Source organism: Schistocerca serialis, chromosome 1, assembly GCF_023864345.2.
Source record: "Schistocerca serialis cubense isolate TAMUIC-IGC-003099 chromosome 1, iqSchSeri2.2, whole genome shotgun sequence".
Classification (NCBI taxonomy): Eukaryota; Metazoa; Arthropoda; class Insecta; order Orthoptera; family Acrididae; genus Schistocerca; species Schistocerca serialis.
Genome location: NC_064638.1, coordinates 12286615 through 12430793, shown reverse-complemented (window position 1 = coordinate 12430793; position 144179 = coordinate 12286615). Strand labels below are relative to the sequence as shown.

The following is a 144179-nucleotide window of genomic DNA, read 5'->3' as shown; positions in this document are numbered from 1 at the left end:
GAGAATGCAGCATCCTTTAGGCACCCTATACGAGATGAGTGGGCAGGACCCCACATTAAGACTGCAGACAAATAACACTACACACACGCCCAATATGTTTCAGTGTGAAAGTCAAATACTTCAGTGACAGGCCAACTGAGCAAATGCAAGGCTCAAACAGTGTTACTCTAAGCTCAACAGGTAAAGCACACTGAATAGGAGGGTATCGAGGTCCGTGTACATGATACTGATTAGACCCATGATGATACATGCAGCTGCAGTCTGGGGTTACGTGGCTCTGACAGCCTGTGCTGCCTATAGGTGATTCAGAACGAAGTGCACCACAGTCCACACACACTGTCGACCTTCACAGAGAATACTGCCTTGAAACTCACACACAGATATTCAAAAAACTCACCACACGACCGTACAAGAACTTGAGACACTCTGACAATCACTTCATTCTTAACCTGGGAAACTACGACCACAACCACGGGTGAAAACACAACTGCTGAAAAACACTTCTATCTAGGGACAATTAATCACCTGTGGACAGCACATGCTCACAGACAAAATAAACACTGGTGAATCCCTGCATTACAGCAAAACTAAATGGCATTGCCAGCTGCAAATATCTAGCTGACCAACTGTCAATACGGGAAAGCAGTATTGCACACTAAACATAAACATATCCAACCAAACCTCTTTATGGCCAATTGACCACTCGTATAACGACCTTGGCATGTTACAAGTACAGATGCTGCAGGTGGCCCAGGAGACACTCAGGTGCACAGCCCAGGAGTACCCCTCCTCAATAGGACTGACACTCGTAAAGAGTGTTTTAAGCTGCGACAATGGTATTGATTATCGCACGATACCCAAAACTAACGACAACCTCACCCTTGCAGACAGAAAGAAACTGCTACTGCTCTTACTGTCTGTTCAGACTATTGCAGAAGTTCTTTTCCTTTGGTGCTTGACTCGGCACTTTTCTCCCTCTGCCCTCAAAACTGCTACCTTCTGCTCACTTCTCGACCACTTCTATAGCCTCAAAGTGCCTGTATTAGTGGGTAATCCTACGGACAACATCATGACCCCACATCCTGTGCACTTCTCAATTGTAACGAAGCAAACGGAGGTGATGGTAGAACTTTGGTGATGGTCACTATGTCAGTATGGGTGAGGAGTAGCTTCGCCCTTTAAAGAAAAAGGCATTACCACGAATTGGACCTGGGTCCTCTACATAGCAGCAAGATATGCTGACCTCTGAGCTGCTGAAATGGACAAGAGAGAATTTAGCATTAATTGCAAAGTTTGCAACCATAACAATCACAATATAAATAATTTCCATAGAGAATATGCATTGAAGCTTAGGGTTAAGAAAACTGTTATATATTCAGGTGCAACACCCTTTTAACATCTGCCAGCCGACATTAGGCGCAATATGGAAATCCCCAAATATTCAAAATTAAAGTAAAAAATGTTTTATTAGCCAGTCCACCAATAATTTACCTGGATATGTGAATTTACCTACCTGTCCCACCTCAGATACACAACGCACAAACACTTTCTAACAGAAGACCATATTTAGCAATGCAACATATTCTCTAGGAGCAGACAGGAATGGTAGATGGTTTACTCCACAGAGGGAAGCTGGCAGCAGCTTTGGAATGCCTTTTGAAGTGGTGATTCCATCATAATAATAGCCTATGTGCAGGTACGGTTGGTTCCCCACGGAACAGAAACTACTGTACCGGTCCCAACGTGGCACTGACAGCATAAAGGGCAGCAGCCCTGTAAAGTTAATTGTTTTGGTATCATTTTAGAAGTGTCAACTACATTTAATTTTTGATTATTTTATTTTTGTGAATTAGGAGCAGAAAACTATAGTGGTAAGTATACTTCCCACTGTCTTTAGTAAGCTGTTATGAGTTACTACTACATGTGAAAAAAAGGAATTTTCTGTTTTTATTTGACTATCTATTTTACAATCCTAGAAACTTCATTCAACACTACTTAAAGAAACGAGCTGAGACAAGTCACAATAGCATATATTGCAGAATGAAACAATGTGTTCTGTTGTAACAAGTGACAACAGCACTGTTGTCATGACAAACAGACACCAGTTGTTTAGCATATTATCACAAAAGGTCAACCACATCCAGCGGAGGTACAACATTTTCCCAAGAGCATAGTAAAACAACTAAATTAGTGGTAAGTATGGTCAGTTGGTGGTAAGTATCCTTTATGCAGTCCAAAAAAGAAATTAATTTTGTGGTAAGTATATTCCCCTTGTATCATGGAAAAATTACTTTGGTAGTAAGCACACTTCCCAGTGGCCTTCAAAACAACATTATTTGGTGGCACATGTAGTTGCAACTGCTTCTGAAAGGAACAAGTGACATTTAATGACAATTAAAAGCTACATTTCATAACAGACAGAAAGTTCAGCTGGTGCAGCAAACTAACATCAGGTGCCAGGTGCATACAGAGCTTGTATGATGTGTTCTCAGGAATAAAGTAAAGAAATACAGTTGATGGTAAGTACACTTCCCACATCCTGTGAAATGGTTAAATCAGGAACTTCTCTCACAATATATCGAGCGAGGTGGCACAGTGGTGAGCTCACTGGACTCACATTCAGGGCGACTAACAGTTAAAGTCCATGCATTACTCTCCTGTGGCAACCTGTTCATCTCAGAGTAGTCCTTTCAACCTACAGCCTCAATTATCTGCTGGATGTATTCCAATCTCTGTTTTCCTCTACAGTTTTTGCTCTCTACAGCTCCATCTAGTCCACCCAGACTTGGGTTTCCTGAGCTTTCTCTAAATCAGTACTGGCAAATGCCGAGATGGTTTCTCTGAAAGGGCACAATAAATAGCCTTCCCATCCTTGAAACAATCAGAGTTTGTGCTCAGACACTAAAGACCTCAATGTTTATGGGACATTAAACACTTATCTTCCTTCATTTCTCCTTTCTCAATATTCTTTTGTCTACCAGAAATCACTAAGTACAACTGACTGTGTAATGTAGGTGAAAGCGAACCTGCACTCTTATTTACCTTAGCAGAGTGCACTGTGTCTCCATTCGTTAATGGGACAGTGTGACTCACGTGGGCCGTACAGTCTGTCGACCTGCTGCAAAGAGGCACTTAAGGCTTTTACTGGTCATGAGAGATATACTTAGCAGTAGCTGTGTTTCTTTACTGCATTTATGGGAATACATTGAACCACTTCTGCATGCTCCTGGCATCCAGTGATAGTCCGCTGCACCAGTTTACTTTCTTTTTGTTATGAAATATAGCTTTTAGGGCTGTGAGAAGTATACAGCCCACCAAATAACAGTGTTTTAATGGCTCTTGGAAAATATGCTTTCCATCAAAATAGTTTCTCAAAATGGTTTGGGAAGTACACATACTGTATTTACCCGAATCTAAGCCGCACCTGAAAAATGAGACTCGAAATCAAGGAAAAAAAATTTTCTCGAATCTAAGCCGCACTTGAAATTTGTGCCTCAAAATTCAAGGGGGAGAAACGTTTTAGACCACATCTCCAAACCGAAACAAAGTTGGTCCATTGTAATATGAGACAATTTAGGTCGAATGAATGATGATACAGCTACAGTAGTTTGGTGCGTGTGGTAAACTTAGCAGTTAAGCTTTACAACGTAGTCATTGCTATGCGTCAGGCTCTCTGTCCGTATTTATACTAGAGAGCCTTTTTCACGTGCTTCATCTGGTTTGAATTGATTGCTTATTTTTCTTTGATCTGATAAGTGCCGTTCTCTTTGTTATAGGTGTTTCCATCACTCTAAGCTCAAAATGCATTATCGTACTGTGCCATGCATTGTTTGTCGCATTCTGATTATGCGTGTTTACAGCCTGTCACCGCTCATGGGATGGCTTGCTTTTGCGCACGCTACCACTGCTTACCGTTAAAAAAAAAAAAAGAGAGAGGAATCGTCTCATCAGCGAAACAATGGCAAGAGACTGCTATTTGTTGTTACTTACACTGCCGCTTTCTTTGATAATGATCAACAAGAACCATATAATAGACTGCATATGATAGATGTTCCAAACGAAAGTTTAGCGAAAAATTTTCTCCGTTTGAAAATTTTTGCAGACGCCTCTTTAGTGCATTACATTCTGCACAGAAATTAGAGCCATCTTAGGTTTAAAAATCTAGTCAGTTGCCGTGCTTCATTTCTGACTGTATCACTATTCAGCATAGGAATAATACGAATATAAACATGACATGATATATATATTCTTCCGCGTTTGCTGTTGTCTCTCTCTAGTTTTGTAGTTTATTAGGAAGACAGGATTTAAATGAGATAGCAGGAAACACGTAGGAATACATGGCAAAATGTTTACATTCGTATTATTCCTATGGTGAAGAGAATACTGCATGTGATTCACAATTCATAAAAGTTGCTATTAACAACCATCTCTTGTCACAGGTAGGACAAAAATTCAGAACGTAGACTTGGCCGTATTGACAAACATCCCAAACAATCTTCCAGTCAGATTTTCGTAGTACATTGAAAGGCTGCAACATTCGGAGATGAAGAATACGGAATATATATTTACTTCGTTGGATAAAGTATGAAAATGCAGTGGTCAAAACTTGGGGCAGAGAAAAAAGCTCGTCTTCCACCCCCCCACCCCCGTTTTTTTTTTAATTTGTTTACTGACGCAGAGGTTTGGCACCAGTATTTATCTTTGTGCCTGCAAAGCATGCCTGTGTAGTGCTACATATATTCGATGGCAGAAGTTAGTTGTGGCGGCACCTACCAACATTTTTCAGAACTTCCGCTTACTTTGCACTTGATTCTAAGCCGCAGGCGGTGTTTTGGATTACAAAAACCGGAAAAAAGTGCAGCTTAGATTCGAGTAAATATGGTATTACACAATTATGTCTTTTGTGAATCTCGGGAAGCATACTTGCCAACCACTTAGTGGTTTTACAAAGCTTTTGGGAATATATATTACCATCTGTAGATGTACCTGGTATCTTGTGATAGTACACTGTACCAGATGCATAAAAATTGCTACAACAAACAGTTTTTGTTTGTTGTCTGATCACTACTATCGTCACCTGTGTAGTTGGAAAAAAAAATTGCCTCATTTTCACAGTTGGAAATAGCAGCTCACAAAAGGGCTCTAGGAGAAATACACTACCACTACAGTTTTTGTCCTAAACACAAAAATAAAATTACAAAAACAAATAAATAAACAAACTGATCACATGTCCAATATAACATCAAAAAAATTGACTTGGCAAAGGGATTAAAGCGTTAATGCTTAAAGACTGCCCAAGCATTGTTACTTTACAGTAAGAATGTTTGTCAGCATGGAAAGCTACCACACAATTGGCAAACGCTACAGCGACGTCATATGAACATTCCACAGCCTTTGCAGTAACAAAATGTTAAAAATCGGCTCTACAGAGATTGCTCAGAGCCAACAACAACTGACGACTGCTAATCTCAAATTATAGCTGACAGGTAGTACCTCGGGAACTTACTGTAACTGCACTGTGACTTTTTTTGCAGATAATGGGGAGAGCTGTGTTGACTCACACGGTACACAACCATCTCGACCCATTCAGTGGGATCTCTAGGTGTCCATTATATACTACAGTACAAACCCCCGGGGAATGTAGTGCACAAAGAATCGTGGTGTACATGGAAACCGATGGATGGAAAGCGACATTCTTTTTGAGGAGCACTAGTGAGAAAATTTAGAGAAATGGCTGTTGACACTGACTGCAGAACAATCTACTGCGACTAATGTACATTCCATGTAAGGGCCATGAAGACAAGTTTAGCAAGATTAGGGCTCATTCAGAGGCATATAGACAAGTCATTTTGCCCTCACTCTGTTTGTGGTGCAACAGGAAAGGAAATTACTAGTGGTGATACAGGGTGTCCTCCAGCGGAACTTGGATCAGTGGTATTGTATTCATTTCACAATAAGTGAAGCATTTCTTTGATACTTGATGATCCTTGTAGAAGGGTGCGGAATTGACCAGGTACCAATGCATGTCTCAAGTGTGAAGACCCACAGATTCAGCACATAGTTGAGTCAGTCTGGTTTTGGTCTGGTGTCACCTATGGATATCAAATGCCTCTAATAACTAGTAAGTATAATTTGAGAGCTGTGCAGTATCAGAACTGAATCCTCCAGCCTATTGTCTAGGCAACATAATGTCAAAATTTCAGCAATGGGTCTCTCGACAAATAGTGCACTATGGCATAGGTCCTGTTCCTAGCATGCATTTATTGTAATTTCCTGCTTAATGTAAAGTCCTAAGCAATTGGAAAAAAGCACGGTAATTCCTGTATACAAGAAGAGTAAAACAATGGACCCACAACGTTACAAACCAATATCCTTAACATTGGTTTGCTGCAGAATTCTTGAATGTATTTTCACTGTGATTTCCACGAGACAGAAAAGCTTCTGTTCACAAATCAGCACAGATTTAGAAATCACCATTCATGTGAAACTCGACTTGCCCCTTTCTCACAAGATATCCTGCAAATCACGGATGAAGGGAACAGGCAGATTCCACATTCTTATTTCCAGAAAGTGTTTGCCACAGTGCGCCACTGCAGACTGTTGATGAAGGTCTGAAATTACAGATTAGGTTTCAAGATATGCGAATGGCTCGAGATGGCTTCTTGTGTAGTAGAAGCCAGAATGTCGTCCTTGATGGTGAGAGTTCATCAGAGGCAGGGATATTGGGGTTATTCTCAGGAGTGCCCCGGGGAAGTATGATAGGATCACTCTCATTCTCTATACAGGGTGTTACAAAAAGGTACGGCCAAACTTTCAGGAAACATTCCTCACACACAAATAAAGAAAATACGTTATGTGGACATGTGTCCGGAAATGCTTAATTTCCATGTTAGAGCTCATTTTAGTTTCGTCAGTATGTACTGTACTTCCTCGATTCACCGCCAGTTGGCCCAATTGAAGGAAGGTAATGTTGACTTCGGTGCTTGTGTTGACATGCGACTCATTGCTCTACAGTAATAGCATCAAGCACATCAATATGTAGCATCAACAGGTTAGTGTTCGTCAGGAACATGGTTTTGCAGTCGGTGCAATGTTTACAAATGCAGAGTGGGCAGATGCCCATTTGATGTATGGATTAGCACAGGGCAATAGCCATGGCGCGGTACGTTTGTATCGAGACAAATTTCCAGAACGAAGGTGTCCCGACAGGAAGACATTCGAAGAAATTGATCGGCGTCTTAGGGAGCACGGAACATTCCAGCCTATGACTAAGCGACTGGGAAGACCTAGAACGACAAGGACACCTGCAATGGACGAGGCAATTCTTCGTGCAGTTGACTATAACCCTAATGTCAGCATCAGAGACGTTGCTGCTGTACAAGGTAACGTAGACCACGTCACTGTATGGAGAGTGCTACGGGAGAACCAGTTGTTTCCGTACCATGTACAGCGTGTGCAGGCACTATCAGCAGCTGATTGGCCTTCACGGGTACACTTGTCCTAATGGTTCTCCTACATTGTGTCAATCCTCAACACAGTGCAAATGTTCTCTTTACGGATGAGGATTCATTCCAACGTGATCAAATTGTAAATTTTCACAGTCAACATGAATGGGCTGACGAGAATCCGCACGCAATTGTGCAATCACGTTATCGACACATATTTTCTGTGAACGTTTGGGCAGGAATTGTTGGTGATGTGTTGATTGGGCCCCATGTTCCTCCACCTACGGTCTATGGAGCATGTTATCATGATTTCATACCTGTGCTGCTAGAACATGTGCCTTTACAAGTACAACACAACATGTGGTTCATGCACGATGGAGCTCCTGCACATTTCAGTCAAAGTGTTCGTATGCTTCTCAACAACAGATTCGGTGACCGATGGATTGGTAGAGGCAGACGAATTCCATGGCCTCCTCACTCTCCCGACCTCAACCCTCTTGACTTTCATTTATGGGGGCATTTGAATGCTCTTGTCTACGCAACCCCAGTACCAAATGTAGAGACTCTTCGTGCTCATATTGTGGATGGCTGTGATACAATACGCCATTCTCCAAGGCTGCATCAGCGCATCAGGGATTCCATGCAATGGAGGGTGGATGCATGTATCCTCGCTAACGGAGGACATTTTGAACATTTCCTGTAACGAAGTGTTTGAAGTCATGCTGGTACATTCTTTTGCTGTTTGTTTCCATTCCATGATTAATGTGATTTGAAGAAAAGTAATAAAATACGCTCTAACATGGAAAGTAACCGTTTTCGGACACATGTCCACATAACATATTTTCTTTCTTTGTGTATGAGGAATGTTTCCTGAAAGTTTGGCCGTACCTTTTTGTAACATCCTGTATAGACTGGTGGTCCAAAACATTATGACCTGCTTAATAGCTTGTTTGTCCATCTTTGGCACAAAATACATCACTGATTTTGCGTATGAGGGATCAGACAGCTTGTTGTTAGGTTTGAGGAGGTATGAAGCATTAGATGTCTACACACAGGTCTTGTAATTCACGTAAATAACATATCACTGATTTGCATACGTGGTAATGATGCTCGATAGCGATCCAGATGGGTTCCTTAGGTTTACATCAGGCAAATTTAGCCACCAAGACATCAACGTGACGTCACTATAATGCTTTTCAAACCTCTGTAGCATGATTCTGGCTCTGAGACACAGACATTTACACTGCTGAAAGATGACATCGCTGTCGGGGAAGACATTAAGCATGAAGGGACATAGGTGATTCACAGCTGTCGGCATGTCTTCCATTACTACATGCAAGTGCAGGAGAATGTCTCCCAAGCATAATGCTGCTCCCACCAGCCAGCATCCATGGTGTGCTGCACATTCGGAGCTGCCATTCACCTCAATGATGGTTTTTGTGGAGACACCTATCAACCTAGTGTAGCAAAAATGGGATTCACCCAAAGAGCCAACATTTCCATTGATTGATGGATTAATCCGAATGGTCCTTTGCCCACTGCAATCACAACTGATGATGTTGTTGGGTAGACATGTGAACATGTAGGAGTGGTCTGCTGCAGAGCTCCGTGTTCCAGAATTTACAATGAACAGTGTGGTATGGAACACTTGCGCGTGCACCAGCATTGTGCTCTTTCAGCAGAGTTGCTACAAATCACCGTCTATCCTACATTGCAGCCAGACATGCCTCCAAACCCCAAGTACTGTGAAGAGTCATGGATGTCTAACCATTTAGCACCTAGTGATAGATAGCACATGAACATTTGACCAGCATTGCCGCTTTTGAGATGTGTGTCACAGGCTCAGCATAATAATAATCTGCCATTTATCAGAATCACTTATCTCAACTGATTTCCCCATTTGTAGACCATATCTTCCCTAAAGTGAGCCCCCATCTGTGTCTGCTCTATTTACATATTTTTGTTACCGCATCACATGCCCGCAATGCCACAAGGCAGCATCCAACTCGCAGTGGGCAGTGGTCATAATGTTTTGGCTAATAAGTGTACATTAAGGATCTGACAGCTAACGTGACCAGCACTATGAGGCTGTTTGCTGATGACGCTATTGTGTATGAGCAAATGTCGCCATTGAGTGACTATAGGAGGATATAAGATGACTTGGACAAAATTAGTGATTGGTGAGATGAATGGAAGCTTATTGTAAATATAAAATAAATGTAGCTTAATGCAGATGAGAAGGAAAAAAAATCCCATGATGTTTGAATACAGCATCAGTAGTATGCTGCTTGACAGTCATGTCAATTAAATACCTAGGCATAATGTTGCAAAGCAGTAAGACATGAAACAAGCAAATTTGGTTGTAGGGAAGGCAAATGGCCAAACTGGTTTATTGCAAGAATTTTAGGAAAGTGTAGCTTATCTGTAAAGGACACAACACTAGTGTGACCCATTCTTTAGCATTGCTTGAGTGTTTGGGATCTGCATGACACTGGATTAAATTAAGACATTGAAACAATTCAGAGATTTGTCACCAGTAAGTTTGACCAGCACATAAGTATTATAGAGATGCTTCATGAACTCAAATAGGAACCCCTGGAGGGAAGATGATATTCTTTTCACAAAACACTATTAAACTATTTAGGTACCTCGTACTTGAAGCTGACTGCAGGACGATCCTACAGCCACCAATTTACAATTCATGTAAAGGCCACAAAGACAAGAGAAATTAGGGCTTGTACAGAGGCATATAGACTATCATTTTTCCTAGCACTATTTGTCAGTGAAACAGGACAAGAAATTACTAAAGTGGCTTGTGGGGTATGTACGTAATTTTAATCAGCATGATAGATACATTTTTGTACATGTTTACTTTCAAGGAACTTTGTTGTGCTGTTCTTTTATAATAAAAACAAATACGAAGCTCGTGCTTATTCACTCCATTCCTGGCTGATGAAAGTATCTAATGTAATTATCATCTTTCTCATGTTCCCAGTACCTCGGAAACTCCCTGTCAATTGTATTTCTTTTAATTTTGCATTTATGGTGTGGACATCTTGGAATTCACGAGCATCTATTCTGTTATCAGAAACATTACATTCTCTTCAGACCATTCTGCTGCTCAAAGATCTTGAGTTGAAGACAAAAGTTCACTGATGAAACACCAGAATTTAGCTCTCTCTCTCCTGCTCTCACCAATGCAGAGACGATGGACACTTCGTTTGACAGTTCATCGAAAGACTGATAATGGGCAGAACATGAGTGAACACCTGTGAATGCTAACCAAATGCAACAGAATGGTGTCTGCTTGTGCTCAGCTACTGTTCAGAGCCACAGAGAATTCTTGTTCATTTGTGTCTGCTCCAGTGAAAAATGAGTTTCAGACCTGCAGTCCAGTCTTTTAAGTTTAGCAGGCAGATGGATCAGTCATGTTTTGGGCCAGTATGGTATACAGATGTCTGACACATCTCATTTCTAATGAGGCTATTTGAGGGCTGTGCAATATGATGATAGGATCCTCGATCCTACTGTCCTGTCATATAGTCGACATTTGGATGATCATTGGTTGTGTTTCAAGATGACAATGCACAAGTACACCATGGGATATGAATGATGGAGGAAATCAAAGTCAAAATGAGGGCAGCTCAGTCTGTATTATTGTAAAATATTACGAGAGAGAGAGTCAAGGACATGATATGCGAGTTGAGATGGTAATCACAAAAAGGAATACTTTTTTGCTGTGGCAAGATCTTTTCACAAAATTCCAGTCTCATACTTCATCCTCCAAATGCAAAAACATTTTCATTTTCATAGCACTCACCTTCATAGGGAAATATGATCGTTATAATAAAACACAACAAATCAGAGATCACACAGAGCAATTTAAGTGTTCCTTTTCCCCACACATTGTTCAAGAGTGGAACAGTAGAGAAACAGTATGAAAGTGGTTTGATAAATCCTCTGTCAGGCACTGAGCTGTGAAATGCAGAGTAGTCATATAGATGCAGACATTTCATATCCCATAAGCACGGTGGTTGTGGAGGTCTAGTGGGTAGCGCACTAGACTCCAATCAGGATGTCCTGGGCTCGATTCCCCATAAAACATAAAAGGTGGGGATTTTTCCTTGTTCCAGTGACTGCAGGATGGCCCCAGGTGACGCCAACCTGCTATCAGATGACTCCTGGAGATATTTCCCAGGGGTAAAAGGAAGCTGAGGTGATAGGCCATAACCCTCTCCCTCCTAGTGCCACGGTGAACAAAGGCTGCACCCTACCTGCTGTCAGGACAACAGCCCAGTCACTGCCTGCCATCATAGACCTTACTTTAACTTTTATGTTGTATGCATCTGAACAATTACTTTAACACAGAACAAATACGGAAATGAACAAGACCAGAATAATTAACATATTCTGTTGGATTTTCTGTTGCTGCTATATCATAAACTAAACAACAACAGAAAGACATCTTCAATCAATTTTCTAAAATTCATGACATAAAAGTATTGTATAAATCATTAAAACTCTACTGTACTCTATCGAAATTGTAATACTCCTGGGTAGATGCCAACGTTAGCATGCAGCTAGAGCCAGTGTGGACATGGTTTTTAGGCTGTTGTCCATATCCGACTAGATGAATAGCAGACTGGTATGCACACCCCACATCAGTTACATGATCCTCAAACATTTTGAAAACATTCTCACACTTTCACACATGATAATATTAGATACATACAGATACAAGGTACATAACATTCATCCTGGTGTGGGTTGGAATGGGGGGAGGGGGGGGAGGTGGCATGGAAAGGGCATCTGGCCACAATTTACCACTAATACTGCCAAATCCACATTAACATGCTGAGACTGTGATAGCAGGGGATAAAGACTAAGAAAAAGAAAAAGTAAAATGTATCAAAGTTGTGAGGTAAAAGTCTGTGCCCACTGCCAGAAGAAAATTCACTCCAGATTTAATGTTGCAACAGTGCATATGGAGTACATGAAATGATCACATTTACAGATCAATACTGCAAATGCTTCTCAGCTAGCATGTATCGACCCGTGCCAAAACACATACATTAGTATGTGGTGTAGCCCTCACTGGTGACAATGCAGGCACTGACTATGGCATTCAGTGGATAGTACAGATGGCAAATACTGTCCTTTGATAAATTATGTCACACATGCTCAATCTGTTCACATAGTTATGTAAGAGTTGTTGGTTGACAAGTTGCATGAGTCACTTCTCATCCCATGTTCTCACATGTGCTCGGTTGGAGACAAACTCGTAGAACATGCTGGCCCGGGAAGTCACTGCTTATCTTTCGGAGAACACTGAGTTTCGTGGGCAGCGTGTGGGTCAGCACTACACTGTTGGAACAGTACATTACCTTCCAGTTGCAAAAATGCAAAAATAACAAGTGTAACATCATTCTGCATGTACCAAGTGCAGAAACACCACAGACAAATGAGAGTTGTAGTTTATCGCACCCCAGACCATAAGGCCTGGGGTTGGGCCACTGTATCTTGGACGAATGCACTCTAGAAGAGAGTGCTCACCAGATTTATGTCATTTGCTGATACGACCATCACTTGTGTGCGAGCAGAATCTGCTTTCATCACTTCCGACCATGGCGTGCCATGTCATCCTCAAAGAGATCCTCTGATGGCACCACTCGAGCCATGCATGTCAGTGCTGAGGCACGATTGGAAGACGGGATGGATGTGTGCACGTCCGTAACGCAACTGGCAATAACTGCTTCGCAACAGTTTGTGTTGACACATCTGGGGCTCACAAGACCTTTTATCTGTGCTGTGGTAGCCGTACGATCTGCAACTGCTGCCCTTTCAGTACAACAATCCTAGTGAGCATCTGTGCTGTGTGGATGTCCAGAACCTTCCTGGCATGGTTGCCTGCTTGCTTCACATGTCTGCATCACACTGGCTGTGAGCATTTCCTATTAAAGGGTAGACTCATATAGCACTCTGATAGCTATGCCATTACACTATCTGTTGGCGGATGACACTGAAACTATTGCCAGTACATCTACTATTCCCAGGTGACATGTGTTGTCATCAGAACAAAATTGACATTGTATTTCCAGGTGTACAATATAAGCTGTATCAGCAGAAACATGTGACTAAAAAGATGCTATCCTTACATTATTCTTGCACATTATCGTTATCTTTTATGTTAATATGACAAGAAACATGCAAAATGCAATATCGAAAGTGAAGTTCATGGGAGAGATCTATGAACCGTTCAAAGTAAAGACAGGAGTGAGGCATGACAAGAAAATAATCAGGACATGGGACAAAAGAGACAGATGGGTGAAGACTGAACCATCGCCCTCCAAGTGCCGTGCCAAACAAAGACTGCACTCTGCGTGTAGTTAGATCATGTCACACACCACACAGCTTGCGGAATATATATGCACATGTAGATAAAATGTCTGGCCTTTGCTGATGATATAGCCATCATAACAAATAACAGAAAAGAAGACAAAAAAGCTCTACAAACTATTTATCAAATCTCAGTCAAAATGGGACTACAAATCTGACATGAAAAAAACTTGTACATTGACACAATGTAAAGAGACAGACACCCACTAGTAACAAAGTATGGAAAGATATCACATGAAGAAAGTTTCCAGTGGCTGGAAGAGATTACACAGAAAATGGAACTGAACTCAACATCCAATGAAAAAAGAATCACAAAACTACATAAGGTAATCAGACTTATATGGAAAAATTATAACAATAGAAGTTTTTCCATCAATGCCAAATTAAGACACTGTAGTACAGTAGTTACCACAGGCCTTGTACACCTCAGAACAACAGCCATGAATGGAAGAACAAAAATCAAAGAGATGGAAAAACAGAAGGAAAGATCTACAGGCCAGTTCAGAGAGAAGGGATCTGGATAAACATATTGACAAAAGAATTGTACAAATACAAACAGAGGATTAAAAACAACACTAGGTAAAGAAGGACAAAGTTCTAGAGACACATACAAATTATGCACAAAAACAGACTTACCAAGAATATTTTTAATATAGTTATGACTAATAAAGTGAAAACCAACTGGGTATAGGAAACCATGGAGGACATCAAGAAACTAAACATCTCCGCAGAAGACATCACAGACAGGAAAAAATACAGAGTAAAAAACTGGATAACAGAAATTTCAGCAGATATTGAAAGAAGGAAATGGGGAAGAACTGTACAGAAGAGAGGAAGAAGAATCACAATGAATATATGAGAAGTTTTTGAAAGACAAATGAAAGAGACAGAAAAAAAGCCTTGAAAATTGATGGTGCTTTACTGCTCTCCTTAAGGGAGTATTAATTAACAATAATTCAATATAATAATAATAATAATATTTGTTGTACTTTAGAAATCATCAAACAACAAGTACAGCAAATGCTGGAACAAAATAATGTGCAATCAGAAGAAGAAGAAAATACAGTAATGGACTCAAACATCCCAGAGCAAACAAACAAAGAACAACACGCATCAGTTAAACAATGAGAGGAAAACGAAATCTTAAGATGGCCACCAGAACAAGCACAAATAGAACACGAAGTGACACACATGTTAGATATAGAAGAAAAATTTCAGCTGACATATATAGAATACAAAGACACAAATACAGACATTAGACCATTCTTGCAAAGACCACCAAATAACCCACAAGTCGAAACAACAATAAAAACTATCAACACAATCATACACAACAAAATAAATGAAAACACAACTATGGAAGAGTTACAACTACTGGTTTATATAGGAGCACTCACTGTACTAAATATACACACTAGGCAGAGATCAGAACCAACCAACACACAGAAGAAACCCACAAAACCAGCATGGCAACACAGGCTACAGATCAGAATAGAGAAACTGAGAAAGGACATCGGACAGCTAACACAATTTATTAGAAATGAAATGTCAGATAGAAAACCAAAAAGGTTAGGTAAAATCTCACGGAAGCGACAGAGCAATTAGATGAAAAGAAACAGAAATTACAACCATTGGCCAAACGACTTTGAAGATACAAAAAAAGTGAAAATAGAAGGAAACAAAACCAAACATTCAACACAAACCAAAAGAAATCTAACCAGACAATAGATAACAAACACATTAAAATAGACAATCCACCAAACATAACAGACATGGAACACTTCTGGAGCAACATATTGTCAAACCCGGTACAACATAACAGGCATTCACGGTGGATGCAAGCAGAAACAGACACATACAAGGTGATACCACAAATGCCTGAAGTGATAATTTTGCAACATGAAGTCACCCAAGCAATTAATTCTACTCACAATTGGAAAGCCCCTGGAAAAGATAAAATAGCAAATTTCTGGCTAAAGAAGTTCACCTCAACACATTCACATCTAACTAAATTATTTAACAGTTACACTGCAGACCCATACACATTCCCTGATACACTTACACATGGAATAACTTATCTGAAACCTAAAGATCAAGCAGACACAGCAAACCCAGCAAAATATCGCCCCATAACATGCCTACCAACAATATACAAAATATTAACTTCAGTCATTAAACAGAAATTAATGACACATACAACACAGAACAAAATTATAAATGAAGAACAAAAAGGCTGTTGCAAAGGAGCATGAGAATGTAAAGAGCAACTGATAATAGATACAGAGGTGACATATCAAGCTAAAACTAAACAAAGGTCACTAAACTATGCATACATTGATTACCAAAAAGCTTTTGATAGTGTACCCCACTCATGGTTACTACGAATATTGGAAATATACAAAGTAGATCCTAAATTGATACAGTTCCTAAACATAGTAATGAGAAATTGGAAAACCACACTTAATATCCAAACAAATTCAAATAATATCACATCACAGCCAATACAGATTAAGCGTGGGATATACCAAGGAGACTCATTAAGTCCTATCTGGTTCTGCCTTGCCCTGAACCCACTATCAACATGCTAAATAATACAAATTATGGATACAATATTACTGGAACATACCCACACAAAATGACACATTTGCTATACATGGATGATCTAAAACTACTGGCAGCAACAAATCAACAACTCAACCAATTACTAAAGATTACAGAAGTATTCAGCAATGATATAAATATGGGTTTTGGAACAGACAAATGTAAGAAAAATAGCATAGTCAAGGGAAAACACACTAAACAAGAAGATTACATACTAGATAACCACAGCGACTGCATAGAAGCGATGGAAAAAATCAGATGCCTATAAATATCTAGGATACAGACAAAAAGTAGGAATAGATAATACTAATATTAAAGAAAAACTAAAAGAAAAATATAGACAAAGACCAAAAAAATACTGAAAACAGAATTGACAGCAAGAAACAAGACAAAAGCTATAAATACTTATGCCATACCAATATTGACCTACTCATATGGAGTAGTGAAATGGAGTAACACAGACCTAGAAGCGCTCAATACACTTACACGATCACAATGCCACAAATATAGAATACATCACATACATTCAGCAACAGAAAGATTCACATTAAGCAGAAAGGAAGGAGGAAGGGGATTTATCGACATAAAAAACCTGCATTATGGACAGGTAGACAATTTAAGAAAATTCTTTATAGAACGAGCAGAAACTAGCAAAATACACAAAGCAATCACTCATATAAATACATCGGCTACACCACTGCAATTTCATAACCACTTCTACAACCCCTTGGATCACATAACATCAACAGACACGAAGAAAATAAATTGGAAAAAGAAAACACTACATGGCAAGCACCCATATCATTTAACACAGCCACACATCGATCAAGACGCATCCAACACATGGCTAAGTAAAGGCAATATATACAGTGAAACGGAAGGATTCATGATTGCATTACAGGATCAAACAATAAACACCAGATATTACAGCAAGCATATTATTAAAGATCCCAATACCACAACAAATAAATGCAGACTTTGCAAACAACAAATAGAAACAGTAGATCACATCACATGCGGATGTACAATACTAGCAAATACAGAATACCCCAGAAGACATGACAATGTAGCAAAAATAATACATCAACAGCTTGCCTTACAACATAAACTTATAAAACAACACGTTCCCACATACAAGTATGCACCACAAAATGTACTGGAGAATGATGAATACAAATTATACTGGAACAGAACCATTATAACAGATAAAACAACACCACATAACAAACCTGACGTCATACTCACCAATAAAAAGAAGAAATTAACACAACTAATCGAAATATCCATACCCAATACAACAAATATACAGAAGAAAACAGGAGAAAAAATTGAAAAATACATCCAACTGGCTGAGGAAGTAAAGGATATGTGGCATCAGGATAAAGTTGACATTATACCAATTATACTATCAACTACAGGAGTCATGCCACACAATATCCACCAGTACATCAATGCAATACAGCTACATCCAAACTTATATATACAACTACAGAAATCCGTAATTATTGATACATGTTCAATTACCCGAAAGTTCCTAAATGCAATATAACACATACCATACAGTTGAAAGGAAGTGATGCTTGATCAAGGTCCGCGTCACTTTCCATTTTTAACCAGACTTAACGTCTGAGAAAGTAAAGAATAACAATAATAATACTGATACTGTCTCTGTCTCAAGAAACTGATCTTCAAAGATCAGCTGAAGTTATCTCCCATGTCTTACTCTGCCTCTGTCCATGTGAATAACAGTAAAATTTAGGCTTATTTGGGAAAACAGCATCAAAGAAATTGTTTATTACAAATGGAACAACAGTATTATAGATTGCACATGACAAAGATTTATTGTCACAAATTGATGTTATCACCACTCTTGATAAATCCTGTTAATTCAGTCCAATAAAAAATAACAACACCCGATAAATCTCTGTACACACGCCACATTACCACAAGTGAAAACTACATGGAGTGGAAACAGAGGGAGATACTACGACACAAAATTGTTTCCATCTTATGACCTTCTTGTTGTTGCTGTGGTAGTCTGAAGATTGGTTTGCTGCAGCTCTCAATACTAATCTATCTTGTGCAAGCCTCATCACCTCCACCTCTACATATCTATTACAACACCCACCCATTTAAACCTGCTAGTTGTCGTGAAGACTTGATCTATTTCTACAGTTTTTATACCCCTTCCCTTCCAACACACACACACACACACACACACACACACACACACACACACACACAAGCCACCAAGGAAGAGCCTACAGCTTTGATTCAACCTCCCCCCAGTCATACCCTCATACCTCCCTAACTATGCTTTGTTCATTACTCCATCTTCCACAATCACTACGAATTCCTCCATCCTCCATGAGATATATACATCTTAAGCACCAATCCTGTAAAACTGTTGTCAACCTTTCTGCCACAACTCTTAGCCCTGCAGAAGTCTTGGTACTTTCTAAAGGCCTCACCTTTAGCCCAAAACCTAAATTCAAGTCTGCTGGACTTGTAAAGGACCTTCTTTCCTTACCTAATCTCTGCAGCTGAAATTTCTTCAATGTGCATTAGGGAGGTGTGAGGGTATGACTGGAAGAGGGGGGCGGGGGGGTTGAATCAAAGCTGTAGGCTCTTCCTTGGTGGCTAGTGTGTGTGTGTTGGAAGGGAAGGGGTATAAAAACTGTGGAAATAGATCAAGACTATGGTCCAGACTGAACGCTGAAAGGCATAATCAGTCTTAAATGATGATGATGATGCATCCCACTAATAACAGCCAACAAAAACCTCACATAGAACCTTCCTTAAAACAGTTCCAGCCTCCCTCCCACCCTGAACCTCCCCTTCCAGCCAGTCATCTCTTGGTTATCTTTCAGGAATTCATCACTTCTAACCCGGCCTTACTTTCCTTTCCTAAATCCTCCCTAATGAGACCAACATCACTCCTATCTAACACACAGCTACCCATATCCTGAAAATCAATCTGTGCCTTATCATCTTTCCCACAGATAAAAGCTTCATCACAGTGTTCATGAATCATAGTGACTTTGTGGCTGAGAGTCTTCACCAACTTTCTAACACCTCTGCATACAAACCATACAACCATGATCGCATCCTAGAATTCCAACAAGACTCCAGCAGCTCTCCAAGACCTTAAGTCCATCCCATAACCTGACTCCTGGATCAATCTCCCTCCTCACACCACTCCTTCCTTTTTACCTATTCGCCAAACTACACAAACCCAACTACACAGGTCTCTCCACTTGTCCAACTGTGGCTGGGTACAATCCTCCCACTGAACATCACATACAACCATTGTCTGTAACCTCCCATCCTACAGTGAAGACAATGTTCACTTCCTTCACCGCCTTTCTGCATTTCCTGTTTTGCTACCACATGACTCCTTCTTGGTTACTATGGATGCAACATCATTTTACAACATCCCCGATGCCCGTGGCCTCACTTTGCAAACATCCTCCTGATACCAAACCCACCACCTCTTTCCTAATCCCCTTACCCAATCACATCCTGACCCACAATTATTTCACTTTTGAAGACTAAATCACAGGGAGAAATGCCTAAAGCTCCCACCACAAGTATGAAGTGCTATTGATTTGCGGCTTTGACTGAATGGATTCGTAGTCAGGGATTCATTATTGTTACCCAATCAACAGATTGTAAATATCCTTTCTTGTGCAGATGTACACTTTTTAAATGAAACTGTGCTTACTGACATTAACAAACTAAAAATATGGTAAATCAGAATGTCAGTGGGGTTTGTTGCAGGATTCTAGTACAAGTTGTCAATGAGATACAGTATTTTTAAAAGTTTCCACACCAATTCTAGTTTGTGCCACTCAATCTGGGTAGTTGCTAGGTATGATGTTGTTTGCTTACAGTGTGTTTGTGTGTGTGTGTGAGTAGTTGCTAGGTATGATGTTGTTTGCTTACAGTGTGTTTGTGTGTGTGGGTGTAGTTGCTACGTAAGATGTTGTTTGCTTACAGTGTGTTTGTGTGTGTGTTCCTCAAGTGCATTGTGACTTGCAAGTCAGTAAGTGTGTGACAGTCCAATCAGTAGGTCATGAGTGGGCGATGGGATTTACCAACGCAGAAAAAGGTGACATGCTCATGGTGTATGGAGAGTGTACGAAAAATGCAGTTCATTCTTGTACAGTATATGCGGCAATAAATCCCAATTAATGTCAAGCATCTCGGCAGTCATTTATCAACCTCTTCAACCAGTTATGTGGAAGTCATAGCCTAACACTTAGCAACATAACAGATGAAACAAGTAGTTGATCCACATGTTACCTCTTGCACAATCGCATGTGGAAATGGCATTAATCGGGCAAGTGTCCTATGCATTCTCCATTGATATAAATTTATCCCTTTCTATAAAGAGCTGCATGGAATTGATCAAGAGAATTGTGTTAACTTCCATACAAGGGCGTTAAGACAGGATACTCCAGATGTATCATGTATCTTGTTTAGTGGTGAAGGAAATTTTAACAATCGTGGCCTGGTAAATTGCTGAAATAAGCACAACTGGTCTGTTAAAAATTCTCTTTGGCTGTGGCAGGTGGAATGTCAGCATCCTTGGAGAGTAAACGTGTGGTGTGGGGCAGTGAACCATCAGCTCATAGGCCCGTTTTTCTTAGAAAGAACACTGGATGTGCACAAGTATCACAGCCTCCTAACAAATCATCTTCCACGGATGCTAGAAGAGATTCCTCTGCAGACTAGGAGCAACTTGTGGTACCAATACGATGGCTGTACAACTCACAGTGCACAAAGTACAACATGGCTTCACAAACTGTTTACAAATCATTAGATTGGATGCAGAGGACCTGTATCTCGGTTGACCCATTCGCCAAATTTCATGCCTGCAGACTTTTTTTCTATGGGGAAAGCTGAAAGACTGTCTACAAGGGCATACCAACGTCATCTGATGATATGCAATGATGTATTACTGCAGCCTGTCGGATTGCTCCTGCTGAAATACTGGTATGTGTGCAGCAGTCTTTCCATACTAGAATGGGAGCATATACTGGTGCTGCCAGTGCTCATTTTGAACACAGCCTGTGATGGTCAATTGTCTCATTACTGGTCACAATCCACGTAACTAGTGCATGGACTTGGACTGTTCTTTGGTGTGTGCTACCGCAGTACATTGTTGTACCACAAATTATGGTTTTTTTCCATTCAATGCTCATGTGGAGTGTGGGAAGAATGATTCTTCAAATGGTTCTGTGCATGCTGTAATTAATCTTGCCTTCATGGTCCCTATAGGAGTGGTAATTATGTGGTTATTGTATAATCCCTAAATACCTCGCTTAATACAGGTTCCTGAAATATCATAAGTTGGGTTTTGTCATATATTTGGCGTCTATCTTCACTTGTCTGGCATTTCCAATTTTTAGTAGCTTCTTGATGCTCTCCCATGCATCAAATAAATCTGTGATCAATGATGCTACACTAATTTTTATACATTCAATGTCTGCCATTAGCCTTATTTGTTATGGGTCATACTTAAGCAATATTCTAGAATGGGCCACACAAGTATTTTGTAAGCAATGTCCTCTATAGACTGATTGCATTTTCCAGTATCTTACCAACGAATTGAAGTCTGCATTCTGCTTTGCCTACAAGTGAGTCTATGTCACCATTTCATTTCATCCAGATATTTGTGTGAGTTGACCAATTAAAACTGTGATTAGTTGATAATGTAGTCATACAATACTGTCTTTTATTTGTTTTGTGATGTGCTCCAATTTACATCTCTGAAAACTTAAACTCAGTTGCCTATCTTTGGACCAATTTGAAATGTTATGATCTGACTCAAATTTGTGCAGATTTTTTTCAGGCAATAATTCATTATAGACAACTCTATCATCCAGGAAAAGTATGAAGTTCCTTATAATATCGTCTTCCAGAACATTAAGGTACAACATTAATGTAATGGTATAAATTACTATAACTGTATAAATAAGTTTATAAGTGTGTAAAATACATTGAACTATTTGTTACAACAAAACATTGTACCGGTATACTCAGCAAGATGTTAAATCAGCAGATAGCTACATTTTATGTTCAACATTTTGTGTACAGCATATATGCTGGAAAGGATTTATACCCAAATTAAATAAATCTGCAGAAATGGTAGTGTGTGTCTGGAAAAAAAATCCGTAAAAACTCATACAGTCCAATTTGCTATTATGTCACTGTCACTGAAATATAATACAAAGTAACTGAATTCGATGAACATTCTCAGAGTGCAATATGCCTCAGAGTGAAATGCACAGTAATGTCAACATTATTTTTCAAGGCTATGTTTGTGAAAATGGATGAAAGCAAACCACACATTTTGTTCTCAATCTGCGGAAGCATTATGCACTCTGAAACACTGTACTGCTGTTATACATAAAAGCTGTCTCATTGCCAACATCTTTCCCCTGCTGGCTGTTCTACACTTCTCATCACTGATTCAACACGTTGTAAGATATTTTATGCTGTATGACACCAAAGTCCAATCTGGTTAGGATAGCATAAAAATAATATATGAATTTCAGTATTGAAACTGGAACAGCAGAACAACTCTCATCACACTGGATATCAAATTGAGGTTGGTTTACAGCCATGGGTACATCATTTCATGCTACTCAACTGTATGTCATATGTCAGAGTCATCAACTGTAGTGGCTGGCGACTGGTGGCATACCCATCTCTTGGCATCCTGTGAACAGACGTTCTCCACAGGTTACAGATTTGAAGAAAATGCTGGATACGGCAACAGTGGAACACTCTCTGTATCGAGGTAGCTCAGTACAGCTCAGGTGATGTGTAGTCTTGCATTATCTTGTTAAAAGATAACATCACGGAGCCCTTGAAAATAGGGCACAGCGATAGGCCTTAACAAATCACAAATGCAATGGCTGCTGTTCAAATTACTGGCTATGAGAACCAGAGGTTGTGACATGTATCCAGTTGCACCCCATACCATCACATCACATGCTGGACCCGCATGAGAATGACAGGTACAATCTGGCCAGGTCTGTTGGCATCAGAGCCTCCACACACAAGTACATCAATTGTGACGATGTTGCAGAACCGAGACTTATCTGACATGATGACACAGTGCCATTCCTGTGTCTGGCATTGTTGTCAGTTGCCCCGCTGTCAGTTCACCTCTCTCTAGAGCTGCATTGAGGGCTTGACAGTCTGTGCTGCTCCAGATGCCATCACATTGTCTGTGTGGATATTTGTCTCACTGTATACAAGCCCACTTCCTGACTAAATGTACACAACTTCACTGCAGGATCACATACACATGAGCGAACACTTGTCTGCCCTCTCAGGTGCTAGTTGGGTGGCACTACTGAGGCCCTGCAAGGCATTTAGCATGGCCCTCCTGAACCTACCAATTCTATGTTCGCACAAAATGAGATTCTGAGCAATGCAAGCAGCAATATAGTGAAACAATAAACAAGAGTCTCAGCAGACCATGAGCCTGCCACTGCCAAATCTGGAATGCTGATAAACATTTCTCCTTCTTCCATTATGCTTAACACGGTCTTCGTGTAAACAACCAACACTGAAATAGAATTTCTGAATGAGAAACCTGCTCCATAAGCTTTTCTTGCATACAGAATATGCATGGGAGAGCTGAAAAGTAATGCCTCTGAATTTTTTATCCTGTTCTCAATATTGGTCGAGGTATGACATATCACGCATATTACTTGGTCAACTTTCCCACTTCACTGACTCGTGGCACACCCCCCTCCCGCAAACAGATGGAGTCGCAATAGGCAGCCCACTCTGACCAGAGATTGTGAATATGTTTACGGTGCACTTCGAGGAAGAGGCCCTGATGTCATCCAAATGGAAATCCATCATCATCTTCTTCTTCTGTTATGTGGATAACACACTTGTCATCTGGCCTCATGGAAGAGACAAACTTCTTGACTTCTTTGTACATCTGAACTCCACATGCCACAAAATCAAATTCACTATGGAGACCAAAGAAGAAGGAAGACTACCATTCCTGGACATCATAGTCAGGAGGATAATGGACAGCACCCTGTGCCACAGCATGTATCTGACTCTATAAAACACATAAACTCAGTTCTCACTATGGCACTGTGAATAATTTCAATAACAAAAAGTGAGATGAATGTTGCAGCGGATATTTAATTTCCACTGTGGCTTTGCATTCAAGATCAGTCTTACCTGAGAGTGCAACATTACATCTTTGGTTAATTTAATTATATGTTCATTAGATTTTGGTTATAAGGCACGTTTTGCTGCCTAATGTTTCATCTCCAAATGCTGGAAACAATCCATGGAGGAAGAGGAGTATGTAAGACATTGGTGGACCAGGTTGCAAGAATCTGTGAATTTCAATACTCTGTAGAAGAGCTCAATCATTTGAAAATAACTTTCAGACCTTGTGGCTATTCTAACAGATATACATAAGGCACTACATTCTAAAATATTTGCATCTTTCACTGAAAAACAAGCAACTAGAGGAAAAGCTCTCTTGCCATTTGTAAAAACAGTCGCAGATCATGATCTCCGAGTGCTATGAAGAGAAGGTATTGACGCAGTGCTTAAACCAAACTGAAGACCACAACAGCAGCCATACTCAAGTAAAATGCTATGCAGTAGTTTCAGTGAAGTTGACAATGATGTGGCTGCTTTCATGGTGGCCCATCCATATTGTGGGGTAGGGAATGCCAGTGACAGGGCTGGAATTGTAGGTGACAGATGGATTTTTGGCAAAGCCTTGTATCAATACCTCCTTAATTATTGAGCTGAAAAACTGTAAAAAACATTCATACAGTAAAATCACACAAAAAAATTTCCTATTTCTGCAGGTATTGTGGCTTCTGGTTCTTTTTCATTACAAAAACATGTTGATTCATGTTTATAAAGTCACAACTATGTCACTGTGATTTGTTTAACACACATTCCAGAACATGTTCCAGGAATGTCATGAAACAGACAGCTTTAAATACTTACTCTAGCTCATCTTTCAAGACTTGCATGCCAACAACAACACCATCTATCCAATCTGTTTTTATTTCGCTTTCATGTAAAGATTTCTCCACAAAGGATATCATCTGCCATGTAGGCAGTGCAAGACGAAATTCCACACTAACATTTGGGTAATCAAGTGGATTCTGTGTCTTGTCAGAACCAAATACAATCAACCCAATTTCATCTTTACCACTGGTAAATATCTGGAAACATATTAAATGGTAAAAATAAGTTTTGTTTATAACAAGTTGTATACCAATAAAAACATCACACACAGATACTCTTTATAAAATTATTTAATTGGATAGATAAAAAATCTACTCACCAAGCAGTGGCAGAACACACACATAAAAAACTGTTGTGATAGGCATGCGTTTGGAGCCAGTGACTCCTTCTTCAGGCTGAAGGGTTGCAGGGGAAGCAAGAAGGGTGAAGGAAAAGGACTGGAGAGGTCTAAGAAAAGGGGTAGATTTTGAGAAAGTTACCCAGAACCGTGGGTCATGGGTGACTTACCGTACAGGATGAGAAGGAAAGACTAATTGTTGGGGACTGCATCGGGCAAGATTCGGAAACCTGAGAGCTTAAAGGTGGAAGACAGGGTAATATGCAAGACAGAGATTACTACTAATACTGTGCATGAGTTAATAAGAGTGAGAAGCTAAGTGTATTGTATGCAACAGCTGTGGGAGGGGGCAGTGGAAATAGACGGGAAAGACAATGAAAGATGTAGAAAGCTAAAACGGAGTGAAGCAAAGAGTAATTACAGTGTAGAAAAGCTGATACAGGAGAAATTAACGTAAATTGAGGTGAGGTGGGTGGTGAGAACCAAGGACACGTTGTAGTGCTAGTTCCCAAATGCGGAGTTCTGAGAAACTGGTATCTTGCGGAAGAATCCAGGTGGCATGTGTTGTGAAACAAGTGCCGAGGTCATGTATGCCATGTTGTAGAGCATCCTCTGCAACAGGAAATTGCGAGTTTCCAGTATATACACTATGCCTAAGCCCATTTATCCTAACGGATAATTTGGTGGTAGTCATGCAGATGTAGAAAGCTGAACAGTGTTTACATAATAGCTGGTATATAACATGTGTCATTTCTATTTTTCACCTGATCCGCAGTTCTGGGTGACTTTTCCAAAATCTACACCTTTTCCTGGAACTCTCCAGGCCTTTTCCTTTACCCTTCTTCCTTCCCATTCAACGCTTCTGCCTGGAGGAGCCACTGGCTCCGAAAGCTTGCCAATCACAACAGTCTTTTATGTGTATGTTCTGCTGCCGCTTGGTGAATAGATTTTTTATCTATTCAATCAAATAATTTTATCAATAATTTATTGTTTTTGTTTTTATAGTTACTCTTTATAACCTACTTAAAATACATCACGTACCCTCCTCTCCACAATTCTTTGAACACATAGTTTTGCCTTTTGTAAAAAATCACTGCATTTCTGTATAACATACTTGGAGTCAAAGTGTCCAACATCTATTACAATTATAAACAGAAGAAGGAAAGTCATTGTATTTATTGGCAGTATTACACAATCAAATATTTTGAAAGAGTTCCAGTGGTATAAATTTACAAAATCTTACAAATAAATATATACATTTATTCTTTAAATCAATTCTTATCAATAACATAATAGTATAAATTGCAGAATCAATATAGCCAATTTTAATGTAATGACTGCAATACAAATACAATATAACAGCGGTAAGTTATAACAAATGAGAGAGAGAGAGAGAGAGAGAGAGAGAGAGAGAGAGAGAGAGAGAGGCATTTAGACAATGATTCATTACGGTGTGAAATTTATTAGAATTTAAATGAAGCCATAGTGAATTATTACATTCCAAAAATAATAATTATTGTGTTTTTTCACCCCAAAATAATACATTCATTAGGCAACTTTTAACTTCAGAAATTTTTACAACAGCTCTGAACTTCACTGTTTCGATGAATTTATTACTTGTGTCAATGAATGAGGGTTGATAACACTGCTTTAGTCATTCAATTGTTCATCATGTGATATTCAAAATGTTCTTAATAACTTCTTATGTAAAGTTCTATCATCAAAAACATAATCTACGTAAGTTTTAAAAGTCGCGAATCTTTAAACTACAACTTGAAAATGGTTATATCAGTATTTTGTATACGTTCTAGCATTGCTAGATTTACTTTTAAATTTTAAAGTATATGAGCAGATTGAGCGACTTTCCATCCAGAAAATTTGCTGTTGGCAAGACCTCACTACAAAGAAAAATGGTCTTTCCGGAGTCAAATGCTAAAAAATTCATAAATACCAGCATTGTAAGTGATACAAACAGGTATTAAGCAACGGGCATAAATATCGTTCTGCTTGATGAGAAAAAATGTAGGTAGATGAAAGAGTAAATTGGGTGCAAGGATTGAACATAAACTCACCCAAATTGCAAAGGTTAACCAAAACAAAAAAAAAAAAAAGAAAAAAACAACGAGAGGGTCACTGCTCAAGAATTGAGAACTGCCCCCCCCCCCCCCCCCCCTTTCTTTTACTTGGAAATCCAGCTCTTGCCGAAATTAGCTCTCTCTCTCTCTGACACACACACACACACACAAACACACACACACACACACACACACACACACTCTTCCTTCTAGCTACCACTCCATCTCTCTTACCAGTGTGTTCGCAAGGTGATGGGACATATGATTCATGTCCGGATGATATGGTGGCTCGAGTCTCACAATTTTTGATGAATGCACAGTGTGGCTTTCAACACAGCATTCTGCAGTGGACCGTCTCATTATTTTGCCCACCCATGTCATGAATGGTTTTCTGCAGAAATCCCAGATTGTCGCCGTGTTGTTCGATTTGGAGAAGGCCTATGACACCTGCTAAAGAGCTAGTAACGTCCATACTCTTCACATGTGGGGCTTCCGTGGCCACCTACCCTGTTTCCTTCAGACATTTTTAAAAGACCGAGTTTTCGAGGTGCATGAAGGGTCTGCCTTGTCGGACACCTTTATCCAGGAAAATGGTGTGTCTCAGGGTTCCATTCTGAGTGTCATTCTCTTTGCTATCACCATAAACCCTATAATGGCCTGTCTCCCACTGGGCATCTCCGGCTCCCTTTTTTTGGACGATTTTGCCTTCTATTGCAATTCTTTATGAACCTGTCTCACTTAGTGGCATCTTCAGCAATGTCTTGATTGTCTTTACTCCTGGAGCATCGACAATGGCTTTCGCTTTTCCACTGACAAAACTGTCTGTATGAATCCCACGAACGCTGACTGCAAATTTGTATGTCCGTCTGGTTATTTGATCTGTTGTGCTGCCATTCACAAACAGCATTCCAGGAGGTGTTTTCCTACAGGATAACACTTGCTCACATACTGCTGTTGTAAGCCAACATGCTATAGTGTGTCAACATATTGCCTTGGCTTGCTCGATAACCAGCTCTACCTCCAATCGAGCACATATTGGACATCATCTGATGACAGCTTCAACCCATCCACAAACATCATTAACTGTCCTTATATTGGCCAACCAAGTGCAACAGGCATGGAACTCCATCCCAAAAACTGACACATGACACATGTACAACAGCGTACCAGCATTTACATTTACATTTGCAGTGGCTTATCTCACACTCACATTGATCCTGCAACGTTAATCACTTTACATACGTTGTCTCAACAAATATATTCCTGGAATTTCATTACTCTACATTAATTATTTTTTGGTGTTGCAAATTTTTTCATCAGTGTACCTGGCCTTTCTTTAACCATCCCTGGTGCAATGCAGAATTCTCTTCCCAGTAGCGTGAAAATGCCGTTATTCCAATTTTGAAATCAGATAAATTGCCTCTTCAAACAGACAGCTGTCGTCCAAATTGTTTACTAAGTGTCCTGCAAGTTACTTGAACATATGGTTAGTCGAAGGCTGTATTGTGTCCTTGAATCCCCGGATCTTTTGGCTTCGATCCAGGGTGCTTTTTGCCAAGGGCGCACTACTGAAGATAATTTAGTCCACTTGAAGTGTGCTATCTGAACAGCTTTTGCTCAGCATCAGTTCCTTGTTGCAGTTTTCATTGATCTGCGTGTATATCTTATGATACCACACTCCTGATTTTTATCCAGAACTTTCATCCATGTCACACTTTTTGGGTACAGGTTTGTGCCTCCTGTAGCATCCCCCCCTGCAGGAGAAGGGGCTTGCACAAGGTTCTGTTTAGAGCGTCGCTCTCCTTTTTGTGGCTATCAATGATCTGGCGGCAGCTGCATGACATATGGTGTCCCCATCGTTTTTGTTCGTCCGCAACGGCTATTGCTGGAGGCAGAATGCAGGGAGCAATACACCAAGCACAATCCTGGCCTTTCACTCATAGCATCCATTTTTTGGCTGCCATGACCTACGTTATGCATTTCTGTCATTGTGTTTTTTAGGACCGGTCTTTGATGCCTAGTTGACATGGCTTCCCCGTCTTTGTCAACTAAAGCAGACATGTAGGTCGCACCTGAATGCTCTTCTATGCTTCAGCGGTGTGGTCCACTTTACTTTGATATGGCTGTATGTTTTGGTTAACCTTTGCAATTTGGGTGAGTTTATGTTCAATCCTTGCACCCAATTTACTCTTTCATCTACCTACTTTTTTTCTCATCAAGCAGAACGATATTTATGCCCGTTGCTTAATACCTGTTTGTATCTCTTACAATGCTGGTATTTATGAATTTCTTAGCATTTGACTCCAGAAAGACCATTTTTCTTTGTAGTGAGGTCTTGCCAACAGCAAATTTTCTGGATGGAAAGTCGCTCAATCTGCTTATATACTTTAAAATTTAAAAGTAAATCTAGCAATGCTATAATGTATACCAAATACTGATATACCCATTTTCAAGTTGTTGTTTAAAGATTCGCGACTTTTAAAACTTACGTAGATTATGTTTTTGATGATAGAACTTTACATAAGAAGTTATTAAGAACATTGCAAATACCACATGACGAACAATTGAATGACTAAAGCAGTGTTATCAACCCTCATTCATTGACACATGTAATAAATTCATCAAAGCAGTGAAGTTCAGAGCTGTAAAAATTTCTGAAATTAAAAGTATATATTACCTACTGAATGTATTATTTTGGGGTGGAAGAACACAATAATTATTATTTTTGGAATGTAATAATTCACTATGGCTTCATTTTAATTCTAATAAGTTTCACATGTAATGAAACATTGTCTAAATGCCTCTCTCTCTCTCTCTCTCTCTCTCTCTCATTAGTTATAACTTACCGCTGTTATATTGTATTTGTATTGCAGTCATTACATCAAAATTGGCTATATTGATTCTGCAATTTATACTATTATGTTATTGCTAAGAATTGATTTAAAGAATAAATGTATATATTTATTTGTAAGATTTTGTAAATTTATACCACTGGAACTCTTTCAAAATATTTGATTGCATAATACTGCCAATAAATTCAATGTCTTTCTTTCTTATGTTTATAATTGTAATAGATGTTGGACACTTTGACTCCAAGTATGTTATACAGAAACGCAGTGATATTTTACAAAAGGCAAAACTATGTGTTTGAAGAATTGTGGAGAGGAGGGTACATGATGTATTTTAAGTAGGTTATAAAGAGTGACTATAACAACAAAAACAATAAATTATTTGTGATTGGCAAGCTTTCGGAGCCAGTGGCTCCTCCAGACAGAAGCGTTGAAGGGGAAGGAAGAAGGGTAAAGGACAAGGCCTGGAGAGATCCAGGAAAAGGTGTAGATTTTGGAAAAGTCACCCATAACTGCGGATCAGGCGAAAAATAGAAACGGCACATGTCATATACCAGCTATTATGTAAACACTGTTCAGCTTTCTACATCTGCATGACTACCACCAAATTATCAGTTAGGAAACGTGGGCATAGGCATAGTGTATATACTGGAAACTCACAATATTGTGTTGCAGAGCATGATCTACAACATGGCATACGTTACCTCGGCACTTGTTTCACCACACATGCCACCTGGATTCTTCCGCAAGACACCAGTTTCTCAGAACTCCGCATCTGGGAGCTAGCACTACAACGTGTGCTTGGTTCTCACCACCCACCTTGCTTTAATTTACGTTACTTTCTCCTGTCTCAGCTTTTCTTCACTGTAATTACTCTTTGCTTCACTCAGTTTTAGCTTTCTACATCTTTCATTGTCTTTCCCGTCTTTTTTCACTGCCCCCTCCCACAACTGTTGCATACAATACACTTAGCTTCTCACTCTTATTAACTCATATACAGTTTTAGTAGTAATCTCTGTCTTGCATATTACCCTGTCTTCCACCTTTAATCTCTCAGGTTTCCAAATCTTGCCCGATGCACCCCCCAACAATTAGTCTTTCCTTCTCATCCTGTACGGTAAGTCACCCATGACCCACGGTTCTGGGTAACTTTCTCAAAATCTACCCCTTTTCTTAGACCTCTCCAGTCCTTTTCCTTCACCCTTCTTGATTCCCCTGCAACCCTTCAGCCTGAAGAAGGAGTCACTGGCTCCAAACGCTTGCCTATCACAACAGTCTTTTATGTGTATGTTCTGCCACTGCTTGGTGAGTAGATTTTTTATCTATCCAATTAAATAATTTTATAAAGAGTACCTGTGTGTGATGTTATTATTGGTACACAACTTGTTATAAACAAAACTTATTTTTACCATTTAATATGTTTCCAGATATTTACCAGTGGTAAAGATGAAATTGGGTTGATTGTACTTGGTTCTGACAAGACACAGAATCCACTTGATTACCCAAATGTTAGTGTGGAATTTCCTCTGGCACTGCCTACATGGCAGATGATATCCTTTGTGGAGAAATCTTTACATGAAAGTGAAATAAAAACAGATTGGATAGATGGTGTTGTTGTTGGCATGCAAGTCTTGAAAGATGAGCTAGAGTAAGTATTTAAAGCTATCTGTTTCATGACATTCCTGGAACATGTTCCAGAATGTGTGTTACTCAAATCACAGTGACATAGTTGTGACTTTATAAACATGAATCAATACATTTTTGTAATGAAAAAGAAACAGAAGGCACAATACCTGCAGAAATAGGAAATTTTTTTGTGTGATTTTACTGTATGAATGTTTTTTTCAGTTTTTCAGCTCAATAATTAAGGAGGTATTGATACAAGGCTTTGCCATAAATCCATCTGTCACCTACAATTCTGGAGGTCGCGATCTGCGACTGTTTTTACAAATGGCAAGAGAACTTTTTCTCTAGTTGCTTCTTTTTCAGTGAAAGATGCAAATATTTTAGAATGTAGTGCCTTATGTATATCTGTTAGAATAGCCACAAGGTCTCAAAGTTATTTTCAAATGATTGAGCTCTTCTACAGAGTACTGAAATTCACAGATTCTTCCAACCTGGTCCACCAATGTCTTACATACTCCTCTTCCTCCATGGATTGTTTCCAGTATTTGGAGATGAAACATTAGGCAGCAAAACATGCCTTATAACCAAAATCTAATGAACATATAATTAAATTAACTAAAGATGTAATGTTGCACTCTCAGGTAAGACTGATCTTGAATGCAAAGCCAAAGTGGAAATTAAATGTACGCTGCAACATTCATCTCACTTTTTGTTATTGAAATTATTCACAGTGCCATGGGGAGAACTGAGTTTATGTGTTTTATAGAGTCAGATACACGCTGTGGCACAGGGTGCTGTCCATTATTCTCCTCCCTATGATGTCCAGGAATGGTAGTCTTCCTTCTTCTTTGGTCTCCATAGTGAATTTGATTTTGTGGCATGTGGAGTTCAGATGTACAAAGAAGTCAAGAAGATTGTCTCTTCCATGAGGCCAGATGACAAGTGTGTTATCCACATAACAGAAGAAGAAGATGATGATGGATTTCCATTTGGATGACATCAGGGCCTCTTCCTCGAAGTGCACCATAAACATATTCACAATCTCTGGTCAGAGTGGGCTGCCTATTGCGACTCCATCTGTTTGCGGGAGGGGGCTGTGCCACGAGTCAGTGAACTGGGAAAGCTGACCAAGTAATATGCGTGACGTGTCATACCTCGACCAATATTGAGAACAGAATAAAAAATTCAGAGGCATTACTTTTCAGCACTCCCATGCATATTCTGTATGCAAGAAAAGCTTATGGAGCAGGTTTCTCATTCAGAAATTCTATTTCAGTGTTGGTTGTTTACACGAAGACCATGTTAAGCATAATGGAAGAAGGAGAAATGTTTATCAGCATTCCAGATTTGGCAGTGGCAGGCTCATGGTCTGCTGAGACTCTTGTTTATTGTTTCACTATATTGCTGCTTGCATTGCTCAGAATCTCATTTTGTGCGAACATAGAATTGGTAGGTTCAGGAGGGCCATGCTAAATGCCTTGCAGGGCCTCAGTAGTGCCACCCAACTAGCACCTGAGAGGGCAGACAAGTGTTCGCTCATGTGTATGTGATCCTGCAGTGAAGTTGTGTACATTTAGTCAGGAAGTGGGCTTGTATACAGTGAGACAAATATCCACACAGACAATGTGATGGCATCTGGAGCAACACAGACTGTCAAGCCCTTAATGCAGCTCTAGAGAGAGGTGAACTGACAGCGGTGCAACTGACAACAATGCCAGACACAGAAATGGCACTGTGTCATCATGTCAGATAAGTCTCGGTTCTGCAACATCGTCACAATTGATGTACATGTGTGTGGAGGCTCTGATGCCAACAGACCTGGCCAGATTGTACCTGTCATTCTCATGCGGGTCCAGCATGTGATGTGATGGTATGGGGTGCAACTGGATACATGTCACAACCTCTGGTCCACATAGCCAGTAATTTGAACAGCAGCCATTGCATTTGTGATTTGTTAAGGCCTATCGCTGTGCCCTATTTTCAAGGGCTCCGTGATGTTATCTTTTAACAAGATAATGCAAGACTACACATCACCTGAGCTGTACTGAGCTACCTTGATACAGAGAGTGTTCCACTGTTGCCGTATCCAGCATTTTCTTCAAATCTGTCACCTGTGGAGAACGTCTGTTCACAGGATGCCAAGAGATGGGTATGCCACCAGTGGCCAGCCACTACAGTTGATGAACTCTGACATATGACATACAGTTGAGTAGCATGAAATGATGTACCCATGGCTGTAATCCAACCTCGATTTGATATCCAGTGTGATGAGAGCTGTTCTGCTGTTCCAGGTTCAATACTGAAATTCATATATTATTTTTATGCTATCCTAACCAGATTGGACTGTGGTGTCATACAGCATAAAATATTTTACAACGTGTTGAATCAGTGATGAGAAGTGTAGAACAGCCAGCAGGGGAAAGATGTCGGCAATGAGACAGCTTTTATGTATAACAGCAGTACAGTGTTTCAGAGTGCATAATGCTTCCGCAGATTGAGAACAAAATGTGTGGTTTGCTTTCATCCATTTTCACAAACATAGCCTTGAAAAATAATGTTGACATTACTGTGCATTTCACTCTGAGGCATATTGCACTCTGAGAATGTTCATCTAATTCAGTTACTTTGTATTATATTTCAGTAACAGTGACATAATAGCAAATTGGACTGTATGAGTTTTTACGGATTTTTTTTCCAGATACACACTACCATTTCTTCAGATTTATTTAATTTGGGCATAAATCCTTTCCAGCGTATATGCTGTACACAAAATGTTGAACATAAAGTGTAGCTATCTGCTGATTTAACATCTTGCTGAGTATATCGGTACAATGTTTTGTTGTAACTAATAGTTCAATGTATTTTACACACTTATAAACTTATTTATACAGTTATAGTAATTTATACCATTACATTAATGTTGTACCTTAATGTTCTGGAAGATGATATTATAAGGAACCTCATACTTATCCTGGATGATAGAGTTGTCTATAATGAATTATTACCTGAAAAAAATCTGCACAAATTTGAGTCAGATCATAACATTTCAAATTGGTCCAAAGATAGGCAACTGAGTTTAAGTTTTCAGAGATGTAAATTGGAGCACATCACAAAACAAATAAAAGACAGTATTGTATGACTACATTATCAACTAATCACAGTTTTAATTGGTCAACTCATACAAATATCTGGATGAAATGAAATGGTGACATAGACTCACTTGTAGGCAAAGCAGAATGCAGACTTCAATTCATTGGTAAGATACTGGAAAATGCAATCAGTCTATAGAGGACATTGCTTACAAAATACTTGTGTGGCCCATTCTAGAATATTGCTTAAGTATGACCCATAACAAATAAGGCTAATGGCAGACATTGAATGTATACAAAATAGTGTAGCATGATTGATCATAGATTTATTTGATGCATGGGAGAGCATCAAGAAGCTACTAAAAATTGGAAATGTCAGACAAATGAAGATAGATGCCAAATATATGACAAAACCTAACTTATGAAATTTCAGGAACCTGTATGAAGTGAGGTATTTAGGGATTATACAATAACCGCATATGTATCACTCCTATAGGGACCATGAAGGCAAGATTAATTACAGCATGCACAGAACCATTTAAAGAATCATTCTTCCCACACTCCACAAGAGCATTGAATGGGGAAAAACTGTAATGTGTGGTACAACAATGTACTTTGTCGTACAACCCACAGTGGTTTATACAGTGTGCATGGAGACATCTACATCTACATCTACATCTATACTCCGCGAGCCACCTTACGGTGTGTGGCAGAGGGTACTTATTGTACCACTATCTGATCCCCCTTTCCCTGTTCCATTCACGAATTGTGCGTGGGAAGAACGACTGCTTGTAAGTCTCCGTATTTGCTCTAATTTCTCGGATCTTTTCGTTGTGATCATTACGCGAGATATATGTGGGCGGTAGTAATATGTTGCCCATCTCTTCCCGGAATGTGCTCTCTCGTAATTTCGATAATAAACCTCTCCGTATTGCGTAACGCCTTTCTTGAAGTGTCCGCCACTGGAGCTTGTTCAGCATCTCCGTAACGCTCTCGCGCTGACTAAATGTCCCCATGACGAATCGCGCTGCTTTTCGCTGGATCATGTCTATCTCTTCTATTAATCCAACCTGGTAAGGGTCCCATACTGATGAGCAATACTCAAGAATCGGACGAACAAGCGTTTTGTAAGCTACTTCTTTCGTCGATGAGTCACATTTTCTTAGAATTCTTCCTATGAATCTCAACCTGGCGCCTGCTTTTCCCACTATTTGTTTTATGTGATCATTCCACTTCAGATCGCTCCGGATAGTAACTCCTAAGTATTTTACGGTCGTTACCGCTTCCAATGATTTACCACCTATGGCATAATCGTACTGGAATGGATTTCTGCCCCTATGTATGCGCATTATATTACATTTATCTACGTTTAGGGAAAGCTGCTAGCTGTCGCACCATGCATTAATCCTCTGGAGGTCCTCCTGGAGTACGTACGAGTCTTCTGATGTTGCTACTTTCTTGTAGACAACCGTGTCATCTGCAAATAGCCTCACGGAGCTACCGATGTTGTCAACTAAGTCATTTATGTATATTGTAAACAATAAAGGTCCTATCACGCTTCCCTGCGGTACTCCCAAAATTACCTCTACATCTGCAGATTTTGAACCGTTAAGAATGACATGTTGTGTTCTTTCTTCTAGGAAATCCTGAATCCAATCACAAACCTGGTCCGATATTCCGTAAGCTCGTATTTTTTTCACTAAACGTAAGTGCGGAACCGTATCAAATGCCTTCCTGAAGTCCAGGAATACGGCATCAATCTGCTCGCCAGTGTCTACGGCACTGTGAATTTCTTGGGCAAATAGGGCGAGCTGAGTTTCACATGATCTCTGTTTGCGGAATCCATGTTGGTTATGATGAAGGAGATTTGTATTATCTAAGAACGTCATAATACGAGAACACAAAACATGTTCCATTATTCTACAACAGATTGACGTAAGTGAAATAGGCCTATAATTATTCGCATCTGATTGATGACCCTTCTTGAAAATGGGAACGACCTGCGCTTTCTTCCAGTCGCTAGGTACTTTACGTTCTTCCAGCGATCTACGATAAATTGCTGATAGAAAGGGGGCAAGTTCTTTAGCATAATCACTGTAGAATCTTAAGGGTATCTCGTCTGGTCCAGATGCTTTTCCGCTACTAAGTGATAGCAGTTGTTTTTCAATTCCGATATCGTTTATTTCAATATTTTCCATTTTGGCGTCCGTGCGACGGCTGAAGTCAGGGACCGTGTTACGATTTTCCGCAGTGAAACAGTTTCGGAACACTGAATTCAGCATTTCTGCCTTTCTTCGGTCGTCCTCTGTTTCGGTGCCATCGTGGTCAACGAGTGACTGAATAGGGGATTTAGATCCGCTTACCGATTTTACATATGACCAAAACTTTTTAGGGTTCTTGTTTAGATTGTTTGCCAATGTTTTATGTTCGAATTCGTTGAATGCTTCTCTCATTGCTCTCTTTACGCTCTTTTTTGCTTCGTTCAGCTTTTCCTTATCAGCTATGATTCGACTACTCTTAAACCTATGATGAAGCTTTCTTTGTTTCCGTAGTACCTTTCGTACATGATTATTGTACCACGGTGGATCTTTCCCCTCGCTTTGGACCTTAGTCGGTACGAACTTATCTAAGGCGTACTGGACGATGTTTCAGAATTTTTTCCATTTTTTTTCCACATCCTCTTCCTCAGAAATGAACGTTTGATGGTGGTCACTCAGATATTCTGTGATTTGTGCCCTATCACTCTTGTTAAGCAAATATATTTTCCTTCCTTTCTTGGCATTTCTTATTACACTTGTAGTCATTGATGCAACCACTGACTTATGATCACTGATACCCTCTTCTACATTCACGGAGTCGAAAAGTTCCGGTCTATTTGTTGCTATGAGGTCTAAAACGTTAGCTTCACGAGTTGGTTCTCTAACTATCTGCTCGAAGTAATTCTCGGACAAGGCAGTCAGGATAATGTCACAAGAGTCTCTGTCCCTGGCTCCAGTTCTGATTGTGTGACTATCCCATTCTATACCTGGTAGATTGAAGTCTCCCCCTATTACAATAGTATGATCACGAAACTTCTTCACGACGTTCTGAAGGTTCTCTCTGAGGCGCTCAACTACTACGGTTGCTGATGCAGGTGGTCTATAGAAGCATCCGACTATCATATCTGACCCACCTTTGATACTTAACTTAACCCAGATTATTTCACATTCGCATTCGCTAATAACTTCACTGGATATTATTGAATTCTTTACTGCTATAAAGACTCCTCCACCATTGGCGTTTATCCTATCCTTGCGGTATATATTCCATTCTGTGTCTAGGATTTCGTTACTGTTCACTTCCGGTTTTAACCAACTTTCCGTTCCTAATACTATATGCGCACTATTTCCTTCAATAAGAGATACTAATTCAGAAACCTTGCCCTGGATACTCCTGCAGTTTACCAATATTATGTTGACTTTTCCTGTTTTTGGTCTCTGAGGACGGACGTTCTTTATCACCGATGATAATGTCCTCTCTGGTAAGCCGTCAGGTATTTTATCGTTTCGCCCAAGGGGGGGTCCCTCTAACCTAAAAAACCCCCGTGTGCACGCCACACGTACTCTGCTACCCTAGTAGCTGCTTCCGGTGTGTAGTGCACGCCTGACCTGTCTAGGGGGGCCCTACAGTTCTCCACATGGAATCAGTTGACAGTAGCTGGGTAATGGTTCATATTGATTCCCATTTCCCTGTTGCAGTAGGTGATCTTATGCCTCTAATTATTTTTTCATTGCTATCTTAACTTCCATTCTTCAATTCAGTTTATTAACCCTTCTTATCTCTTTGTATTAGGGCAAATGTACAGTTAACTTTTAAGGAATTTGTATTTTCAATTTATCAACTGGAGTTTTGTTTCATATGCAGCAGCAATGTTACAAATTATTTGTTTCAGTTTCTTAGAATAATTTGCTGTTTCACAGGTGCCTTGAAGAAAATAAAAGATCTCGAAAGTGTCTTAATGACAACCGATGGCCTCATGTTGACAAGACAGCTGGTTGCGTTGCAGAGGGCAGGGCTTGATGGTCTGAACATCAGCTTAGACACCCTGCAGTCCCAACGCTACAACCAGATCATGAGGAGGAAAGGCTGGGAGCGTGTCATGGCTGGCACAGATCTAGCCTTGCAACTTGAATACGACCCTGTGAAGGTATTACTAGTGCAGCTGTCATCGCTTGCAGACTTTCATAAGCAAAAGATATAAATCTGTTGTTAAGAATATCAATACAAGAATCACCATTTTAAAGCAGTACGCCCCCACCCTCGCCCCCATCCCCGCTCCCACCCTCACCCCTGTCTCCACACTGCAGCTGTAAGTGAAGGAAGGTATATTAATACAGAAGAAGTAAATTTTCACTGACGATGCTAACAGTTTCGTAGTTTATACAACATAAAAAAGTATGCCTTGCAAGTTTACCAATTAAATATCTTATATCTTCCTCCCAAGAGAGTCTTATGAGACTCAAGATCTTTACAGTTTCTCTTTTTTTCTTTCGTGTCTTTAGTTTAAAATAAGTTTCCTCTATTGTGGTGTTGTTTTGGAAAAAATACTCGATTGTTTGGAAAAATTATTCTTAATTCTGTAGTCACATTTTTGTTGTGTCTAAGTACTACTGGTTTCAGTAGCAAGTGCCAGCATCAGTTCATCTTATTATCAAAAATTTCTGTGCAAAATAAAAGCTGACCACTGTGGCCGAGCGGTTCTAGGCACTTCAGTCCGGAACCGTGCTGCTGCTACGGTCGTGGGTTCGAATCCTGCCTCAGGCAGGGATGTCCTTAGGTTAGTTAGGTTTAAGTAGTTCTAAGTCTGGGGGACTGATGACCTCAGATGTTAAGTCCCATAGTGCTTAGAGCCATTTGAACCATTTTGCAAAATAAAAAGCTTCTGTACAACTGCAAACTAGACATACCATTTTCAGGGTGCAGTTCACATCTATTGAATGCACAACAGTGACCTTTACTTTTAGTAGATAAGACAACTACTGGGGTAAGTGACTTGATGACTGCACACAAGAAGTTGTCATTTATTCCATATGTAGCTACCATGCAGACTCATATTTTGTATTAGTTTGTCCTTAATCTTCCAAAAGGTTAAACCTTGTCTCTGCAGCCACAGCTTCCTCTCTTCAGCAGTTGTCTTCATCTCCATGTGTGAAGAAAATCCCATTCATTGATCATATTGTTTATGTAGGATGTTCTCAGTCATCCCCTTGTTTTCTTACCTATGATCTTGCCTTGAGAAATGTTTTTTAAAAGATTATCATCTCCAGTTAAGTGTCCAGTGTATTTTGCTTTGCCCTGGCCTATAACTTTCAGTGGTTCTTTCTTCTCTCCTATTTCCTTTAATTTTTCTGTCAATGCAGCTAGTTCTTGTACTTCTCCTCCAGAACCACATTTCAGCAGGTTTGAGGCGAGCTTCCTTTGGCTTTTCTAATGTACAGATTTTGCATCTGTGTGTCAGAACACTCCACACAAAGGTCTTTACAAATATTTTCTTAATGTTGAAGCTGATATGTTTATTCAGTTGCAGCTTCTTCTTATTTTGGAAGGAACTCTTCACCTGTGCTATTCTTTTCTTGAATGCCTTGAAATATTGATTGTTTTCTTGCAAAATGCTACTGAGATATTGAATTTCAGTTCCTTTCTTGAGTTGCTCATTGCCTGTTCTTGTGTCAGTCCTACCTCCACCTCCTTTCTTGTCTGTAGCCATAACTTTTGTCTTCTTTGTATTCATTTTTAGCTTTAGTTTTACCACTTCTTGATTTAAGGCCTGAAACATTTTATTTAGTTCCTACTCTGATTTACTATTGTGATGTCGTCAATCTGCAGTGTATATGCATGCAATTAGGTTTCCATATCGACATCATGCTCCAAAAACCACCTAACTGTGTGTGGCAGGGGGCGACTTAACTTCTGAGGTCATCAGTCGCCTAGAACTTAGACCTAACTAAACCTAACTAACCTAAAGACATCACACACATCCATGCCCGAGGAAGGATTCGAACCCGCGAACGTAGCGGTCACTCGGTTCCAGACTGTAACGCCTAGAACCGCACGGCCACTCCGGCTGTCCAGGAATAGGTACTAAATTATTTGTCCGCTGATGACCTCACAGCTTATAACACTAAAACACAAATGTTAATTGTTTGTTATGTGCCCTGGTAGAGTTTACAACTGTTTACAGTTCACGATTGGTTGTTGGAGATTGGGCGTTACTCACATAGTGTATTTAGTGCACAGTGCAGAAAAAGGCAGTGTCCAGAAAAGTAAACAAGTGTAAAGGCAAAAGTTTCATGACAGGATGTTGTGTCACCATACTTGGAAGACAATTATAGCCAAAGACAGAAATTTAAAAGAAACTGGCTCATTTGAGCTGCGGAGACCTAGTCGAGGATTCTCAGTAAATAATTGTTAGCACAGTAGAATTTATAAAGAGACAATGTCAGTTCATGTGAGGGAAGGTTGATTGGTAAGTATCTATCAGCTTTCTCGTAAAACTCACAATTTGAAGAATACACATCAAGGAAAAGGTAGAATTCCAACAGTGTCAAATCTAGACAATAATATCGATCATCCAACAGTTTTGCAAAATCCCCAGTTGTACTTACTTTACTTACTTACTTACTTACTTACTAACTTACTCAGACTTGCTGTGTACCATACAAGGAACTGGTTTCCACTAGTTCACTCGATCAGCTGTCAAGTTCTCACCTTCCTCCAAGTTTGTGTCCATGCATTGAAGATTCATTGCAAAAGTTCCAGGTGTTAAAAGGTCTTCCTGTACATCTGTATCTGTCCATTGATTTCAACAACAGTGTTGATTTTGGGATTCTTCCACCTTACATGCGTAGAACATAACCTGCAATCCTCAGTCTTCTTTCAACAATAATTTTGTGCAGGCTGTGTAGACCTCGTATTCTCAGCACTTCATAGTTTGTAACTTGGTTGGGTTAACATCTTCAGAATTCACCTCTAGCATTGTTGGTGAAAAATATGGAGACTGTGTGCTGATTTTACTGACATTTTCCAAGTCTCACACATATAAACGATAAAGGAGTACAGTCAAAGCTTTGTTGGCATATTACAGACCTAATTGCCATATGGACTGATTTTCCAGTTCTACTGGTGATTTCTGCATCTGTGACCTCATTATTACATATAAAGCCACCGAGATATGGCAATCTGTCAACATCTTGTTGTATCTTCTATTGCACTGTAATCGGGGAAGAGACGAGTAATTTCCACTTACTTTGCACATTCTGTTTGCCTTATCCCTATTAATTTTCAGCCCTACAGAATAGGGCATTTAATGAGAAAGCACATAAAAATTAACTTGATGCTTTCCAAGGAGACGGTCTCTACTTAGTCTCTACTCCTTCAAGTCTGACTTTGTAAGTGTAGACCAGACATGGTTTAAATTCAGAGAAATAGTATCGACATCAATTAAGAGATATATACCAAATAAATTGAATGGATAGCAAATAAATTAAACGGGTGGTGCACAAAATATGTCAAAACTCAGCTGCAGAAGCAATGAAAAAAAGCATGTCAAAATTTAAAAGAATGCAAAATCTCCAAGAATAGCGATGTTTTACTGAAGCTCGAAACTTAGGGTGGGTTTCAGTGCAAGATGTGTTTAATGGTTCTCATAGTGAAACTTCGTTTTGAAATCTGGAAGAAAATCCAAAGAGGTTCTGGTTGCATGTGTAGTACACCAATGGCAAGACACAACCAATACCTTCACTGCGCAATACCTGTGGTAATTTTACTGATGACAGTGCTACTAAAGCAGGGTTACCAAACACGGATTTCTGAAATTTCTTCACCAAAGACAACAAAGTAAATATTGCAGTATTCAAATCAAGAACAACTGCAACTGTGAGTAACTTAGTAGTAGCTCACCTCAGTGTCATAAAGCAGTTATGTTTCTTTCAGAGAATGGTGATACAATAGCTCCATTAGAAATCATATATAGCCCTGAAGATTCTAAAAGGTATCAGATAGATTATATAATGGTAAGACAGGAACCAGGTTTTAAATTGTAATACATTTCCAGGGGCAGATGTGGACTCTGACCACAATCTATTGGTTATGACCTGTAGATTAAAACTGAAGAAACTGCGAAAAGGTGGGAATTTAAGGAGATGGGACCTGGATAAACTGAAAGAATCAGAGGTTGTACAGAGTTTCAGGGAGAGCATAAGGGAACAATTGACAGGAATGGGGGACAGAAATGCAGTAGAAGAAGAATGGGTAGCTTTGATGGATGAAGTAGTGAAGGCAGCAGAGGATCAAGTACGTAAAAAGACGAGGGCTAGTAGAAATCCTTGGGTAACAGAAGAAATATTGAATATAATTGATGAAAGGAGAAAATATAATAATGCAGTAAATGAAGCAGGCAAAAAGGAATACAAACGTCTCAAAAATGAGATCGACAGGAAGTGCAAAATGGCTAAGCAAGGAGGGCTAGAGGACAAATGTAGGGATGTAGAGGCTTATCTCACTAGGGGTAAGATAGACACTGCCTACAGGAAAATTAAAGAGACCTTTGGAGATAAGAGAACCACTTGTATGAACATCAAGAGCTCAGATGGAAACCCAGTTCTAAGCAAAGAAGGGAAAGCAGAAAGGTGGAAGGAGTATATAGAGGGTCTATACAAGGGCGATACACTTGAGGACAATATTATGGAAATGGAAGAGGATGTAGATGAAGATGAAATGGGAGGTACAACACTGTGTGAAGAGTTTGACAGAGCACTGAAAGACCTGAGTCGAAACAAGGCCCCTGGAGTAGACAACATTCCATTGGAACTACTGACGGCCTTGGGAGAGCCAGTCCTGACAAAACTCTACCATCTGGTGAGCAAGATGTATGAAACAGGCGAAATACCATCAGACTTCAAGAAGAATATAATAATTCCAATCCCAAAGAAAGCAGGTGTTGACAGATGTGAAAATCACCGAACAATCAGTTTAATAAGCCACAGCTGCAAAATACTAACACGAATTCTTTACAGACGAATGGAACAACTGGTAGAAGCCGACCTCGGGGAAGATCAGTTTGGATTCCGTAGAAATACTGGAACATGTGAGGCATTACTGACCTTACGACTTATCTTGGAAGAAAGATTAAAGAAAGGCAAACCTACGTTTCTAACATTTGTAGACTTAGAGAAAGCTTTTGACAATGTTGACTGGAATACTCTCTTTCAAATTCTAAAGGTGGCAGGGGTAAAATACAGGGAGCGAAAGGCTATTTACAATTTGTACAGAAACCAGATGGCAGTTATAAGAGTCGAGGGACATGAAAGGGAAGCAGTGGTTGGGAAGGGAGTAAGACAGGGTTATAGCCTCTCCCCGATGTTATTCAATCTGTATATTGAGCAAGCAGTAAAAGAAACAAAAGAAAAATTCAGAGTAGGTATTAAAATCCATGGAGAAGAAATAAAAACGTTGAGGTTTGCCGATGACATTGTAATTCTGTCAGAGACAGCAAAGGACTTGGAAGAGCAGATGAATGGAATGGATGGTGTCTTGAAGGGAGGATATAAGATGGACATCAACAAAAGCAAAACGAGGATAATGGAATGCAGTCGAATGAAGTAAGGTGATGCTGAGGGAATTAGGTTAGGAAATGAGACACTTAAAGTAGTAAAGGAGTTTTGCTATTTGGGGAGCAAAGTAACTGATGATGGTCGAAGTAGAGAGGATATAAAATGTAGACTGGCAATGGCAAGGAAAGCGTTTCTGAAGAAGAGAAATTTGTTAACATCGAGCATAGATGTAAGTGTCAGGAAGTCATTTCTGAAAGTATTTGTATGGAGTGTAGCCATGTATGGAAGTGAAACATGGACGGTAAATAGTTTGGACAAGAAGAGAATAGAAGCTTTCGAAATGTGGTGCTACAGAAGAATGCTGAAGATTAGATGGGTAGATCACATAACTAATGAGGAAGTATTGAATAGGATTGGGGAGAAAAGAAGTTTGTGGCACAACTTGACCAGAAGAAGGGATTGGTTGGTAGGACATGTTCTGAGGCATCAAGGGATCACCAATTTAGTATTGGAGGGCAGCGTGGAGGGTAAAAATCGTAGGGGGAGACCAAGAGATGAATACACTAAGCAGATTCAGAAGGATGTAGGTTGCAGTAGGTACTGGGAGATGAAGAAGCTTGCACAGGATAGACTAGCATGGAGAGCTGCATCAAACCAGTCTCAGGACTGAAGACCACAACAACAACATATAGCCACTCATTTGATAAAGATCCATATCTAGAGACTGAAAAGTTGCTCAGGTCACACCAATGCTCAAGAAAGAAAAGAGGAGTAATCTACTAAATAACAGACTCATATCACTAATGTTGATTTGCATTAGGATTTTGGAACATATATTGTGTTTGAATATTATGAATTATCTCAAAGATAATCATTCATTGATAAATAGCCAAGATAGATTCAGAAATATCGACCTTTTAAAACACAGCTAGCTCTTTAGTCACACAAAGTAATAAGTGCTGTCGACTGGGGATCTCAAATTGATTCCATATTTGTAGATTTCCAGAAGACTTTTTGAAACAGTTCCTCTCGAGCATTTTCCAATCATATTGTGTGCCTATGGTGTATTGTCTCAGTTGTGCAACTGGATGTGTGGTTTCCTGTCAGAAAGGTCACAGTTCATAGTAATTGATTGAAAATCGTCAAGTAAAACAGAAGTGATATCTGACATTCCTCAAGGAAGTGTTATAGACCACCTGCTGTTGCCGATCTACATTAACAATTTAAGAGAGAATCTGAGCAGTCCTCTTAGATGATGCTATCATTTACAGTCTTGCAAATCATTTACTGTCTTGTAAAGTGATCAGATGATCAAAACGAACTGCAAAATGATTTAGGCTACCTATCCATATGATGCAAAAAGTGGTAACTGACCTTAAATAATAAAAATTGTTATGTCATCCGCATGAGTAGTAAAAGGCATGTACTAAATTTTGGTTACATGATAATTAACGCAGATCTAAAGGCTGTGAAGTCTACTGAATACTTAGGAATTACATTTACAAATAACTTAAATTGTAATGCTCACATAGATAATGCGGTGGGAAAGCAAACAAAAGACTGTGATTTAATAGTAAAACATTTAGAAGATTAGGATTACTAAAGAGACTATCTACAACTATACTTGTCTGTCCTCTTTTGGAGTATTCTGCATGGTGTGAGATCCTTACCAGATAGGACTGACAAAAGACATCATTTAAAAGTTCAAAGAAGGGCAGCTCATTTTGTATTATTGGGAAACAGGAAAGTGCATGCCACAGATATCGCATGTGAATTGGGGTGGCAGTCATCAAAGCAAAAGCATTTTGCTGGAGCAGGTTCTTATAATTTCAATCATCAACTTTCTCCTCCGAATGTGAAAATATTTTGATTGAGCCCTCTTACATAGGGAGAAATGATCATTGTAATAAAGTAAGAGAAATGAGAGCTTGTACGGAAATATTGAAGTGTTTGGTTTTCCTCAAATGCTGTAGGGGAATGGAATGGTAGATAAATAGGTTGAGGGTGGTTCTCTGAACCCTCTGCCGGCAATTAATTGTGAATTACAGACTAGTCATGCAGATATAGATAATGTAGATAGGCTTTCAATATTGTGCACCGATTCTCTAATTTTATACATTGCTCAAATTCTTTCGTGGCGCTTTGGAGTGACCCCTTTAAAATAACACTTTACCAGTCTTCTTAATATGTATTTTGGTAACCAGGTTGACAAGAAGTTACAACAATACTCACTTATTACTCCCCAGTTTTGGGTTTTATTAATGAACAAAATCGCCGCAGTGTTCCATAACAATTACGGGCTGAAGTTTCCTGCTGATGGAACCAATATGATTTTCTGTGTTTCTGAGCATTCAGGTTGTGTACGCTGTTTGGAGTCTTGTGTATGCTGAATCAAATGTTTTTATTGTTGTGGTCTTACATCTGAAGATTGGTTTCATGGAGTTGCCCATGCTAGCTTATCCTCTGTGACCCTCTTCACCTCTGCGTAACTACTGCAGTGTACAATAACTTGAACTTGCTTACTGCAGTCAGTTTTTGGTCACCTACAGTTGTTACCCCCATTATATTCACAGATGACCACATATTGTGGAAATTGCATATTGTAATGTAGGATGCAATAATAACATACGGAAAGTTTCTGTTGAAAATTACGAATTATTTAGGAATAAAGGAGATGGCTCACCAAAAGGCAGAAGCACTGTCTCATCGATAGGCACACGAACAAAAGGTATGTAGAATGAGATTTTCACCGTGCAGTGGAGTGTGCACTGATATGAAACTTCCTGGCAGATTAAAACTCTGTGCCGGACCAAGAGTCAAACTTGGGACCTTTGCCTTTCGTGGGCAAGTGCTCTACCATTTGAGCTATTCAGGCACGACTCACGACCCATCCTCACAGCTTTACTTCCACCAGTACCTCGTCTTCTACCTTCCAAACTAAAAGGTACGTTACTTGGCGAGCTTCCAGAATGCACTTTCTTTTTCTAGCTGTAGGGAAAACATGCACGCGCGCGCACACACACACACACACACACACACACACACACACTCACATGCGCATGCATGTCTCCTTATGCTGTGGTCGCTCAACTGCCAGCCCTTTACTGGCCCACGGTGAGTGTTCTGGAGTGAGGTGGGGCTTTAGAGTGGGGTAGGATGGGGTGGGTTGAGGCAATGTGAGAGATGGAGAGAGATGGGAGGGGTTTGGAGGGAAGCATTTAGTGGCTCGTGGGAGAGTGGGGAGCCATCTGTGGGCTAGCTAGGGGTGCAGGTAGAGGGGTCAGGCGACAGACAGCTGGGCACTCATAGACTAGGGTGTGACGTGAGATATCAGCACACAACTAGCTAATTTGCAAGGGTGGCGAGGGGGGGGGGGGGGAGGGGTGTGTGTGTGGGGGGGGGGGGGGCAGGGGGGCTGGGAGTTAACTTGGATTTAGGCCAGGAAGCAAAGGATGTGCTGTAAGTATGGCTACGGAAGTTGAGTATTCTTAAAAGAGATCAGCTGGTGCCAATGTATTGGAAAGTAACTGGCACACAAAGTGCAATTGTGGCTCGTTTTTCTTTAAAAATTTTAAATAGTCTGCAGAGCAAATTGAATTAGGAGGATCAGGCATTTGTGTGGGTCTAATAAAGTAAATTGTAGAGCCAGATAAAAGGCGCGTGAGACAGGAGGGGTACTACTACTCATCACTGCTGTATTGTGCTACTAGTACGTGTCAGTGTGAGTGCACCGAGAGTGGTCTTTAAATTTGCCACCCACTGATCATTGCAGGCTGGCTGCTGGATTCTGTCTCTGGGAGCCAAGCGTGTGGTGCGGTCCCTGCCATGCCATCTGCTGGTGACTCGCACATATATTAGTGTGGAACAGTGCTGACTGATTCTCTGTGTGATTGTAGTTTGTAATGTGCACATCAGTGTTCTGTGTCTTGTTGTGTCCTTAGAGGCATATTGTTCGGAGGTTATTATTAAAGCCATATTTGTGCGACTTGGATCACACTTCAGTATTTATTTATTTATTTATGTCTTGTTCCATAGATCCAGTTAGTGAGTCAATCACAAGGATATGGAACGTGTCAAATTGTACAGGTTTCAATTTAAACTATACAAGGGCAATTCAATGGCAAATTGTACATAGTTTAAGTAAGACATACTATAAATAAAGTAACAGATACAATGTCAGCTAGATAACATAACAACCATTTGACAGAAAAAGGAGTTTCAAATAAAGGTTAAAGATAAGAGCACAAAGTTAAATCAGATATTAGTCCCACAAGAGTAAATACGTGTACAGCCAATCTGTTGTTACAAAAAGTGTGCTAATGCCCAAATGCGCAATAAAATCAATTGAACTACTTCTAGACACAATAAGTTTAGTGATGGTATACATTTTCTTTCAGGTATTCATCCACAGTATAATAAGATTTCTCGGTCAGGTAATCTTTGAGAACTCGTTTAAATTCTGGCAGTTCTGTATGAACACATTTGATATGTAGTGGTAGAGCATTGAACAGCTTAATGCTGGAGTAGTAAACTCCTTTTTGTACCAGAGTGAGACGTTTCATTTCTAAATGTAGATTGTTTTTGTTTCTGGTGTTATAACCATGGAATTTACTGTTGTGTTGGTAGATGGAATAATTTTTGCACACAAAGGTCAGCAAGGAAAAAATATACTGTGAGGCAGTTGTTAGGATACCTATCTTCTGAAACAAGTGCCTGCAAGAGTGTCTTTGATGGACCCCACACGTTATTCTGATTGCTTTTTTTTGGATGGTGAACACTTTTTTTGCAAGTGGTTGGTTCCCCCAGAATATGATAGCATATGACATCAATGAGTGGAAGTAGCCAAAGTAGGCAACCTTAATAGTGTCAACTTCAGACACTGAAGAAATTACCCGTAGTGAAAATGTTGCCGAGCTAAGTTTGTTACATAGATGAAGAATGTGAACTGACCAATTACATTTACTGTCTATGTAAGCACCCAGGAAATTTGTGTCTTCAACTTTCTGTATTGGTTGATCTCTACATTTTATGTCAATTTCATCGGGATTACTTTGTGATGTATGGAACCTCATATAATGAGTTTTATCTGTATTGAGTGAGAGACCATTTGAGGAGAACCTATTTAAGATGTCATTAAAAACAGTATTTGTAGTTTTTTCAAGATCATGATCAATAAAATCGTCAATTAGAATTGTGGTATCATCGGCAAACAGGGTAAATTTGCTGTTTGTCTCAGAACAAAGAGGAAGATCATTAATAAAGATGAGGAAAAGCAGTGGGCCCAAAACGGAGCCTTGAGGCACACCACACGTTATCGTGCCCCATTCAGACGAGGCAGGTTCTCCAGAAGAGCCATTTAGCATTACAGTCTGCTTCCGATCCTGTAGATATGATTGTAGCCACAAGCCAACAGTACCACCTAAACCATAGTATTCTGCCTTTTTCCAAAGAATTTGGTGGTTTACACAGTCAAAGGCTTTCGTAAGATCGCAAAAATTACCCACTGGAGACATTTTTTTGTTAATGGCTTCCAAAACTTGGTTGCTAAAAGAGAATATTGCCTGTTCAGTACAAAGACTGGCACGAAAACCAAACTGATTTTTGCTTAAGATACTATGGAAGTTGAGATGGTCTACAATCCTCCTGTGCATGAGTTTTTCTAGAATTTTTGAGAATGTAGTTAATAGGGATATTGAGCGATAGTTTGTAACAATGCTTTTATCCCCTTTTTTAAAGAGAGGAATCACTACAGCCAACTTAAGTCTGTCAGGGACAATCCCATCTTGTAGGGATGCATTGTATATGTTGCATAAGACGGGACTAAAAAATTTATAACAGTGTTTCAGTATTTTACTAGAAATATTGTCCACACCAGCAGAATTTTTGTTTTTTAATGATCTAATTACTCTTATGACTTCACGTACAGTAACTGGAGATAAGGATAACTGTGGGATTCTGTTGCTAATAGCTTTCTGTAGGAGGGACAATGATTCTTCCATAGAACCATTACAGCCTGTCTCCTCTGCTGCTCTCAAAAAGTGGTTATTAAATATTTCTGCAACCAACTCAGGTTTCTTTATGATACTGTCCCCTGTTTTAATCTCTACCTGAGACATATTCCCTGTTGTCCTGCCAGTTTCCCTCTTTATTACATTCCTTATAGTTTTAATTTTATTTTCTGAGCTTTCAATTTCTGATTTTATGCACATACTTTTAGATTTATTTATAACCTTCTTGAGAATGCTACAGTAAAGTTTGTAGTGTTGTCGTTTCTTTGGATCATCACAAGTCCTGAGAGAACTGTATAACATCCTTTTTGTTCTACAAGATGTTGTTATCCCTGTAGTGATCCAAGACTTCTTGGCATTGCCTATATGACTATTTCTAACTACTTTTTTTGGGAAAGATGGACTCAAATACAGACATGAATTCATTTAAAAATGAGTTGTACTTTTTGTTTACATCTGTTTCCCTATCAACTCGGCTCCAGTCTATCTCTTTTAGGCTGTCATTGAATTTTTTAAGGCCCTGTTCATTTATTATCCTAAAAGATTTCCAAGAATGCTCGGAACTGTTGCACACACTGATGTAATTGAGCCTAATCAATTGACCGCCATGATCAGAGAGGCCAAGGATTGGATGTACAGTGATCTCATTCCATGTAGACTTATCTATAAATATATTATCTATCAGACTTTTACTTTTAACAGTAACCCTAGTTGGGAAATCTACTATTACCATCAGATTATAAGACTCCATTAAATGTACTAAATCAGCTTTACTATTGCTCTCATTTAGGAAATCAACATTAAAGTCACCAGTAATTATCAAGTTCTTGGACTTTGAGTACAGTATGGATAATAAAGAATCTAAGTGCTTAAGAAATACAGTCAAATTCCCTGAGGGAGATCTTTACAGTGCTAACACTACAGCCGTGAAGTCATTTACAGTAATCTCAACACCACATACTTCAATTTGTTGCTCTATACAATGGCTCTTTAAATCTAATGCATTGTAAGATATGTTGTTTTTTACATAAATTACCACTCCACCTTTTTCCATGATGGTTCTTGAGTAATGCGCTGCCTGACACACAGTATTACTTGGTTAGTACATCACCACAAACATATGGACCGGGACTGTACATGCTTTGACAGTTTGCTACGTCTCTCTCTTCTAGGACTGACATGGTAGCTGCCTTGCATTTCTTAATGACTCTGACCTTGTCAACCACAAACCGAATCTTAGTACAGTCATGATTTCCCTGAAGAGATTACATGACAGCAGAGACTTGTAAATTTGTGTTACCCATTTCTCTAGCCAGTGAAGATTCATTCTATACCTTCAGATACAGTGTCATGTAGGAGTAGAACAGCAAGAAATACGGAGCTCCTCTAACAGTAATGACAGTTTATCACCTCCCAACACTACATGTGCCAATGTTTCAGTGCATTTTTGAATATGTTTGTTAACAGATTCATCAACACAACAAAAATTTACGATCTCAGTAGCATCTTATTTCTTAACTCATACTTTACTATTCATCAGAATCTTCATCGCTGCTCTTTGATTCGTCAGAGCGCCCTGCTGTACTTTGTTTTATTTCATAGTCAGAATTAGTTGAAATACCACCTACCGTATTTACTCAAATCTAATCCGCACTCAAACCTGAAAAATGAGACTCGAAATAAAGGAAGGAAAAAAGAAATTCTCGAATCTAAGCCACACCTGAAATTTGAGACTCGAAGTTCAAGGGGAGGGAAAAGTTTTTGGCCGCACCTCCAAATCGAAACAAAGTCGGTCCATTGTAATATGAGACACAATTTAAGTCGAATGAATGACGATACAGCTACAGTAGTTTGGTTCGAGTCGTAAGCTTAGCAGTTAAGCTTTACCAAGTAGCCTTTGCTATGCGTCAGGCGCTCCGTCCGTATTTATACTGGTACCCTTCCTTTTTCACGTGCTTCGTCTGGTTTGAATCGATTGCTTATTTTCCTTTGATCTGATAAGTGCCGTTTTCCTTGTTATAGGCGTTTATGTCACTCTAAGCTGAAAATGCATTACTGTACTGTGTCATGCATTGTTTGTTGCATTCTGATAGTGCGTGTTTGCGGCTTGTCGTCGCTCGCGGCATGGCTTGCTTTTGTGCACGCTACCGCTGCCTACAATTTAAAAAAAAAAAAAAAAGAGAGAGAAATCATCTCATTAGCGAAACAATGGCAAGAGACTACTATTTGGTGTTACTTACACTGCTGCTTTCTTTGATAATGATCAACAAGAACCAAATAATAGACTGCGTATGATACAACATGTTCTGAACGAGAGTTAGGCGAAAATTTTTCTCCATTTGAAAATCTTTGCGGCTGCTTCTTTAGTACATCAAATTCTGCACAGAAATTAGAGTCATCTTAGATATAAAAATCTAGTCAGTTGCCGTGCTTCATTTCTGACTGTATCACTATCAGGCATAAGAATAATACGAATATAAACATGACACGATACGCATATTCTTCCGCGTTTGCTGTTGTCTCACTCTAGTTTCGTAGTTTATTAGGCAGACAGGATTTAAATAAGATAGCAGCAAACATGAAAGAATACGTGGCAAAATGTTTATATTCGTATTACTCTTATGATGAAGAGAATACTGCATGTGATTCACATTTCATCAGGTTCCTATTAGCAACCATCTCTTCTCACAGGTAGGAAAAAATTCAGAACGTAGAGTTGGCTATATTGACAAACATCCCAAACAGCCTTGCCAGTCAGATTTTCGTAATACATTGAAGTTCTGCTACATTCGAAGATGAACAATACGGAATTTGTATTTACTTCGTTGGATACTGTATGAAAATCGTCTTCCACCTTTTTTTTTTAAATTTATTTATTGACGCAGAGGTTTTGGCGCCAGTATTTATCTTTCTGCCTACGAAGCATGCCTGTGTAGTGCTACATATATTCGACGGCAGAAATTAGTTGTTTCAGCACCTACCGACATTTTTCAGAACTTCCACTTGCTTTGCACTCGATTCCAAGCTGCAGGCGGTTTTTTGGATTACAAAAACCAGAAAAAAAGTGCGGCTTAGATTTGAGTAAATACGGTACATCCTCTCCTTTGGATTCAACTTCTTAAGTATTATATTTCAAGTCAACACCTGCTAATCTGTGAGACAGAAATGATGAGCCATACTACTCTATTTCACTGTACCTGTACGTTTCATTTGTATAACATTTTATTCCATCATAGATGCTGCACTTATAGTTTCATATATGCATTGCAGCAGCAGACACAATAAAAGTAGCAATCAGCAGTGCTTAGTTTGTTGAATGGGTAAAAAATATGCCATTGTCCCAGTTCCACATATGCCCAAAATTTGATTCTGCCAAATTCTGTACTCTCTGAAATCGAATGTTTAATCCAAAGATGAAAGTGAACAAGTTTGATGCAGTATTGCTAATATTGTTTATTACTCATCTTGCTGAATGAAGTGCATACTGTGTCCTTTCTGAAAGGTTTGCAGAAGTAATGCACATACCAGTTTTCTAAAAACTTACATTGAGATTGTGCTCTCCTTCCTCTTGTACAAATTAGTAGAGCCCTTCGGATTACTCCACAATATGCCTCTTGGCAAGGTGGTAACGACAGTATTATGAAAAGGATAGATTGGCACTCACTGTATAGTGTTGGTGTGTTGCTGGCTGGGGGGGGGGGGGGGGGGAAGAACACCACCTATTATTAAACACGTAAGCTTTTGGTGCAAACCCCCCCCCCTTTCCCTCACACACACACACACACACACACACACACACACACACACACACACATGCGCGCAAATGCAGATCACACATACATGACCACTGTCTCCGGCTGCTAGGGCCAGACTGGGAGCAACTGTGCATCATGGGAGAAACAACGGTCGTGTGTGTGTGTGTGTGTGTGTGTGTGTGTGTGTGTGTGTGTGTGTGTGTGTGTGTGTGTGTGTGTGTGTTTTTTGTCCACTTTGGAAGAAGACTTTCTGATGGAAAGCTTACGTGTTTAGTAGTCTTTTTGTTGTGCTTGTCTGTGACCTAACATCTCCTGTATACAGTGAATAGCAATGTATCTTTTTTGTAATATGGTCATTACTCCAGCCTAGATTTTCTATTGTTTGTTTCCTTTGAAGACCTTATAAAGACAGTTACTGACAATTTCTTATTGGAGAAAAGTAAAACCATATGGGGGCCAGATGTAGATCGTAAATGAATATGGAATAGAGTATTTTTATTCTCCCTGTATGAAGTGTCAATAACGTCACCTCACACACTACATTTCTGGCAGCACCTCCTTCTCAACACATGACTGTCCCCCACCATCTCACCATAGTCTTCAAGTTATATCCTATAGCACTTCTGGGTGGACAAATAGATGAGGGATGTAGTTTAAAACAGTATAACTCAACTTAAAAGTCAAACTGCCCTTTTATAGAGACTGCCATCATTATTTAAACATACTAAACAACATCAAAACAGTCAAAAGAAATTGTTTTTCAAAAGAGCAGGAAATTGTAGTGAAATTCATGAAAGGATTGTTTTAAATTGTTATATCTTAAATCAATAAGTATGTCAGCATTTCCCAGGATTTTCTGGCTTAATTAAGACTAGGTCATGCCACCACAGTGGTCAGACAGTGGACTTGCCTTCGAGAGGACAACAGACCTGAGTCCCATGGGGCCACCAAAATTTGGGTTTTCCTTGATTTCCCTAAATGATTTAAGACAAATGCTGGGATGGTTCCTTTGAAAAAGATGACATTCGGCTGAGGAAGCTAATTTCTGTTGCAGGTCTGATGACACAGTGCTGATGGAAGCACGAGTATTTCAGAGCACACCATTCATTGCACATTGTTAAACATAGGGCTCTGCTGTAGACAACCCCTGTATGTTCCCATGTTGACAACACTGTTGAATTACAATTTCTGTGGCTCAGGAGCATTGAGATTGGGCAGTGAATCAATAGAAATGTGTCATCTGGTTGAATCATTCGTGTTTCGCATTACACCTGCTTGACGGTTTTGTGCACATACACTGTCAACAGAGTGAATTGGTGCTTGAAAGGTGCACTTTGCTACAGACTTAGGCCAGTGGGAGCAATATTATGCTATGGAGGACATTCACCTGGTCTTCTGTGGGTCCTGTGGTAGTAACTGAAGGCTCCATAACAGCTTTGTTCTGTGTGAACATTATTGTGCACTGTCCGCACCCTGTCCCTAATGAAGGTGACATGTTTCAACAATATGACTTTCAGTGTCACGAGGCCAGAATCAAATTCACCCTTTCTGAATCTGATGGAATACATCTGCAATGCTATCAGATACCAGTTCTGCACCCAGAAACCACTGATCTCCAATTTATGGGAATTACATGACCTGTGCTTAGACATGCGGTGCTGCATAATGCTGGGAACGTACCTCACATAATGCTGGGAACATACCTGAAATTTGTTGAACTTGTCCCACACAAAATCACTGCTGTATTGTGTTCCAACAGTGGACAAACACATTATCAAACAGGAGGTCATAGTGTTTTGTCTCATCAGTTTATATATTCAATGCTTGAATGAAAGGTGTGCTATTTTCCTTTTTTCTGCCATTGCGTGTATGTGTAAAGCAGGATGTTCTACCATTTGGACTTGTTTATATGATGGTTGTCAGTATACTAAAAGATACTAAATGCTCCTTTTGTGAAGACCTTTTATCTTGAGAACACTTTTAACTTTGTTTCAGAAATGGCAGCACAGTTTCAAGAAAGCTTCTTAATTTCATGTAATAGTTAAAATAATACCTTCAGCAAAAGATGTGTGCGTTGGAGTGGGGAAAAAGATTGGAGATGTATGTAGTTTAATTTTCGTAAATTGTTAAGAAGGTTAACAGCTTGGCATGCTAAGATAAATTCAGACATTCTCTAAAAAGAGAGAAAAAGATTAATTTAACAGAATCAGTGAGGTATACAAATATAACAACAGACTTGTAGAACCATTATTTTGTAGGTTAGATTAGATTAGATTCAGCTTTTGTTCCAAGACCCAAAACATGAGATGATTCTCATGGGTGAGTAACATGCCAGAAAGTATAACATAAAAAATATAAAACACTTGAATACCCTGATCATTTGTCAGGAGATTGTCAAACTAGGTGAATACAATACAAACTGGAACACCTAATATTTTCAGAATTGATACGCTGTCAGACTGAAACATTGTTATGCACTATTAATAAATTTATCAAACAAAAAGTACATAATCTTGACTGTTATGACAAAGTGCTCTCAGAACTGAAATCTAACAGACATTCTTATTTAAGCTGGCCTAACAGCCACTGTTAAGATATTCATCTATAGAGTAAGATGAGTTACCTATCAAAAAGTCTTTCAAACTCTGTTTAAACCATGCTTTATCTGATACCAAGTTTTTAATGGTGTCTTTCTTCTGCAGATAAATTGTGTTGTAATGCGAGTTTTTAATGAAGATGAAGTGTGCAGTTTTGTGGAGTTAACAAAAGAGAAAAATGTTGATGTAAGATTTATCGAGTACATGCCTTTCAGTGGCAACAAATGGAATGATGGGGAAGATGGTCTCATTTAGTGAAATGCTCCAAATAATTAGAAAGCAGTGGCCTAATTTTGATCCTCTTCCCAATGGGCCCAATGATACTTCAAAGGTACGTGCAGTATTACACATGAACATGCATTGAAAATAATTTAATGTTTATGACTTACTACCAATCACAAGAATACTTCACATCTGCTGGTGGTATGAGAGATGGACTGGTGTAGTTACATATTTCTCATCCCATTCAGTAAGTCTGTCCTGGCATGGGTTTCTCTGCAGCTTTTCTGCAACTCTCCCCATTCCCTAAACCTTGACAATCCTTTTCTTTCTTCCCTTTTCCTTCCCCTTCATTGTTTCTGCCAGAAGAAGAAGCCACTGGCTCCGAAAGCTTGCACATTTCCATAACTTTAAGGGGAGTTAGAAGGGGAAAACATTCTTTTTCACTTTTTCGGGTTTTACACCTGATTATAAAATTTGCAATTTTCCAAATAAAATGATATGTATATTACTTATAAACTTGCGTGGGAAGTATTTTATTTTATTTGCTAAAATATAAAATGTTAAAATTTTTACACGCATTACTTCAAGACCTAATAAAATCGGTAATTTTTTATATACAGGGTAGTCCATTGATCGTGACCGGGCCAAATATCTCACGAAATAAGTGTCAAACGAAAAAACTACAAAGAACAAAATTTGTCTAGCTCGAAGGGGGAAACCAGCTGGCGCAATGGTTGGCCTGCTATAAGGCGCTGCCATAGCTCAAACTGATATCAACTGTGTTTTTTTAAATAGGAACCCCATTTTTTATTACATATTCGTGTAATACGTAAAGAAATATGAATGTTTTAGTTGGACCACTTTTTTCGCTTTGTGATAGATGGCGCTGTAATAGTCACAAACATATGTCTCATAATTTTAGACAAACAGTTGGTAACAGGTAGGTTTTTTAAATTAAAATACAGAACGTAGGTACATTTGAACATTTTATTTCGGTTGTTCCAATGTGATACATGTACCTTTGTGAACTTATCATTTCTGAGAACGCATGCTGTTACGGCGTGATTACCTGTGAATACACATTAATGCAATAAATGCTCAAAATGATGTCAGTCAACCTCAATGCCTTTGGCAATAGGTGTAACGACATTCCTCTCAACAGTGAGTAGTTCGCCTTCCGTAATGTTCGCACGTGCATTGACAATGCACTGACACATGTTGTCAGGCATTGTCAGTGGATCACGATAGCAAATATCCTTCAACATTCCCCACAGAAAGAAATCTGGGGACGTCAGATCCGGTGAACGTGCGGGCCATGGTATGGTGCTTTGACGACCAATCCACCTGTCATGAAATATGCTATTCAATACTGCTTCAACTGCACGCAAACTATTTGCCAGACATCCATCATGTTGGAAGTACATCGCCATTCTGTCATGCAGTGAAACATCTAGTAGTAACATTGGTAGAACATTACGCAGGAAATCAGCATACATTGCACCATTTAGATTGCCATCGATAAAATGGGGGCCAATTATCCTTCCTCCCTTAATGCCACACCATACATTAACTTGCCAAGGTCGCTGCTGTTCCACTTGTTGCTGCCATCGTAGATTTTCCATTGCCCAATAGTGCATATTATGGCGGTTTAGGTTACCGCTGTTGGGGAACGATGCTTCATCGCTAAATAGAACGCATGCAAAAAATCTTTCATCGTCCTGTAATTTCTCTTGTGCCCAGTGGCAGAACTGTACATGACGTTCAAAGTCATCGCCATGCAATTCCTGGTGCATAGAAATATGGTACGGGTGCAATCGATGTTGATGTAGCATTCTCAACACCGACGTTTTTGAGATTCCCAATTCTCGCGCAATTTGTCTGCTACTGATGTGTGGATTAGCTGCCCCAGCAGCTAAAACACCTACTAGGGCATCATCATTTGTTGCAGGTCGTGGTTGATGTTTCACATGTGGCTGGACACTTCCTGTTTCCTTAAATAATGTAACTATCCGGCGAATGGTTCGGACACTTCAATGCTGTCGTCCAGGTTACCAAGCAGCATACATAGCACACGCCCCTTGGGCATTTTGATCACAATGGCCATACATCAACACGATATCGTCCTTTTCCGCAATTGGTAAACGGTCTATTTTAACACGGGTAATGTATCACGAAGCAAATACCGTCCGCACTGGCGGAAAGTTATGTGATACTACATACTTATATGTTTGTGACTATTACAGCAGCTGGCCGAAGTGGCCGAGCGGTGCTAGGCGCTACAGTCTGGAAACGCACGACCGCTACGGTCGCAGGTTCGAATCCTGCCTTGGGCATGGATGTGTGTAATGTCCTTAGGTTAGTTAGGTTTAAGTAGTTCTAAGTTCTAGGGGACTGATGACCTCAGAAGTTAAGTCCCATAGTGCTCAGAGCCATTTGAACCATTTTTGACTATTACAGCCCCATCTATCACAAAGCGAAAAAAGTGGTCCAGCTAAAACATTCATATTTCTTTACGTACTACATGAGTATGTAATAAAAATTGGGGTTCCTATTTTAAAAAAATGCAGTTGATATGAGTTTGACCTATGGCAGCGCCATCTAGCAGGCCAACCATAGTGCCATCTGGTTTCTTCCTTCAAGCCAGACGAATTTCGTTCTTTGTAGTTTTTTCATTTGATGCTTATTACGTGAGATACTTGGCCCGGTCACTATCAATGGACCACCCTGTAGAAAGCTGTGGATTGCTGTGTTATAAAGGTTAAATTATGTGTTTGTATTGGTAGCACTGTCAAAAATAGTATCGTATCTTTTCATAGTATAAACATGCTTTGTATATCGAAGTGCTAACGTTTTTCCGAGGAATAGTGACGTATAGACTGGTAAATCTCTCAAAAAGTATGACTCCAAAATGAAGTGTTTTTAAGAAATGTGGGTTTCATGGTAATAAATTTTTGAATAAAGAGAAACATTGTGTTCAGCATGTGGTGTGTGAAGTTACAGACAATGAAATACTGGCAAACTCATGAGTATCTAGAGGAACACCCATTAGTGCTTCGAAGATTAAAATAAAACATAGTGATAACACAGTTATCTCAAAACAAAACTCATGTAAATGGTAGGTTAGGTTATATACTGATACATTTACACATCCTAACAGGGGTGTTATGTGAATGTGAGTGCTGTATGTATGTGGAGGGCCAGTTAGTTTACGTGAAGACATTGAGGTATCAAATGGACTAGCAAGGAAACTTATCATTAATTCTGCCAGTTGTAAATATACTCATTCATTTTGGAGTTCTGATAAGTGTAAAGATAATTATTTTGAAATAAATGTTAGGTGGTTTTATGGATTGAGAGCTATTGGCAAAGGACACACTGCAGCAGAAACAATGTGTGTCGTGATGTATATGCCATGCCCACTTTGTAAAATGGACAAGTATGCAGAATTTATTGGAGCTGCTGTGAAATCTGCTGCATGTGAGTCAATTAAGGGTGCTGCAAATGAAGCTACTGAAATAAACAATGGTATGATTGACATATCAGTAGCTTTTGGGGCACTTGTTAGAAGCGCAGCTGCAGTTCTAAGAATTCTGTTGCTACAGTGACCAGTGTGGATACTGGAAAGCTAATAGATTTCCAGATTTTAACCAAACATTGTTATAAGTATAAATCAGGGAATGAAGAAGGGCATATCTGTGACAGAAATTATGAAGGACAACTAGTCGTACGGAGGTCTGTGCAGCTGTTGAAATTTATAATCGATCTGTAAACTAAAGGGGAGTGTGTTACACTAAGTTCTTAGGTAATGCAGACTCAAATGCATATAACAGTGTAGTAGCCACTCAGCCTTATGGTGAGAAGCTTATCACAGAACTGGAATGTGTTGGTCATGTCTAGAAGAGGATGGGTACCAGATTGAGGAAGTTGAAACAAAGTTTGAGAGACAAGAAACTTTCAGGTGGTAAGACCATAAGAAGCAGGCTGACAGACAACATGATTGATGAACTACAACAGTATTATGAGATTGGCATTAGAAATAATACTGAGGATTTGTTGAAAATGAAGCAGGCAGTATGGGCTACCTTCTTCCAGAGACTGTCAGCTGATGATAAACCAGTACACCATCTTTGCCCTCCTGGATCTGGTTCATGGTGCAATTACCGCAATGCCCAGTACTCAAACAGGTCATACAGCCATAAACATTCTATCCCAGCAGCAGTTGTGGATATCATAAAATCTGTTTACAGAGACCTGGCAATCCTGAATTATTGAAGAAGTGTCTGCATTGTCAGACTCAAAATCCCAATGAGTCATTCAATAATCTTATAGTGTCAGTGTCGTCGTAACTGCCGTCTGCGTCACGTCTGCTGTGCAGCGAGCTATGCTAATTTAAGTATTAACTCTATTTTTCTTACTTGTCACTTCTTCTTCCGTGTGCTTTTGCTTTTAGGAAGCTTTAATTGTTGAGTGCTAGTAATAGTGTTCCATAGATTTTGTGTTTGTTTTGAATACAGTCAGAGAAAGTCCGTTTAGTCAGCCATAGTGCCAGTAGTGCTAGTGTTTGTTTTCAATACAGTCCAGAGACAGGTAGCGCTATTTTCATTGTTTTCTACAGGAAGTGTCTAGTAACCACAGTTTAGTCAACTATCAGCCGCCTTTAGTGAATTAACAGTCTAGTTATAAGTTGATTAACTCTCTACAGTAAATTGATTTCTTAGGATGGATAGGATGTGAGACTGCTGTGTACGGACACAGGAGGAGCTGGCCACTGTTCGCAAACAGCTGAACGTGTTGATGGCCGCGGTTAGCCGTCTTCAGTCAGTGGTGAGTCTGGTGCAACAGGGAATAACAATATTAATGTGCTAATAGTAAACTGCAGGAGCATCTATAGAAAGGTCCCAGAACTGCTCTCATTAATAAGCGGTCACAATGCCCACATAGTACTAGGGACAGAAAGTTGGCTGAAACCAGATGTAAACAGTAATGAAATTCTAAACTCAGATTGGAATGTATACCGCAGAGACGGGCTGGACAGTGAAGAGGGAGGCAAGTTTAAAGCGATAAGAAGTGCAATAGTATCAAAGGAAATTGACGGAGATCCGAAATGTGAAATAATTTGGGTGAAGGTCACGGTAAAAGCAGGCTCAGACATGGTAATTGGATGTCTCTATAGGCCCCCTGGCTCAGCAGCTGTTGTGGCTGAGTACCTGAAGGATAATTTGGAAAATATTTCGAGTAGATTTACCCAACATGTTGTAGTTCTGGGTGGAGATATTAATTTGCCGGATATAGACTGGGAGACTCAAACTTTCATAACAGGTGGCAGGGACAAAGAATCCAGTGAAAATTTTTAAGAGCTTTATCTGAAAACTACCTTGAGCAGTTAAACAGAGAACCAACTCGTGGCGATAACATATTAGACCTTCTAGCGACAAACAGACCCGAACTATTTGAAACAGTTAAAGCAGAACAGGGAATCAGTGATCATAAAACGGTTACTGCATCCATGATTTCAGCCGTAAATAGAAATATTAAAAAAGGTACGAAGATTTTTCTGGTTAGCAAAAGTGACAAAAATCAGATTTCAGAGTACCTGATGGCTCAACACAAAAGTTTTGTTTTAAGTACAGATGGTGTTGAGGATCAGTGGACAAAGTTCAAAACCATCGTACAATATGCGTTAGATGAGTATGTGCCAAGCAAGATCGTAAGAGATGGAAAAGAGCCAGCGTGGTATAACAACCGAGTTAGAAAACTGCTGCGGAAGCAAAGGGAACTTCACAGCAAACATAAACATAGCCAACACCTTGCAGACAAACAAAAATTACGCGAAGCGAAATGTAATGTGAGGAGGGCCATGCAAGAGGTGTTAAATGAATTTGAAAGCAAAGTTCTATGTACTGACTAAGAAATTTTGCTCTTATGTCAAAGCGGTAGCTGGATCAAAGCAAGATGTCCAGACACTCTGTGACCAAAAAGGTACTGAAACAGAGGATGATGGACTAAAGGCCGAAATACTAAATGTCTTTTTCCAAAGCTGTTTCACAGAGGAAGACTGCACTGTAGTTCCTTCTCTAGATTGTCGCACAGATGACAAAATGGTAGATATTGAAATAGATGACAGAGGGATAGAGAAACAATTAAAATCACTCAAAAGAGGAAAGGCCGCTGGACCTGATGGGATATCAGTTCAGTTTTACTCAGAGTATGCGAAGGAACTTGCCCCCATTCTTGCAGCAGTGTACCGTAGGTCTCTACAAGAGCGTAGCATTCCAAAGAATTGGAAAAGGGCACAGGTCATCCCCATTTTCAAGAAGGGACGTCGAACAGATGTGCAGAACTATAGACCTATATCTCTAACGTCGATCAGTTGTAGAATTTTAGAACATGTATAATGTTCGAGTATTATGACTTTTCTGTAAACTAGAAATCTACTCTATAGGAATCAGCATGGGTTTCGAAAAAGATGATTGTGTGAAACCCAGCTCACACTATTCGTCCACGAGACTCAGAGGACCGTAGACACGGGTTCCCAGGTAGATGCTGTGTTTCTTGACTTCCGCAAGGCGTTCGATACAGTTCCCCACAATCGTTTAATGAACAAAGTAAGAGCATATGGACTATCAGACCAATTATGTGATTGGATTGAAGAGTTGCTAGATAACAGAATGCAGCATGTCATTCTCAATGGAGAGAAGCCTTCCGAAGTAAGAGTAATTTCAGGTGTGCTGCAGGGGAGTGTCGTAGGACCGTTGCTATTCACAATATACATAAATGACCTTGTGAATGACATCGGAAGTTCACTGAGGCTTTTTGTGGATGATGCTGTTGTATATCAAGAGGTTGCAACAATGGAAAATTGTACTGAAATGCAGGATGATCTGCAGTGAATTGATGCATGGTGCAGGGAATGGCAATTGAATCTCAATGTAGACAAGTGTAATGTGCTGTGAATACATAGAAAGAAAGATCCCATATCATTTAGCTACAATATAGCAGGTGAGCAACTGGAAGCAGTTAATTCCATAAATTATCTGGGAGTATGCATTAGGAGTGATTTAAAATGGAATGATCATATAAAGTTGATCGTCGGTAAATCAGATGCCAGACTGAGATTCATTGGAAGAATCCTAAGGAAATGCAATCCGAAAACAAAGGAATTAGGTTACAGTACACTTGTTCGCCCACTGTTTGAATACTGCTCAACAGTGTGGGATCCGTACCAGATAGGGTTGATAGAAGAGGTAGAGATCCAACAGAGAGCAGCATGCTTCATTATAGGATCATTTAGTAATCATGAAAGCATTACGGAGATGTTATATAAACTCCAGTGGAAGACTCTGCGAGAGAGACGCTCAGTAGCTCGGTACGGGCTTTTGTTGAAGTTTCGAGAACATACCTTCACCGAGTAGTCAAGCAGTATATTGCTCCCTCCTATGTATATCTCGCGAAGAGACCATGAGGATAAAATGAGAGAGATTAGAGCCCGCACAGAGGCATACCAACAATTCTTCTTTCCACGAACAATACGAGACTGGAATAGAAGGGAGAACCAATAGAGGTACTCAAGGTAGCCTACACCGTCAGGTGGCTTGAGGAGTATGGATGTAGATGTAGATGTAGAATAAAAAATGTTTTTCTTGTAATGAAGACACTAAAGTGGGGGTCAGTCATGCTGTTATTGCTTTTAATGAAGGCAACATTGGTAGCGTGAAAGTGCTACAACATATGGGAATTAATTCTGGAGCAAACAGCATCAGAGAATTTGAATGGATGGACAAGGTTTGCAATGGTAAAGCAGTGTATGCAGCACAGTTGGCCACTATGGAGTCCAGAAAGAAGAAAACAAGAAAAAGCTTAAAAAAGATCAAGAGGATGATATACAGTATGGTGCAGGGTGCTTCTGAGTGACTAAAAATAATATGTTAAGCATATATTGAGTTACAGTCTATTAAAACTTGAAAAACTCTTCTTGAAAATTTACATTTTCTCTTGCATTTTTCCCTAAATCTCAGAAACTACTTTGAGTAGCGAATTCAAATTTTCAGGGAGTAATAACATACGTATCCTGAGTCTTCTGAACTAAAAGAAGAACATTATGTTATGCATAAATAAAATTATTTAGAATAACATACAAAAAAGTACACAAAATTTTAACCATGTAATTAAAGAATTGTATTTCCAAAAGCAGTGGCTGAAATGCAATTATTGTAAGACTCAGAACATATAGTTTAATGTCCTGTAAAAGTTTCTTGTCAATGGCTACAGCTGTTCCTGAAATACGGGGAAGTTAAGTCACCAAATTTAACATTGTCAGGATAGGGCGTTCAAACTCCCCTTAATGCACATTTTCTCCTTCCTCCACTTGGTGAGCAACACATTTATAGTATTTTCACAACAGCAGTAGCTATTTTCTTACAATTTCTTTTGCTATATGGAAGAGATAAACTGCAGTTAAATCCAGCAGGTATGAAATGAGTAATCTTTTCTTGAAGTTTTCAGCTTGCACCCTCCTCCCTCCCAGACATACAAACCAGATACCTCTAGCTAAATAATTTGTGAGTATATATAATTTGCCTCTGTCAACATCATGTTACACTAACCTATTTGTGAGATTAAATTAAAGGAAAGTAATCAGAACTGGAAATTATGTAAAGACATTTTTAGCTATGTCCCTATGTTGTAATAAAGTTAACACAGTATTTCTGTCCATGTGATGGTAACTATGATTCGCCAGCCACCGTTGCCGAGCGGTTCTAGGCACTTCAGTCCAGAACTGCGCGACTGCTACGGTTGCAGGTTTGAATCCTGCCTTGGCTCAGATGTTAAGTCCCATAGTGCCCAGAGCCATTTGAACTGTGATTCATGATTATCAGAGTCTATATGTTCCAAATAAAAATTGGAACTTCATGTGTATAAATGTACAAATTATTAGACAATGGGACCAACAATTGACACTTTTAAATTGATGACTAGACTAAGAGATTAATAATAGGAAAAAAACTGCAAGATACTTGGCGATAAGTTTGTTTCAGGACAAGGTAAGGGGGGTGAGGGGTGGGAAGAATCAGCTCTCTTTTTGTGAGCATACCAGAAATCCTTTATCAACTGAAGGTAAAATAAGATGTAAAAATACAGGGTCAAACAATTAATTTAAGTATCTTAAAAACCAAATGACTAATAAAATTGGAAGCTAAGAAAAGTAAGTTCGTAGTAAGTAGGGTGAAACACAGGGGGCTGCAACATATTGCCATTGTTGTTTGACTTGTCTATCAAAGAAAAAAGAAATGGATCAAAACAAAATAAAAATGAGAATGGAAATGTATCAGAAGCAAATAGGAATAAGCAAGGAACATATTCTTTAATAAAAAAAAAAAATGACATGTGAGGCAGATGTTCCTACAATTTTATGTTCAAAGCACAGCAGTCTGTGAAAGCAAAATATTTATGACATTGAAAAAAGAAAATCAGTGAGTGAAAAGTGTGTGTAGGTGAATTGTGGCGAAAGACTGAATATTGGAACTTCTGTTAGGCTGCCCATTATTAGTTAACTTGGTAGTAAAGGAGCAAGTTTGCAAGGGCAGATAACTGTTTGGCTACGTAAAATAGAGTGGGAGTATGGAAAAGCTAGTCCAAGATAGGATGAAAAAGATAACAGCAACTTAAAAAATGAACCCCATGAACCCCATTCCAATCTAGTGAATCCAGTGGTTGACAATATCTTGTGACATTCGCCTATAAGGCTCAAACAATAATTGCTAAATAAAAATACAAAATGTTGACAAGACTGTATCTAAGCTGTCACTCCCTTTTGAAACAAGGGTGTTTAAACCAACAAACACGCAGGAAAGCAGGGACATCTCGCACACTAGAGGAGGATGGGAAGTACCATTGAAGGAGTGAGCATAAACCCTGTGGAATATGTGTGGTACAGGTAATGATAGTAAAAAAAAAAAAAAAAAAAAAAAAAAAAAAAAAATTAAGAAGAGGAAGAGGAAGAGGAAAAGTCTTGATCTGGAAACAAGGGAATAAAAATTTGCCACGTGAAGAGACAATATGATACTGTGCTGATGAGTGTGTACAAGTGTACAAGTGGTGATATACAATATACATTGATAAAGGAACTCTGCATTGGGCCCAGAAGACCACGCAATGCTCTTCGAGAGATGTCCTCTACTATAAATCTATGGAGACTTAGGGGGTCAGTATACAACTCTCCAGGCTGTTATCAACTTCCAGAAGTTGAAGACACTACTTCTCACTTGAGTAGCTCCTCAGCTGGAACTACAAGCAGAGTGTACCCTATTCCAGTCTGTCCACCGAGCAGAATTTCCCGGCTCTACAAGGAATTGAACCTGATCCCTTTCTATGGCACGCCTGTGGCATACTGACTGCATAGCTGTGGCAAGAGTCATAATATACACTTGTGAACATTTGAGTTATAACTATTCTGTTTATTGGGGAGAGAGTATGTATATTGCCACCGTGAATGAAATAGTTTAGTGTATCGTAACTGGAATGTATTCAGACCTCGTACTTGTTGTGTGAGAGTGCAGTGTCTTAGACACTTGTAGTGTGTGTCTTAGCATGTACGAACCGGTGAGCCTTACTTTCTAGTATTTTTAATTATATATCATTACTGGTGCCTCTGGCACTTTTGTGTTGCAATAGCAATAGCTTGCAATAGCAAACATTGAGTCAACCATGGTTTTTGGATTAGAAGTAGAGGTCAGCTGGGTTGACATTGGGAATAGAGTGATGGGAAGTGGACAATAAGCAGTTATATCGAAGGGTGCATTATTTGATATGTTAAGGTTAATTACAAAATGTGGATTGGAGAATTTTTCACGTTGAGCAGAAGTAAGTTTACAGGACCAGATGTCAAATTACACATGATCAGTGTGAATCCCTATAGTTAGCATGAACACTGGCACACAGAATAATTAATAGGTAGCCTTGCTGTATATAAAAAATCAGATTTGTGCTGAACTGTCATGAACAAACTGTCACTTCTCTGGAATAAATAGACTCTGATTTGTTAATTACATCTGTGTAAATGAAAAATATAGGAAAACATAGATTGCTGCTTACTGTAAAGGAGACATGTTACATTGTAGACAGGCACAATTCAAAAGGCACTTACACAAAGCTTTCGGCCACAGCCTTCATCAGCAAAAGAGATACAGAGAAACACACACATTCATACACACAGGCAAGCACATGTCACACACATATGACTGACAACTCCAGCAGCTTGCCCCTAGCTGCTGGACTTGGCAGTTTTTTTTCTCTGTGTGTGTGTGCGTGCGTGTGTGTGCACGCGCGTGGTGTGCTTGCTTGTGTGTTGTGCCTGTTTGCTACTTTGTTTTCTTTACGGTAAATAGTGATCTATCTTTCCCTGCACTGTTGATATTCCTACCTGGAATTTCCATTGTTTAATCAGTGTAAATAAGAAGGACACAGTTACATATATTCTGTCACTTGAAGACTAATACATGAAGTAAGTGGACATTATTTTCTATTGCAGAGGATCTTTGTCACCACTAATTATTAATTTTGTGTTCCAGTTAATTAGACATGGTTTCGTCCTTTCCTGGATGTGCTCTTTTTGTTAAATCTTCCTTCAAAAGATCTGATTTACTTCAAATTAATAAACCTGAGTATTCTGAAGAAGGAGGTGCAGCTTACAGCTGCAGTGTGACAGTTGATCACAGGGTGATTTTATCACTGCCATATCGTGGGTACCCATGGCTCGAGACACTTATTCTATAAGGGTGTGTAGTCATTGGGCTTTCTTGTACCACAGTGTCAAAGGTGTACTGTAAGTAGATTTATTCAAGGAAAATACTACCACAATCAGCAGAGTGAACTGCTATGGGCAACAGGATATCATTGACAGGGGTTACCACTGACTAGCATGGCTTTAGCAGCGAACAGGTGGGCCACAATGTAGCAAATGACTCACCAACTCAGTGACAGTCAATAAACAATAACCATTTATGCCACTGGGAACTGTCACCTCTTTGTGGGATACAAAGATGCAATCTGCACACTGCTCGTCACAGTTACAAAGATTAGCATTGGTTCGGAACAGCACCAGGGGATGTTCGAAGCATGCAGGAAGGTCGTCTGTCTGATGATTTGCGGTACATATTGCCAAGGTGGCAGGGAGCAAAATAAGGAGTGATCAAAAAACTTCCATTTTAGGGCTGCATAGTTCAGATCAGTATGCCACACACACACACACACACACACACACACACACACACACACACACACACACACACACACATATCCATCCGCACATATACCCTGCTTGTGTCTGTATATGTGCGGATGGATATATGTGTGTGTGTGTGTGTGTGTGTGTGTGTGTGTGTGTGTGTGTGTGTGCGAGTGTATACCTGTCCTTTTTCCCCCCTAAGGTAAGTCTTTCCACTTCCAGGATTGGAATGACTCCTTACCCTCTCCCTTAAAACCCACATCCTTTCGTCTTTCCCTCTCCTTCCTTCTTTCCTGATGAAGCAACTGTGGGTTGCAATAGCTTGAATTTTGTGTGTGTGTTTGTTTGTGTGTCTATCAACATACCAACGCTTTCATTTGGTAAGTTACATCATCTTTGTTTTTAGATATATTTTTCCCATTTGGAATGTTTCCCTGTATTATATTATATATCAGTGCTTTCCTCTCCCACAACTATCCTGCAGACCTTGTCCACAAACAGATCTCCCAAGCAATACATTCCTCCCCACCCAACAACAATGTTACTACCCCCAGACCACACAGAAGCATCCTCCTTGTCACCCAATATTATCCTGGCCTCGAATACATCAACTAATTACTCCGCCAGGGATATGACTTTCTCAAGTCAAGCCCTGAAATGAGATCATCCCTTGACAATATTCTCCCCACACCACCCAGAGTTGCCTTTTGCCAACCCCCTAACCTCCGTAACATCCTTGTCAAACCCTACAATATTCCCAGACCACCTTCTCTACCCAGCGGTTCCTACCCCTGTAACCGACCCCGATGCAAAACCTGCCCCATGCATCCCCCCACAACCAACTACTCCAGCCCCGCTACTGGTAAAACATACACAACTCAAGGCAGGGCCACATGTGAGACAACACGTCATTTATCAGCTGACATGCCTGCACTGCACAGCCTTTTACATTGGTATGACGACAACTAAACTGGCTGAGCGCATGAATGGGCACAGACGAACTGTCCGCCTAGGAGATGTCCAATACCCAGTAGCGGAGCATGCCCTCCAGCATAATTCTAGGGACCTAGGAACCTGCTACACCATATGTGCCATTTGGCTTCTCCCACCCAACACCATTACCTCGGAACTGCAGAGATGGGAACTTGCACTCCAACACATCCTTTCATCCCGCCATCCCCCTGGACTGAACCTATGTTAACCAACCTCACTCTCGTTTACTCTTTAGTCTTCTCCTCTTTCCCTTTCCTCTTTAGCCATTCACACATCTTTTCATCCTACATAGATGCGTTTATCTTTATACTATGTACCTCTTTACTTCTGTATTCATCCTCCTTGGTTTGAAGCTGGCACAGTAATTACAGTAGAATATCTTTGGCTTCCCTCTGACATCCATGCCTCCATCTTTGCTACCCTCCCTGTTTACCTTTCCCCTGTTGCTTCATAACCTGGGTTGTGAATAACTGAATCCACTTTCCCTTCTTCCCCTTTTTTCCCCTCTCTCCTCCCTGATGAAGGAACGAAGTTCCGAAAGCCAGGATACTTCAATTTTCTGTTCTGTTTTGTGTATGTATCGGCTGTACTGAGCTGAGGTAAGTACTGGCCAGGCCCTCTATCTCTTTGTTAGTATTTGTTTCATACATATAAACACACACACACACACACACACACACACACACACACACACACACACACACACACACAGACAGGGTGATGCGTATTAACATTTAAAAACCTCCAAAGCACTGTAGATGACCCTGAGACAAGTAATTTAATACAAGACACATGGGATCACAAATGTTGGATACGATACAAATGTTGGGAAATGTGTCAAAAGCGAATGACAAATGTCACCAGATGATGTACCTTGCCATGCTTGCAGTGGTTGAGCCTCTCGGCCTGTCACACTTGATCATCCCAACCCAAGTCAAGTATTCATATCATTGTGGCTATGGACACACGTGTGCGACTTTAGTGATGGCGTTCAGGATTTCAGTCTTGCATCTGGCAGGCAGTATTTTTTCATTGTGTTTAACAATTATGTATTTATATTGAAGTTTATTATTTTATTTACCGATCTTGCAGTTTCCTTGATTTCTTGCAAAGTACAGTACAATGAAAACCTACCATATTGCATAACAAGTAGATGAGTATAAACTTCAGAATAGCATCATCGCCATTAAATGACCTATGTTTTCTTTACTAACAAGAGAAGGGACAGACGCAAAAAACACAAAATCAGAACTGCTTTTGCTTGATTACAGCAAGGACAATAATTTTGTAACATCTACATTTACAACAGATCATATTTACAAAATGTTTTCGAAATTTGCTCTGTTTGCTCAAATGAAAGTATTGCAATGCTCAATCATTCCTTTACACTCAACCCCGACTGCTGCACATGCTGTGTGGTATGTCATCTGGTTACGTCATATGTTCAGTGTTTCTCACCAATTTTTGGGGCATTTTGAAATGTACAAAAAGGCAAATGCAGAAAGTTATCACATTTTGCTGCACATTACATGCATCACAGAAAAATAATGTATACAAATCTTCTCAGATTTGCCACTGAATAACTTTGTGCAAGCCTCACAATATTTCACCAACACAACTGTTCGTCATCTTCAGGTAGTGGTGGGTCCTGTCATCACTGCTGCAAGATGTGGCTGGTGATATTCGCACAGCAGAATTGAAATTTGTCAGGCTAGAAGCAGGAGTACGTATGTGTGGACAGGCACTCCCAGTTGGATGGAAATGCCATTCATAGTGGCCTTCTGCTTATGTGTTGTGGGCAATGACTGCACTTCTGGACACTCGTGTGGTTAAAAGCTGAATTAACTCTCTGCAAGGTGCTGCATCAGGTCATACATCGGAGGATCTGGTTTCTACTGTTTTAATTTCATGGCAGTCAGTGCTGGATTCTGGGCAGTGCTTAGTCAAAATTCCATATTCCTGTTGGTAAGATTGCCCACCGTAGGGATACATGCCTCATTCTTAAAAACACAATCCTAGAGTGATGATGCTGAGGATAAAATTTCAGTCCTCTTGGGAAACGTGTGGTGCCCTGTATTCAGGCAGTGCTCTGCTACCACTAATTTACTGGGTGGCATTTTTGTCAGCGCTGTTGAACACAGTGTTCTTGCACAATGTGAGGTGTCTGCCCTATATAAGATTTCCCATAATGGCATAAGATCTTATATATGATCTGTGTTTTCTAAGGTCAAGATTGTCTTTAACTGAACACAAACAATTCCTTAGTTTTGCTGGTAGTCGAAAAACACACTTGATTCTGTTTCTCTTAGCGATTCTTTCTATTTTTGAAAACATGCCACTGAAATATGGCAAGAAATCCATTTGCAGTGCTTGTCTAAGTATCTTCATTTACATCCCTACACTGAACTTGCTTTGCTCAGAACACATTGCAAATCTGTTTACAAGAATAACCATTCTGCTGGAACACTGTTCTTAGGTGTTACAGTTCACCAGGCAGACTGTCGGTATCTGAGATCACGTGTGCTCTATGTGCCAGGGAGTGTAAGACACCACCACATTGTGCAGAGTGACGGCAACTTTTGGACCGCAAATATAACTCTGCGTGTATCAGTTTGCAGTAGAGACTATTCCCCAGTGTTATGTCAGCTTTTCTTCTAACCGTGACATCCAGGAATGGTAAGCTGCTATCTTTTTGTACTTCCACAGTGAACTGAATATTCAGATGGAGCGAGTGCAAATGCTGCAGGAACATAGGTAGTGTCTGTATTATGTGGGCCACACCACAAATGTCTCTTCAGCATTCTGCCAGAAGGAGGAATATTGGATATTTACTAAGGGAAATAGAGGATCTCCCATGGGAACACTGTCCACTTGATCAAAGTAGTTGGTGTTACATAAGAAATATGATGAGGTATGCACATGTTTAAACAGCACCACAATTTCTTTCTCAAACTTGCTGCTAATAACCTCTAATGAGGGCTGCAGGGGCACTTTTGTAAGTAATGATATAACATTTGAGCTAACTAAAAGATCTGAAAGTTCTAGTTTAACCATCTTCAGGTATTCTATGAAATCCCCTGAATTCTAAATATGATTGTCATAGTCATCCACATGATAAATTTCAAAGCTGTCATGTGGAAATTGCCAGTTGCATCTTGCAGCAGTGATGGTGGAAATCACCACCACCTGAAGATGCCAAAACATTGTGTCACTGAAATATTGAGGGAGGGACTTGCATAATGTTATCTGGTGGGGAACACAAAGTGTTTTTGCAACAGATCTATCAGGCAAGCCTGAAAAGTCACATATACTCCAAGCAGTAAGTACCTGTTGTAAAATGGTCACATTAGTGAGCTTGGCAATTAATTAAGAGTTTATCAATAAATTTGGCTTCATTTTGCAAGAAATTGTGCTGTGTTCCAGTACTCCCTCTTCAACAAAACTAATGTCAGTTTCTGCTCCACCTCTTCAGCCCGAGATCCTATGTATACTCTTGAGCATTTGTGTAAGATACCTGTTTATTTATAAAAATAAAAGTAACTTCTATCATGACTTTCCCATTCTTGTCCAGTGGGTTTGTTATCCCGCTGTTGCCTACTGCAGACAACAAGATTACTGTTGAAGATTTCTGCAAAGTTTTTCTTCCTTTTTAGTGTACCAACATTTCACTGTGTGGTAATTGCCTGGTACTGTTTAACGGGTGTTTTAACTGTTGTTTCAGAGATGCAATATGAAGGAAATGCAGTGAGGATGACTTGCTTGCCATGATTGGGGCAGCAGTGAGAAGAAAGAAGAAACAACATGGAGGTAAGATACATTACAGCAAATGTAACTCTATAGATAGAAAGAAAATTTCTGCTTAACAAGACATAGCAAACATAAGAGCAAAATAGAACGAAAAACAACAGTGATAGAACCTGTGTTTTTTGTGTAAACTTGGATTTAATTTTTTATTTAGTATTCATTCTGATTAATGCCCATTGATCAACAGTATATTTCAGCCCTAGAATTTGGTTCTGCAAGGTCCACCAGATAACCATATATGGCTGTTGTAACTCCTTTATTGGACTTCAGAAGTTTTCCAGCAACAAATTTTTTTTTTCTTTCTTTCTTTTTTTTCTTTTTTAAAAAATAGCTAATATGCAGAAAACATCATAAAGGAAACACTCACAGAAAAGCATCAGTGTCCTTGAAACAATGGAAACTCCAGTAGGAATATCAACAATGTTGGAAAAGACAGATTACTACTTACTGATGAAGGCTGTGGCTGAAAGCTTTATGTAAGTGTCTTTTAATTCTTCCCATCTGCAGCCTAAGGCATCTTCTTTATGGTAATTAACAGTCTGTCTTTTACTTCATTATTCATTAGTGTTCTTTGTTTTTATTGCTGTTCAGCAAGCATCTTGTGGTATATAAGGGATGTGAATAGTGTCAGATGTTGAATCATCACTCTGGAGGATATGAAGGTGCTGCATATTGGTGTGAGACAGCATTATCTGATGAGAGTTTGAAAGAAACCTCATTGTGGATGTCCATTTGGTCACCTGGTTAAACCTTGCAACATCTGTATTTTTGGAGTATTTGGATCTGACAGAGGCCTGATGTTGGAAAGTAAGGGCATACTCATCATCAATGTTCCAGTTGACTACATCAGACCACTACAAGGGAGCATCACTGTGTAGTGTACTGAGTACCTTGTAACCTGTTCACGTCTGTGACTGCCATCTGAGAACAAGTACAGTAAACTCTCGTGCAGCTACACTTTTGGCTAGCTAGATTGACACTTGACAAGTTTCAATTTGCGTGCACCTGGAGCCAAGCATTTGCTGGTGTTTTTTGGCAATCTACTACTAATCAATGCACTGGTGCGTGTCAAAAGTCCACGTATCGTCAATTCGTGCGTGTGTTGGTTGAAGCTCTATTGTGTTTCTTATTCGTATTGCATGGTTTCATGCCACTGCCATCTATTGGAACTCCTTGGAATTACAGTACATACAGTATTGTTCTATGCAGTGTAACGTAGCCCTGTCGAAACCGACAATTAGAGTGCGCCGCCTAACACTTTCCACTTGTTGTCGGTACATCAAAGCTGAGTGTTTAACAGTGAATGTACAACACCCTGTTGTGTTGCCACGTGGGCTTGGGTAGAACAGAGGAAATGGCGTAGATGTTTCGAATGCTTTCATTTGATGGCTGCCACAGCCTGGTTTCAAAAATCAAAAGTTTGTCTAGTGCATCTCGAGTGTTGTCAAGTTGTGCATCTGTGTGTTTCTGATTTGAGGTTTTGTGCTCCCACTATGTGCCTTAAAGTGTCCAGAGAAAAAAGGGGCCAAAAACCATAAAGGACTCAGTCGAGTGTCTGTAAAAAGAACACTGAATGTGACTACGGGCACGAAACATAAAACGAATGTGATCTTGTTGGAAAAAGAGCTTCACACTTTGCAGAGAATTGATGCTGGTGAGCCACCCACAAAAGTTGCTGCAGAGTAGGAGTACAATTACTGATCGGAAGACAAATCGATCAGGAACTGAAAAATTTTGTTCCATCCAAGCATTGGGCAGCGCAGTGAAATCTTGAAAAACAATGAGAAAAGGTGCACATCTTCAGTTAGAAGAGGCATTATTTTTGTGGCACGAATAAATAAGAGCCAAAGGTGTGTCAGTTTCAGGTCCTCTAATTTGTCAAATTAGCTAATGAGCTGACAGAAGGAAAGAAGCAAGAATTCCTCGGAAGTAATGGCCGGCAGGATCGTTTCAAGAAGCAGCATGGCATCCATGAAATTGCCATCAGTGCCAAATCATTATCTGGGGATGAAGCTGCTATGCTGATTTTAAGAAGAAACTGCACACAATCATTGACAAAGGAGGTTATACTGGCAATCAACTTTACAAATGTGATGAAACTGGGTTGAATTACAAAATGCTGCCAACGAAAACCCTTGCCTCTAAAGAAGAAGAAATGGCTTCCGGATACAAAAAAATCAAAGAAAGATTTACTGTCCTCACTTGCAGTAATGCCACTGGCAATCTAAACTGTGTCTTACTTTAATTGGAAAATCCAAAACACCAAGAGCATTTAGACACCAACCAACCAGCTTTGCCACTGAGGTACACGAATCAGTCTTAAGGCATGTATGAACAGTGCCATCTTCAGAGAGTAGATCCAGGCAGAGTTTGTTCCAGCTGTAGTAAATTACATGGAAGGAAAAGGACTTTCTTGAAAAGCGCTACTTCTTGTGGATAATGCTCCTTCTCACCCAGGTGATCTGCAAGATGGGGATATCAAAGTTGTACTTCTCCCACAAAATGTCACATCTCTATATCAACCGATGGACCAAGGTATTCTTGAGGCGATGGAAAAACTTTACAGACACAAGATGCTGGAATACTTAATAGGTGTGATTGATGCTGCAGATGATTTTGTGGAAGCTCTTAAAAAAATCGATGTTTTAAGTGTCATTCATTGATTGCTGAAGCTTGGAATCTAATTCCTCCAGTTCCTCTTGTTAGGTCTTGGAAAAAACTCTTAGATCATAAGGCAACCTAAGTGATGGGAAGGAGGAGGCAACACCGAAACTCAAGCTGACATAATTTTGGTGAATTTACTGGAGAAGCTGGTTGTAAAGACACACACTTCAAAGACATTGAAGAGTGGATGGAAAATGGCATTTTTTCATGTGACTGAGGATGAAATCGTCCAAATTGTGACCGATCATAAAGCGTTAGAAGACTATGTTTCTGATGATGAATCAGAGAAAAATATTCCTCACACATTCTGTTACGAAGTGATCCAAACTGCCCTGGAGTACATCAGCCAACAGGAGGAGACGATTTATCCTGAAATAGTTTGATTTCAATGTTGGAGATGTATTGTTGCAGCAATAGTTTCTCAAGCAAAAAAACAAAAACAAAAAAAAGACATTCGTGACTTCGTTACCAAAAAATAAACTCTAATGAAGCATCCTAGAACTTCTATGTCCATAACTTAAAAAGTTTTTTTTTTTTACTTCTCTTGAAAGTTTCTCTAGACAGACTTTTCGTTCCTTTGAGTAATCTCTAGATTTGTTTCATAATTTTGTTCAGTATTCAAAAGAGCAGGTAATAAAATTAAAACTCCTGTTTTTTCCTGCTGCCAAATAAGGGAGATTTTTTCTGTAAGAATGCGAAATAAATGAGCTTTTTTATACAGCATTTAAAATCTTTGAGTTTTCAATCATAGTTTGGTGCCTTTTTAACATGTCAACTCAATTTTTTCAGTAAAAAAGTGCAGGGTTATTTGCAACCATATCAGTAATGTTTTACATACCCTACGCACGTTTTACGATCCTATTTCGCAATATTGACGCAATTTGGAGTGTTCACATGTGAAAACAGGGGGACTTTGATTTAACTGGAATTTTCGTTATCGGAACTGGCCACCGTCCCGATCATTTTGGATAAACAGGAGTTCACTGTAATAGACTCCTTGCAACATGCTGTGTCATACAGCTAGGAGCAGCCAGACTATGGAATTGCCGTCCTGCGCATAGGCTGCCATTAACACCCAAGCAAATGACTGCATGTGAAGTGGTGCCATGATCAAGAAGTACGGACTGCTAATGAATGGCGTCACATTATGTTCACTGATGAGTCCCAGTCCTGCACTGCTCCAAATGACTATCGTGGAGAAGTTTGACAGTGACCCGGGGAGATTGGGAGAGGTCCCATTCTTCCACATTTTTTTGGGCGGGGGGGGGGGGGGGGGGGGGGAGGTCACAAAGGAGTCCCATGGTGTGGGGAGCCATTGGGTATGACTTCAGGTCACGGCTTGTAATGGCCGAGGGAACTCTGATGGTACAGCAGTGTGTAATAGTATTGTGATGCTATTTTTCAACAGGCCAGTGCTTGTCCACATGTAGTATGTGGCTCTTTAAATTGTCTGTGTGATGTTGATATACTCCTGTGGCCAGCAAAATCCCCATATCTGTCCCCGATAGAACATTATGGGACCAACATGGACGTCAACTCCATCCCACTGCCTGTATCCATGATTGCAATGTCCAGTTACAACAGTTGTGGATCACCTTTCTCAGGAGGGTATGCAGCAGCTTTACGACATCCTCCCGCACTGTCCAGGCAAGACAGGGTGCATTGCTGTATTGATAAGTGGGCTCAAACTGATAAGTTCTGTGTAAATTTGACTCTGTTTTGTTATCACTGAATTAACATCACATACCCTCTAAATTAGCTATGTTTCAATTTGTTTTCTCCCCACCTTCTGAGTGTCTCACTTTTTTTCAAGCAGTGTAATTTAAGACAGGCATAAGAATATGAAAATGGGATGGCATATCACATTGCTATTCAACTATGCCCCTAAGAAAATTGTAAGGTAATGGAGAAGAGTAGGTGCACTATTACACTGACTAGAACGTAAACTTAAAGATAGAATTATATTGTGTAACCTATACCGATGACATAATACTAATTGACAAAAACATCACTGATGTGCTAAAGCAAATTGAAATATTAAGGGAGCAAGCTAGGAAAATTGGACTACTAATTTCACCTGGAGAAAAAATTCTTGGCTGATACCAAAATGGCACTGGGTGAACTTATATAGGCAATGACATAGTATTCGGTGTTAAATAGTTTCAATAATTTGGTGAAAAAGACCACTGAACATCATAATGAAAAGAGGGCCATAGAATCCAGACTTCAGAAAATACAAACTGTCTCTCAGTTAACTAAAAGTATTTTTCCTGGAACTCTAAAATCTAACATTGTACAACAGTGATCAAATTAGAATTTCTTTATGCATGAGAGAGACTCTTTGTCCAACAAAAGACATGAAAACAGCAAACTGAATTAGAAGAATGTAAAATTGTAGTAAAAATCTTAGGTCCAAGAATAAAGGATGGGATACATCACACAGAACCCAGTGTGAAATCTCCAGGCAAATTCCTAAAAGCTCTTGTTACAATGTGTCTCCAAGGAATCCAACTTGTGGGACATACAGAAAGAATGTGTCCAGACAGGCAGCTCATTGGATTCCCACATACTTGAAAAATAAGATCCTACTGATGAAAACAAACAGGAAGAGACCTTAAGAAATTGGAATCACCACATTTACAGTATTCTGATGTAGTGATGTGTCACACAGAGTGCAGTTTCACAGTAGCTTGATCGATGCTTGTACTTGTGTACGTAGTATATGCAAGTGTGTACAGCGTCTCTTCTGGTGTACTCATGATATGCTAATTTAGTGGCCGAGCAGTAAACCAGATCCCTACTCGGTTCCAGTGTGCTGTGCTAATTATTCTTCTTCACTTGACATTTATGCTTGGAGCTGCAAGAGAGGCCATTTTCCAGATAATGCCACAAAAACAACAAATTCTCAGATATCAGTTTAACTTAAACTCTTCAACATCATAGACAACATTTCACATTAATATGTTGCAGAACACTAGATTAGTGTTAAAATTGCCAGAGTAAACATTGTTCTCCATGTGACAGATTGTCACCCGATGTCCAAAATCGATAAATTTTATATCTCTGCACAGAGAAGCAGCTGGTTGCTCATTGTCATCTGTGGTGCTAATCAATGGGTCGAGCTCGTTGCTGGCACAGCACCACCACAGAGTAAGTGGCCCCTCATCCCAGCAGGTGGCGATGTTTTAACACCCGTATAGCTCCCCAGACTTACCACGTCTGTGGATAACTCCGTCTCTGCACAGAACTTCCCACGTTTCCCACACAGTGGGCCCTCGTGTCTTTTACACACAATAAATCTTCAAACCTATTTCATTGGCTAAGTTAAATTTCGAGTGTGACATGCTATTTCGTAAAAAATAGCAAACAGTAGACATGGATGTTATTGTGACTCTTTCCTAAGGCAACATTTGTGTATTACACTTGTAGAAGTGCACTGCAACATAAAACAGTAGACCGTAAGTTCAAACAATGGAAACTCCAGGTTGGAATATCAGCAGTGTAGGAAAAGATAGAGTGCTAATTACCATAAAGATGGCACATTAAAATGCAGACAGGCACAGTTAAGACACTTACACATAAGCTTTTGGCCACAACCTTCATCAGAAAAAGAAATAGAAATACACACCATTCATTCACACAAGCAAGCACACCTCACACACACATGACCGCCAACTCTGACAGCTCAGAGCAGAATGCTAGTCTGTAAGTTTGCTACACAATAAAATAATTATTCTGAGCTACAACAAAAATGGATTTAAAGAACTAAACTGCTTGAAGGAAAAAGGGAAGCTCCCTGAAGCAACGTAGTTTCATGAGTGTGCATACCAGTGATAAATTATGAGAGTCGCAACTCTCTGAAATGGATACAAAGGCCACCAGATTGCATTAGCTTTGTTTGTGTCTCAGATTGTTACCATGAATGGTAGGAGCTATAAGAGATGTGAAGAGTGTAAGATGTTGAGTGATCCCTGTGAATGACACAGATGCCCTGTACTTTTGTGGGTCAGCATTATCAGCACGTAACAAAATTTGAAGGGGCCTAATTGTGTGTCTCCATTTGCCAGGCTGATTGAATTATGCAATATGCAGATTTGTGAGACATTCAGATGTGGTAGTGGCCCCATGTTGGACTGCTTACGAACGTGAGGGCGGTGTGCTTGTCAGCAAGCTTCCGGTTGACCATGTCTGACGAGCCCATGGGAGAATTGCTGTAATGTACGCCGAGCACATAGTAACCCTTTCACACCTGCACCTGTCATGTGATCAGCAGTGAGTCACATTCTACAAGACCCGCGATGACAGTTGTCAGTGAGTATGACAACGACATAGGGAGAGGGCGTGTGGGGCAGCATCGGATATGACTTCAGGTCACTCTGACAGCACAGCAGTATGTCATGGACATCCTACATCCTCATTTGCTACCTCCATGTCCAATGGAGTTACAAGAGACAGAGCAGTGAAAACATATCCAGTTGTTGACTCACAAAACGGTTTTGAGCTGTGACGCATGTAGTCTCAAGTGAATCATTCATACAAAAAGAAAAGAAGAAGAAGCTAAAGTCAGAATGTGAAAAAATTGGAGAATGGAATAGATATTTGAAGACTTCACACTTGAACCTCCCAGTTTTGCTATTTTGAAAGTGCCTTTGTGACCATATGCATTTCACTGACGATAAACTTTTTTTTTCCCCCTGGGTCTTGGCTCCATATTTTTTCATCCAGTTGAGTCAGAATACTTGCATAGTATTTGTGAGGTATTGTTTCAGTCTTGCAAGCTAATCTAAAATACAAATCCCTTTTGCATCCTAGAAAACAATGACCACTCTTTCTCTCCGATGAAGTCACCTGGGCTATTTTTGTGCAACTGCTGTTTCATTTCGGTCATCTCTCATCCAAAGGAACAGATTGGTGCATAGAATCAGTTGTGTGTCAGATTGTCCCAAATTGTTTTTCACATTAGGTTGTAGTCAGGCTTCAACAGACATTCCACTCACTTTCTGGTACGGCCACGGCATCAACTGTTTTGCACATCTTTTTAATTACTGATCTTGCAATATCACACTGTGTTCTTTCTCAGCATTTTCATATTTGATTGTAATTCTAGGAAGTTGTTCATGAGTCATCTTACAGAGACATATGCTACATATGAATTCAGCCACCCATTCCTTAACTGTTGACTATGAAGGAACTCCCCCATGAACCATGGACCTTGCCATTGGTGGGGAGGCTTTCGTGCCTCAGCGATACAGATGGTCGTACCGTAGGTGCAACCACAATGGAGGGGTATCTGTTGAGAGGCCAGACAAACATGTGGTTCCTGAAGAGGGGCAGCAGCCTTTTCAGTAGTTGCAGGGGCAACAGTCTGGATGATTGACTGATCTGGCCTTGTTACATTAGCCAAAACGGCCTTGCTGTGCTGGTACTGCGAACGGCTGAAAGCAAGGGGAAACTACAGCCGTAATTGTTCCCGAGTACATGCAGCTCTACAACTTGACTAGAAGAAGAGATCGGTTGGTAGGACATGTTTTGAGGCATCAAGGGATCACAAATTTAGCATTGGAGGGCAGCGTGGAGGGTAAAAATCGTAGAGGGAGACCAAGAGATGAATACACTAGGCAGATTCAGAAGGATGTAGGTTGCAGTAGGTACTGGAAGATGAAGAAGCTTGCACAGGATAGAGTAGCATGGAGAGCTGCATCAAACCAGTCTCAGGACTGAAGACCACAACAACAACAACATGAAGGAACTGAGTCCTAATAAGTAAGATGATGCCTGTAGAAAAGTAAAACAAAACAGTAATCTCAAAAAAGGAAAGGATAGACAGTACATTCTGTAGGACATATTAAAAGTGATTGGTAAAAGAGACTTGGTGTGTTAAATGCAGCTTTTTATTACATGATAATTGAATTGGATAGATAAACAATCTACTCGCTGAGTGGCGGCAGAACACACACATAAAAGAAGATTATAATTAGGCAAGCTTTCAGAGCCAGTAGCTCATTCTTCAGGCAGAAGGGTTGAAGTGGAAGGAAGAGGGGTGAAGGATAGGTCTAGGAAAAAGGGTAGAATTTGGAAAGTTACCCAGAACTGCAGATTAGGAGAGACTTTCCAGATGGAATGAGAAGGAAAGACTGATTCCACATCTACATACATACTCCACTAGCCACCATATGGTGCATGGCAGAAGGTACCCTGTCTCACTACAATAGTCTGAATAAAATTACTTGATAGTTGACATCAATCACCTGCTGCAACAATGTCGCCACATTGGCTACCAGCTACCGTTTGGTTACAGGTGACAACAAACAAGCGGCTCACTTCACAAATTATGTTAAATGTTTAACACAGAGCAATTTTTCTAGTGGCTGGTGCAAGGTATGTCAGAAATGTTGGATACTCTGTCGACTATTGATTTAAAGTGACCAGTGACTGAACTGGGGCAGACGACCCGTTTTGTATCCCTGACTGTAAACTTGTGTCCTAACCCAGCCGAGAAAATTGTGGTCAACAGTCTGCAGCAGTACTAATATCATGATCGCTTTGTTCATGGTGATTAAAGCTAACCCTTAAGGGTAAACTCAAGACAACAAAAACTCAATTTCAAGGCTGAAAGCAAATTGAAATTTCTCCATTTCATTTGTTACCTGTAACTATCCTTACTCTAGCTGCACATGCTGCCATGTTAGAAACCAGTGAACAGTCCGTGTGGGCACTTGTTCGTGGATTATAGATGACTGAGGCAGATTCCAAATGAAGAAATAATGACAGGAAGAAAAATAAGACCAAATAGAACAGTCAAAACAATGATGAAAAATGATGCAGCAAAGTATTAAAAATAAAAAAATACATTTAAACCAATTAATTGAATGAAAATAATAATCACACTCTTTTGGTTAGATTTAGAAATAAAAACTTTGCTACATTGATGAGATTCAAACCTATGACATGCTACACATTAGATTAATCTGCCAACCATTGTGCTATGCCACAGCACTGCATGAAGTATTTATGTATGTGAATGTAGTGACCCAGTTGCAACTATGAATTGCAACCTTAAAAATTTCAGTTTCACACAGTGTAGTGAAAAGCTTATCTAATGTAAGATGATCTCTGTGAATATGATAACTATATGTATGATACTGAATTACACCTTGTGCTGAGTTATTCGGTAGTGTTTGGTTAGTGCTATGAATGAAATGTGTGTCTTTCATTAGCATTGTTAATGTGTGTTGTTTTTGGTGTAGTTATCGCGTGTCATGAAATACATAATAAAAGTGTCGGCCTCGTAATTCGGGATACAAATACATCAAGAAACAATGCTGAACCAGGAATTGGAAGTGACTGGCCATTTTTGGTGGAGTTTGGCAACAGCAGACAGTTCAAGTGTGATGCTGACTACTCTTATTGGCGTTTGAAGTGCCAACTATCAAGTAATTTTGATTCGACTGTAGTCAGTTCCTTTCCCATTCCATCTGCCAATCGACTGAGGAAAAAGTGAATGTCTATATGCCCCTCTATGAGTCCTAATTTGTCATCTCTTATCTTTGTGGTCCTTATGCGTAACGTATGTTGGTGCAAGCAGAATTGTTCTGCAGTCAGCACAGTGTTCCTCAAAATCCCTCCAGGGATTCCCATTTGAGTTCCAGAAACATCTCCATAACACTTGTATGTTGTGGTTTCAACCTACTGTTAACAAATCTAGTATCCTGCCTCTGAATTACCTCAATGTCTGCTTTAATTCGACCCCTTGCGGATCCCAGACACTAGCATCCTATATGTGATGTCCATCACAGCTGAGCCACACTGTAGTAAAATCCACCCAACAAACGAAAGATGATTATTCGCCTTCCCTACCATGACCCTCACAAGTCTGTTCCATTTCATATCACATTGCAACGTTATGTCCAGATATTGAAACAATGTAACTTCATTCATGACACTACTAATGCTGGATTCTGGCATTAGGGATTAGTTTTTCCAACTCATCTGCAGTAACTTATATTTTTCTACATTTAGGGTTAGCTGTCATTTATCACAATAACTGGGAACTTTGTCCAAGTCATCTTTTATCCTCCTAAATCACTCAACGATGACACCTTCCATACACCACAACATCATCAGCAAACAACCACAGATTACTGTCCACTTTGTCCATCAGATCAGTTATGCACATAGAAAATATGAGTAATTGCGCTCCTATCACGAATCCCTGGAATGATCCTAATGATACCCTAGTCACTGATGGACACTCACCGTCGGGATAATGTAGTGGGTTCTATTACTTCAGAAGTCTTTGAGCCACTCACATGTCTGGGAACCTATTCCATGTGCTCGTACCTTTGTTAAAAGTCTGCAGTGAGGCACTATGTCAAATGCTTCTCGGAAATCAAGAAATATGGAATCTGGGTTTGTGAATTTTTGATGGCAAAGTTAGAGGAGCAATGCATCTGCATTAAATTTTGCGTGAAACTCAAGAAAACCTTTACACAGACACACCATTTGATGCAGAGAGCCTATAGCGATGAGTGCTTAAGCCATACTTGGTGTTATGTATTATTCACACGTTTTAAAAATGGCTTTACAAAAGTCAAAAATGATCCTTGTTCAGGACGCTCTTAGATGTCCCCTGATGACGCTTGTGTCAGGAACGTCAACGAAATTGTGTGTGCCAATCGAAGATTCACTGTCCGAGAGATTGTAGAAGAATGTAACATTTCAATTGGATCATGTTATGAAATGACACAGCATCTTGGAATGCATTGTGCTGCCGCCAAGTTCATTCCACGGCTCATGAGTCAAGACCAAAAAAACTTTTTGGATCTCACAAATGAGAATGAGATGTTCCTTGCGAGAATAGTATGACCCCTGCAGACTTCTTTTTATTTCCAAAGTTGAAAAGGATGAAGTTTTGCAATGGTAGATGACATAAAAGAAAATTCGCAGACGGCACTTTATGCGACCCAGCAAGAGGTGTGTCAAGACTGCTCCTGGAAGTGGAAATGATATTGGGAGCAGTGTATCAGTTGTGGAGGAGAGTATTTCGAAGGAGACAATCCATAGTAATTAAAAGATAAGCATAGAAAATTTTGTGGACAAAGTTTTGGAATTTTTTGAACAGACGTTGTATGACAAAAGGGCATGCTGAGTTGCCCATGAGCGATGCTTTGTACTGATTTGTGGACACAAACTTATTGGTCTCTATGAAACTGATTAGATTCAAACCCAGAATATGTTCAAGAATTCTGCAGCAAACTGATGTTACGGGTATTGGTCTGTAATTTCGTGGGTCTGTTCTTTCGCCCTTCGTATATACACAAGACGCCTCTGTATTTTTTTCCCCAGTTGCTTAGGTCTTTCTGCTGGGTGAGAGAGTCACAAAAAATACAAGCTAAGTAAGGGTCCAATGCCATATAGCACTCTTTGTAAAACCAAATTGAGATTCCATCTGCAACTGGCGACTTATTTGTTTTTAATTATTTCAGGCATCAGGGATGCTTACGAGGGTGGTTTGAAAAGTTCTTGAAACAGAATAGAAAAAAAGTACTTATGTCACTGAAACTTTTTTGTTTTTCAATGTACCCTGCTTGTAGATTAATTCACTTGGTCCAACAGTGTTCCAATACCTTGATCCCATCTCGACAATGATTTTCCTCCAGGCCTATAAAATAGTTGTCAACTCAGGCTATCAATTCTTCATTTAAGTGAATCTTCATCCACAAAGAAAAATTTTCAGTTTAGGGAAGAGGCACGTGTGGCAACAATTCATACCTTAGTTTGTGTAATTTTACCATGGCGATGGTACATGCATGCGAGCGTGCATTTGCTTGATGCTAGATGACTTTCTTCCTTATTAAACCTGGCCTTTTTCGCATATCATTTGTTGCAATTTGTCCAGAAGGTTAGCATAGTATTCTCCAGTAATTGTTTGCCCAGTGGGGAGATAATGTACAAACAGAATCCCCTTCTCATCCCAGAACACTGATGCCATGCTCTTCCCCGCTGAAGGAATTTGGTGGCGCATCCCAGAACACTGACGCCATGTCCTTCCCTGCTGAAGGAGTTTGGCGGCGGAGATTCAGCATGTTTCCACTGCCTTGATTGTTGCTTTGTCTCTGGGGTATAGTAGTAAACCAAAGTTTCCTCGTGGTCACAAACCAGCACAAAAGATCTTGTTTGTTTCTCCTAAAACAGGCCAAACATTGTTGTGATATGTCCATTCTCATGCGTTTTTGACCCAGCGTCAAGAATCGCGGCACCCATCTTGTGAATACCTTTCAGATGACATCTGGCAAGCGTGAGCAATTTCATGCACTCTAAATTGGTGATCCTCCTTGATCATTATGTGCACTTTTGCAATGATTTCTAGAGTAGTGACACATCTTGGCTGACCTATTCATGGATGATCATCATCTAAGCTCTCCTGACCAAATTGAAATTCATTTATCCACTTGGCAACAGTTGAAGACAAAGGAGCAGAGTCCCCTGGTGTATTCTGGAAATTGGCATGAATGTCCTTCGCTTTCATACCTTTCTTTATGAAGTATTTAGTCACTGCTTGAATCTCGACCCGACCCCCCGTCCCGTACCGTCGCGTCTTTGCAGATCACTGCATAGGAACAACAACAGAGCCTTGTCACTGCCACAGCTCTCTTCCAAGAGCACTGACATGGCACGGGTTTACAGGCAACAGTCCAACGAATATCATGTGAACAACTTGTGCTAGCGCTGGCCTCTTGTGGTGACTGTTGTTAGGTGTCTTTGTGCTATTGTCAAATGACGGTATGTTTATATGATTCTCTTGCATGAATGATTTCTTAAATGCAAAATTTAAAACATTTATCTCCTACTGCCACACCAGACTGGTCAAGTGACTTGATGGAAACCTTTGACTCACTTAGTGATTTTATATAGGACAATAATTTCCCCTGCTTCTCAGCCAGATCTTTTGCTGAGGTATGACAGTGGTAGTAACCTTTCCTTGTTTCCATTTGGCATTCTCTTTTGAACCAAGAGTGCAGTAGCTTTTCCTTCCTCAGTATTTTCCAAATTTCATTGTTAAACCGCAGTGGCTCTTTTGCATCCTTAATTCGTTTACTAGGTACAGACTTGTTGAGAGTGCAATTCACGATCTGTTTAAGCTTTGACCATAATCTCTCTACGTCCATCTTAATGGAACTAAGTGATGTCAGTTCTGTCTAAGTAAGATGCTAACATCTGCTTATCTGCTCTTTCTGGCATGAACATTTTCCTAGCCTTCTTGACTGATTTATTAATTTTTGTAACCTTAGTTGTTATGATGTTATCATGATTATTAATCCCCATCTCTATGCTGAAGTCATTGATGATATCTGGCCTGTTTGTAACTACAAGGTCTAAGATATTTCCATTGCATGTGGCGTGCCAAACTAGGTGCTCAAGACAATTTTCGAAAACCACATTCAAAAGTGCTTCACAAGATTGACTGCACCGCCTGCAATGAAGCCATAGGCTACCACCTATACTCAGTAGGCTAAATTCACCTCCAACTAGTATTGCATGATCTAGGTATTTACATGCTACTGTCTGTAGACTTTCTGTGAATGGCTCCAAAACTGTCATAGCAGAGCTGGGTGGCTGATTATCCATTAATTAACTTGATTTCACGTAGACTTGTTATACGCAACCAGATAACTTCACTGTCACAATCAGCTTTGACCTCAATAGAGACAATGGACACTCCCTCTCCTACAGTGTCTAACCTGCCTTTCCAATATATATTCCATTAATCACTAAATATGTCAGAGCTTTCTACTCTGGGTTTCAGCCAGCTCTTAGTCTCTGAGAATAATTTGAGTGCGATACTTTCCTGGATGGCAGTAAATTCGGAAACTGTGTTACAAGTACTTTGACAACTGATAAAATTTTGACAATCTACACTGGAGTGAATTTAAAAGATAAACCTCAACCAACATTGAATGTATTTTGGTGATAAAGAGCCCAAATAAATAAATTGATGATTTTATTCCATTTCATCTGATTGAATGAAACACACACAGCATAACTACTCAGAAAACAACTATAGTGCTGATTACATTTACTATCATACATGTAGCACTCTGAGAACATTTCACCTTGTCATACTAGTCCTGTGTTTTGGAACTAGACAGTGCTTCATTTCACAAAGCGAAAGGAATAGCTAGTGTAAAAAACAAAAGAAGAGGAAATAGTGGTTGCTGGTGTTTTTAACACTATCATTCAATTTAGTTCCTGTTGTGAACTTTGCAACTAGGATATGTAAATGCTCTGAGACTGCTATTGATAATATCTTTATGAACAAATCTAGGGGAAAAAAGGCATATCACAAAACCAATAGTAAATGGACTATCTGATCACGACGTGCAGCATCTTGTGTTAAATGTTGAAACTTGACAGGATAAAAAAATATTAAATCTGAGTACAGGAGGATAATAAATAAGCCAGAAATTGAGGAATTCAGGAAATTGCTCAAAGACATGAACTGGAGAGATGTTTACCTGACTCAAATGGAAAATACAAAGCATTTATTAATAAAGTTACCTCCTCTTTTGAAAATTGTTTTCCCCTAAAGGTAACTCAGATCACACAGAAGTCAAAAGATAAACCGTGGATTACACAAGGAATAAAGATATCATGTGGGGCAAAAAGGAGAATGTATCTACTATCTAGGAACATTTCTGATATTAGAATTGTAATGCATTACAAAGAATACTGCAAAATATTGAATCAAGTAATCCAGAAATCGAAGTAGCTTTATTAAGAGAAAAAGATAATTGTATCGGGCAACAAAATAAGAACTGTATGGGATACAGTGAAGACAGAGAAGTGGGGCCAAAAAGGAAGTGGAACAGATAGCTCTAAAAGTAAATGAGACTTTGGTAACAAGTGCATGTAGTGCTGTAAATCTCTTAAGCAAGACTTAATTTTTGTTACTGATGGCTCGGGGTTATCAGGTTCGGTGAATGGTGCAATGGAGTATCTGGGACCAGTCTTTGAAGAACATCGTGTAGAACCTATTTGAGGAACTTTGAATTCCAACCATTGCTTCTCAGTATACTTACTCCTTAATGAAATTTGTTGCAAGTTATATATCTATATTTCCAACAAATAGCTCAATACATATTATCAATACTAGGAATAAGAACAATCTACATAAAGACCTAAAATCACTTATGTTGGTCCAAAAGGGGGTCCAATATTCAGGAACACACATTTTCAATAAATTACCAGCAGCCATTAAAAACTTGGTTTCAGATAAAGCACAGTTTAAACAGAGATTGAATGACTTTTTGATAGGCAATGCCTTCTACTCTATAGATGAATATCCTAACAGAGACTGTTAGGCCAGCTAAAGTAAAAATATGTTAGATTTTAGTTTTGACAGCATTTGGTTGCAACAGTCAATATTAGGTATTTTGTGTATGATAAATTTATTAATAGTGCATAACAATGTTTCATTCTGACAGCGTATTAATTCTGTAAATATTAGTTTTCCAATTTACTGTATTGTGTTCACCTATTTTGACAATCTTGTGACAAATGATCAGGGTAGTATTAATTATATTAAAATGTTTTGTGTTACACATTCTGACATGTTCCACACCCTCGAGAATCATCTCATTTTTTCGGTGTATGTAACGAAAACTGAATCAAATCAAATCCAATCACCATCTCTCGTCATGTAATAACTTCACTTCTTCTTCTTCCCTTGTAGTCTCCTGTTTTTCCAGTACTCGTCCATCTCCTCCTCATGTTTTTCCCACTTTATTCTATTCGTGTTGTTCTCAATCCCCTATTTCTTCTGCATCAAAAGCCTTTTATTTTTATTTATTTATTTTTTTTATCGAGGTGAGTCTCTACGGACTGCGTGGTAACAACCGACTTCACTCTAGTGTCCAGGTCTTGTTCTTGCTCCAGCTTTGACTTCCTGCCAGTATCTTCTGAGCCCCTCCAAGAAGTGCCTTTATATGCTCTTCAGATAATGGTCCTCACTGTCTTTCGGATGTTGATGCCATGTTAAAATCTTGGTAGTTGGTCACCAATCTTCTAAATTTGTTCCTTTCAGGAATTTCTCTCTGAGATACCAATCTGCTTAAGATCTTTTTCACATTCTTTGAACCATCTCGGCCTTGTTTTCTTAGATAGGATGAAAATCCATATTCTTTTTGTTAGTCGATCACCGTCTATTTTCATGAGATGACCATAAAATAACAATCATTTCTTCGTAATGGATGCTGTGATAGGTTCTGTCTTGCTGCACGAGTCCTCATTTGCTCTCATTCGCCATTGTCCATCGACCCATCTATTACCTTAGGATTTTCCTTAATATCCTACACTCACGCTTTTCCAGCCGCTCAGCTTGACCTTGTCTACTCGTGGTCAAAGTTTTGGATGCTTATAAGCCCTCAGGTTTTACAACTGTATTATAATGTTGGAACTTGGCCCATATACTCATAGACTTTTTGTTATAAGTATTCTTTGTCAGTTGGTATGCTTGGTCTAACTTCCTCATCCCGACAATTGCTTCTTCTTTTAATCCATTCTCCTGGTGGATGACGTCACCGAGATACCTGAAATTCTTAACTCATCCGATTTTTTCCCAGGTTGGTTATCATCCATTCAGGTCCATCACAGATGTTTGTCATATATTCTGTTTTTTGAATAGAGATCTGGAGTCTAACTTTTTTCAGCAATTTCTGACAGCCTATTTATCTTGTTGACTGCTGACTCTATGTTGTTAGCAAAAATGGCCAGGTCAGCCACAAAATCTAGGCAGTCAATGCACACCCCTTTGTTCTTAGGACCAAGTCTGAACCACTCTTCATTTGTTTCTCCTTGGGCTAATAACTTTCTCCACTCTTGAATGACCTTTTCCAAGACACAATTGAAAAGGAGAGGGATAGTCCATCTCCTCGTCTTATGTCCGTTCTGATTGTAAAGGGTTCAGATACCTCACCCATAAATTTAATTTTTGACACTGTGTTAGTAAGAGTTTGTTTGATCAGCTTTCTTGATGTATTATCCACCCCAAACTTTTCCAAAATATTCATTAATGCCTGTCAGTCGATGGAGTCATATACTTTCTGAAAATCAACAAACATGACCACATAGTTATTTTTCCAATTTTTTTTGTACCTGATGATGTTCTTCAGGTTAAAGATTTGTTCTGCGCAAGAATCGGCCTTTCGGAAACCAGCTTGATAGTCCCCAATCAGTTGGTTACAATGATCTTCTATTCTATTCTGTATCACTTTGGAGAGAATCTTGTATGGAACAGATACTAATGAGGTACCCTTATAGTTATTGACATTCTATTTATCACCTTTTTTGTGTATACGATGGATTATAGCTGACTGCCATTCAGTTGGTATCATCCCAGCTCTCCAGATCTCCTCAAAAAGTTGGACTAGTATATCTAGAGTTTCATTATTTGCCAGCTTCAGTAGTTCCACCACTATTGAATCCTCTCCAGCTGCCTTATTATTCTTAAAGTTGTTGATGATCTCTTTGGTCTCCTCTTTACTAGATGGAGATGAGGGGTAGTTTGTGGATTGGGGCAGATACAGGGAATCTTTCTTTCGGTTCATCACAATTAAGTAGGTTTTCAAAGTAACGAGACATTATCTTGCAGTTTTCTTTGTTGGTCAGGCCGAGTGTGGTGTGCGTACTGTAAGACCTTCAGTACACACACCATCAGATTATTTGACTTGTTGCTCTAACAAAGTAAGCGAGTGTCAGCAATATGTCTCGTGGTCTTATCATGGCATGTTTATCTTCTGCGATTAGGTGAGACGATAGAAATGCCACTTGCACGCTTATAGTAGCAGATTGACGGTGACCAACTTTAAACAGAACTTGATTAATTTTCGCATACATTTATTAAAATAATAACAAATATAAAAATTACTTAACTTGGTTCTGGATGCTATTTACAATTGACAATCTGAAGTTCTTTGGGATTGGTACGTTAATCTTATTCTCACATATATCTCAGATACTTGACAAAAGTGTCTATACATTTATCTTCATGGCTATGTACAGGAATATGGTAATCTTATCAGGCGCAGACTGAATCTTGACTATGGACTGGTACAGACAATTGTAGAACTCGTACAGACTGGTACCGACTAATGCAGACTGGTACAGACGAATGCAGACTGGTGCAGACAAATGCAGACTGACTGATCGAAGGTCTTTACACTCGTTATAATACCTCGCACGTTCATGTATCACTGCGCGAGTGTGATGCGCGAGGAGAAAGTGTTCTATGTTAGCAGCAATCTCATTGGCTGCGTTACATATTAATACGCGGATCAGCGGAAGCAGAATTTGGTCCGTCTCTATGGCAGCGCCATCTCGTAGTGCGGAGATGGACGAGTGCTGCGCCTGCGCTGTTGTGCTTAGCGGGGCGCACTCTAGTGGGAAATTTGTGTACGCACTGAATACGCGGAACTATGTACACAACACTCAGCTTTCCATTTCCGTCTCTAATACAAAAACTAGGGGCTTGGTATCCTTTCAAGTTTGATTTGAACGTCTGATAGAAGTCTCTGACATTGTTTATCTGGAAACGCTGATCGATCTGTTCTAACTGTTGTTTCTCATGCAGCTGCTTAGCCCCTCGTAGAGTTCTGGCTGCATATTTTCGAACTTCATGGAATACATCAAAATCATCAGGTCTCCTGGTAGAGTTCCACTTTTTCCATGCACTTGCTGTTTGGGCCACCGGCTCACCACAAACCTCATTCCACCATGTATGATTCCTCTTTTTAGCTGTCAGGATTGTAGTATTAGCTGCTTGTTGGATCATGGAGGCAATGTCTGCCCATTTATGGGATTCAACTGTCAGTTACTGGTGGCATTGTTCCAATACGTTTTGATTGATTTTGAGCTTCGCAATATCATATTTATGAAATTTATTTCCGGTTTTCACGGTCTTATTGAGAGGGATGAAATTAATTTTGATCTTGGAGAGGTGATGATCCTTTTAAATTCAGTATTTTATCTGTAAAAAGGTTTCTTTCTATTATTTCTGATTGTTTGATGTTGTTTCTTTCTTATTTCTGTAATCCATGCTATCATTGATTCCTTCTTCCAGAACTACTCTTTCAGTAGAGGTCTCTAAAAAAAGATTAATCTTCTTTTAGCCATTACTTCTGATATTTTCTCAAAATTTTTGTAGATCTCCTCATTACTTCTCATTTTCCAGTCATCTGTAGCCTGTATTGCAACCATTATTTTCTAATAATGCTCCTTTGAGGAACCTCTGTTCTGTCCAGCTTATAGTTCATCATTAGGCATCCTCATCCATGTAAACATCCTGGTCATACCACTGTGGGATAGTGTTTTAGTTTTGTTTTTTTAGTTGTACATTTCTTGTTGTAAATATCCTTTGTCAAACGATTTGCTCTCTCCAGTTTGCTGACTCTTGCATCTACTGTTAATTCTTCTAGTCCATTTTGTTGTACAGTTTGTCCAATATATTTAAATTTACTTACTAATGCTATTTTACATTTTTGTTTTTCTAAGAATGTTGATGCATTGTTTGAAATTGTCATCAATGTTGTTTTTTCGGCTGAAATTTTGGGACCAGCTTTCTTTGCTATTTCTTCCAAAAGATTTCTTTTAATAACTGTCTGTCAGAGTGTTTTGAAAGTATATCAGAATCATCTGCAGAAGCCAGGCAGTTTAACTTAATTCCATTTGTTTTTCGTCCTAAAATTATTGGTTCAATTTTGTGATTTTTTTTTCTCCAAATTCCAGACACTTTCTATTTTTTCTAGAATGTAGTGTTACAGTAAAGGTGATAAACTGTCCCCTTGTCTAACACCAGTTTTTATTTCAAATGGTTGAGATACTTCTCCCATAAATTTAGCTTCAGTCATCCTATTTGCTAGTGTTTTGAGGATTATGTTTGCCTTAACACAAAATTCTTTGATGATTTTACCCATAATTTCTCTGCCTACCAAATCAAATGTTTTCTTGAAACCAATACATGATACTATTATAGGTTTGGTGATTAACAGTCTGTGGAGAATTATCAATTTTCTAATAAACTTCTGTTCTGTGCAGGGTCTTCCCTTTCTAGAGCTCCTTGAGATTCTCCCAGTTATTTGTCTAAAGTTTCTACAACTCTGTCCAGAGAATTTTTGATAATATTTTGTATACAACTGGCAGAAGTGAGGCATCTCTGCTATTGTTGACATTTTGTGTGTCCCCTTTTTTTCATAGCTGTGGATTAATGCTTTCCATAATCTCTTCAGCTTTCCAAATGTTCTCAAACAGCAGTTGTAGATCATTTGTGTGTTCTGACTATTTCAATAATTTTGCTGTAGTGGAGTCTTCATTTGTTGCTTTGAAGTTTTGGAATGATTTGATGGCTTCATGAATTTATTGCTCTGTTAGTGGAAAATCTTGCTCCAGATGTTGTGGGAATGCTATTATATATTGCTACAATGTGCTGTTATTATTATTATTGTTTCCAGAATGAGATTTTCACTCTGCAGCGGAGTGTGCGCTGATATGAAACTTCCTTGCAGATTAAAACTGTGTGCCTGACTGAGACTTGAACTCGGGACCTTTGCCTTTCGCGGGCAAGTGCTCTACCAACTGAGCTACCGAAGCACGACTCACGCCCGGTACTCACAGCTTTACTTCTGCCAGTACCTCGTCTCCTACCTTCCAAACTTTACAGAAGCTCTCGTGCGAACCTTGCAGAACTAGCACTCCTGAAAGAAAGGATATTGCGGAGACATGGCTTAGCCACATCCCCCAGGCTGTGGCTAAGCCATGTCTCCGCAATATCCTTTCTTTCAGGAGTGCTAGTTCTGCAAGGTTCACAGGAGAGCTTCTGTAAAGTTTGGAAGGTAGGAGACGAGGTACTGGCAGAAGTAAAGCTGTGAGTACCGGGCGTGAGTCGTGCTTCGGTAGCTCAGTTGGTAGAGCACTTGCCCGCGAAAGGCAAAGGTCCCGAGTTCGAGTCTCGGTCGGGCACACAGTTTTAATCTGCCAGGAAGTTTCATTATTATTGTTGTTGTTGTTGTTGTTGTTTGGTTGCCTGTTCTTCAGCACTTCCTTTCTGTTTCCTTTATCTATTTGCCGCCATTTTAGCCCATTTACCGGTATTTTCAGCTTGTTCTTCACTTATTTGACCTTTTGGTGGCTCCTCTTGAAGAGATCTTATTTCTCAGCATTTAAAATTACATCATCTGCTGCTCTTTCGCAACTGAATTTCATTATGTCCAGTCTAGTTTTTTCATTCATTTAACCATCCATCTTCCTTGACCCAAGATTCTGGAATTTCATCCTTAATTCTTGAACAGTCTCATTTCTCTTTTTACATTTTCCAGATGAAGAAACTTTTGGTCCTCAAAGCTAAGATTAGTATCAGTTTTTTTATTTGTTTCTGCCTATGGCTGCTATATCTCTTTAGTTAGAATATTTTCTCTCTCTGTATTTGATTATAGTCTAAGTCTGAATATTTTTATAAGTACATTTATTGCTGTAGCAATGAGTAAAATAAATTGTATTGCACTGCCTGTAGCATGTAGCACCATTTTGACTGTTAGTCCTCTTGCTGTACAAAAAGTAGCTTTGATGATTACTTAATGCAAGTATTTTGTAAGAGCTGTGGAATGGTTAGTATCTGTTTATATTTTTCTGATTAATTCAAGCTCGTCAATGCACATCCTGTGTTAAGGAAATATTTGAACTGAATTTACTGTGTGTTAAATATAAGCAGTGGATCCATTAGGGTAGTCTTTTTGGTAGAAATATGTCAAGGTGAACAAAACAGGAGATGGTGAAGGAAGAGAGGGAAAAGATCAACATTTGCTTCTCATCAGCAATATAACTGGTTTGCAACATTCAGTGAAAATTATCTGTGACAGGAAGTTGTCATAAATACATTTTTTGAAGAAACGTTATGTTTGTATAAGCATTTATTAAATTTAAAAGTTGGATTTCATCTGTTAAAACAAAAGATAATGTTTTGCATTGCAGGCATGATGAACCTGTCAAAGATGAAGAATCGGCCAATAATTCTTATTGGAGGATAACAGTATGTATAACTTAAACTTGAGATTCTTGAAAATAAAGCTAGTCAGTATTTCTTAACAGTACTGATTTAAATACATCTAAAAGATTGCTGTTACCTAAATGAAAGTTGACGAGCAAAGTCTTAGTGGACATTTGTATAAAATTGTCATAAGTGTTATTTACAAGAAGAGTAAATAGTTTCAATAGGAATGTGGTGAGACATTTAACAAATGTCATGACCACACATTAATAGGACCTTATAACACTACCATTATGATATTAGTATGCTTTTACGTAAATAACAGAAACCATGTCTCTATGTTGCCACGTATAACCCTCTTACTAAAATTTAGTTTAGTTTCCAAATAAAATACACTATGGAAGGTTAGTCCTGTTTATAGGGAAAGATAATCAATAGAGTTATCCTTCTTACAGGATTTACCGTGCGTTGCGTCTAATGGATAAGTAAATTGGACTATTCACTTCTTTTCCTAAGATCTTACCCAGTGGCTAGATAGAAACACAGTATGAATAATAATATACTGAAGCTAGGACAACTCATTTCCAAGTTCATTTAGTGGTTTAAAACATGTACTTAATGGTCTCCAACCTATCCTGGCAATGAAATAGTGAAGTATTGGAGAAGCAGAAATGTGAATTTTGCCTACTTTCTTGCTACTGTTTAGTTTGGCTCTTCAAATAAATTACCCCACTTAAACAATTATGGGCTACATCTTTATACATTATGTTTTTAAAAAAGAAAAAGCCCAGTAGATAACATCAAGGAAGGTAAAAAAAATTAGCCGCGGTGGGGGGAACAACCTTTAGAGAAGCACTTTCCATAATCAAGAAACTTAAATACTTAGACACTAAAGCACACACTTTTTAACTGAACATTTCACTTAAAGAAAACCTCTTTCTTGGTGAAATTTACTTTCAAAAGCTATTATTCTTTGAACTAATTCTGTATAGCCATCTAACAGGTTCTAGTAACTTGGCTTCACTCTGATTGAATTTTATGTAAGCAAACTATAACACTTTGCAATAGTTAAGAAAACATTTTTATTATTTACACTAAAGCAATTTAAATGGTGCCTCTTTATATTAACTTGGCACTTCACTCTGATTGAATTTTATGTAAGCAAACTATAACACTTTGCAATAGTTAAGAAAACATTTTTATTATTTACACTAAAGCAATTTAAATGGTTCCTCTTTATATTAACTTGGCACTTCATAAGTCTGTAAAACAGGACACTCGGATTAATCAAACACCAGGAAGGAACCCTATACAGATGTATGATTAGGATGAAATGACAGGGTGAGCCAGTTTCCGTAAAGTTCAAGAATGATTATTAAATCACAGTTTAAATTAATGGTTCATGCTGTACAAAGGTAAAAATAGAAAAAAATCTTATCTGGTGGCTGTAGGCTTGGGTGTGGCGAACAGTTATGACGGCTACACTACCCACACTATGGCCTGCAAGTTTCTTGCTGTATGGGCTCAATTTCTCTTCTTGGCTTCATTCAGTTTTACATACAGTAGCTCAACAACTCGCAGCTATGCTGTAAGCTGTTTGCAGTCTTCAACCGAGGCTTTTTATGAAAATCTGCAGGCAAAGCTTCTGCTCCACAAAGGAGTTACCTCAATCACTGCTGCCTACAGACTGTGTGACTTACTTCCCACACTTGCTCAAGGTAGCACGCCAATTCGCCTTTCGCACCTTTTCCACTCCCCACAGCTATTTTCGTTTCAAACAAAAGCACACTGGCTTTCACATAACGCTTATTTCTTACATTGTTCCTACGCATGACCATTTCTTAAATTGTCAAATTTACATCAACATGAACAATTTATACACACAAATATTTTCAAATACAAAATGTTATCAAAACATTATTTAGACCCTTGGTATCCTTTGTAGAGGACTTGGGCAGGTTTGTCCCATCCTAGTACACATTATTTTGTTACTTCCCTTCAGATATTCCATTTAGCTACATCTACAATAATTCCCAATGTTCTGCCTTTTGAGGTGTCCAGTGTGGGTTGCTCTCCACTTCCTGGGTGTATTGTGTCAAGTTAGCTTTTTCAAATTTCCATGTGGGTTTATCAATGTATTTTGTAACTGATATTTCAGCACCAATGATAACTTTTGTGAGCCAATGTACACTCCTTGAAAAATGTTTCAGTACTACTATTGAGTAATTCAGTGGTAATTTGTTCTCATCAGTGGAAAAGATGCATGGGTCAGGTTTTGTATCAGTTTCCATCTGCCTGCCCAAAACGTTTTAAATTCCTTGGCATCAAACTTAGATAATTTCTTGTGTGTTGATCCATTCGAACAATGGTTCTCTATTTTTGTCTCTATTTATGTATCTCCGGGTTTTATTTTGGAATTAAAATCTTAAACATATACGTGCTGTCTAGTTGCTGTGTGTAAGACTAGTGTCAGACACTTTCCGTTAGGTGATTTGTGGACTGATGTAATAACCAGGCCTTTGAGTTTTATCCTAATTACTTCTACATCACTAATTTTCTGACAGCTTAAGCCAGCATAATCCAAGAGCTGTTTCTTTTTTCATTTATTGTGGATGCACCTAACAATTGAGAGGAGTATTGATATTGCTTTATATTGCGTAATCTTGCATGTAGCTGCTGAATTATCACCTAAATGCTTTTCCTATAGAGCTATAATACTGATGGCATGCTCATCATCTAATTTGCTTTGGTAACTGCATTTGTCACTTGTTAATCCTACGTTAATTTTCATAATATGGACACCCTGCCTGATAATTTTTGACTGTAAGCTCTGAGAAGTGCTGGACCATCTTTTGTGTAGAGTTTTTGCTGTATGCTCCTGCAGTCACACTGCGTTGGTGCACCATCTCGGGGGTTGTCTACATGCCACACAACAGTCTTTTTGGTGTCCAGTGTGAATGATTCACTGGTAAATATCCTGTCCCATACACTTTTGTTTGTAGACAATACTTCTGTGTTAGCTGAAAATAGAAACCCTGAGCCAGGAAGCAGTAGTCTCAGCACCTCAGAGAATTAGTTTCAGGTAAAGTGTATGGATCTAACATATCTAAAATGCACATGGTTTAGTTTGGAAACCACACAAACAGCCAAATGTACACACCCACAGTAGCTGCACGGGGTGGGGTGGGGGGGGGGGGGGGTGGTGGGGGGGGGGGGGACAAAGTGATTGGAGAAGACAGTACATGGTCTGAATGGGAAAAGATTGGTGGGTACAGAAGAGAGAAGGGAAAAGGTAAAGTGATACAGTGGGAAACAAATTAGCAGAGGTTTAGGTCAGGTGGATGGCACTAGATGTGCTGGAGAGACAATTTCCACCTGCGTAGGTCAGAGAAACTTGCACTGGAAGGGAATATCCAAATGGTATGTCTAGTGAAGCAGTTGTTGAAGTGGTGTACAGCCTCTTGGCAACTGCAATGTCAAGTCTGTGGATTGCCACAGTTTGGTGCTAGACATTACTGCGAGTGAACAGTTGGTTACTTGTCATCCCTACATGGAAAATTGTATGGTAATTGCAGCATAGCTGATTTTTAACAGGTTGCTTTTGCACATGATCGTGCCTTTTATATGGTGGGAGATGCCTGTGACTGGACTGCTGTAGGAGGTGGTGGGTGGATTTGTGGGACAGGTCCTGCACCTGGGTCACTCACGGGATTAGGGGCGGACAAGGATGTTCTCTAGATTGTGCGGGCAGTGGAACACTACTTTGCAGGAAGTGGGTAGTATCTTGAGTACAGTATACCCCATCTGAGATAGTCAAAGCCCCAGTGAAGGATGTGGTTGAGCTTTTCAAGGCCTGGGTGATTAGATGAGTGCTGACCATTGTCTGGTTAACAGGGTTACAGGTGTGAGATGAGGAAATGGCACGGGAGATCTATTTATGAATGAGACGGATAGGATACTGTGGCTCTGGTAGTGCTATTGCCATATTTAGACAACTCCTGCTTTCCACTGTGGATAGTGAGTCCACGTGTGACAAGGCTGTATGGAAGAGACTTTTTGACATGGAATGGGTGACGGCTGTCAAAGTGGAGGGAGGTACTGTTGGTGGTTTGTCCACTTGACATGTATTTATGGATATCGATGTCTAGTGATATGGTGCATTGAGTTGAGAATAATCAGGTTAAGATGATTTGGGAGTAGGTTTTTAGGTTATGGAAGAAGCAGTCTATACCATGAGTCCAGATCACGAAAATGTCTCAATTACTCTGAATCAGACAATGGGTTTTAGGTGTTTACTGGATAGGAAGGACTTCTCCTGATGGCCGATACAAAAGCTGGCATAGGATGGCACCATGCGAGTACCCATGGCAGTACTACAGATTTGTTTATACAGGGATAATCACTTAAAACCTGCACCACAAACATTGCAGAATTGGAAAGTGCTATTGATGTGTGGTTTTCACAGGATGGATTGGTAGTTGGGGGCTTATGCTAGTAACCAACCAACAGGTTGTAGTGATATTAGAAAGTGCATTTTTTGTGCAAACATAAACTTTTTTAAATGAAACTATGCCTATCGGTATTAACTAGAAGTAGGGTAAATTAGTCTATCAGCGGTGTTTGTTGCAGGAGTCTAGTGTGAGCCATTCACGAGATATCATATTTTGAAAAGGTCCCATGCCAACACTTGTACATTAGCTGTAAAGTTCCCACGCCAACACTTGTACATTAGCTGCGGTAGCACACACCAAAGAACAGTCCAAGTCCATACACTAGTTATGTGGATTGTGACCAGTAATGAGACAATTGACCATCACAGGCTGTGTTGGCAGCACCAGTATATGCTCCCATTCTGGTATGGAAAGACTGCTGCACACATACCAGTATTTCAGCAGGAGCAATCCAACAGGCTGCAGTAATACATCATTGCATATCATCAGATGAAGTTGGTATGCCCTTGTAGACAGTCTTTCAGCTTTCCCCATAGAAAAAAAGTCTGCAGGCATGAAATTTGGCGAATGGGTCAACCGAGATACAGGTCCTCTGCATCCAATCTAATGATTTGCAAACAGTTTGTGAAGCCATGTTGTGCTTCATGCACTGTGGGTTGTACAGCCATCGTATTGGTACCACAAGTTGCTCCTAGTCTGCAGAGGAATCTCTTCTAGCATCCGTGGAAGATGATTTGTTAGGAAGCTGTGATACTTGTGCGCATCCAGTGTTCTTTCTAAGAAAAACGGGCCTATGAGCTGATGGTTCACTACCCCACACCATACGTTTACACTCCAAGGATGCTGACATTCCACCTGCCACAGCCAAAGAGAATTTTTAACAGACCAATTGTGCTTATTTCAGCACTTTGCCAGGCCACGATTGTTAAAATTTCCTTCACCACTAAACAAGATACATGATACATCTGGAGTATCCTGTCTTAATGCCCATGTATGGAAGTTAACACAATTCTCTTGATCAATTCCATGCAGCTCTTTATAGAAAGGGATAAACCTGTATCAATGGAGAATGCATAGGACACTTGCCCGATTAATGCCATTTCCACATGCGATTGTGCAAGAAGTAACATGTGGATCAACTACTTGTTTCATCTGTTATGTTGCTAAGAGTTAGGCTATGACTTCCACATAACTGGTTGAAGAGGTTGATAAATGATTGCCGAGATGCTTGACATTTATTGGGATTTATTGCCGCATATACTGTACAAGAATGAACTGCATTCTTCGTACACTCTCCATACACCATGAGCATGTCACCTTTTTCTGCGTTGGTAAATCCCATCGTCCACTCACGACCTACTGATTGGACTGTCACACACTTACTGACTTGCAAGTCACAATGCACTTGAGGAACACACACACAAACACACTGTAAGCAAACAACATCATACCTAGCAACTACCCACACACACAAACACACTGTAAGCAAACAACATCATACCTAGCAACTACCCACACACACACAAACGCACTGTAAGCAAACGACATCATACCTAGTAACTACCCAGATTGAGTGGCACAAACCAGTATTGGTGTGGAAACTTTTAAAAATACTGTATCTCATTGACAACTTGTACTAGAATCCTGCAACAAACCCCACATGCATTCTGATTTACCATATTTTTAGTTTGTTAATGTCAGTAAGCACAGTTTCATTTAAAAAGTGTACATCTGCACAAGAAAGGATTTTTACAATCTGTTGATTGGGTAACAATAATGAGTCCCTGACTACCAATCCATTCTGTCATAGCCGCAAATCAATAGCACTTCATACTTGTGGTGAGAGCTTTAGGCATTTCACCCTGTGACTTGGTCTTCAAAAGTGAAATAATTGTGGGTCAGGATGTGATTGGGTAAGGGGATTAGGAAAGACGTGGTGGGTTTGGTATCAGGAAGATGTTTGGAAAATGAGGCCATGGGCATGGGGGATGTTGTAAAATGATGTTGCATCCATAGTAACCAGCAAGGAGTCATGTGGTAGCAAAACAGGAACTGCAGAAAGGCGGTGAAGGAAGTGAACATTGTCTTCACTGTAGGATGGGAGGTTACAGACAATGGTTTGCATGTGATGTTCAGTGGGAGGATTGTACCCAGCCACAGTTGGACAAGTGGAGAGACCTGTGTAGTTGGGTTTGTGTAGTTTGGCGAATAGGTAAAAAGGAAGGAGTGGTATGAGGAGGGAGATAGATCCAGGAGTCAGGTTATGGGATGGACTTAAGGTCTTGGAAAGCTGCTGGAGTCTTGTTGGAATTCTAGGATGTGATCATGGTTGTAAGGTTTGTAAGCAGAGGTGTTAGAAAGTTGGTGAAGACTCTCAGCCACATAGTCACTATGATTCTTGAACACTGTGATGAAGCTTTTATCTGTGGGAAAGATGATAAGGCACTGATTGATTTTCAGGATATGGGTAGCTGTGTGTTAGATAGGAGTGATGTTGGTCTCATTAGGGAGGATTTAGGAAAGGAAAGTAAGGCCGGGTTAAAAGTGACGAATTCCTGAAAGATAACCAAGAGATGACTGGCTGGAATGGGAGGTTCAGGGTGGGAGGGAGGCTGGAACTGTTTTAAGCAAGGTTCTATGTGAGGTTTTTGTTGGCTGTTATTAGTGGGATGCATCATCATCATCATTGAAGACTGATTATGCCTTTCAGCGTTCAGTCTGGAGCATAGTCTTGATCTATTTCAACAGTTTTATACCCCTTCCCTTCCAACACACCCACACTAGCCACCAAGGAAGAGCCTACAGCTTTGATTCAACCCCCCCCCCCTCCCCCTCTTCCAGTCATACCCTCATACCTTCCTAATGCACATTGAAGAAATTTCAGCTGCAGAGATTAGGTAAGGAAAGAAGGTCCTTTACAAGTCCAGCACACTTGAATTTAGGTTTTGGGCTAAAGGTGAGGCCTTTAGAAAATACCAATACTTCTGCAGGGCTAAGAGTTGTGGCAGAAAGGTTGACAACAGTTTTACAGGATTGGTGTTTAGGATGTATATATCTCATGGAGGATGGAGGAATTCGTTGCGATTGTGGAAGATGGAGTATCGAACGAAGCATAGTTAGGGAGGTATGAAGGTATGACTGAGGGGGTTGAATCAAAGCTGTAGGCTCTTCCTTGGTGGCTAGTGTGTGTGTGTGTGTGTGTGTGTGTGTGTGTGTGTGTGTGTGTGTGTTGGAAGGGAAGGGGTATAAAAACTGTAGAAATAGATCAAGACTTCACGACAACTACCAGGTTTAAACGGGTGGGTGTTGTAATGGATATGTAGAGGTGGAGGTGATGAGGCTTGCACAGGATAGATTAGTATTGAGAGCTGCAGCAAACCAATCTTCAGACTACCACAGCAACAACAAAAAGGTCATAAGATGGAAACAATTTTGCACCGTAGTATCTCCCTGTTTCCACTCCATGTAGGTTTCACTTGTGGTAATGTGGCGTGTGTACTGAGATTTATCGGGTGTTGTTATTTTTTATTGGACTGTATTAACAGGATTTATCAAGAGTGGTGAAAACATCAATTTGTGACAATAAGTCTTTGTCATGTGCAATCTATAATACTGTTGTTCCATTTGTAATAAACAATTTCTTTGATGCTGTTTTCCCAAATAAGCCTAAATTTTACTGTTATTCACATGGACAGAGGCAGAGTAAGACATGGGAGATAACTTCAGCTGATCTTCGAAGATCAGTTTCTTGAGACAGAGACAGTGTCATTATTATTATTGTTATTGTTATTATTATTATTATTAATATTATTATTATTATATTGAATTATTGTTAATTAATACCCCCTTAAGGAGAGCAGTAAAGCACCATCAATTTTCAAGGCTTTTTTTCTGTGTCTTTCATTTGTCTTTCAAAATCTTCTCATATATTCATTGTGATTCCTCTTCCTCTCTTCTGTACCGTTCTTCCCCGTTTTCTTCTCTTTCAATATCTGCTGAAATTTCTGTTTTCCAGTTTTTTACTCTGTATTTTTTCCTGTCTGTGATGTCTTCTGTGGAGATGTTTTATTTCTTGAGGTCCTCCATGGTTTCCTATACCCAGTTGGTTTTCACTTTATTAGTCATAACTATATAAAAAATATTCTTGGTAAGTCTGTTTTTGTGCATAATTTGTATGTGTCTCTAGAACCTTGCCCTTCTTTACCTGGTGTTGTTTTTAATCCTCTGTTTGTAGTTGTACAGTTCTTTTGTCAATATGTTTATCCAGATCCCCTCTCTCTGAACTGGCCTGTAGATCTTTCCTTCTGTTTTTCCATCTCTTTGATTTTTGTTCTTCCCTTCATTGCTGTTGTTCTGAGGTGTACAAGGCCTGTGGTAACTACTGTACTACAGTGTCTTAATTTGGCATTGATGGAAAAACTTCTTGTGTTATAATTGTTCCATATAAGTCTAAATACCTTATGTAGTTTTGTGATTCTTTTTTCATTGGATGTTGAGTTCAGTCCCATTTTCTGTGCAATCTCTTCCAGGCACTGGAAACTTTCTTCATGTGATATCTTTCCATACTTTGTTACCAGTGGGTGTCTGTCTCTTTACATTGTGTCAATGTACAAGTTTTTTTCATGTGAGATTTGTAGTCCCGTTTTGACTGAGATTTGATAAATAGTTTGTAGAGCTTTTTTGTCTTCTTTTCTGTTATTTGTTATGATGGCTATAACATCAGCAAAGGCCAGACATTTTATCTACATGTGCATATATATTCCACAAGCCATGGTGTGGTGTGTGACATGATCTGACTACACGCAGAGTGCAGTCTTTGTTTGGCACGGCACTTGGAGGGCGACGGTTCAGTCTTCACCCATCTGTCTCTTTTGTCCCATGTCCTGATTATTTTCTCCAAAACTGAGTTAAATAGAGTGGGTGATGGCCATCCTCATGCCTCACTCCTGTCTTTACTTTGAACGGTTCATAGATCTCTCCCGTGAACTTCACTTTCGATATTGCATTTTTCATGTTTCTTGTCATATTAACATCAAAGATAATGATAATGTGCAAGAATAATGTAAGGCTAGCATCTTTTTAGTAACATGTTTCTGCTGATACAGCTTATATTGTACACCTGGAAATACAATGTCAATTTTGTTCTGATGACAACACATGCCACCTGGGAATAGTAGATGTACTGGCAATGGTTTCAGTGTCATCCGCCAACAGATAGTGTAATGGCATAGCTATCAGAGTGCTATATGTGTCTACCCTTTAATAGGAAATGCTCACAGCCAGTGTGATGCAGACATGTGAAGCAAGCAGGCAACCATGCCAGGAAGGCACACTCGTGATTGTTATAGCCAACGAGTGAGTTTAAAAAGGGGTCAAATTGTAGGCTTCCGAGTGGCAGAATGGTCCTTTCGGGGGAATTGCCACACAGGTTGGACGTGCTGCGTCAGTTATGCAACGTTGCTAGTATCAGTAGTCACGTGAACATTCTCACACACGTAGTAGAGGTTCTGGACATCCACACAGCACAGATGCTTACTAGGATTGTTGTACTGAAAGGGCAGCAGTTGCAGATTGTACGGCTACCACAGCACAGATAAAAGGTCTTGTGAGCCCCAGGTGTGTCAACACAAACTGTTGCAAAGCAGTTATTGCCAGTTGTGTTACGGACGTGCACACATCTATCCCGTCTTCCAATCGTGCCTCAGCACTGACATGCATGGCTCGAGTTGTGCCATCAGAGGATCTCTTTGAGGATGGCATGGCACGCCATGGTCGTAAGTGATGAAAGCAGATTCTGCTCACACACAAGTGATGGTCGTATCAGCAAATGACATAAATCTGGTGAGCACTCTCTTGTAGAGTGCATTCGTCCAAGATACAGTGGCCCCACCCCAGGCCTTACGGTCTGGGGTGCGATAAACTACAACTCTCATTCGTCTGTGGTGTTTCTGCACTTGGTACATGCAGAATGATGTTACACCTGTTATTTTTGCATTCTTGCAACTGGAAGGTAATGTACTGTTCCAACGGTATAGTGCTGACCCAGACGCTGCCCACGAAACTCAGTGTTCTCCGAAAGATGAGGAGTGACTTCCCGGGCCAGCATGTTCTACGAGTTTGTCTCCAACCGAGCACATGTGGGAACATGGGATGAGAAGTGACTCGTGCAACTTGTCAACCAACAACTCTTACATAACTATGTGAACAGATTGAGCATGTGTGACATAATTTATCTCAGGACAGTTTTTGCCATCTGTACTATCGACTGAATGCCATAGTCAGTGCCTGCATTGTCACCAGTGAGGGCTACACCACATACTAATGTGTGTGTTTTGGCACGGGTCGATACATGTTAGCTGAGAAGCATTTGCAGTATTGATCTGTAAATGTGATCATTTCATGTACTCCATATGCACTGTTGCAACATTAAATCTGGAGTGAATTTTCTTCTGGCAGTGGGCACAGACTTTTACCTCACAACTTTGATACATTTTACTTTTTCTTTTTCTTAGTCATTATCCCCTGCTATCACAGTCTCAGCATGTTAATGTGGATTTGGCAGTATTAGTGGTAAATTGTGGCCAGATGCCCTTTCCATGCCACCTCCCCCCCTCCCCTCCCCCCCTTCCAACCCACACCAGGATGAAAGTTATGTGCCCCGTATCTGTATGTATCTAATATTATCGTGTGTGAAAGTGTGAGAATGTTTTCAAAATGTTTGAGGATCATGTAACTGATGTGGGGTGTGCATACCAGTCTGCTATTCATCTAGTCGGATGTGGACAACAGCCTAAAAACCATGTCCACACTGGCTCTAGCTGCATGCTAACGTTGGCATCTACCCAGGAGTATTACAATTTCGATAGAGTACAGTAGAGTTTTAATGATTTATACAATACTTTTATGTCATGAATTTTAGAAAATTGATTGAAGATGTCTTCCTGTTGTTGTTTAATTTATGATATAGCCGCAACAGAAAATCCAACAGAATATGTTAATTATTCTGGTCTTGTTCATTTCCGTATTTGTTCTGCGTTAAAGTAATTGTTCAGATGCATACAACATAAAAGTTAAAGTAAGGTCTATGATGGCAGGCAGTGACTGGGCTGTTGTCCTGACAGCAGGTAGGGTGCAGCCTTTGTTCACTGTGGCAATAGGAGGGAGAGGGTTATGGCCTATCACCCCAGCTTCCTTTTACCCCTGGGAGACATCCCCAGGAGTCATCTGATAGCAGGTTGGTGCCACCTGGGGCCATCCAGGAGTCACTGGAACAAGGAAAAATCCCCACCTTATATGTTTTATGGGGAATCGAGCCCAGGACATCCTGATTGGAGTCTAGTGCGCTACCCACTAGACCACCACAACCACCGTGCTTATGGGATATGAAATGTCTGCATCTATATGACTACTCTGCATTTCACAACTCAGTGCCTGACAGAGGATTTATCAAACCACTTTCATACTGTTTCTCTACCGTTCCACTCTTGAACAATGTGTGGGGAAAAGGAACACTTAAATTGCTCTGTGTGATCTCTGATTTGTTGTGTTTTATTATAACGATCATTTTTCCCTATGAAGGTGAGTGCTATGAAAATGAAAATGTTTTTGCATTTGGAGGATGAAGTTGGAGACTGGAATTTTGTGAAAAGATCTTGCCACAGCAAAAAAGTATTTCTTTTTGTGATTACCATCTCAACTCGCATATCATGTCCATGACTCTCTCTCTCCTAATATTTTACAATAATACAGACTGAGCTGCCCTCATTTTGACTTTGATTTCCTCCATCATTCGTATCCCATGGTGTACTTGTGCATTGTCATCTTGAAACACAACCAATGATCATCCAAATGTCGACTATATGACAGGACAGTAGGTTCGAGGATCCTATCATCATATTGCATAGCCCTCAAATAGCCTCATTAGAAAATAAGATGTGTCAGACATCTGTATACCATACTGGCCCAAAACATGACTGATCCATCTGCCTGCTAAACTTAAAAGACTGGACTGCAGGTCTGAAACTCATTTTTCACTGGAGCGGACACAAATGAACAAGAATTCTCTGTGGCTCTGAACAGTAGCTGAGCACAAGCAGACACCATTATGTTGCATTTGGTTAGCATTCACAGGTGTTCACTCATGTTCTGCCCATTATCAGTCTTTCGATGAACTGTCAAACGAAGTCTCCATCATCTCTGCATTGGTGAGAGCAGCAGAGAAAGAGCTAAATTCTGGTGTTTCATCAGTGAACTTTTGTCTTCAACTCAAGATCTTTGAGCAGCAGAATGGTCTGAAGAGAATGTAATGTTTCTGATAACAGAATAGATGCTCGTGAATTCCAAGATGTCCACACCATAAATGCCAAATAAAAAGAAATACAATTGACAGAGAGTTTCCAAGGTACTGGGAACATGAGAAAGATGATAATTACAATAGATACTTTCATCAGCCAGGAATGGAGTGAATAAGCACGAGCTTCGTATTTGTTTTTATTAAAAAAGAACAGCACAACAAAGTTCCTTGAAAGTAAACATGTACAAAAATGTATCCATCATGCTGATTAAAATTATGTACATACCCCACACGAGCTTTGTATTTGTTTTTATTAAAAAAGAACAGCACAACAAAGTTCCTTGAAAGTAAACATGTACAAAAATGTATCCATCATGCTGATTAAAATTACGTACGTACCCCACAAGCCACCTTAGTAATTTCTTGTCCTGTTCCACTGACAAATAGTGCTAGGAAAAGCAATAGTCTATATGCCTCTGTACAAGCCCTAATTTCTCTTGTCTTTGTGGCCTTTACATGAATTGTAAATTGGTCGCTGTAGGATCGACCTAAAGTCAGCTTCAAGTACGAGGTACCTCAATAGTTTAATGGTGTTTTGTGAAAAGAATATCATCTTCCCTCCAGGGGTTACTATTTGAGTTCATGAAGCATCTCTATAATACTTATGTGCTGGTCAAACTTACTGGTGCCAAATCTCTGAATTGTTTCAATGTCTTCCTTTAATCCAGTGTCATGCAGATCCCAAACACTGAAGCAATGCTAAAGAATGGGTCACACTAGTGTTGTGTCCTTTACAAATAAGCTACACTTTCCTAAAATTCTTGCAGTAAACCAATTTGGCCATTTGCCTTCCCTACAACCAATTTTGCTTATTTCATGTCTTACTGCTTTGGGACATTATGCCTAGGTATTTAATTGACATGACTGTCAAGCAGCATACTACTGATGCTGTATTCAAACATCATGGGATTTTTTTTCCTTCTCATCTGCATTAACCTACATTTTTTTTATATTTACAGTAAGCTTCCATTCATCTCACCAATCACAAATTTTGTCTAAGTCATCTTATATCCTCCTATAGTCACTCAATGGCGACATTTGCTCATACACAATAGCGTCATCAGCAAACAGCCTCATAGTGCTGGCCACATTGGCTGTCAGATCCTTAATGTACACTTATTAGCCAAAACATTATGACCACTGCCCACTGCGAGTTGGATGCTGCCTGGTGGCATTGCGGGCATGTGATGCAGTAACAAAAATATGTAAATAGAGCAGACACAGATGGGGGCTCACTTTAAGGAAGATATGGGCTGCAAATGGGGAAATCAGTTGAGATAAGTGATTTGATAAATGGCAGATTATTATTATGCTGAGCCTGTGACACACATCTCAAAAGCGGCAGTGCTGGTCAAATGTTCATGAGCTATCTATCACACATCCATGACTCTTCACAGTACTTTGGGTTTGGAGGCATGTCTGGCTGCAATGTGGGATAGAAGCTGATTTGTAGCAACTCTGCTGAAAGAGAACAATGCTGGTGCACGCACAAGTGTTCCATAGCACACTGTTCATTGTAAATTCTGGAACACGGAGCTCCGCAGCAGACCACTCCTACATGTTCACATGTCTACCCAACAACATCATCAGTTGTGATTGCAGTGGGCACAGGACCATTTGGATTAAACCATCAATCAATGGAAATGTTGGCTCTTTGGGTGAATCCCATTTTTGGTACACTAGGTTGATAGGTGTCTCCACAAAAACCATCATTGAGGTGAATGACAGCTCCAAATGTGCAGCACACCACGGATGCCGGCTGGTGGGAGCAGCGTTATGCTTGGGAGACTTTCTCCTGCACTTGCATGTAGTAATCGAAGACATGCTGGCAGCTGTGAATCACCTATGTCCCTTCATGCTCGATGTCTTCCCCGATAGCGATGTCATCTTTCAGCAGTGTAAATGTCTGTGTCTCAGAGCCAGAATCATGCTACAGAGGTTTGAAAAGCATTATAGTGACGTCATGTTGATGTCTTGGTGGCCAAATTTGCCTGATGTAATCCTAAAGAACCCATCTGGATCGCTATCGAGCATCATTACCACGTATGCAAATCAGTGATATGTTATTTACGTGAATTTTAAGACCTGTGTATTGACATCTAATGCTTCATACCTCCTCAAACCTAACAACAAGCTGTCTGATCCCTGATATGCAGAATCAGTGATGTATTTTGTCCCAAAGATGGACAGACAAGCTATTAAGCAGGTCATAATGTTTTGGACCACCAGTCTAAACAGGATGTTGCAAAAAGGTACAGCCGAACTTTCAGGAAACATTCCTCACACACAAAGAAAGAAAATATGTTATGTGGACATGTGTCTGAAAACGCTTACTTTCCATGTTAGAGCTTATTTTATTACTTTTCTTCAAATCACATTAATCATGGAATGGAAACACACAGCAACAGAATGTACCAGCATGACTTCAAACACTTTGTTACAGGAAATGTTCAAAATGTCCTCCGTTACCGAGGATACATGCATCCACCCTCCGTCCCATGGAATCCCTGATGCGCTGATGCAGCCCTGGAGAATGGTGTATTGTATCACAGCCTTCCACAATATGAGCACGAACAGTCTCTACATTTGGTACTGGGGTTGCGTAGACAAGAGCATTCAAATGCCCCCATAAATGAAAGTCAAGAGGGTTGAGGTTGGGAGTGTGTGGAGGCCATGGTATTGGTCTGCCTCTACCAATCCATCGGTCACCGAATCTGTTGTTGAGAAGCGTACGAACACTTCGACTGAAATGTGCAGGAGCTCCATCGTGCATGAACCACATGTTGTGTTGTACTTGTAAAGGCACGTGTTCTAGCAGCACAGGTATGAAATCATGATAACATGCTCCATAGAGCCTAGGTGGAAGAACATGGGGCCCAATCAAGACATCACCAACAATGCCTGCCCAAACGTTCACAGAAAATATGTGTCGATGACGTGATTGCACAATTGCGTGCAGATTCTCGTCAGCCCACTCATGTTGACTGTGAAAATTTACAATTTGATCACGTTGGAATGAAACCTCATCCGTAAAGAGAACATTTGCACTGTAATGAGGATTGACACAATGTTGGAGAACCATTCGCACAAGTGTACCCATGGAGGCCAATCAGCTGCTGATAGTGCCTGCACACGCTGTACATGGTACAGAAACTACTTGTTCTCCCGTAGCACTCTCCATACAGTGACGTGGTCAATGTTACCTTGTACAGCAGTAGCTTCTCTGACACTGACATTAGGATTATCGTCAACTGCACGAAGAATTGCCTCGTCCATTGCAGGTGTCCTTGTCGTTCTAGGTCTTCCCCAGTCGCTTAGTCATAGGCTGGAATGTTCCGTGCTCCCTAAGACGCCGATCAATTTCTTCGAACGTCTTCCTGTCGGGACACCTTCGTTCTGGAAATTTGTCTCGATACAAATGTACCGCGCCATGGCTATTGCCCAGTGCTAATCCATACATCAAATGGGCATCTGCCAACTCTGCATTTGTAAACATTGCACTGACTGCAAAACCACGTTCCTGATGAACACTAATCTGTTGATGCTACGTATTGATGTGCTTGATGCTATTACTGTAGAGCAATGAGTCGCATGTCAGCACAAGCACCGAAGTCAACATTACCTTCCTTCAATTGGGCCAACTGGTGGTGAATCGAGGAAGTACAGTACATACTGATGAAACTAAAATGAGCTCTAACATGGAAATTAAGCATTTCCGGACACATGTCCACATAACGTATTTTCTTTATTTGTGTGTGAGGAATGTTTCCTGAAAGTTTGGCCGTACCTTTTTGTAACACCCTGTATAGAGAATGAGAGTGGTCCTATCATACTTCCCCGGGGCACTCCTGAGAATAACCCCAATACCCCTGCCTCTGATGAACACTCACCATCAAGGATGACATTCTGGCTTCTACTACACAAGAAGTCATCTCGAGCCATTCACATATCTTGAAACCTAATCTGTAATTTCAGACCTTCATCAACAGTAGTCTGCAGTGGCGCACTGTGGCAAACACTTTCTGGAAATAACAATGTGGAATCAGCCTGTTCCCTTCATCCGTGATTTGCAGGATATCTTGTGAGAAAGGGGCAAGTTGAGTTTCACACGAATGATGATTTCTAAATCTGTGCTGATTTGTGAACAGAAGCAGAAGGATATTGGTTTGTAATGTTGCGGGTCCATTGTTTTACTCTTCTTATATACAGGAATTACCGTGCTTTTATCCAATTGCCTAGGACTTTGCATTAAGCAGGAAATTACAATAAATGCATGCTAAGAACAGGACCTATGCCATAGTGCACTATTTGTCGAGAGACCCATTGCTGAAATTTTGACATTATGTTGGCTAGACAGTAGGTTGGAGGATTCAGTTCTGGTACTGCACAGCTCTCAAATTATACTTACTAGTTATTAGAGGCATTTGATATCCATAGGTGACACCAGACCAAAACCAGACTGACTCAGCTATGTGCTGAATCTGTGGGTCTTCACACTTGAGACATGCATTGGTACCTGGCCATTTCCACACCCTTCTACAAGGATCATCAGGTATCAAAGAAATGCTTCACATATTGTGAAAGGAATACAATACCACTGATCCAAATTCCGCTGGAGGACACCCTGTATCACCACTAGTAATTTCCTTTCCTGTTGTACCACAAACAGACTGAGGGCAAAATGACTTGTCTATATGCCTCTGAATGAGCCCTAATCTCTCTAAACTTGTCTTCATGGCCCTTACATGGAATGTACATTAGTCGCAGTAGATTGTTCTGCAGTCAGCGTCAACAGCCATATCTCTAAATTTTCTCACTAGTGCTCCTCAAAAAGAATGTCGCTTTCCATCCACCGGTTTCCAGGTACACCACGATTCTTTGTGCACTACATTCCCCGGGGGGTTTTACTGTAGTACATAATGGACACCTAGAGACCCCACTGAATGTGTCGAGATGGTTGTGTACTGTGTGAGTCAACACAGCTCTCCCCATTATCTGCAAAAAAAGTCACAGTGCAGTTACAGTAAGTTCCCGAGGTACTACCTGTCAGCTATAATTTGAAGTTAGCAGTTGTCAGTTGTTGTTGGCTCTGAGCAATCTCTGTAGTGCTGATTTTTAACATTTTGTTACTGCAAAGGCTGTGGAATGTTCATATGACGCTGCTGTAGCGTTTGCCAATTGTGTGGTAACTTTCCATGCTGACAAACATTCTTACTGTAAAGTAACAATGCTTGGGCAGTCTTTAAGCATTAACGCTGTAATCCCTTTGCAAAGTCAAATTTTTTGATGTTATATTGGACATGTGATCAGTTTGTTTATTTATTTATTTTTGTAATTTTATTTTTGTGGATTAGGACAAAAACTGTAGTGGTAGTGTATTTCTCCTAGAGCCCTTTTGTGAGCTGCTATTTTCCTCTGTGAAAATGAGGCAATTCTTTTTTCCAGCTACACAAGTGACGATAGTAGTGATCTGACAATAAACAAAAACTGTTTGTTGTAGCAATTTTTATGCATCTGCTACAGTGTACTATCACAAGATACCAGGTACATCTACAGATGGTAATATATATTCCCAAAAGCTTTGTAAAACCACTAAGTGGTTGGCAAGTACGCTTCCCGAGATTCACAAAAGACATAATTGAGTAATACCATATTTACTCGAATCTAAGCTGCACTTTTTTCCGGTTTTTGTAATCCAAAACACCGCATGCGGCTTAGAATCAAGTGCAAAGTAAGCGGAAGTTCTGAAAAATGTTGGTAGGTGCCGCCACAACTAACTTCTGCCGACGAATATATGTAGCACTACACAGGCATGCTTTTCAGGCACAAAGATAAATACTGGCGCCAAAACCTATGCGTCAGTAAACAAACTAAAAAAAAACTGAGTTTTTTTCTCTGCCACGAGTTTTGACCACTGCATTTTCATTCTTTATCCAATGAAGTAAATACAAATTCCATATTCTTCATCTCCGAATGTTGCAGCCTTTCAATGAACTACGAAAATCCGACTGGAAGACTGTTTGGGATGTTTGTCAATATGGCCAAGTCTACGTTCTGAATTTTTGTCCTACCTGTGACAAGAGATGGTTGTTAATAGCAACTTGTATGAATTGTGAATCACATGCAGTATTCTCTTCACCATAAGAATAATACGAATGTAAACATTTTGCCATGTATTCCTACGTGTTTCCTGCTATCTCATTTAAATCCTGTCTTCCTAATAAACTACGAAACTAGAGTGAGACAACAGCAAACGCGGAAGAATATATATATCATGTCATGTTTATATTCGTATTATTCCTATGCTGAATAGTGATACAGTCAGAAATGATGCACGGCAACTGACTAGATTTTTAAACCTAAGGTGGCTCTAATTTCTGTGCAGAATGTAATGCACTAAAGAGGCGTCTGCAAAAATTTTCAAACGGAGAAAGTTTTTCGCTAAACTTTCGTTTGGAACATCTATCATATGCAGTCTATTAAATGGTTCTTGTTGATCATTATCAAAGAAAGTGGCAGTCTAAGTAACAACAAATAGCAGTCTCTTGCCATTGTTTTGCTGATGAGACGATTCCTCTCTCTCTTTTTTTTTTTTTTTAAATTGTAAGCGGCAGTAGCGTGCGCAAAAGCAAGCCATCCCGCGAGCGGCGACAGGCCGTAAACACGCATAATCAGAATGCGAAAAACAATGCATGGCACAGTACTATAATGCATTTTGAGCTTAGAGTGATGGAAACACCTATAACAAAGAGAACGGCACTTATCAGATCAAAGAAAAATAAGCAATCAATTCAAACCAGAGGGCGTGAAAAAGGCTCTCTAGTATAAATACGGATGGAGAGCCTGACGCAGAGCAATGACTACGTGGTAAAGCTTAACTGCTAAGTTTACCACACGCACCAAACTACTGTAGCTGTATTGTCATTCATTCGACCTAAATTGTCTCATATTGCAATGGACCAACTTTGTTTCGGTTTGGAGATGTTGTCTAAAACGTTTCTCCCCCATGAATTTCGAGTCACAAATTTCAAGTGCTGCTTAGATTCGGGAAAATTTTTTTTCCTTGATTTCGAGTCTCATTTTTCAGGTGCGGCTTAGATTCGAGTGCGGCTTAGATTCGGGTAAATACAGTAGGTGTACTTCCCAAACCATTCTGAGAAACTATTTTGATGGGAAGCATATTTTCCAAGAGCCATTAAAACACTGTTATTTGGTGGGCTGTATATTTCTCACAGCACTAAAAGCTATATTTCATAACAAAAAGAAAGTAAACTGGTGCAGCGGACTATCACTGGTTTCCAGGAGCACGTAGAAGTGGTTCAATGTATTCCCATAAATGCAGTAAAGAAACGCAGCTACTGCTAAGTATATCTCTCATGACCAGTAAAAGCCTTAAGTGACTCTTTGCAGCAGGTTGACAGACTGTACTGCCCATGTGAGTCACACTGTCCCATTAATGAATGGAGACACAGTGCACTCTGCTAAAGTAAATGAGAGTGCAGGTTCGCTTTCACCTACATTACACAGTCAGTTGTACTTAGTGATTTCTGGTAGACAAAAGAATATTGAGAAAGGAGAAATGAAGGAAGATAAGTGTTTAATGTCCCATAAACATTGAGGTCTTTAGTGTCTGAGCACAAACTCTGATTGTTTCAAGGATGGGAAGGCTATTTATTGTGCCCTTTCAGAGAAACCATCTCGGCATTTGCCTGTACTGATTTAGAGAAAGCTCAGGAAACCCAAGTCTGGGTGGACTAGATGGAGCTGTAGAGAGCAAAAACTGTAGAGGAAAACAGAGATTGGAATACATCCAGCAGATAATTGAGGCTGTAGGTTGAAAGGACTACTCTGAGATGAACAGGTTGCCACAGGAGAGTAATGCATGGACTTTAACTGTTAGTCGCCCTGAATGTAAGTCCAGCGAGCTCACCACTGTGCCACCTCGCTCGATATATTGTGAGAGAAGTTCCTGATTTAACCATTTCACAGGATGTGGGAAGTGTACTTACCATCAACTGTATTTCTTTACTGTATTCCTGAGAACACATCGTACGAGCTCTGTATGCACCTGGCACCTGAAGTTAGTTTGCTGCACCAGCTGAACTTTCTGTCTGTTATGAAATGTAGCTTTTAATTGTCATTAAATGTCACTTGTTCCTTTCAGAAGCAGTTGCAAATATATGTGCCACCAAATAATGTTGTTTTGAAGGCCACTGGGAAGTATGCTTACTACCAAAGTAATTTTTCCATGATACAAGGGGAATATACTTACCACAAAATTAATTTCTTTTTTGGACTGCAGAAAAGGTACTTACCACCAACTGACCATACTTACCACTAATTTAGTTGTTTTACTATGCTCTTGGGAAAATGTTGTACCTCCTCTGGATGTGGTTGACCTTTTGTGATAATATGCTAAACAACTGGTGTCTGTTTGTCATGACATCAGTGCTGTTGTCACTTGTTACAACAGAACACGTTGTTTCATTCTGCAATATATGCTATTGTGACTTGTCTCAGCTCGTTTCTTTAAGTAGTGTTGAATGAAGTTTCTAGGATTGTAAAATAGATAGTCAAAAAAAAAACAGAAAATTCCTATTTTTCACATGTAGTAGTAACTCATAACAGCTTACTAAAGACAGTGGGAAGTATACTTACCACTATAGTTTTTTGCTCCTAAATCACAAAAATAAAATAATCAAAAATTAAATGTAGTTGAAACTTCTAAAATGATACCAAAACAATTAACTTTACAGGGCTGCTACAAAAAATGTGCCCACAAATGGGTTAAAAACAAAGTATGCAAGCTGTGGGGGCAGTGTGAAACTTTTTTAAGCACTGTATTTGAAAAATATTATTCATTTTGTTCCACTTCTAGAATGTTAGGTTTTGTGGATTTTTGCTGTACATTAATGGGTGTGGATGCGTTCAGTGGAGGCAAGTGTGTCGTGTATGATTTTTCTCAGTAAATATGTCCTAGTGACGTTGCAGCATATCTCCAATGTTCTGGATGCATCAAATGAAGTTTAAAAGACAGCTAACTGCTGCTGCTGGTATGCCTCTTCATGTAAATGTCAGAGTTACTATTATTATTCAATACAGAAAGGAAGATTACCAGCTTAGCAATTTGCTGAAAATGAGTTCATTAAAGGGAATATTACAATTAACATCCTGTTAATGACAAATTAATTAGAGATGGGAAGCAGCCCCAGATTGGAGAAGGAAATTGGACGGATAGCTGACTCCATAAAAATTAATACATTTCATGCTGTGCTCGAGCACAGGCAATAAAAAACAGTGAGCAAACATGATGTGTGTACTTGTTGCCTCGGGGTCTCCTGCGAAACTGAGGTGCTTGAGTAAGCTACATCGCACTGCTTCGTTGTGTGCTTGTTGTCAAGCCAGTTTATGAAGTACACATCCCTCTTCATTTTTATATAACTTTGTTTTGAATGCACTGTACAAGAATATTGAATACATTGAAAATTATCGAGTTCAGCCATTCATTCACATGTAATATTCCAACAGCTCCATCACCGATGAGAGCCTTCAGGGGTGTAAAACGAGTAAGTGAGAAGTGCCACTGAACTACTAACAACCATTTTCATCTACTACTAATCTGCTCACCTTAATCATTATTGAAGGGGATCAGTTCTACATCATTTTATTTTTATAAATATACAGAGAAACAACTACTTGAAAAAAGCCAATGCTCTGCTACTTAAACTGCTCTGCCACTATTTTGATTTAATACTTCATGCTAAATGGGCATTTAATTTTACACAGGATACTGTCATCTAAACTTATTCTGATAAATTCATATACTTCCTTCCTGTGCAATGCCCTTCATGCTGTCAATGCCACGTTGGGACCGGTACAGTAGTTTCTGTTCCATGGAGAACCAACCGTACCTGCACATAGGCTATTATTATGATGGAATCACCACTTCAAAAGGCATTCCAAAGCTGCTGCCAGCTTCCCTCTGTGGAGTAAACCGTCTACCATTCCTGTCTGCTCCTAGAGAATATGTTGCATGGCTAAATATGGTTTTCTGTTAGAAAGTGTTTGTGTGTTGTGTATCTGAGGTGGGACAGGTAGGTAAATTCACATATCCAGGTAAATTATTGGTGGACTGGCTAATAAAACATTTTTTACTTTAATTTTGAATATTTGGGGATTTCCAGATTGCTCCTAATGTCAGCTGGCAGATGTTAATAGGGTGTTGCACCTGAATATAAAACAGTTTTCTTAACCCTAAGCTTCAATGCATATTCTCTATGGAAATTATTTATATTGTGATTGTTATGGTTGCAAACTTTGCAATTAATGCTAAATTCTCTCTTGTCAATTTGAGCAGCTCAGAGGTCAGCATATCTTGCTGCTATGTGGAGGACCCAGGTCCAATTCGTGGTAATGCCTTTTTCTTTAAAGGGCGGAGCTACTCCACACCCACACTGACATGGTGACCATCACCGAAGTTCTACCATCACCTCCGTTTGCTTTGTTACAATCGAGAAGTGCACAGGATGTGGGGTCATGATGTTGTCCGTAGGATTACCCACTAATACAGACACTTTGAGGCGATAGAAGTGTTCGAGAAGTGATCAGAAGGTAGCAGTTTTAAGGGCAGAGGGAGAAAAGTGCCGAGGCAAGCACTGAAGGAAAAGAAGTTCTGCAATTGTCTGGACAGATAGTAAGAGCAGTAGCAGTTTCTTTCTGTCTGCAAGCTTGAGGTTGTCGTTAGTTTTGGGTATTGTGCGATGCTCGATACCATTGTCGCAGCTTAAAACACTCTTTACGAGTGTCAGTCCTATTGAGGAGGGGTACTCCTGGGCTATGCACCTGAGTGTCTCCTGGGCCACCTGCAGCATCTGCACTTGTAACATGCCAAGGTCATTACACGAGTGGTCAATTGGCCATAAAGAGGTTTGGTTGGATATGTTTATGTTTAGTGTGCAATTCTGCTTTCCCGTATTGCCAGTTGGTCAGCTAGATATTTGCACCTGGCAATGCCATTTAGTTTTGCTGTAATGCAGGGATTCACCAGTGTTTATTTTGTCTGTGAGCTTGTGCTGTCAACAGGTGATTAATTGTCCCTAGATAGAAGTGTTTTTCAGCAGTTGTGTTTTCACCCGTGGTTGTGGTCGTAGTTTCCCAGGTTAAGAATGAAGTGATTGTCAGAGTGTCTCAAGTTCCTGTACAGTCGTGTGGTGAGTTTTTTGAATATCTGTGTGTGAGTTTCAAGGCATTATTCTCTGTGAAGGTCGACAGTGTGTGTGGACTGTGGTGCACTTCGTTCTGTATCACCTGTAGGCAGCACAGGTGGTCAGAGCCACGTAACCCCAGACTGCAGCTGCATGTATCATCATGGGTCTAATCAGTATCATGTACATGGACCTCGATACCCTCCTATTCAGTGTGCTTTACCTGTTGAGCTTAGAGTAACACTGTTTGAGCCTTGCATTTGCTCAGTTGGTCTGTCACTGAAGTATTTGACTTTCACACTGAAACATATTGGGCGTGTGTGTAGTGTTATTTGTCTGCAGTCTTAATGTGGGGTCCTGCCCACTCATCTCGTATATGGTGCCTAAAGGATGCTGCATTATCAAAATGCTATACAACAATTCAAGCAAACAACATTAATAGTTTTTATTACAAATAAGAAGCTTGACAATGCTTAAACTGGAATTTACAATGGTGTCGCAAGCAATAGGCAACATGCAGTATAAATGCGAGTCCTTTGCTATATACAATGTTTGTGCAAGTTTGACACACAGTTTGTGGGTCACTAATAACTGTTATTGTAGCATTCTGCACTAGGCCTGTCCGTATACTGTCCTAATCCTGTCCGAATACTGAGTGGCCGAGGCTGGCAGGAGCGGCACTTATATTCTCTTTGTCTAGGGGCCTGCTCCCGTTGTGGTGTGGTCCTTGCCAGTGGGCTATTGGCTGACGGTGTGTTCACTGCCTTCTTTGCTCTTGCAATCTTAATTTTCTTTCCAGAGCTTGTGGGTATGCCAGAACACTTAATGTTTGTGCAGTTGTTATGGTTTGTCAGTGAACAGAACTGCTTCACACTTGTCAGCATTTGCTTTAACACACTGTCGTTCCAGCTAGGCAGTTTTGTTTGCAGTTGCGAATTATGCCTGCTGGTTTTCAGTCTTGCACTAAGATGGTAGTGTCATCTGCGTAGATGATTGCCATTGTGTTTTGTTCAGTTGGAAAGTCATTGACGTAGAGATTAAACAAGAGGGGCCCTTGGATGCTGCCTTGGGGTACTCCCACTTGTATACTGTGTTGTGTTGACTGTTTGCCCTGAATGTCGGTCTTGAAACTTCTGTGGGTGAGATATGAGTGTGTAAGATGTATGAGCTCGTCGGAGAGACTAGCAGTGCAGAGTTTGCGAATGAGACGATTGTGCCGCAGATGACTGAAGACCAGGAACAGCGCTCCTGTAGCTTTGTTGGTGTTGGGGGTGTGTGTAATATGTTCTACTGCACGGAGGAGATGTTGTGTTGTGGAGTGGTGATTGCTGAATCCAAATTGCTCCAGTCTCAGTGAGTCATTGGTGTTGCAGTGCATAGTAAGATGTTTGAGAATCATCTTCTCAACAATCTTATTCAGGGAGCTCAGCAGGCTGATGGCTCTGTAATTTTGTGGTAGGGAGTGGTATTTCCCTGGCTTCCTGAACATCAGGACAGGGAAGTGTTGATGTTGTAGAATGGTATTCGTCATATGTGTGAGATGCTCTATAGCTTTATTCGTGAACTCCTGGGTGATACGGTTTTGAAAGTGATTGGGACCAGGAGCTTTTCTAGCTGTTTTGTGCTTAATAACCTGTGTAATTTCATGTGTAGCAGTATGTATTGTTACATTGCACTTGTGCTGGGTTACAAGCCGTGGAACCTCCTGGTCCATTTCAAGTAGCAGTGCTGGATTGGAAGGAGCCAGATTCAGTGTGAAAGATGTTGCTAGTGTTCTGGTCATCAGCTCATGCTTCTCCTCCATGGAGTATGCTGGTCTGTAAGGTATTTGTAAACTTGGTGTGTAGTATTTCTTCTTGGTGGAGTGGACAGCTATTTGCCACACTCCAGGTGATGTGGTATGGAGCCCTGCGAGTGTATTGTCCCAGTTAGTGGTTTTAAAAATTTTAATTTACCCTGTATGATCCCCTGGAGCCTGCTAATATGCTGTTTGTACAGCCAGTATCTCCCGAGATGATCTCTCATTGACATTGGCCCCTGTATTTCTGGGAGCAGGGCCATTGAGCATTCTTGTGGTATAAGTACTGTAATGGTACCTGCTATTGCATCCTGAACTACGGTGGTAAGGGCTTTGACAGCTTCAACAAGTTTCCTGCTTTGTGTAATTTTGGGAATTTGTGGGATACGACTTTTCAAGCATTTCCTTGAACAATGCCCAATTCACATGCTTGTTGCTCAGTATCCTGTCAGATTCATCATACTGCTGTGTTTCTTGCGAGTAAAGTATTACAGGTGTTTGGTGAGGCCAAATCACGTATAATTTCAATGTTGATTGTGACTATAATGCCTATCACATCTAGTCTCTGTTCCCTGTTTTAAGGGTCACCTCAGCTGGCACTAGTGTAATGTAGTTTGGGCGCAGAGCATGTTCGCACAGTTTTTTTGCTATTGGTGTTTGATCTTTGTTAGTTCCAAGCAGAGTGTTTAGCATTAAGATCACCAGTGGCTATTAGTCACTATGCTATGTTGAGTATTGTGCTGATATCGCTTGTTATGATGTTACCAGATCAATTGTATATCGATATCAATGTAGTTTTCACTCAGTTGACTTGACCCTAACAGCTGTGGCTTCTAGTCTTTCAGGTTTAGGGATCTTAATATTTGTGTATTCTTTGTCTCAATGTATGATGATTGCTGTTCCACGCACAGTTGTGCCTTCAGGTGGTCAGTACAATAGATGTAATATCTTGGGAAGAGTAGTTGATTGTGTGACTGGAGCTCAGCTTCGTTCATGAGAGCAATCCAGATTCCCTTCTCCTCCATAAATGCAGCTAGCTCTGCCCTTTTGTTGCCAATCCCATCTGCATTCCAGAATAGCATCTGGGTCAAAGTACTGTTGTTTGTGTTTTGTGGTGTATTATCTATGGAAGTGTGTGGGCAGTGTGGTGATAGCAGTTTGTATAGCAGCCATGCACTGGCTGTGTGTAGCCATCATGAGTTTGTGCATGTGTTACGATGAAGAGCCTCAAGAGGATCTTAAGCCATGTGAGTGGGGTATAGTGTCTCCACTATGCCTCTGATTGTGGTGAGAATGTTTGTTATGTCAGCCAAAGTGCTGGCGCTGGTGTTGGTGGCTGGTGGTCCTTATGTTGGTGTACTGGATGGGCTGGCTTGTGTGTTATTCATGGTTCGTATTTCATCTGGGGTCACCTGTGTTATTGCTGTGGTGAGGGGGGCAAGAGTGTGAGTTACAGTTACATTGTTCCTTTGAATGTGTTCCTACGTTTGTCTGGTCTGTTGTGGGTGTATTTGTTGTGGTGTGATAGTGTCCCCTCTTTTGTTTTTTGGGTACCTCCATTTTATTTCGTGTGTTTGTTTTTGCCCTAGTTTGGGTGTGTCTTCTGTGATATCACAAGTGTCACAATCTGGCCCAGACAGAGTTGACTTGGTGTTGTCTGGGACCGGCAGTGTTGTCATCAGTACAGGGGCAGTTTCTAGCATTGCAGGGGTGGGTTGTGGTTCTGTTGTGGGAATGTGCCATGAGTTTGTGGAGCTCTGTGCATCCTCAGTTCATCCACTTCCACTGACAATGCCAGTAAAAGAGATTCCACACCTTACTGGTTGGGGGGTGGGGAGTGTCTTGGAGCTGTTCTGGTTACCACTTGTCTGTCTTTGGCACTTTTGCACCTTAGAGCTTCTTTGTATGCTGCACACCATCTGTAGTTTGCACACGGACCCCTCCACATTTGGTACATTTGATAGTTGTACCAAGTTTAAAGTGTCGTGCTACACGGTTACCAGTGCATTTGCGGCACCGTGTGCCAGATCACATCGGGTGCCGCACGGCCAAACTGCTGGCAGTGGTGGCACTGTTGGGGGACACACGGAGGTGTGTATATTTCTACTACGACCATGTGAAGCAATAGCATCTGCGTCAGAAAGTTGCAGGAGTAAGCTGTGTTGTCCAACTCCACTAAATAGTTTGGCTGCAATCTGTGTGTCACAAATCCCAGAAATCATCTCATGCTCTCACAGTCCCAGCTGAGAGCTGTGATTATACCATGAAGAATGTCATTGAGGGTTGTGGTGTCAACTCCTTTCATGATGTACATTCGAGTTTTCCTCCTTGGGTGCTATATTTATGATACTCAATTCCCCCAGCTTTGATGAATTTCAGGAGATTTGTGCAATCTGTTTTGTTGCATACATACAGTGATACATGGTCCCTTGTGAGTTTTGTGTTTGGTATATGGTGGGGAGTGACATTCTACAAATGTCTTGTTTAGCTTGCCGAGGCAAGTGTAATTGTGTATTATGACCAGTGGGAAGCCAGTCGGTGTAGTGTTCTGCATAGCGGCTGGCGTAGTGTTGTGTAGTTGAGGTGCTGCAGAATTGTTTGTATGGTCCCTCATATTACCGATGCTCAGAACTGGTGTTGGTAAAAGCACGCTGCATTTGCCGTGTGAGTCAGTAGGCACAGTTGTTCATGTATGTTGCTGCTGATTGCATTTTGGACCCACCAGCTTCCAAGGTCCATCTTTGTTCCACGGAGCTGTCACTTCCAGCTCGAGGACTACTGCGGTGATATTGAGGGCCTCTCTAGTAGATTCACTGGTGGTGTGACTGGTGTTGGTGTTGCTGTTGCTGTTGCGTTGCTTCCACCCGTCATTTGGACAATGAGCTCATGCTGTCTCCGAGCCATTGCTTCTTGATTTGTGGCAGCAAAGTCCAGATTTAGCTGGTTCATCACTTATTGATAGGTGGCAAAGCAGGACAGAAACATCGAAGGGAACAGATGGCACTCCTGCCTCTTGTGCTGCAGTCTTGCTACGGGTCGTCGGGTGGCATCTGCTCGGTGGATCTGCGTCTCCCAGACATAAAGATATTTTTAAGGATAGAATGTGGATATGAGACAATTTTACTTTTTCATCTGAAAAGACAATTTTGCTTTTTTTAGTGTACATACAGAAGAGGGGAGACCTTATGACTCACTTGTGCAAGATGCAATGCTCAGTGCAAGAGAGCATGGGTGGAAGACAGCAGCCTGTACTGGACAGTGTTGTCCAATGTGAACGTGCCCCGGACACTGAAATACCCTATTAAAGAATGGGAGAGTCACACTGGGGAAGTTCCAACCACAGTTGCAGGAACTTTGAGCCAGAACTCTTGGCCACCTAGCACTGTAAAGTGTGTAGCAGCGTGTGGTTGTTAGTGACACTCCAAAGAGTGTCCTGTGGCATCTACGCCAGTTTTAGCGTATGTGTAACACAAATATCCTCTCGTGGCTACTGCAGGTACAGGGGGAAGGCAGCTGCTCAGCTGCAACTCACCCGTAGTACTGCCCGTGGTTTTCCTTGGTGGGAGGACTGGAACGAGGAGCACCAAGCCTTGTGATGCCCATTGAGGAACTGAGGAACTGAGACGTAGTGACTCTGAGGTCAAGAAAGGTGGCAGTGACCAGAACAGGGTGTGCTGATTTCCCCCCCCCCCCTCCACCCCCTACCATACTGCTTTCAGTGATGCCATTGCAGAGGATTACACTGTGGTTGGTCATCTGGTTTTTATGTGGGCCAGAACATGAAGCTTTCCTTTGCTTTTTTTTGCTAAATTGACTCTTACTTGTGGACACAAACACCTATACAGGGCAAATGTATTGGCATCCAGGGTTTGGTTATTTGGGGGGGGGGGGGGGGGAGTGACGGTTTGTTATTGTTTCCACCCCACCTCGCCCAGCTTACCTCAAAAATGCAACTCGCTAGCAACCTCGCTGTTAGCATACGACAGACATCTACAATTTTAATAACAATAATAAACACACAAATATATATTAAATTATTCAATATAATAGTAACAATACAAATAGGTGAATCAAAGAAGGAAGAAAACATAGAACAAACAAATGAACTTCAGAAAGTGTACAAACTGACATGGACACACTATAATAAAAGAAACATTTCAGTACAAGGCAAACACATGCGCTACAATACAGTTATAATATCAGAAGCACTCTTCGCATCAGAAATGACCACAATCTGTGGACCAGGCACCACAAAGCAGAAAGAATACAATGCAAAATCCTCAGAAAATTTTTTGGAGCAGTGCACAGAGATGGCATATGAATGAAGAGATCAACCAGAGAATTATAAGAACACAGAGGCAGACTCAGTCACAATCAGAAAACACCGACTAACATTCTGTGGACACATACACACAATGAACAGCGACAGATTCACAAAGGGATTTAGGATGTAGTAAATGCCTTAATCAAAAAAACACGGTCGTTTCAAGAAATAGAAGAATGCTAAAACGAGCAGGAATCAGAATGGAAATGATGAATGAAAGAGACAAATTCAGAAACAAAATTATAAACATAAAACTTGAAGTAAAGGGAAGGAAGAAAACAGAGAAAATATGTACATATCAAAGGTAACAAGAACACAGTCAAAGAATGAAAAGATTTTGGGAAGAGAAAAGGGAGGAGGAAAGAAGGAAAAAGCTGAACAATCACGTAACAACCAAGTTGAACTCTGTCAAAGTGTGTGCTCACCATCATTATTTCAATAAACATTATGACTGAACAGAGGTCTGCAAACACATGTGATGAGGGGAATACTGTTTCTATCAGTGATTTCCAACTGTGTTCAGGAAGTCATTCTTTCTGTTGTTGTTGTATCGGATCTGTTGTTGACAGCTGGTATGTTCAACCCAGTGGTGTGCAGCTTTACCCGGCTGGAATGTTGTCAATCAGACCAAAAGCATGTCCTTGTGGGCAGACCCTAGCACGAGCAACTGAAAAGTGTTCTTTATTACATGTAGCTTGTCATTGCTGGAAGAACTTGGCATTTTTGACACACTTCTGTTTCCACGCTACCTCCTTCTCCAAAAGTTATGTGTGCATTTGGAAATTGGTGAAGTAAAAAATATAAAGACATCGTGTCATTCTGCCACATCTGTCTGTAGTGTGCATTTTGGGGTGCGTGTACGATACAAGGCATTTAGGTATGGTGAGGTTACTTAGCCATTAGTGTTCACAATGGCTGGCATAAAGGAAACATGACAAGTATTACATTAGAAAGCAACAGCGATAGCTTTCCGACCGCGTAAATTCTACTAGGCAGAGTCAGAAGCAGACACAGTGGCCTGTGCCAGATACGAGGGTTGGAAGTGGCTGAAATGTGAGTCGTGGGATAGAGAGAAAGAGAGAGAGAGAGAGAGAACACACAGACAGCACCATAAAGCATTCCCCATCTCTTTCTGCACAGAATGCACCACACTGCTGCCTTCTTAAGGGCACCCCAGTATAACATGTTGTTTGGGAAGTGTTTGGTAGTTACCATCATTGCTATGACCTCCCCTTGTATCCACTCCTGCAAGATTGTGAAATCTACAGCCACTGAGGAGATTTATGTGAGATGTTCCTATCAACTTTATGTAATATTCATATTGCACACTTCTGCAGACAAAACAGATTTTCGACCTTAGCTTAGGAAAGTAAAGAATCATCACAGATCATTAAGGTTCAAAGAACTTGTCTTGAACACTGTAAGGGATCCGTGATCCCACAAACATAGATGCTAGTATCTGACGCCCAGGTCGATAGCGGACAGGAGTCGATTGTCGAGAGCCGCAGTAGGCAGTGACACTAGTGCTGAGTGCGCAGTAGTATGGTAGAGTGTCGAGTGAGAAGTAGAGTGGGAAAGACGGTCAAGAATGGTGGTCGAGTGAGTTGTAAATGGTAAAATTCACTGGAGTATGATGAGTGAGCACGTCCCCCTGATCGTCGTGGGGTTGACTCTCACTAATGCCGATTCGCGAGTGATAAGAAACAGAAAGTGACAAGTGCCGAATTACGTGTTTCACGTCAACCGCGTCGGCCAGCAACAACCATGGATTGCAGTGAGGATTGTTGTGAATGTTAAACATCAGCATTGCGTGTGACAAAGTACTGAAAATCAGCAATCAATAAAAAGAGATAACCGCAATTAGACGTGTAAGGCAAAGGTAGCAACTGCCTCAGAATTTGTGTGTTAGTAGGAAATATATATCAGTTGTACTTCGCAACCTTTGTGATACTTAACAATAGACAAACTTTCAATCATTAGCTATTCCGTCTCAGAACAGCCGCATTCGGTTGAAATACTCCTGAAACCACAGCAGAACAACCAATAGCCTTTCATCCATTAAGCACACGGTCATATATCATAATAATTAACTGTTTGGTGGCTTCGGTAAATTACCCAAAATCCAGTAAAGGAATTAATCGGGGTGTTTCAACACAACTGCTTAAAAATTCTTTTGTAGTTAACCTATTTTCTGATCATGAAGAGTTCTTTGTTACAGCTTGTATTTTTGTTCCAGGTGGCACTGAACTTGATGGCTGTAGTGATGTCGTGAAGGCACAAAGTCGGAAGTTGTTAAACCTTCAGAAACAAGATTTTCAAAAGTACTTCTTCTCAGATACCAATATTTCGCCCCTGTTTGTGTCGGATTCACAGTTGTCTCAGTTGTTGTCACATAATTTGAGTGTAGTGACTGAATCTAGAAAACAGTTTCTTTTGCTTCCCTGTACCCCAAGCACTATGTGCAATGCAGGACTCCTAACAAGACAAACACACAGAGCACAGCCCTCTGTCTTCTCTTGCCGTTTCTGCAGTTTGGGAGCACTGTCCGGAAGTCTGACTCATGTTGACCGGACCGGCAGGGCGAAAATGGTCGACGTGGGTTCGAAGCTGGTGACAGAATGGACTGCTAGAGCACGAGCACTGATGAAACTCGTACGAGAAAATGGCCTGAAGAAAGGTGACGTACTTAGCGTTGCTCGCCTGGCGGGAATTGTGGGGGCCAAGCAGACGTCCAGCCTTATCCCTCTGTGTCATAATATATCTTTATCCTCTGTGGCTGTGGACATTGAACTGGACTCTGCTCTCAACTGTGTGATTATAACTGGCACGGCAAAGTGTAGAGGGCAGACGGGCGTGGAGATGGAAGCTCTCACTGCTGTATCGGTGTCTACCTTAACAGTGTACGATATGTGCAAAGCTGTGAGCCATGACATTGTGATATCTGAAATAATGCTTCTGACCAAAAGTGGGGGAACTAGAGGAGACTTCCACCGGACATGAGCATCTGTGTGGGTCAGTGAAATAAGTTAAGTATACCTGGTGTGATGTAGGCAAATTTCAAAGTCTGTTCGTAGTTATCATAAATTATATACACATCGAATTGGCCTGAATATAAGTTGCACCTTTAATTTCGAAAAAGAGAGAAACTTAACTAAAAATAATTTGTCAAGTTGCCCATTTACAAAAGCTTTTCAAAATGTGATTTACCCTTAACCACTTTTTTTGTAGTACACTGTAGATAAATTACACACAAAAACAAAGCTTTCAGTTGCAGTTTCCATGTGAGACACTCTTAACTTCACTAACATTCATTGTTTTGTCACTGTCAGTATTTTTGTCACTCTCCTCCCAAAGTACAGTGCCGTCGCTACAATCCCGGGCATTGCATGTGCAGCATTTCTTGAACCGTACCTTTAAAAAGCACATCTGTTAGATGAATAACTGTGAGTTTGAAATTTGCAACGTAACTGTACCGAATTCCAAAATTTTCTCTCAATGTTGTGCTTCATTGGTGAAGAATAAATTATATTCTTTAGTTAGAGAAAAACTGTGCCTGTCCCATTGTCTAAAATAGTGAAACTGTGAGAATGGTAATACAGAGGGGTCCAGAAAAATGTAGACTCTCTTTGATAGTCAATATTGATGGAACAAAATGGCATAGTGTCAAAATTCTTGCATGGGAGGAAGATCATTTTGTGTGTTCAAAGTGACACCTGTTAGCAGCCAAGCAACATCAATGTTGCTGAATTGTTGACTGAAGTACAGCTGTCAGTGTTGCCAGTGTGGTAGCTGCACAGGATGTCTTGATGGGTTCTCATATCTCATTCAGTGTAGCTGGGTTCTGTTGGTAAACTTTGTTTGTTGAGGTCCCCCATTGGTAGAAGTCGAGAATTGTATGGTCCCGTGACCTTGGTGGGCACTTGACAGCTCCTCTTCGACTTATCCGTCGCCCAGGTAGATTTTCATCTAAGAGGAATCTGATATCTCTGTGGTGGTGAGGCGGAGTACAGTCTTGTAGGTAAAAATCTTTTGTTTCCAAACACCTCTTGGATGGCTAATAAAATCAATGTTTGCAGCATATGATACACCTCACCAGTTATGTACCTTCAAAGAAGAATGGGTCAGAGAAACAATACTATGACGGACCACACCACACATTAACACCAAGTGAAGTAACACGTTTGTCCATGTGAACATGAGGATTTTCAGCAGGCCAATACACGCAGCTATGACAGTTTACATTACCATTCAGGTTGAATTGTGCCTCATTAGGCCAGATAACCTTCCCTGCAAATCATCATCTTCGTGAAGCATGCCTTCAGACCACTCGTAGTGCTCCATCCTTCGATTTGGGTTGTCCTCATTCATAGTGTGAAACAATCTTGGAATGTACACTTTCCACTTTGCAGTCTTCAGAATTTATCATGCACTTGATCAGCTTATCCCACTTCCCCATACACCCTGCTTCATAGATTTTTGAGATGATCTAGAAAAATGTTGCAATACAGCAGTGTTGGAACCTGGAGGTTGATGTTCTTGTTCGGAGGACCTTTCCTTGTGCACATTTTAAACAGTATTGTCGGCTTAAAATTTATACCAAATACAATAAATTGTTGTTTCAGTACAGCCTTGCATTGCTCAAACAATAGTTGTACTTCATTCAGTGCTGCATTGTCATCTGCTGGAAACCCACACGACAACATCTGCTGGGAAAACAGTGGTTTATGCTACCACTCAAAATTGCAGCCATATAACACATTGTTCCAAAGGTAATAACAATCAGAAAATGTCTACACTTCTCTGGATCCCTCTGTAGTCACTACCTAAATGGGATAGCAACAAAGAGAATGTTTGCAGTGCTACCTCATACACAACAATTGATTTACAAACTGTAGTGATATTTTTGTTTCATTTCAAACTTAAGAAGAAGCACTACAGTTGAGGTTTCTATGATTCATAAAAGTCCCAGTTTTTATGGGGTGTGCTGTATACATTAATTTTTTTGGAGATTTTTTGTAGAAATGGTGTATCTTATATTCAGGCCAGTATGGTACCCGTTTCCATCCTGTTTTAAGTCTTAATTCAAAATATTTATCTTTCTTTTTCCAATACCTGATCAATTTGAGAGAGATATTTAAAACAAAAAATAAGCACTAGCAAGTACGTTAATTTGCTATTGTTAAAACTTTTTCTCGTGCATGTTCTCTACAATTTTGATATGACACCACCTGCACTCTTATCTTGTTGCCAGTAAAAAGTGAGTAAGTAGGTCATTAAACTCTCTCTCTCTCTCTGTGCCCTCCCCCAGCTGTGTGGTAGTGTCCTCTGTGTTGCTCTATTGTTTCAATTTTTGATGGTTGCTACTTGAGACTGATCATCAGATGGAGCAGGCCTGTAATTTGTTCCCTCTGCCTTCGTGCTTCATCTGCAATCTGCTCTGACAGACACCATCCTCGGATATCCGTGTTGCGTGATATTCCGAGTGTCATCTACACTCACGGGCACGATCCTTGTGTGTTATGTTTTCAGTCCAAGCTGGCTGGTAGAATTCTGTTTGCGGGCTGTCCCCGTTTGGGGACAAGGATTGGCAGGGCATGAAACCCTAATCTTTCATCTTTCAGTTAACTCAAATGTTAAGTGTCACTTTTTTCATGTACTGTGGTTACAAATATGAGAAAATACAAAATGAAAATTTCTCAACATAGTCATGTTTCTTTTCAGTATGTTTCTCAGATCAGTACACTGCAATGTAAATATTCCATTAAAAGAATATATTTTTGATTGTTTCTTCAGTCAGAGATGCATTGCCTTTTTGACTTAACAATCAATGTCAAATCATTGTCCCTCAAACAATCCTGCAGGGATTTGACAACGTGAGACCATGGCTTTATGGAGGATCACCTAGAATTAGCTGCCGTCTTTTCTGACATGATTTTAAATCAATGCTATCATCACTGTTTCTTTTGCTTAGGGTTTTGAGTCTAGGAATGATGCAAACAATCGGCAGTTTATTTCCTTCTTACGTGATCTTGTTTTCTCCTCCCTACCCCCCTTTCTTCTTTCATTTGGTAGCCTCGAGCAAATTGAATATTCCTGCATTTGTATGTATTTATTAATCTGTTTGTGCCTCTAATTCTTAAAAGATTTCATTATGGCACTAATACTCTGAAGCAGCAAATTTGGGGAAAAAGAGCTGCATTCATTTATGCTGTTGTAAAATGGAGGAATTGGTTGTAGTTGGAAAAAAAATCTGCCTTTTACAGCTGCTGATTTTTGTCATTTATTTTACGTAGCCCAGCCATGATCTACAATCAGGTCTTCCTTTTTATGTTGTATTTTTTATAAGAATGTTGAAACATAGATGATTGTTATGCATCTTTGCAGCACCTAAACTTGAATATTGTACTTAAAAATGTTATTTGTTGTCTTTTTTAAATTAAATTGTTATGTTTAAGAAGTGAATTAAATAACTGTTATCTGTGGCATAATTTTGTAGCAGCTAAAATTAAATGCTGGTCTTCGATATTTTAATTGTTATAGTTTGGGGTATGATTGTTGTAATTAGAAAATGAATGAGTGCCTTGTGCACTATGTTGTAACAGTAATTTGGAGTTTATTTTGTACATCATCTGGTGTAAATTATAAGAATTTAAGCAACAACTTCTGTCTCTCAACACCTTTCTTAATAACACTATTCCAGTAACTGGATATGCATATTGAAATATCTGTGTTGTATATTAGATTCTATGACCTGTACCGAGGCAATATTTTGCGATTGCAAATTTTCTTGACTATTATTAAGTGTGTGTGTTTGTGTGTTGCTTATGCCCTACATACGAGTCCTCCAAGCTACTGATGATCTGTTCAATGTACGACATGCCAAAATGCTACGGCTGCATGGGGAGATACAATTAAATCCTATCCCCCCCCCCCCCCCCCCCCCTCTCTCTCTCTCTCTCTCTCTCTCTCTCTCTCTCTCTCTCTCTCTCTCTCTCTCTCAAAGATTGGCAGGTTCAGGAATCTAACAAAGAAAGATTTTAATCACGGTTTCTTTTTCATCTCTATCATACAATGTAGTCCAATTTTTTGCTAATACAGAAATAACATTTTGTGATTTATGTTGTGTACTTTTCAAAAGATCTAATGATGTCCTCATTCCTTTCTTATAAACAAAACAAGAAGAAACTGACAATAATTGTCATCAAAATAAAACACAGAACAGTGTCTCCATAGCATCAATGAGCACATCCTTTCAGCACCTTTGACCCAGGCAATGAACACAGCAGCGGTCAGTCTATGACTTGCAGCAGGTGAATCCCAGTCAGCTGCATTGCTCATGCACCCCACGTAAATAATAATAAACAAAATCTAACAATACACATAACCAAGTCTTGATTTGTGACAGTATACCGCTTGTAATTTTTCCTCCTCCTTTTCTACGTAATTCTGTAGTTCTCAATTCGTTCGAGCAATCAATCATTCATGATAGGAAATACAGTCATAGCTCAGTCACTCAAAGTGATTCTGAAATTTTACTTGTTAGAATGAAATCAGGCGATGATTCTTCTCCTCTGCAGGCTCGTGCTTTGCGGCAGTCTGCTAATCTGTACAAATAAAATGCCTCATAATTTTGGGAGCATTGTATAATCAGTCGGGAAACCTCATATCAAGCGGATATTTGGCTTTGATGAAGTTTAACCTTCCGAAGAAGTAATGGAGCTCTTGGATTATTAAATGCAGGTTCGTATCCAGTCTTTCGGAAGTTCCCTTCTGATTAACAACTACGCAATATACCGATAAATATCATTAATTCTCATATTTCCAATACACACCTTTTATTTGAAGGAGCAATCTATATATATTTCCTCTTAATTGTACAGTTCGTATCAGTTATCTTCTGTGATAAATCTCAATAATCAGATTACAGTTCTTCCAAACCAAGCTCAGGCTAATCGGAACGAAGACAATCTCGGAAGCTCCCTTTTTTTTTTTTTTTTTTTTTCTTTTTTTTCTAACAACCACCAGAGAGAGTACTACAAAGAATACTTATGCGCTCATGGCATAGCTATTGTATGAGCTACTTTTCGCATGGATTCTGCGAGTATGAAGATAGAAAATTAGTAAACGTCATTCAAGGGTAGAATTGTATCTGAATAATTCATCGAATATAAAGAGATATTAGAATTGCCCCTCGCAGCGAGCAAAGTTAATGATAATACACTTTGCGAGCTAACAGAAAAAATTTGTTGGGTTGTTTATTCAAAAGAGGAATATTTTGAATTAGTAGAATTTTACTATAGAGAGTATGGGTAACATGTTAAGACAATAAGTTACGAGAATACCTAAGCTGTAGCTTTTACATGTACCGGGGTATACCCGCATCCCGAGTACATAACCAGGGAAGATGTAGATTGGTGTAATTACGAAAAAGGTCTACTCATTTGGGAACTAGCATTCACAGGGAAACCCTGGAAAACCTGGAAGAATAGACCCCAGCTCAGGTATTACAGAAGATAGGAAAGCCTAAATCCAGTAATTTTGAAATATATAGAAGCTCTGTAGATTAGATCGAAGGAAAAGTGCCTCATAGCCAAAAAAAAATTACAATATTGCTAAAAAAAAAAAAAATTATCAAAATTCTTCTTTCGACGATGTAGTCGGCGATCTCGTTGTGAAGTCGATGGAACAGGAACACTTGGTACGGACACCGGGTAGGCGACGTACAGCGTTTGGTGGAGGCGGCACGGAGGACAGGCGATCGCTTATGGTACGGGATAGAAGCTGATAACGTGCCGTAGAAACAGGAAGATGATCTCAGGAACAGATGGTCAGGGACGTGAACATGAAACAGGTTTAAAGTGGAATAAGAAAAGGTTCTGACTGAATAAATCCCTGGAAGAGAGAGGATTAAGGCAACGAAGTCCATATTTCATCGTTGAACTCAAAATCGGAGTGGATTCTTATATTCTTCCATCTGTACTAGACTGGAACATCCATCAGTCCTGACAATCACGAATTTTTTTGTAGTCCTCAATACCAAAGTTGTTTTGCATTACAACTGCTGATTGTCCAAAACATTGCCAAATAGACTGTGGGCAATTAAATTTTGTTGTAGCTCATATCGAATGTATTCCTCTCAAAAAAAAATTTTAATCTAATCTTCGTTTTGTTATAGTGCAGGTGGAAGTAGAGCATTGAATCTGTCCGAGGTTTGCTTTCAATTACAAAATTATGGATAAAATTTAAGTTTACACCTGATGAAAAATTTTAAACATAGGCATATGACACTGACTCCACAAAAGGAATAATTTGAAAAATTTTCATTATTCTTATAATTAATTGATTTATAGATCCACTTGCAAATAAATATCATTAATGATGACGTATGTTCATTTAACAAATCATCCACTCGTAGAATCTTCTTCATCCTCTCATGAACATTTATGGAAATATATTTCAACAATTATGTCCATAATATGAAACACACAAACTGCTATTCTTAAAAAGTTAATTAAAATTCTTAAATTAATTCTCCTGGTAAAGAAGGCATAATGAAAAATCTAAACATTATAATAATTTTCTCTCGCGCAACCAGGGAGTTTCTTCAGTTGTTTGCAACAGTGACATTATCGACTGTTGCTTCATTTCACAGTTCATTTGTTTTCTTGCGCGAACAGCGCACGTCATACACACAGCGTATTTACCTACATATCCCACACTGTTCAAGTTTCACACACAATTCTCACATAAGTGCCATGTCTTGAGGAAATGTAGATGCACTTTCATTGTATATCACTGTGGCTTCTGCTCACAGTCAACACTTACAAACGCTAGTAATTAACAAATCCTTCTACCTATCTTAAAATTTTTGTGCTAAACTATCACAGGAGTAATCTCACTGTCTCTTAACCTATCACAAGAGTAATCTCACTGTCTCCTAACCTATCACAGGAGTAATCTCACTGTCTCTAAACCTATCACAGGAGCAATCTCACTGTCTCTGAACGTATCACAGGAGTAATCTCACTGTCTCTTAACCTCTCGACAACATAAACTTCTTGATATTTATATACACATTCGACTCATAGTCAAATTCCACTCTAAGTTCTTCTCCATATTTGGTATCACAGATCTACGATCCTTCAAAAAATTTCTTAATATCATTATGCGGGAATAATCCCTTTATCCTTTAGGATTCGGGATATGCCAACAAGTATGATCCAGGATTTGGTATATTTACAATAACATATGGTCCGGTATAAATAAGATTCCATTTCTTTATGTTCTTCATCAGTTTCGAGGAATGGATGTGTCGCCTCAATAAAACCTTTTCTCCAAGATGAAACGTCTGAATCCGGTGAATCCGTTTATCATATGTCAATTTCCGTTGTATTGCCTTTTTAGTTAAATTGACAAGTGCGAGTCGAATCTTTTCCTCCCATTTTAAATTCTGGTCTTCATACTTTGGCAGATGGTTTATCCAGAAGTTCTTTCCAGTCTGACTAAACATAAGCTCTGTTGGAGTAAAGTTAGTTGAGGTATGTGTCAGATTATTAAATATTTGTTCAAATTCTGACAAATAATCAGCCCATGATGTTTGTTTACTGTGACAGTATGTACGTATAAATCGGTTTAATTCTTGGAAAACTCATTCTATTGGACTACCTTGTGGATGGTAAAATGATGTCAAAATTTGTTGAATACCAAGTTGTGTTAGTGTTTGCTTCCATTTAAATCCAGTAAAAATTCTGGCATTATCTGTAATTATGGATTTTGGTAAACCTACATGCGGAAGATAGTCACGCACCAATCTCACTACAACAGCTCTGGCAGTAGCACACTTTAATGAATATAGTTTTACATATTTTGTAAACACGTCAAAGAATCCAACAATGAATTTGACTCCTTCTCTTGATCGTGGGAGAGGGCCGCAGATATCACACGAAATTAACGCCCTTGGCTCTCATGGAATAATTGAATGCAGAACATGCTTACTACCTCTATTATCCGGTTTTGCCTTTTGACAGAGTAAACAGTTTTGTATTGTTTGGTGCACTTTTCTCCGAATATTTGGAAAATAACAGTATGCTCCTATTTTATTGGCACATTTAATTACACCAAAATGTCCCCATGATAAGTGGGTAAACCAAATTAATTTTTCCTCATATTCCTTCGGGATACATACACACCACCGTGGATTGTTGTCCTTCCCACGTCTGAAGAATAATACTCCATTTACTAATTTATAATGATCTAAACTAGCCCTTGAATTTTGTTGTTCCTTTAGCTGAATTATCTTCTTCCATCGTGGGTCTTTTCGTTGTAAATTTCCCATATCTCTACAAAGATGTAGATAATAAGTCTTGTAGATATTGTCCTGCAACAGTAATACTGGAAAATCCGAAGTATTTACTGATTCTATTTCCGGCGTTAAACCTTCTGGGGATCTTGACAGCGCATCCGCAATAATATTTTCTTTGCCAGACACATGAATAATTTTAAATTGGTACTGTTGTAGTGCCATTGTCCAATGTGACAGTCTAGGATGTAATAATTTACATGTTTGCAAAAAGGTTAGTGATTGATGGTCACAATACACAATCGTTTTTGAACCATATAAATAATAGTTAAACTTCTTGAATGCCCAGATAACCGCAAGTGCTTCAAGTTCTGTGGTCGTATAGGCTCTTTCACAGGGCGATAACACTCGACTAGCAAATGCTATCGGACAGAATGTTGGTACCCCTTTTATTTTCCTTATTTGGAAGAGACAAGCACCTAATCCAACATCCGATGAATCCGTGGACAGACAGAACTCACAATTCATATCAGGGTGATATAATAAGGATGCGTTAACGAGTTGGTCTTTAATGTCTCGAAAAGCTAGTTCACATTCTTCAGTCCATTGCCATGGCACATCCTTCCGTAGAAGCCGGTTTAATGCCTCAGAATTCATGGCTTGAGTCTTTATGAAATGACGGAAGAACGATGCCATACCTATAAATCCCTTGAGCTGTCTTTTATTCTGTGGTGATGGAAAATTGTTAATTGCACTTATCTTCTTCTCGGTAGGCAGGATACCTTTCGCATCTATCATATGTCCTAAGAACTTGATTTGTGGTAAAGCAAAATGAGACTTTTGTAAGTTTACTGTAATTCCGGTTTTCTTGAAAACAGCAAAAATCCTTGCCAAAATATGCAAATGCTCTTCCCATGTTTCGTGGCTATTAATAAGTCGTCAACAAACACAGTTATACGACTACGCAATTCTGGTCCAAGAACATAATCCAACACTGAGATAAATATTCCGGCACTAGTTAAGTACGAAACATCCTGGAAATTTTGAATTAATTCATCTATATTTTCCGGATGAGTTCTTACAGGTATTATTATTTTATTAATCTCTCTCGCATCCAAAACTAATCTAACGTTACCTCCAGGTTTTGGGACGACTAAGAGCGGAGAACAATATGGACTAGTTGATGGCTCAATCAAGTTCCATTCTAACATTCTATTTATCTCCCTTTGAACAGATTGTTTTAAACGCCAGGGGATCAGGTAGTGCGTGTAACAGTAAGTCTGATGTGGCTTCACTTGTAGGTGACAAATATACCCTTTAATAATTCCTGGTTTCTCATCAAAAATCTCTTCATATGCCTCTAACAAATAATGAAGCTGCTGCCTTTGTTCTCCAGTAAGCTGATTTGATTCACTAGCTTTTATCTTTGTTGTTTGGTTAAAGTCCTCCTGTTGTATCAAATCCTTTGAAAGCTCCTTCCAATGACCGTTTGTAGTGTCAATTAATTGAATTATGCCACCACGACAATATTTCTCATGCACCGTTTCCTTTCTATTTAAATCCAGTGCTATCTCTTCTCCATTTAATCTAAATTTAACTATTCCCTCCAAAAAATCTATCTGACAATCGTACTCCTGCATACTCCCAATACCAAGAATACAGTCCACTAATAACTTCTCCACTACAAGGAACGTGCATTTTATTGCTACATTTCCCATTTTCATCTCTAATTGTGTTTGTATTTTGACATTGGGAGATAAATATCATTAATTCTCATATTTCCAATACACACCTTTTATTTGAAGGAGCAATCTATATATATTTCCTCTTAATTGTACAGTTTGTATGAGTTATCTTCTGTGATAAATCTCAATAATCAGATTACAGTTCTTCCAAACCAAGCTCAGGCTAATCGGAACGAAGACAATCTCGGAAGCTCCCTTTCTTTTTTTTTTTTTTTTTTTTTTTTTTTTTTTTTTTTTTCTAACAACCGCCAGTGAGAGTACTACAAAGAATACTTATGCGCTCATGGCATAGCTATTGTATGAGCCACTTTTCGCATGGATTCTGCGAGTATGAAGATAGAAAATTAGTAAACGTCATTCAAGGATAGAATTGTATCTGAATAATTCATCGAATATAAAGAGATATTAGACGCTGATGACAAAAAAAATTAGACCCAAAGATTTTGAGATGTGGTACAATAGAACTTTTGCTCTAGTTGTAGCGGCAAGATACAAATGTTGTATTCACACTGTTAAAAACTGAGAAAAGTGTTATAACTTTTTCAGAAGTCTAAATCAAACTATGGAAACTCTCGGTAGGAACTTAGAAATATAGGAAATGATAGAGTGCTACTTACCATAAATACATGTTAAGAAGTCTATTTTTTTTTCTTTTAACAAATCTAGCACTGCATATTACTGCCAAATTATTCATTACCTATGATTGCCCCAGTGGCAGAAGTATGTATAATAATGTCAAAACGTTTGTGACACTACACACTAGGAGAAGCTCAAGTTTCAGATACATGTTGATTGCGTTCTTGATGATGCTATCTACATGTTCTCTGCAAACCACTATGAAGAGTATAACAGAGGGTACATCTCACTGTACCAGATATTAAAGCTTGTTCATGTTTCCTTTCCTCCATCTTGTACTTCAACTTTTCTTCCTTAAACTTATCCTGTTTCTAACTACTCTGATTTGCTTTTGTGGTTAGTGTGAATTTAAACTCAGTTGCCATAAATATCTAATATGTTTTATTGAACAGTGAATGGATTATTTTATATTTCATCTAATGCTGTTCTGCTCTTTGTTACGGCACAAATGGTGTTCCCTACTTTTCTGCAATTTTCACGCAACTTGAAAAAATGGTGAGATAAACAACTAGCTTCATGATTTATTTATGTTTTGAATGTACCACAAATGTTTTGAATGTAACAATAATGCTTGTTGTTGTAAAATATACTTTCAACTTGCCTCCTTCACTAGCTGTAAACCGTTTTAGTTTCTCATGTTACCCCTGATGTCTTCTTTTTGGTTGATTCATTTATGATAACATTTTACTGTCCTGAGTAGTACCTGTGTATAAATATAATTTTATTTTTATTTTTAGTGATGTGTGTTTTTATGTGCATATTCTTTCAGTCCTGTGTAATGTGAGTCTCTGTTTAATCGTATGGTTATGTTGACTTCAGACTTAAAGAATTGATGTAGAAATTTATAGTTTTCAGCATGTGGTTCAACAGATCCTTATTGTGTTCCTAAATTGGAAAAGTCCTAAAAACAGAAACTAGAAAATAACTGTATAGAAATTTTGGACCACCATTGGTTAAATATTTTATTACCAACCCAAGAAATAAATTGGGAACAATGTGCAGCATCTTATTCAGTGTAAAAGAAAACTCAAATTTAGTTAAAAGTGGACCACTTGTGTTTGCTAAAGGCATAGAATTGTGTGTTTCTAGTGTTCTTAAATCCATTCAAAACCCTCGAAAAGAACAAAAAAGTAAGAGAATATAATATTGAACTTACAGGCCTAAGTCTGAAAACAACATTTTAATTGTGTGTATTTGGTTTTGTTTCTATGCTGTTGACATCCTGTACTGTTGATTTTAAATTATATGTGAGAGTTGATGTTTGGAAGCTAAGTGCAGGAAAGAAGACCATGAAGTGAAATCCACCCTTTATGTTCTCAGTTGGCGAAGAATGTGGGCAAAGAACTGGAAATCTTTGGGGTACCAAATGGTCAAGGGCTGTGATATTGCCCTTTTAACGCCACTTAGAGTAGACATAGTTCTCTTAGTCTCAAGTGTAAGACAACATTTTTGGTACCTTACAATTTCAGTGGTTTCCATTTACAATTTCTGTTTACAGTGCTCATCATCAAATGTTTTGGTGTTGTTATTTGATTTCATATAAATAACATAGAGGTAGTTATTTTACATACTATTATGTTTCTGATAGCTTTTTCTCACAAAGCATACTTTAGGCTCATATTTTATTGTAAAATATTTAAACTGACAGACGTATAGACTTACATTTTCTGCATGTCTTCTGTCGCCAGTTTCACCTCTAATATTGATTGCAAAGCAGAAGTGATCAGCATAGAAAATGATGGAGTGAGGGTGGAGAGGGGGAGGAGGGGGGGGGGGGGGGAGAAATGTAATATTGAAACTAAAATCAAGAAAGAGAGCAGTCAATTGAGGATACAATGAAACATTTGGGACCTCATTAACTGCAGGATCATTCTAGTAGAATAGAATTGTATAAAAGGTTACTGCCAAAGGGAAGTGTTAGAACTTCACGTTTAACACATATATTTAGGAACAACACAACAACACATATAAGTCACTGAGTAAGTTGACCTGTGTACAAGTCTGCATTCGATTCAACACTGAGTCTCAGTCTAGCGGCCGCTGCTCGGCTGGCCGCTTAGGTGGCACAGCTGCTGCAGGGCTGGCAGACAGTCCCGCATGTAGAGGATGTGTGTAATTGCGCGGCGGCACTTTGAATAATTGGCGAGTCACAACACTTTTCCCCCCTTTGAAATTGTTGCACTGGTCTTGATGGAGGTGTCCTGGAGATGGCTAACGTCCATAGGTGTTCTTTAACTCGCCGTAAAGTCTCGAGGAGGAGGCTTCCCGTACGGACGGAAGTGTCCCTGATGATAACGGGTCAAGATGACAGGAGACGTGGGCGATGTGTCAGCATCCGTTGGAGGAGGAGGCGAGTAGATGTACTCTGACAGAGGATGATCCTCTGGTTCCTGCATGGGCACGTCTCCTGGTGGCGTCCGTTCTGGTGCTGGCATCGCGATGACGGTGAGAGGGCTGCGTTGTGAGTATTGAGAGATGCCAAGATCCTGAGCATCAGGTAGAGCCAAAGGTGGTGTGGCGGCATTCGGAACAGGCGTTGCTGGCACCCGAGGCCGAAGCTGGTCCGAATGACGCACTGCAACACCCGTGTCCGGGTGGATTTCATACAGGCGTCTGCCACGGTGTCGTAAGATGCAGCCCGGGCTCCTTTTTGGCCGCCTGCCATATCCCCGTACCCAGACGAGGTCGTCGGCGGTGAACCGGCCAAGGGAAGGCACCCGCGGCCGTCAGGTGGGAGGCCGCAGAAGATGAAGTAGCGTGCGGGGCTGTCGCCATGTAAGAGCTCAGCCGGGCTGTGATCGCCCATGGGGGTGAAACGGTAAGATGCCAGGAACTGGAGAAGCGCATCATCATCAGAAGAAGAAGTCAGGAGTTTCCACATCTGAGCCTTAAATGTGCGGACCAGCCGTTCAGCCTCACCGTTGGATTGTGGATGGAACGGCGGGGCCGTCACATGAGTAACGCGGTGACGAGCACAAAAATCTGCAAAGTCGGAAGAGGCAAATTGCGGACCATTATCAGTAA

General features: G+C 39.9%; 1 protein-coding gene and 1 pseudogene across 1 annotated transcript; both read left to right on the top strand.

The window, feature by feature from the left end:
* Nucleotides 1-30009: 30009 nt before the first annotated feature.
* On the top strand, nucleotides 30010-129747 carry LOC126460084 (molybdenum cofactor biosynthesis protein 1-like; annotated as a pseudogene).
* Nucleotides 129748-130061: 314 nt separating this feature from the next.
* Nucleotides 130062-130475, top strand: LOC126460068 (cyclic pyranopterin monophosphate synthase-like). Its single transcript, XM_050095899.1, has one exon. It carries the CDS (start codon nucleotides 130062-130064, stop codon nucleotides 130473-130475), a length of 414 nt encoding a protein of 137 aa, XP_049951856.1.
* Nucleotides 130476-144179: the final 13704 nt, after the last annotated feature.

Coding starts and splice junctions, on each gene's coding strand:
- LOC126460068 (XM_050095899.1), top strand. CDS start 130,062: ATGGTCGACGTGGGTTCGAAGCTGGTGACAGAATGGACTGCTAGAGCA.